This window comes from Salmo salar, chromosome 25, assembly GCF_965601325.2.
Source record: "Salmo salar chromosome 25, fSalSal1, whole genome shotgun sequence".
Lineage (NCBI taxonomy): Eukaryota > Metazoa > Chordata > Actinopteri > Salmoniformes > Salmonidae > Salmo > Salmo salar.
Genome location: NC_138315.1, coordinates 46,263,548 through 46,407,726, shown reverse-complemented (window position 1 = coordinate 46,407,726; position 144,179 = coordinate 46,263,548). Strand labels below are relative to the sequence as shown.

General features: G+C 45.2%; 1 protein-coding gene across 1 annotated transcript; it reads right to left on the bottom strand.

Annotated features, from left to right (window-relative positions):
* Positions 1-43,969: 43,969 nt before the first annotated feature.
* Positions 43,970-99,403, bottom strand: LOC106586841 (protocadherin-17). Its single transcript, XM_014174553.3, has 4 exons — positions 95,761-99,403; positions 94,557-94,615; positions 94,217-94,389; positions 43,970-45,261 (listed from the first exon to the last, which is right to left on the bottom strand). The coding sequence occupies exons 1-4, from the start codon at positions 98,239-98,241 to the stop codon at positions 44,651-44,653; spliced, it is 3,324 nt and encodes a 1,107-aa protein (XP_014030028.2). The 5' UTR covers positions 98,242-99,403; the 3' UTR covers positions 43,970-44,650.
* Positions 99,404-144,179: the final 44,776 nt, after the last annotated feature.

Sequence of the window (144,179 nt, the reverse complement as noted above, 5' to 3'; positions counted from 1 at the left end):
ATTATGAATTTGTTCCAAACAGATGTCTGGTGTAAGCTTTTTATAGCAATAAAACATCAGCTAAAATAATATGTAGTTCAAAGCAAAACTCTGATATGAATACCAAAGGCAATATTTTGTATTTTGTTTTGGAGTCTTTGGCTACCTCATGGTCTGTTGAATAAATCTTTCACATGTACAGGTAGCCTAGTGGTTAGAGCATTGGGACTAGTAACCAGCAGGTAGCCTAGTGGTTAGAGCATTGGGACTAGTAACTGAAAGGTTGCTAGATCAAATCCCCGAGCTGACAAGGTAAAAATCTTCTGTTCTGCTGCTGAACAAGGCAGTTAACCCACTGTTCCTAGGCTGTCATTGAAAATAAGAATTTGCCTGGTTAAATAAAAATACAGTTGGCAGTGTAAGCTGATTATTGACATCTCAGAGGGCATACATAAGAGGTTTATTTGATTGAGGACTGTACGTTGTGTGCAGTTTGTTACCCAACAAAGTCAGAAAGGATGACTCAGCCCACATAAAGAAACTCCAAAGTTTTTTGGCACTGGTTCCCCCACAGCAACTTTGTAAATCTCAACTCCAAGGTTTCATATCTCACTGTGGAACAGGAGGAGCTGCCAGAGGGGGGAGGGGGGCGGTATGAATTGTGCTGGTGTAATGTGACAAATGATACATATAGGCCTATCTCCTAGTGTCTAGCCCCATGGAACAAAACAGCACAATGCACTCATGTAACCATCAACTATCTCTTAGGGGACCTACTGGATGGCAGGACTTCAGCTCTCTACACGCAGGTAAGTACCTCTATGAGGACTATGTACAAAGACTATTTTAGTCTGTTAAATAAATGAACACTGCCATGTTAACCTGAGGATGGAGAGAGCCTGTTAAACACTGCCATGAAAACCTAGATGGAAAGAGCATGTTAAACACTGCCATGAAAACCTAGATGGAAAGAGCCTGTTAAACACTGCCATGTTAACCTGAGGATGGAGAGAGCATGTTAAACACTGCCATGTTAACCTGAGGATGGAGAGAGCATGTTAAACACTGCCATGTTAACCTAGATGGAAAGAGCATGTTAAACACTGCCATGTTAACCTAGATGGAGAGAGCATGTTAAACACTGCCATGTTAACCTGAGGATGGAGAGAGCCTGTTAAACACTGCCATGTTAACCTGAGGATGGAGAGAGCATGTTAAACACTGCCATGTTAACCTGAGGATGGAGAGAGCATGTTAAACACTGCCATGTTAACCTAGATGGAGAGAGCCTGTTAAACACTGCCATGTTAACCTGAGGATAGAGAGAGCCTGTTAAACACTCCCATGTTAACCTGAGGATGGAGAGAGCATGTTAAACACTGCCATGTTAACCTAGATGGAAAGAGCATGTTAAACACTGCCATGTTAACCTAGATGGAGAGAGCCTGTTAAACACTGCCATGTTAACCTGAGGATGGAGAGAGCATGTTAAACACTGCCATGTTAACCTAGATGGAAAGAGCCTGTTAAACACTGCCATGAAAACCTAGATGGAAAGAGCATGTTAAACACTGACATGAAAACCTAGATGGAAAGAGCCTGTTAAACACTGCCATGAAAACCTAGATGGAAAGAGCATGTTAAACACTGCCATGAAAACCTGAGGATGGAGAGAGCATGTTAAACACTGCCATGTTAACCTGAGGATGGAGAGAGCCTGTTAAACACTGCCATGTTAACCTGAGGATGGAGAGAGCATGTTAAACACTGCCATGTTAACCTAGATGGAAAGAGCCTGTTAAACACTGCCATGTTAACCTGAGGATGGAGAGAGCCTGTTAAACACTGCCATGTTAACCTGAGGATGGAGAGAGCATGTTAAACACTGCCATGTTAACCTGAGGATGGAGAGAGCATGTTAAACACTGCCATGAAAACCTAGATGGAAAGAGCCTGTTAAACACTGCCATGTTAACCTGAGGATGGAGAGAGCATGTTAAACACTGCCATGAAAACCTAGATGGAAAGAGCCTGTTAAACACTGCCATGTTAACCTAGATGGAAAGAGCATGTTAAACACTGACATGTTAACCTAGATGGAAAGAGCATGTTAAACACTGACATGTTAACCTAGATGGAAAGAGCATGTTAAACACTGCCAGGTTAACCTGAGGATGGAGAGAGCCTGTTAAACACTGCCATGTTAACCTAGATGGAAAGAGCATGTTAAACACTGCCATGTTAACCTAGATGGAAAGAGCATGTTAAACACTGACATGTTAACCTAGATGGAAAGAGCATGTTAAACACTGCCAGGTTAACCTGAGGATGGAGAGAGCATGTTAAACACTGCCATGTTAACCTGAGGATGGAGAGAGCCTGTTAAACACTGCCATGTTAACCTGAGGATGGAGAGAGCCTGTTAAATACTGCCATGAAAACCTAGATGGAAAGAGCATGTTAAACACTGCCATGTTAACCTAGATGGAAAGAGCATGTTAAACACTGCCATGTTAACCTAGATGGAGAGAGCCTGTTAAACACTGCCATGTTAACCTAGATGGAAAGAGCATGTTAAACACTGCCATGAAAACCTAGATGGAAAGAGCATGTTAAACACTGCCATGTTAACCTAGATGGAAAGAGCATGTTAAACACTGCCATGAAAACCTAGATGGAAAGAGCATGTTAAACACTGCCATGAAAACCTAGATGGAAAGAGCATGTTAAACACTGCCATGTTAACCTAGATGGAAAGAGCATGTTAAACACTGCCATGTTAACCTGAGGATGGAGAGAGCCTGTTAAACACTGCCATGTTAACCTAGATGGAAAGAGCATGTTAAACACTGCCATGAAAACCTAGATGGAAAGAGCATGTTAAACACTGCCATGTTAACCTGAGGATGGAGAGAGCCTGTTAAACACTGCCATGTTAACCTAGATGGAAAGAGCCTGTTAAACACTGCCATGAAAACCTAGATGGAAAGAGCATGTTAAACACTGCCATGTTAACCTAGATGGAAAGAGCCTGTTAAACACTGCCATGTTAACCTGAGGATGGAGAGAGCATGTTAAACACTGCCATGTTAACCTAGATGGAAAGAGCATGTTAAACACTTCCATGTTAACCTAGATGGAAAGAGCATGTTAAACACTGCCATGTTAACCTAGATGGAAAGAGCATGTTAAACACTGCCATGAAAACCTAGATGGAAAGAGCATGTTAAACACTGCCATGAAAACCTGAGGATGGAGAGAGCATGTTAAACACTGCCATGTTAACCTGAGGATGGAGAGAGCATGTTAAACACTGCCATGTTAACCTGAGGATGGAGAGAGCCTGTTAAACACTGACATGTTAACCTAGATGGAAAGAGCCTGTTAAACACTGCCATGTTAACCTAGATGGAGAGAGCATGTTAAACACTGCCATGTTAACCTAGATGGAGAGAGCCTGTTAAACACTGCCATGAAAACCTGAGGATGGAGAGAGCATGTTAAACACTGCCATGAAAACCTAGATGGAAAGAGCCTGTTAAACACTGCCAGGTTAACCTGAGGATGGAGAGAGCATGTTAAACACTGACATGTTAACCTAGATGGAAAGAGCCTGTTAAACACGGCCATGTTAATCTGAGGATGGAGAGAGCATGTTAAACACTGCCATGTTAACCTAGATGGAAAGAGCCTGTTAAACACTGCCAGGTTAACCTGAGGATGGAGAGAGCATGTTAAACACTGACATGTTAACCTAGATGGAAAGAGCCTGTTAAACACGGCCATGTTAATCTGAGGATGGAGAGAGCATGTTAAACACTGCCATGTTAACCTGAGGATGGAGAGAGCCTGTTAAACACTGCCATGTTAACCTGAGGATGGAGAGAGCATGTTAAACACTGCCAGGTTAACCTAGATGGAAAGAGCATGTTAAACACTGCCATGTTAACCTGAGGATGGAGAGAGCCTGTTAAACACTGCCATGTTAACCTGAGGATGGAGAGAGCATGTTAAACACTGCCATGTTAACCTGAGGATGGAGAGAGCATGTTAAACACTGCCATGTTAACCTAGATGGAGAGAGCCTGTTAAACACTGAGGTTAACCTGAGGATGGAGAGAGCATGTTAAACACTGAGGTTAACCTGAGGATGGAGAGAGCCTGTTAAACACTGCCATGTTAACCTAGATGGAAAGAGCATGTTAAACACTGCCATGTTAACCTAGATGGAAAGAGCCTGTTAAACACTGCCAGGTTAACCTGAGGATGGAGAGAGCATGTTAAACACTGCCATGTTAACCTAGATGGAAAGAGCATGTTAAACACTGACATGTTAACCTAGATGGAAAGAGCATGTTAAACACTGCCAGGTTAACCTGAGGATGGAGAGAGCATGTTAAACACTGCCATGTTAACCTAGATGGAAAGAGCATGTTAAACACTGCCATGTTAACCTAGATGGAAAGAGCCTGTTAAACACTGCCATGTTAACCTAGATGGAAAGAGCATGTTAAACACTGCCATGAAAACCTGAGGATGGAGAGAGCATGTTAAACACTGCCATGTTAACCTAGATGGAAAGAGCATGTTAAACACTGCCATGTTAACCTAGATGGAAAGAGCCTGTTAAACACTGCCAGGTTAACCTGAGGATGGAGAGAGCATGTTAAACACTGCCATGTTAACCTAGATGGAAAGAGCATGTTAAACACTGCCATGTTAACCTAGATGGAAAGAGCCTGTTAAACACTGCCATGTTAACCTGAGGATGGAGAGAGCATGTTAAACACTGCCATGTTAACCTGAGGATGGAGAGAGCCTGTTAAACACTGCCATGTTAACCTGAGGATGGAGAGAGCCTGTTAAACACTGCCATGTTAACCTGAGGATGGAGAGAGCCTGTTAAACACTGCCATGTTAACCTGAGGATGGAGAGAGCATGTTAAACACTGCCATGAAAACCTAGATGGAAAGAGCCTGTTAAACACTGCCATGTTAACCTGAGGATGGAGAGAGCATGTTAAACACTGCCATGAAAACCTAGATGGAAAGAGCCTGTTAAACACTGCCATGTTAACCTAGATGGAAAGAGCATGTTAAACACTGACATGTTAACCTAGATGGAAAGAGCATGTTAAACACTGACAGGTTAACCTAGATGGAAAGAGCATGTTAAACACTGCCAGGTTAACCTGAGGATGGAGAGAGCCTGTTAAACACTGCCATGTTAACCTAGATGGAAAGAGCATGTTAAACACTGCCATGTTAACCTAGATGGAAAGAGCATGTTAAACACTGCCATGTTAACCTAGATGGAGAGAGCATGTTAAACACTGCCAGGTTAACCTGAGGATGGAGAGAGCCTGTTAAACACTGCCATGTTAACCTGAGGATGGAGAGAGCCTGTTAAACACTGCCATGTTAACCTAGATGGAAAGAGCATGTTAAACACTGCCATGTTAACCTAGATGGAAAGAGCATGTTAAACACTGACATGTTAACCTAGATGGAAAGAGCATGTTAAACACTGCCAGGTTAACCTGAGGATGGAGAGAGCCTGTTAAACACTGCCATGTTAACCTGAGGATGGAGAGAGCCTGTTAAACACTGCCATGAAAACCTAGATGGAAAGAGCATGTTAAACACTGCCATGTTAACCTAGATGGAAAGAGCATGTTAAACACTGCCATGTTAACCTAGATGGAAAGAGCATGTTAAACACTGCCATGAAAACCTAGATGGAAAGAGCATGTTAAACACTGCCATGTTAACCTAGATGGAAAGAGCATGTTAAACACTGCCATGTTAACCTGAGGATGGAGAGAGCCTGTTAAACACTGCCATGTTAACCTAGATGGAAAGAGCATGTTAAACACTGCCATGAAAACCTAGATGGAAAGAGCATGTTAAACACTGCCATGTTAACCTGAGGATTGAGAGAGCCTGTTAAACACTGCCATGTTAACCTAGATGGAAAGAGCCTGTTAAACACTGCCATGAAAACCTAGATGGAAAGTGCATGTTAAACACTGCCATGTTAACCTAGATGGAAAGAGCCTGTTAAACACTGCCATGTTAACCTAGATGGAAAGAGCATGTTAAACACTGCCATGTTAACCTAGATGGAAAGAGCATGTTAAACACTGCCATGTTAACCTGAGGATGGAGAGAGCATGTTAAACACTGCCATGTTAACCTGAGGATGGAGAGAGCCTGTTAAACACTGCCATGTTAACCTAGATGGAAAGAGCCTGTTAAACACTGCCATGTTAACCTGAGGATGGAGAGAGCATGTTAAACACTGCCATGAAAACCTGAGGATGGAGAGAGCATGTTAAACACTGCCATGTTAACCTGAGGATGGAGAGAGCATGTTAAACACTGCCATGTTAACCTAGATGGAAAGAGCATGTTAAACACTTCCATGTTAACCTAGATGGAAAGAGCATGTTAAACACTGCCATGTTAACCTAGATGGAAAGAGCATGTTAAACACTGCCATGAAAACCTAGATGGAAAGAGCATGTTAAACACTGCCATGAAAACCTGAGGATGGAGAGAGCATGTTAAACACTGCCATGTTAACCTGAGGATGGAGAGAGCATGTTAAACACTGCCATGTTAACCTGAGGATGGAGAGAGCCTGTTAAACACTGACATGTTAACCTAGATGGAAAGAGCCTGTTAAACACTGCCATGTTAACCTAGATGGAGAGAGCATGTTAAACACTGCCATGTTAACCTAGATGGAGAGAGCCTGTTAAACACTGCCATGAAAACCTGAGGATGGAGAGAGCATGTTAAACACTGCCATGAAAACCTAGATGGAAAGAGCCTGTTAAACACTGCCAGGTTAACCTGAGGATGGAGAGAGCATGTTAAACACTGACATGTTAACCTAGATGGAAAGAGCCTGTTAAACACGGCCATGTTAATCTGAGGATGGAGAGAGCATGTTAAACACTGCCATGTTAACCTAGATGGAAAGAGCCTGTTAAACACTGCCAGGTTAACCTGAGGATGGAGAGAGCATGTTAAACACTGACATGTTAACCTAGATGGAAAGAGCCTGTTAAACACGGCCATGTTAATCTGAGGATGGAGAGAGCATGTTAAACACTGCCATGTTAACCTGAGGATGGAGAGAGCATGTTAAACACTGCCAGGTTAACCTAGATGGAAAGAGCATGTTAAACACTGCCATGTTAACCTGAGGATGGAGAGAGCCTGTTAAACACTGCCATGTTAACCTGAGGATGGAGAGAGCATGTTAAACACTGCCAGGTTAACCTAGATGGAAAGAGCATGTTAAACACTGCCATGTTAACCTGAGGATGGAGAGAGCCTGTTAAACACTGCCATGTTAACCTGAGGATGGAGAGAGCATGTTAAACACTGCCATGTTAACCTGAGGATGGAGAGAGCATGTTAAACACTGCCATGTTAACCTAGATGGAGAGAGCCTGTTAAACACTGAGGTTAACCTGAGGATGGAGAGAGCATGTTAAACACTGAGGTTAACCTGAGGATGGAGAGAGCCTGTTAAACACTGCCATGTTAACCTAGATGGAAAGAGCATGTTAAACACTGCCATGTTAACCTAGATGGAAAGAGCATGTTAAACACTGACATGTTAACCTAGATGGAAAGAGCATGTTAAACACTGCCAGGTTAACCTGAGGATGGAGAGAGCCTGTTAAACACTGCCATGAAAACCTAGATGGAAAGAGCATGTTAAACACTGCCATGTTAACCTGAGGATGGAGAGAGCCTGTTAAACACTGCCATGAAAACCTAGATGGAAAGAGCATGTTAAACACTGCCATGTTAACCTAGATGGAAAGAGCATGTTAAACACTGCCATGTTAACCTAGATGGAGAGAGCATGTTAAACACTGCCATGTTAACCTAGATGGAGAGAGCATGTTAAACACTGCCATGAAAACCTAGATGGAAAGAGCCTGTTAAACACTGCCATGTTAACCTAGATGGAAAGAGCATGTTAAACACTGCCATGAAAACCTGAGGATGGAGAGAGCCTGTTAAACACTGCCATGTTAACCTGAGGATAGAGAGAGCCTGTTAAACAGTGCCATGTTAACCTGAGGATGGAGAGAGCCTGTTAAACACTGCCATGTTAACCTAGATGGAGAGAGCATGTTAAACACTGCCATGTTAACCTGAGGATGGAGATAGCATGTTAAACACTGCCATGAAAACCTAGATGGAAAGAGCCTGTTAAACACTGCCATGTTAACCTAGATGGAAAGAGCATGTTAAACACTGCCATGTTAACCTAGATGGAGAGAGCATGTTAAACACTGACATGTTAATCTGAGGATGGAGAGAGCCTGTTAAACACTGCCATGTTAACCTAGATGGAGAGAGCCTGTTAAACACTGCCATGTTAACCTAGATGGAAAGAGCATGTTAAACACTGCCATGAAAACCTAGATGGAAAGAGCCTGTTAAACACTGCCATGTTAACCTAGATGGAAAGAGCATGTTAAACACTGCCATGAAAACCTGAGGATGGAGAGAGCCTGTTAAACACTGCCACGTTAACCTGAGGATGGAGAGAGCCTGTTAAACACTGCCAGGTTAACCTGAGGATGGAGAGAGCCTGTTAAACACTGCCAGGTTAACCTGAGGATGGAGAGAGCATGTTAAACACTGCCAGGTTAACCTGAGGATGGAGAGAGCATGTTAAACACTGCCAGGTTAACCTGAGGATGGAGAGAGCATGTTAAACACTGCCAGGTTAACCTGAGGATGGAGAGAGCATGTTAAACACTGCCAGGTTAACCTGAGGATGGAGAGAGCATGTTAAACACTGAGGTTAACCTGAGGATGGAGAGAGCATGTTAAACACTGCCAGGTTAACCTGAGGATGGAGAGAGCATGTTAAACACTGCCAGGTTAACCTGAGGATGGACAGAGCATGTTAAACACTGCCATGTTAACCTGAGGATGGAGAGAGCATGTTAAACACTGAGGTTAACCTGAGGATGGAGAGAGCATGTTAAACACTGCCAGGTTAACATGAGGATGGAGAGAGCATGTTAAACACTGAGGTTAACCTGAGGATGGAGAGAGCATGTTAAACACTGAGGTTAACCTGAGGATGGAGAGAGCATGTTAAACACTGGTTAGGGTTAGGGTTACATCAGCTGTGGTAGAACTAGTTATGATATACAACAGTGCCCTCTGCTGATGTGTTATTTATTGATATACAAATACAGACAGACAGACAGACAGACAGACAGACAGACAGACAGACAGACAGACAGACAGACAGACAGACAGACAGACAGACAGACAGACAGACAGACAGACAGACAGACAGACAGACAGACAGACAATCAGAATGGCAGATAGATAGACAGGCAGACAGACAGACAATCAGAATGGCAGTTAGGCAGGCAGGCAGGCAGACAGACAGACAGACAGACAGACAGACAGACAGACAGACAGACAGACAGACAGACAGACAGACAGACAGACAGACAGACAGACAGACAGACAGACAGACAGACAGACAGACAGACAGACAGACAGACAGACAGACAGACAGACAGACAGACAGACAGACAGACAGACAGACAGATAGATAGATAGATAGATAGATAGATAGATAGATAGATAGATAGATAGATAGATAGATAGATAGATAGATAGATAGATAGATAGATAGATAGATAGATAGATAGATAGATAGATAGATAGATAGGCAGGCAGGCAGGCAGGCAGGCAGGCAGGCAGGCAGGCAGGCAGGCAGGCAGGCAGGCAGACAGACAGACAGATGGATAAACAGACAGACAGGCAGACAGGCAGGCGGGCAGACAGACAGACGGATAAACAAACAGCCTGTCTGTCTGTCTATTTGTTTTTCCATCTGCCTGCCTGTCTGCCTGTAGCTAACCAACAACTGTAATGATGTATTTGACAGACAACAAGTGCTCATTGTTCAAAATTATATATCTGTTTTCAATAACATTGGAGACAAAATAGTTTACATGTTGTCAACAATCAAACGGAACCCGTCTGTTTCGCTTTATAGTTGCGAAAAAATCTGTTTGTTGCTAAAACACCAACCTGTCTATACCACATCAAACCACTCCCCGTCCCCCATCTTTTGAAAATCCTCCCAATGACACAACCAGATAAATCATTCTACATTATTCCGCCAAAAGCTTAAAGATATTTATGACAAATTGTGTACAAGAGGCAGATTTCATTGCTGTTGAAGCTGCATACAAACAGATTTCAATGTAGACGATCATCAAGGACACCAACCACCCGAGCCACTGCCTGTTCACCCCGCAAACCTTCAGAAGGCGAGGTGCATCAAAGCAGGGACCGAGAGACTAAAAAACAGCTTTTATCTCAAGGCCATCAGACTGTTAAATAGCCACCACTAGCACCTGAGAGGCTGCTGCCCTATATACATAGACATGGAATCACTGGCCACTTTAATAATGGAACACTAGTCACTTTAATAATGTTTACATATCTTGCATTACTCATCTCATATGTATAGACTGTATTCTATTCTATTCTACTGTATTTTAGTCTATGCCGCTCTGACATTGCTCATCCAAATATTTATATATTCTTAATTCCATTCCATTCCTTTAGATTTGTGTGTATTGTGTGTATTGTTGTGAAATTGTTAGATATTACTTGCTAGATATTACTGCACTGTTGGAGCAAGAAACACAAGCATTTCACTACACCCTGTAATAACATCTGCTAAACACGTGTCTGTGACCAATAAAATGCGATTTGATTTGATTTGATTTGACAAGGCCAGTCCTGATTACCCCGTGGTTGCATTTCTAACCTCAGGGTGGCAGTGTTAATCTAGAAAACAGGTTTATTCTCATGTTGGTACTTACTGTTTGGCACTTCACTGAAGAAAAATCATAATTTGTGTCTTGAGAAGTCTGATGAATACTCATTTGATATTTGTTGACAAAATCATGATCCAAAAAACCCTGTTCTTTTTTCCCCCTCATAAAATAATACATATACACACACATAAAAAAAAAAACGTTTTGTCTTGAATTTCTGTTCTGTTCACTTCTTACTCCGGGCTTGTTAGTGATGTGTGAGAGAGATACAGTCACGACGTTTGCTGAAGTAATTTGCTGTGTAGCGTCTGCATGTGCAGAGATAGCAGTAGACATTCCCTTTACCTTAATTGAGTATTACACTCACATTATCGCTGTTCACACTGACATGACTCTAATGCCCAATTAAGACATTTTGTCTCTGGTAGAGAGATCAAAAAACTACAAAAACAATAAATAAAAAATAAATACTTTCATACATAATTTAGTAGGAAACAGTTCAAAAGATCCCCAAAACCTTGAGACTGATGTAGAGTGATATTCATCTTTATGGTTTAGATTTGAGTGTAGCCTATGTTTGGAACATTGTGGTACATTTAAAGAAGCAGTGACATTGTGGTTAGTAAAATAGTACCCCTGAATGGAGTCTTGTACCCAATGGGATTTCAAGGAAGGCTAAATATGTCTGATCATAGAATGTATTGGAAGCAGATTCAGTGGCTATACTACAATAATCTGTCTAGCTGTTTCTCAGAGCAGAGAAATACACTTAATTGGCATAGCAACTATGACAATCTGTTGCTCCTGTAGGAAATCAGCACCACTCATTGTGGTGGCACTATGTACTACAGTGATGTAAATGACAACTGTTGATATGTGACTCCTGAAAGAGGAGTGAGTTGGCTAGAGGATGGTAAAAACTGAAGCGACCACAGTGCGATGTGAGACTAGTTTTATTTAGCAGTGGCCCTTTAATTTCCAGAAGAGCTCTGGATGGAAGCATTAGGGACAGCACACAACAGGCCTGTGATTACAGCCCCAGCATTCAAACGCAGGTCTTTGTGACGTTGCCACGGTAACAAACATCGTGTCTTTTATGACAGCATTTGCTCTCCATCTGAACCTGTGGACTCCACAATACCACCATTTAACACCAGCACTAATAGGAAGCTCTCAGGGAAGTTCAGATTACACCAATGGGTTACATTTAGAATTAATTGATTGTGTTTAAAATGTGTCTGTTTTTTTGTTGTTGCCTGTTCCGGTTCAATCGTATTTCCTTAAATCTTAGACAGATAACAATTTATCTTGTTGATTTTGGTTGTTTTCTTGGCTTACCCAGAAAAGTTTATCCAGTGTGTGTGTGTGTGTGTGTGTGTGTTTTTGGTGCAGTTTGGCGTTATGTTGTCGTCGCTCTCCGGTGAGACTCAGTCAGCTGACTGTCTCCTTCACCTCCTCTTGTCTACTCCCACATGGATGTTGTTATAAAACAGGAAAACAGGCTGAGCCCACGTAAACAGCTTAGATATTTATTTCACCTTTATCAGACCAATCCAAGATGTTAGGGAGTTACTTTCATTTTCACATCGCGCTTCTTTTTTTTTTGTACTGCGTTAGGCATTTACCCAGAGTAATATTTTATGGCAGATTACGCAGAGTAATATTTTATGGCAGAGAACTCTCAGACAGCTGTACATCAGCAGTACTGGTTATGCTCTCTACATAAAAACCTAGGAACAAGGCTCTTTTTTTGGTGGGTAATTTCACTCACCTCATTAACATGAGTTCTGGCTGCCATGGCACATTCAATATTTCAATGAAATATGTATTTATGCATGAACGTTATATTCATGTGGACCTACAGTTCTTAGTATGTAACAGCCAGGATGAAAGAGAAAAGGCGAGTCTGTATAGTACGGCATGTTTAATTGTAAATTCAGACGATAAGGGGATAATTACATCAGAGTGTGTGTGAAAGAGGAGAGAAAGGTTGCCAAAAATAGATGATGCGTTACATTGTAGTGGGGAGAGAATGGGAATGAAAACAGTTTAACAGGACATTATTCACTGGCAAATAAACTCGGCCTAATGTATTAGCAACACTCTGCCATGTAATGTTTTGATTTAGATGTTGTTGGGGGTTTTTTTTGGGGGGGGGGGGTGTGGTATTTATTTTAGTTCCATTTTTATTGAAACTTTATTTAACTAGGCAAGTCAGTTAAGAACAAATTCTTATTTACAATGACGGCCAAACCCGAAACACGCTGGGCAAATTGTGCGCCGCCCTACGGGACTCCCAATCACGGCTGGTTGTGATACAGCCTGGGGTAGATCAACTTTAACAGTGCAGATAGATTGTGGCTTCTATCGATGTAATGGTCTGCATCATTTCCAGTCCCCCATTTATTTTTTGGTAAATATACACTACTGGTCAAAAGTTTTAGAACACCTACTCATTCAAGGGGTTTTCTTTATTTTTACAATTTTCTACAATGTAGAATAGTAGTGAAGACATCAACACTGTGAAATAACACACATGGAATCATGGTGTAACCAAAAGAAAATGAAATATATTTTATATTTGAGATTCTTCAAATAGCCACCCTTTGCCTTGGTGACAGCTTTATACACTCTTGGCATTCTCTCAACCAGCTTCATGAGATAGTCACCTGGAATACATTTCAATTAACAGGAATGCCTTCTTAAAAGTGAATTTGTGGATTGTCTTTCCTTCTTAATGCATTTGAGCCAATCAGTTGTGTTGTGACAAGGTAGGGGGGTATACAGAAGATAGCACTATTTGGTAAAAGATCACGTCCATATTATGGCAAGAACAGCTCAAATAAGCAAAGAGAAATGACAGTTCATCATTACTTTAAGACACAAAGGTAAGTCAATATGGAAAATTGCTGTCGCAAAAAACCATGAAGCGCTATGACGAATCTGGCTCCCATGAGGACAGCCACAGGAATGGAAGACCAAGTTACCTCTACTGTAGAGGATAAGTTCATTAGATTTACCAGCCTCAGAAATTGCAGCCCAAATAAATGCTTCACAGAGTTCAAGAAAAAGACACATCTCAACATCAACTGTTCAGAGGAGACTGTGTGAATCAGGCCTTCATGGTGGAATTGCTGCAAAGAAACCACTACTAAAGGACACCAATAAGAATAAGAGACTTGCTTGGGCCAAGAAACATGAGCAATGGACATTAGACCGGTGGAAATGTGTCCTTTGGTCTGGAGTCCAAATTGGAGATCTTTGGTTCCAACCACTGTGTCTTTGTGAGACACAGTGGGGGTGAACGGATGGTTTCTGCATGTCTATTTCCCACCATGAAGCATGGAGGAGGAGGTGTTATGGTGTGGGGGTGCTTTGCTGTTGACACTGTCTGTGATTTATTTAGAATTCAAGGCACACTTCACCAGCATGGCTACCACAGAATTCTGCAGCAATACGCCATCCCATCTGGTTTGGGCTTAGTGGGACTATCATTTGTTTTTCAACAGGACAATGACCCAACACACCTCCAGGCTGTGCAAGGGCTATTTACCAAGAAGGAGAGTGATGGAGTGTTGCATCAGATGACCTGGCCTCCACAATCCCACAAACTCAACCAAATTGAGATGTTTTGGGATGAGTTGGACCGCAGAGTGAAGGAAAAGCAGCCAACAAGTGCTCAGCATATATGGGAACTCTTTCAAGACTGTTGTAAAAGTATTCCAGGTGAAGCTGGTTGAGAGAATGCCAAGAGTGTGTAAAGCTGTCAACAAGGCAATGGGTGGCTATTTGAATAATCACTTTTTTGGTTACTACATGATTCCATATGTGTTATTTCATATTTTTGATATCTTCACTATTATTCTACAATGTAGAAAATAGTAAAAATAAAGAAAAAACCCTTGAATGAGTAGGTGTTCTACAACTTTTGACCGGTAGTGTATATATTTATTTTCCCCTAACCCTACCACCCGTCCGCTAATTGCAGTAAACTAATAGACAACAACACTTAGTCTTCTACTTCCAGTTTATGCATACTATATACATTTTACAGACACAGCATATTTTACATTAGTTATGTTGTTTTTTGGTTATTTTTAGTCCCACCCTTCAGCTCCACTCAAACCCTCCCATCTTTCTCTGAACACCGTCCAGTTTTGTTTTCTATTTGCCATATATTTTTCAACTGTGCTGTGATGTTTCACATAAGTTCTGAACCTTTCTATTCTCATAGTTTCTACAGATTGTAAATTAAAGATAAACATTTTTTCTAAGAGTATTATTATATTATTAATCTATTGACTATGACTTTTTAAATCACCCAGCAGTGCTATCTGCAGAGTTAGCTCCAGGTAAATGTTGCAATTCTTCAGCCATTCCTGAACCTGTGACCAAAAACAAGCTACATATGAACAGTACCAGTAACAGTAAAATCTTAATTGTATTTCTTTAGGAGGTAGATCAGTTTTAATATTGCAGATAGACTGTGGTTTCCATGTGATTGTCAGCATCATTTCCAATCCCCCATATATATTTTTTGCAAATATATATCAAATATTATCATTTTTTCATATTTTTTTCCTTTATTATTTTCCCCCTAATTGGAGTAAACTAATGGACAACAACCCTTAGGCTTCTACTTCCAGCTTATACATATTATATACATTTTACGGAAACAGTATATTTTACAAAAGTTAACTTTTGTTTGTTTTTAGTCTCATCCTGTCACGACTGTCTAGGACCAGTGGAGAGGTGGAATCAGGAGCAGGAGACAGAGGGCCGGAGCAACGGTGTTTTAATAATATTATTGACACGCAATAGCCGTAGGGCACCAGGCGCGTGGCGAAGTCTGCCAGGGGAAAAACACCTTCCCAAAATAAGCGCACTGGAAACGAAAAAACGCACGGGGCGCAGCCCGGCAATAATAATCTACAATAACAATTTATAATCACAACTGTCCTGAGTGGACAATAAACAATCCCGCATGAGAACCCGAACTGAAAATACACACTAAATAACCCCCCACTAATGACAAACACAAAACAGGTGCGAGATAGACAGACAGACAAAACCAAAAGACACAGAAACAACGATCGATGGCAGCTAATAGGCCGGCGACGACGACCGCCGAGCGCCGCCCGACCGAGGAGGGGCGCCACCTTCGTTAGATACTGTGACAGTACCCCTCCCCTGAGGGGAAAAATCAGGAAAACAAACAGAGGTGTACATGTGGTCGACAGGGGGCTCTGGGTGTGGCTGGTGCGGACTCACCTGGGGGTTCGAAGTAGTGCTCTGCCTGCCCTCCGAACTCCCGGGGGGACCACTCCAGCACCGGTCCACAGTGTGTCCTCTGCGTCCACATCGGGTGCAGGAGAGACCCCCCCCTCCGGTCCTCCTCGACGCAGTCCCCCCTATCTCCATGGGCTGTGGAGCGGGGGGACTGGGAGGCGGAACGAACAGGCCCCGACTGGAACGTCCCCGGGAAGCCAGCAGGTTGTCCAGTCTAATGGACAAATCCACCAGTTGGTCTAAGGTGGAGGTGTTGTCCCTACAGGCCAGCTCCCGGCGGACGTCCTCGCGAAGGCTACACCTATAGTGATCTATCAAGGCCCGCTCGTTCCACCCCGATCCAGCGACGAGAGTCCGTAATTCTAGGGCGAAATCCTGAGCGCTCCTCGTCTCCTGTCTCAAGTGGAATAGCCGCTCACCCGCCGCCCTGCCCTCCGGGGGATGATCGAAAACCGCCCGGAAGCAGCGGGTGAACTCAGGGTAGTCGCCCCGAGCCGAGTCTGGGCCATCCCAGACCGCATTGGCCCATTCCAGGGCTCGACCCGTGAGACAGGAGACGAGGACGCTCACTCTCTCTTCGTCGGAAGGGGGGGGGCGGACGGTCGCCAGGTATAGTTCCAATTGGAGCAAGAACCCCTTGCACCCAGCGGCCGTCCCATCGAACTCCCGGGGAGGAGTAATCCGGATACCACCGGCGGCCGCTTCAGGGGGTGTGTGTAGGGGCGCAGGGTGAGGGACCGGAGCTGGTCCAGCTGGGGAAGCACCTCTCTCCCAGTTCTCCAACCGGGCCAACACCTGGTCCATGGCCGAGCCTAGGCGGTGGAGGAGGCTGGCGTGTTGAGAGACCTGCTCAGCCATGGACGGCGCTTCTGCTCCTGCTGACTCCATATTCGGTGCGGGATTCTGTCAAGACTGTCTAGGACCAGTGGAGAGGTGGAATCAGGAGCAGGAGACAGAGGGCCGGAGCAACGGTGTTTTAATAATATTATTGACACGCAATAGCCGTAGGGCACCAGGCGCGTGGCAAAGTCTGCCAGGGGAAAAACACCTTCCCAAAATAAGCGCACTGGAAACGAAAAAACGCACGGGGCGCAGCCCGGCAATAATAATCTACAATAACAATTTATAATCACAACTGTCCTGAGTGGACAATAAACAATCCCGCACGAGAACCCCAACTGAAAATACACACTAAATAACCCCCCACTAATGACAAACACAAAACAGGTGCGAGATAGACAGACAGACAAAACCAAAAGACACAGAAACAACGATCGGTGGCAGCTAATAGGCCGGCGACGACGACCGCCGAGCGCCGCCCGACCGAGGAGGGGCGCCACCTTCGTTAGATACTGTGACACATCCTTCAGCTACCCTCAACCCCTCCTGTCTATCTCTGAAGACCATCCAGCTTCTATTTGCCATATATTGTTCAACTGTGATGTTTCACAAAAGTTCTGAAATGTTCTATTCTCATAGTTTCTACAGATTGTATATTAAAGATAAACATTTTTTCTAAGAGTATTATTATATTATTAATCTATTGACTATGACTTTTTAAATCACCCAGCAGTGCTATCTGCAGAGTTAGCTCCAGGTAAATGTTGCAATTCTTCAGTCATTCCTGAACCTGTGACCAAAAACATGGGCAGTACCAAAACAAGTGATCTAATGATTATGTCTCTTCGCAGCAGAATCTGCAGAGCTGGGATGGTTGCATCCCCCATATATATAACATTCTATTGGTAGCAAGAATTTTGTATAATAATTTAAATTAAAAAGCTCTACGTTTTGAATCCAGCATCGTTTTGTATATCAGTTCATTAAACATGTGCCATGGAATCGTTACATTGAAAATCGCTTCCCAACTATTTTGCAATCTATATGGCACAGCTGTCAATTTGTTGGTCCTTAAATGAAACAGGTATACTTTTTTATATATCATCATTTTCCTTAACCAATTTTGGTCTTTAATGCAGGGCCGACAGACAAGTTCCTTACCTTCTCCCTCTTCCATTTTTGCAGATATGCTGCAATTAGTTGGTTGTAATTTTGGATAGAGTAGACATTTCCATATATGTTTGTTATCTGCATGTGTGACATAACTCCACCAGTCCTATTTATGATATCATTTACATGGATTATACCGTTTTGAAACATTCTTTCCTAAAATAATGCTTTTTTATGAATTAGAATATTTGAGTTTAACAATAATATAATATAATATTTCTATTTTTTTTCTGGTGGATTAAACTGAAATTGCAACCAACTTTCTATGACTTCTTTTAAAAATAGAATAATAATAAATGAATAATAAAATAAATATATTTTGGAGATTATTTCATTTTCAAATAACCGAAAGTGAGAGGTTGTAATCTGAATAATAGGAAAAAGGCCATTCTTGAACATGGGGTGAGCCATTCTTACTAATCTGTTAGAGAACCAGTTTGGATTTAATTATACCTTTTGTATGACTGAAACCTTTAGTGAGAGGTCTAATGCTTTCATATTTAATCATTTCTGCCCTTTGAATTCATATTCATTATATAAATAGGCCCGTTTAATTTTGTCTGGTTTACCGTTCCAAATGAAATTGAATCTTTTTTTGCTCATATAATTTAAAAAAAAAAGTCGCTAGGTGTAGGCAGAGCCATAAGCAAATACTGTATGTAAACTAGGATATGACTAAAGAGTTAATTAGGGGGATTTTTCCACAAATAGATAGTTATTTCCTTTTCCATGGTAGCATGATCTTATCTATTTTTGCTAACTTTCTATTAAAATCTATTGTAGTGAGATAATTTCTTTCTTTTGGGATATGAATAGCGAGTATGTCCACTTTACCCATCAGACCATTTTATTGGTAAACTACACGGTAATGTTAAAGTTGTATTTTTTAGTGATCCGATACGTAATGTAGTACACTGATCATAATTTGGTTTTAATCCAGAGAGGCTAGAACATGTTTCTAGATCCTCTATGAGGCTGTGGAGGGATTCAAATTGTGGATTTAAAAGAAAACATGAACCATCAGGGTAAAATGACACCTTTGTTTTTACTTCTCTTGACAGTTTAATAATGTCTGAGAAGTAGCCATTACTTACTCCTTGTAAGGGGTGCGTACTGGCGGCAGAGAAATCAGGCGCAGGAGAGCAAAAAACTGTGTTTACAACGGCGCAGTTTAATAATAAAAACCACCGGGAACAGAACAATAAATCAGTGGGTACCTGTAAGGGCTGTCTTCAGGAAAGGACCAAAATGCAGCAGAGTTAGTATTCATCCTTCAATTTAATTGGAAAGAACACTATACAAAACAAAAACAAGGAAACTGACAGCCAATAGTCCTGTCAGGTGCAACCACACTAAACAAGAAACAATTACCCACAAACCCCAGTGACAAACAACTCCTACATATGTGACTCCCAATCAGGAACAACGATTCCCAGCTGTTCCTGATCAGGAGTCACAAGACACACACCAGACTGCCACGTCCTGACCCCCAAACTACTACACCAGCTCCATCTGCTGGTCAGGACGTGACAGTACCCCCCCCTCAAGGTGCAGACCCCGGAATGCACCTAAAAAAGAAAAACAAGAAAAATCCCCAATACCCCAACAAAAACCCAACAAACAATAACCCCTAAACCATAAGGGAGGGAAGGGAGGGTGGCTGCCGTCAACGACGGCACTGTGCTACACCCTCCCTCCCCAACCCACCTATCCTGGAGGTGGCTCAGGTGCAGGCCGTTCAAGGCTGTCGGGGCAGTCTGGCAACTCGGGACAGTCGGGGCAGTCTGGCAACTCGGGACAGTCGGGGCAGTCTGGCAACTCGGGACAGTCGGGGCAGTCTGGCAACTCGGGACAGTCTGGCAACTCGGGACAGTCGGGGCAGTCTGGCAACTCGGGACAGTCGGGGCAGTCGGGCAACTCGGGACAGTCGGGGCAGTCGGGCAACTCGGGACAGTCGGGCAACTCGGGACAGTCGGGCAACTCGGGACAGTCGGGCAACTCGGGGCAGTCGGGCCACGCCGGCAGTTCAGGGCAGTCTGGCCACGCCGGCAGTTCAGGGCAGTCTGGCCACGCCGGCAGTTCAGGGCAGTCTGGCCACGCCGGCAGTTCAGGGCAGTCTGGCCACGCCGGCAGTTCAGGGCAGTCTGGCCACGCCGGCAGTTCAGGGCAGTCTGGCCACGCCGGCAGTTCAGGGCAGTCTGGCCACGCCGGCAGTTCAGGGCAGTCTCGCCACGCCGGCAGTTCAGGGCAGTCTGGCCACGCCGGCAGTTCAGGGCAGTCTGGCCACGCCGGCAGTTCAGGGCAGTCTGGCCACGCCGGCAGTTCAGGGCAGTCTGGCCACTCCGGCAGTTCAGGGCAGTCTGGCCACTCCGGCAGTTCAGGGCAGTCTGGCCACTCCGGCAGTTCAGCGCAGTCTGGCCACTCCGGCAGTTCAGCGCAGTCTGGCCACTCCGGCAGTTCAGCGCAGTCTGGCCACTCCGGCAGTTCAGCGCAGTCTGACCTCTCTGGCGACTGTTGACTGGCGGGCAGCTCTGGCGACTGTTGACTGGCGGGCAGCTCTGATGACGACTGTTGACTGGCGGGCAGCTCTGATGACGACTGTTGACTGGCGGGCAGCTCTGATGACGACTGTTGACTGGCGGGCAGCTCTGATGACGACTGTTGACTGGCGGGCAGCTCTGATGACGACTGTTGACTGGCGGGCAGCTCTGATGACGACTGTTGACTGGCGGGCAGCTCTGATGACGACTGTTGACTGGCGGGCAGCTCTGGTGACGACTGTTGACTGGCGGGCAGCTCTGATGACTGTTGACTGGCGGGCAGCTCTGATGACTGTTGACTGGCGAGGCTGGGTTGACACACTAGACTCCTGATGCGCGGGGCTGGTATAGGACGTGCCAGCCCGGAGACACGCACCTCCATGCTAGTGCATCTGGCGGGAAACACCGGACTGAAAGGGCGCACTGGCGGTCTTGAGTGCAGGGTTGGCATCACCCCTTCCGGCTCGATGCTCCCCTTGCCCTGGCACCTGCGGGGCGCTGGTACTGGGCGAACTGGGCTGTGCGTCCGTATAGGCGAGATGGTGCGCACCTCAGCGTAACATGGCGCCCTCCACCTCGTACGCACCTCCCTGTAGTCACGGGTAGCTGGCTTACGGCTCTTCCCTGGCCTGGCCAAGCTACCCGTGTGCCCCCCCCAAAAAAAATCTTGGGGTTGCCTCCCGGGTTTCCTAGCCAACCGTGTTCGAGCGTAACTTTCCCGATGGTTCCTCTGTCCAGCTGCCTCCACTCTCCTGAGTGCCTCCACCTGTTCCCATGGGAGGCGATCCCTTCCGGCCAGGATCTCTTCCCAGGTGTAGACTCCCTTGCCGTCCAGGACGTCCTCCCATGTCCATTCCTCCCTTTTTCTCTCCTGTCGCTGCTCCTTCCTCTTCCGCTGCTTGGTCCTTGTTTGGTGGGTAATTCTGTAAGGGCTGTCTTCAGGAAAGGACCAAAATGCAGCAGAGTTAGTATTCATCCTTCAATTTAATTGGAAAGAACACTATACAAAACAAAAACAAGGAAACTGACAGCCAATAGTCCTGTCAGGTGCAACCACACTAAACAAGAAACAATTACCCACAAACCCCAGTGACAAACAACTCCTACATATGTGACTCCCAATCAGGAACAACGATTCCCAGCTGTTCCTGATCAGGAGTCACAAGACACACACCAGACTGCCACGTCCTGACCCCCAAACTACTACACCAGCTCCATCTGCTGGTCAGGACGTGACAGTACCAAACCCGTCGCACACCAAACATAACATGCACAAGCACTTACAATAAACAATTCCGGACAAGGACATGGGGGGAAACAGAGGGTTAAATACACAACATGTAATGATGGAATTGAAACCAGGTGTGTGGGAAGACAAGACAAAACAAATGGAAAATGAAAAGTAGATCGATGATGGCTAGAAGGCTGGCGACGCCAACCGCCGAACGCCGCCCGAACAAGGAGAGGCACCGACTTCGGCGGACGTCGTGACAGTCCTTTACACATTGGGTTACTATACATAACCTTAACCCATTTTATAAGAGATTCTCCAAAATTAAAATATTCCAGGCATTTATATATAAACTCCAGTCGTACTTTATCGAAAGCGTTTTCAAAGTCAGCTATGAATACCAGGCCTGGTTTCCCAGGTTTTTCATAGTGATCAATTGTTTCCAGTACTTGTCTTACATTATCTCCAATGTCTCGTTCATGTAAAAAACCTGTCTGATTAAGATAAATAATATCCAACAATGCCTTTTTAATTCTATGCGCTATACATTTTGCAAGAATTTTTGCATCACAACACTGAAGTAGTTCAAGGGGCCTCCAATTTTGTTTAAATGAACTGGATCTTTATATTTACCACCTGGGTCCTGTTTCAGAAATAATGAAATCAAACCTTCATGTTGATTGTCTGATAATCTACCATTTAAATAGGAGTGGTTAAAACATGCTAATAATGGTCATCTGAGTACATTAAAAAAAGGTTTAATATACCTCTCCTGCCTTCTACTGTCAGTGCTAGTCTCTCCTGCCTTCTACCGTTTGTGCTAGTCTCTCCTGCCATCTACTGTCAGTGCTAGTCTCTCCTGCCTTCTACTGTCAGTGCTAGTCTCTCCTGCCTTCTACTGTTTGTGCTAGTCTCTCCTGCCTTCTACTGTTTGTGCTAGTCTCTCCTGCCTTCTACTGTTTGTGCTAGTCTCTCCTGCCTTCTACTGTCAGTGCTAGTCTCTCCTGCCTTCTACTGTCAGTGCTAGTCTCTCCTGCCTTCTACTGTCAGTGCTAGTCTCTCCTGCCTTCTACTGTCAGTACTAGTCTCTCCTGCCTTCTACTGTCAGTGCTAGTCTCTCCTGCCTTCTACTGTTTGTGCTAGTCTCTCCTGCCTTCTACTGTCAGTGCTAGTCTCTCCTGCCTTCTACTGTCAGTACTAGTCTCTCCTGCCTTCTACTGTCAGTACTAGTCTCTCCTGCCTTCTACTGTTTGTGCTAATCTCTCCTGCCTTCTACTGTCAGTGCTAGTCTCTCCTGCCTTCTACTGTCAGTGCTAATCTCTCCTGCCTTCTACTGTTTGTGCTAATCTCTCCTGCCTTCTACTGTCAGTACTAGTCTCTCCTGCCTTCTACTGTTTGTGCTAATCTCTCCTGCCTTCTACTGTCAGTACTAGTCTCTCCTGCCTTCTACTGTCAGTACTAGTCTCTCCTGCCTTCTACTGTCTGTGCTAGTCTCTCCTGCCTTCTACTGTCTGTGCTAGTCTCTCCTGCCTTCTACTGTCAGTGCTAGTCTCTCCTGCCTTCTACTGTCAGTGCTAGTCTCTCCTGCCTTCTACTGTCAGTGCTAGTCTCTCCTGCCTTCTACTGTCAGTGCTAGTCTCTCCTGCCTTCTACTGTCAGTGCTAGTCTCTCCTGCCTTCTACTGTCAGTGCTAGTCTCTCCTGCCTTCTACTGTCAGTGCTAGTCTCTCTGTCCTGCTTAATGATGATTAGCCTGTATAGTTACTTATAGCCCAGTATCAGGCGACAGATTTTTACCAAAGTGCTCAATTCTTTGTCCAGTTAACATGGAAACAGCTAGGGTACGCATGGCTGATAGCGCCTCTCTGAGTGATTCAATTGCAATCGATTTCTGACAAATGTCAGGAAAACCAAGAGTCTAGTGCCATTTAATCCATGTCAGATGAAAGCTGAAGGTAACAGGAGTCTGTTATCCTTCATGTGTCACCTCAGCTGCAGACTGACAAAGTGGCGCCATGTGTTTAATTGCCGTTAACACTTCTAGTGGGAAGCTACTGCCAGATTCTCAAAGTCACTGGACAGTCAATGGGAGGGAGGCAGGAGGGAGGGTGGCGTTCAATGGGAGTGAAGCGGGAGGGAGGGCAGCGTTAAATGGGAGCGCGGAGGGAGGGAGAACTGTGTTCAATGGGAGTGAGGCAGGAGAGAGAGCAGCGTTTTATTGGGATTGAGGGAGAGCAGCGTTTAATTAGGGTTGAGGGAGAGCAGCGTTTAATTGGGTTTGTGGGAGAGCAGCGTTTAATTGGGGTTGAGGGAGAGCAGCGTTTAATTGGGGTTTCGGGAGAGCAGCGTTTAATTGGGTTTGAGGGAGAGCAGCATTTAATTGGGTTTGTGGGAGAGCAGCGTTTAATTGGGGTTGAGGGAGAGCAGCGTTTAATTGGGGTTGAGGGAGAGCAGCCATGTTTATTTGCTGGATTCAAGGAAATTAAGAGGTTTAAAGAAGTTTGAATTGTTTTACACATACCAAGGATCATTTAGCTATTTGATTTTGAATTTTGAGGTATAAAAATATCAACAACATTTTTTTTTTATAAAACATTTAATTTGGCCTTACTACTATTAGCCAATACAAACACATGAAACAACAGATAGTCCCCCATAAAATCTAAAGGAAGTTTGTTCTGATGTGTCTGTCCTATATCTGAGAGTTAAAAGAAAGCTCAGGATTGTTTTATATTTTTTTGACATTTATTTGACCCCTTATTTTTGGCACTAAACAATCTCCATATATATTGTACTTCCATCAAATGTTTTAAACTGGTGCTGGGGACATTCAGACGAGTCTTGTGAGGCTTGTGGGCGTCTTATAACAAAACAACCAACATGTAAATGCTCGCGAGAGACTCGCATTCCTACAGATATTAGTGTGTAGGAGTAAAAGTAAAGCTTCAGAAGTAAAAGGGTAAAAGCTTTTTAAAAGCACTTAAAAGTAGCAGTAATATGAAGTACTTTTCTAGGTGAATGAGTCAAACCACGAGGGTGTATAGGGATGAGTACCACTCCATTAGAGTGATGAATGTCAAAAGGTCTTAATATTTAGACCAGTCATACAGATGTGTGATTCACTTGCCATCTGTGAACACACTGCATCTACTAATTTCCCTCTATGTTGCCACTGTCTGGTTTCACATGAATTAGATGATTGTTCTTCTCGATTACCCAGATTACTTTTCAGTGAAAGACAGTCAATAAATCAAACATAGGCCTTTTCTAATTTGGGCAAAAGTCTGTCTCCCTCTCTCCTCCGCCCTCTCTCCTCCGCCCTCTCTCCTCCGCCCTCTCTCCTCCGCCCTCTCTCCTCTGTGACCCAGAAACTGATAAGTCGCTGAGGAGATGTAAATTCATTAGTGGGGCGAAGCGGGAAGAGTGTCCTCCCATATCTGCCACACCCCCTTGGAATCAGCTATTGTTTTGAGGGAGGAGAAAAGCAGACATTTAAAAATAATATGCTACATACGGTTTCATCTATAAAATGCTAAACTCATTTTATTTCTTTTGTTCACTTTACGTGTTTATTTTGTGATCCACCCCAGTAAACGTAATTTACCTGATGACGGGCGAGTTCACTCTCCTCACCACTTCTCCTCGATTACCTTTGACCTTTTCAAGAGGAGGCGAGAGACGATAGAGGAGAGAGGACGCAGGAGTTGAGCAAATCCAATTGAGAAAAGGCCTTACCCTCTAGTCAGAAAATGGCTTCACGGTAAATATCTACTTAAGACCTTTTCATTTCAGAGCCGGAGATTTCCGGCAATGCAATAATGCACAGTGTCACGACTGACCGTCTCCACTCCAAAGTCTTTAATGATGTGTTGATTGAAATACATTCACAGAATAACATGGGACATAATGTCATATCAGGTTTTTCAGAGAATATTGTTCTGACAGTTCAAGGTCACATAAATACGGACATGTCTTTTCGCCCCACCATTAAAGTGTAGTTTAAAGGGTTGTTATGCACATCCCCTTTGTCAAAATGGGAGAGGAGACAAGTTTAGACTTTAAATAGAAACAGTTTGATAGAACACATAATTTAAATTTCCATTAAAGCATGAACCTTCCGTCAACGTTAGAACAATACAAAGGCGTACTGTCTGTCTTCATAATACGCCTCCTATTTTGTATCCTGTGAGAAAAGCACCTTTTATCTTACCAGGATATAGAACAATCCTAGCCCACGAAGCAGCACATCACAAGGTCCTTCTATTTAACCTGTGCCATTCTAGTCGGGCGGCCAAGCTTTGTGTTTCACTAAATAGTGTATTGATTCACTAAACTGCGTATTGATTCAAGGCTCCAGTCTTATTCTTCTAAAATACTCCAATGTATCTGTCATAGTCAAAGCAGACACGTACACCAGAGGTGTGAGGCACCTTGGACAGAGTTTGTTGGACTACAGTACCAGTCAAAAGTTTGGACACACCTACTCATTCAAGGGTTTGTCTTTATTTTTTTTGCTATTTTCTACATTGTAGAATAATAGTGAAGACATCAAAACTCTTAAATAACACATATGGAATCATGTAGTAACCAAACATTTTTGAAACAAATCAACATATATTTTATTTGTGAGATTGCTCAACCTTTTGCCTTGATGACAGCTTTACACACTCTTGGCATTCTCTCAACCAGCTTCATCTGGAAGGCTTTTCCTATGGTCTTGAAGGAGTTCTCACATATACTGAGCACTTGTTGGCTACTTTTCCTTCACTCTGCGGTCCAACTCATCCCAAATCATCTCAATTGGGTTGAGGTCTGGTGATTGTGGAGGCCAGGTCATCTGATGCATCACTCCATCACTTTCCTTCTTGGTCAAATAGCCTTTACATAGCCTGTAGGTGTGTTGGGTCATTGTCCTGTTGAAAAACAAATGATTGTCTCACTAAGCGCAAACCAGATGGGACGGCGTATCACTGGAGAATGCTGTGGTAGCCATGCTGGTCAAGTGTGCCTTGAATTCTAAATAAATCACAGACAGTGTCACCAGCAAAGCACCCCCACAGCATCACACCTCCTCCTCCCTGCTTCATGGTAGGAACCTCACATACGGAGATAATCCATTCACCTACTCTGCGTCTCACAAAGACACGGCGGTTGGAACCAAAAATATCAAGTTTCCACCAGTCTAATGTCCATTGCTCATGTTTCTTGGCCCAAGCAAGTCTCTTCTAATTGGTGTCCTTTAGTAGTGGTTTCTTTGCAGCAATTCGACCATGAAGGCCTGGTTCACGCAGTCTCCTCTGAACATGTTGAGATATGTCTGTTACTTGAACTCTGTTAAGCATTTATTTGGGCTGCAATTTCTGAGGCTGGTAACTCTAATGAATGTATCCTCTGCAGCAGAGGTAACTCTGGGTCTTCCTTTCTTGTGGTGGTCCTCATGAGAGCCAGTTTCATCATAGCGCTTGATGGTTTTTGCGACAGCACTTGAAGAAACTTTCAAAGTTCTTTAACATTTTCCACATTGACTGATCATTTCTTAAAGTAATGATGGACTGTCGTTTCTCTTTGCTTATTTGAGCTGTGCTTGGCATAATATGGACTTGGTCTTTTACCAAATAGGGCTATCTTCTGTATGCCACCCTACCTTGCCACAACACAACTGATTGGCTCAAATGCATTAAGAAGGAAAGAAATTCCACAAATTAACTTTTAAGAAGGCACAACCTTTAAGGGATCCCTTAACGCTCGAATCCCGTTAGCGGGATAGATTTGACAACATCCGGTGAAATTGCAGAGCGCCAAATTCAAACTACAGAAATATAAATATTTAACATTCATATAAATACAAGTGTAATACATCAAAATAAAGCTTAACTTCTTGTTAATCCAGCCGCTGTGTCAGATTTCAAAAAGGCTTTACGGCGAAAGCACATCATGCGATTATCTGTGGACAGCGTCCCACATACAAAACATGAAAAACATTTTTAAACCAGGCAGGTGCGACACGAAAGTCAGAAATAGCGATATAATAAATGCCTTACCTTTGAAGATCTTCATCTTTTTGCAATCCCAAATGTCTCAGTGCCACAATGAATGGTCGTTTTGTTCGATAAATTCCTTCTTTATATCCCCAAAATGTCAATTTATTTGGTGCGTTTGATTCAGAAATACACCAGTTCCAACTTGCCCAACATGACTACAAAGTATCTAATAAGTTACCTGTAAACTTGGTCCAAACATTTCAAACAACGTTTCTAATCCAACCTTAGGTACCCTAAAATGTAAATAATCGATAAAATTTAAGACGGAATAAACTATTTCCAATACCGGAGAAAAATAACGAGGAGGGCGCTCCTGTTCATGCGCACCAAAATACTTGAGTTTATCTGAGTGACACATGGAAAGAATAGGACTACTTCTTCATTTCTCAAAAGAAAAACATCGAACAATTTCTAAAGACTGTTGACATCTAGTGGAAGCCATAGGAACTGCAATCTGGGCCCTAATAAATCAGGTTTCCCATAGAAAAGCATTGGGAAAACACAATGACCTCAAAATAAATTTTCCCTGGATGGATTGTGCTCGGGGTTTTGCCTGCCAAATCAGTTCTGTTATACTCATAGACATTATTTTAACAGTTTTAGAAACATTAGAGTGTTTTCTATCCAATACTACCATGCATATGCATATCCTAGCTTCTGGACCTGAGTAACAGGCAGTTTACTTTGGGCATGCTTTTCATCCGGGCATGAAAATACTGCCCCCTAGCCCAAAGAGGTTTTAAGAAGTTAATTGAAATGCATTCCAGGTGACTACCTCATGAAGCTGGTTGAGAGAATGCCAAGAGTGTATAAAGCTGTCATCAAGGCAAAGGGTGGCTATTTGAAGAATCTCAAATATAAAATACTTTTCGTTTTGTTTTGGTTACTACATTTTTTCATAGTTTTGATGTCTTCACTATCATTCTACAATGTAGAAAATAGTAAAAATAAGGAAAAATTAGTAGGTGTGTCCACATTTTTCACTGGTACTCTACAACAGGGATGGGCAACTTTGATGGGGGGTGTGGCCCACAAAAAAATCTGAACTCATCATGAGGGGCTGCATTTGCTTGCTGGTCTGTGTTCCCACATCCATACCTAAATGACCGACTGTCAGGGATTGACATAACAAGAGGAAAACTGCTCATGCACAACCAAATGTCTAAATTGCACCTTGTGTATTCTACTAATCTAACTCACAACAGTAAGTAAAGACCCCGACTCAGTTCCCCCCCCAAAAAATAATAATACTTTGGGGGGGGGGGGGGATTCGAGCCCGAGGGCCTTCAAAAGGGAGTCCCACCCGGTGCCCATCCCTGGCACACATGCTGAGATAGAAAATAGGTTAAAGATCAGTCCTACTGTACTGTACTTTCAGAAGTTGACCCACTTTGTCTCTACAGTAGGAAGGCAGAGAAGATGTACTGAGGAGGACTGACTCTCTAGTCATGTACTGAAGAGGACTGTTTGGTTTACAGGTCTGCTTCTTATGTACAGTGCTGTGTATGTTTTTTTGTGTGTATTTTGCTACAAAATTAACTGCCCCTAAGGGATAATAAAGACTAGTATAATTTACTCTGCTCAACTACTCTACTCTACACAGGGTTGGGTAGGTTAAAGTTTCTAGTTACCTTCCCAAAAATGTAATCAGTAACTCTACTCCACTACTCTATTCTACTACTCTACTCTACTCTATTCTACTACTCTACTCTATTCTACTACTCTACTCTATTCTACTACTCTACTCTACTCTATTCTACTACTCTACTCTATTCTACTCCACTACTCTATTCTACTACTCTACTCTATTCTACTACTCTACTCTATTCTACTCCACTACTCTATTCTACTACTCTACTCTACTCTATTCTACTACTCTACTCTATTCTATTCTACTCCACTACTCTACTCCACTACTCTATTCTACTACTCTATTCTACTACTCTATTATACTACTCTACTCTATTCTACTACTCTACTCTATTCTACTACTCTATTATACTACTCTACTCTATTCTACTACTCTATTCTACTACTCTATTCTACTACTCTATTATACTACTCTACTCTATTCTACTACTCTACTCTACTCCACTACTCTATTCTACTACTCTACTCTACTCTATTCTACTACTCTACTCTATTCTACTACTCTACTCTATTCTACTACTGTACTCTATTCTACTCCACTACTCTATTCTACTACTCTACTCTACTCTATTCTACTACTCTACTCTATTCTACTCCACTACTCTACTCCACTACTCTATTCTACTACTCTATTCTACTACTCTATTATACTACTCTACTCTATTCTACTACTCTACTCTATTCTACTCCACTACTCTACTCCACTACTCTATTCTACTACTCTATTCTACTACTCTATTCTACTACTCTACTCTACTCTACTCTATTCTACTACTCTACTCTACTCTATTATACTACTCTACTCTATTCTACTACTCTACTCTACTACTCTATTCTACTACTCTACTCTACTCTATTCTACTACTCTACTCTATTCTACTACTGTACTCTATTCTACTCCACTACTCTATTCTACTACTCTACTCTACTCTATTCTACTACTCTACTCTATTCTACTCCACTACTCTACTCCACTACTCTATTCTACTACTCTATTCTACTACTCTATTATACTACTCTACTCTATTCTACTACTCTACTCTATTCTACTCCACTACTCTACTCCACTACTCTATTCTACTACTCTATTCTACTACTCTATTCTACTACTCTACTCTACTCTACTCTATTCTACTACTCTACTCTACTCTATTATACTACTCTACTCTATTCTACTACTCTACTATACTACTCTATTCTACTACTCTACTCTACTCTACTCTATTCTACTACTCTACTCTACTCTACTCTATTCTACTACTCTACTCTATTCTACTACTCTATTCTACTCTGCTCTACTCCACTACTCTATTCTACTACTCTACTCTACTCTACTCTACTCTACTCTACTCTACTCTACTCTACTCTACTATTCTTTATACTACTATATTACTCTACTACTCTACTACTCTACTACTATATTACTCTATTACTCTACTACTCTACTCTCACTCTATTACTCTACTCACTCTCACTCACTCTCACTCACTCTCACTCTCACCTCCTACTACTCTACTTCCACTGCTACTACTCTATTACTCTACTACTCTACCTACTCTACCTCACACTCACACTCACTCCTACTCTACTCTACCACTCTACTACTCTACTACTATACTACTCTATTACTCTACTACTCTACTACTCTACTACTATATTACACTACTACCCTTCTACTATACTACTCTATTATGCTACTACTCTACTACTATACTACTCTACTACCATACTATTATACTGCTCTACTACTATACTACTATATTACTCTACTACTCTACTACTATACTGCCATATTACTCTACTACTATACTACTCTACTACTATACTACTCTATTACTCTATTACTAAACTACTCTACTACTCTACTGCTCTACCACTATACCACTCTACTACTATACTACTATACTGCTATATTACTCTATCACTCTACTACTCTACTGCTCTACTACCCTACTACTCTACTACTCTACTACTACTACTACTATATTACTCTACCACTATTACTCTATTACTCTACTACTATACTACTCTATTACTCTACTACTCTATAACTGTACTACTATACCACTCTAGTGCTATACTACTCTACCACTATACTACTATATTACTCTGCTGCTATACTACTATACTACTATGCTGCTATACTGCTCTACTACTCTACTACTCTACAACTATACTACTATATTACTCTACTACTCTACCACTCTACTACTATACTACTATATTGCTCTACTACTATACTACTCTACTACTCTACTACTCTACTACTGTACTACTCTACTACTATACTGCTCTACTACTATACTACTCTACTACTATTCTACTATACTACTCTACTATTATATTCTTCTATTACTCTACTACTCTCCTACAATATTCCTCTATTACTCTACTTCTATATTACTCTACTACTCTACTACTCTACAACTATACTACTCTAGTACTATACTAGTTTACTACTCTACTACTCCCCTACTCTACTACTCTACTGCTTTACCACTCGAATACTCAACTACTATACTACTATACTACTATATTACTCTACTACTATATTCCTATCTTACTCTACTACTCTACTACTCTATTCCTCTACTACTCTATGACTCTACTACTCTACTACACTGTTACTCTACTGCTCTACTACTCTATTACTCTACTACTATATTACTATACTACTATACTACTCTACTACTATACTACTATATTACTCTACTACTCTACTACTGTATTACTCTACTACTATATTACTCTACTACTCTATTTCTCTACTACTCTACTACTCTATTACTCTACTACTCTATTACTCTACTACTCTACTACTCTATTACTCTACTACTCTATTACTCTACTACTCTACTACTCTATTACTCTACTACTCTATTACTCTACTACTCTATTACTCTACTACTCTACTAATCTATTACTCTACTACTCTATTACTCTACTACTCCACTACTCTATTACTCCCCTACTCTACTACTCTATTACTCTACTACTCTACTACTCTACTACGCTACTACTCTATTACTCTACTACTCTATTACTCTACTACTCTACTACTCTATTACTCTAGTACTCTATTACTCTACTACTCTACTACTCTATTACCCTACTACTCTATTACTCTACTACTCTACTACTCTATTACTCTACTACTCTATTACTCTACTACTCTATTACTCTATTACTCTACTACTCTATTACTCTACTACTCTATTACTCTACTACTCTACTACTCTATTACTCCACTACTCTATTACTCTACTACTCTATTACTCTACTACTCTACTACTCTACTACTCTATTACTCTACTACTCTACTACTCTATTACTCTACTACTCTATTACTCTACTACTCTACTACTCTATTACTCTACTACTCTATTCCTCTACTACTCTATTACTCCATGTGACATCCGCGAACAATTGAGGGACGGTTACTGATTTCAGTAAGCCAATTTAAATGAATCTGTGTAAAAATGTACAATAAATGATAACAAAAAGTAATTAAGGTGAGTAACATCAAAAGGTACCCATAGTCCTATAGAGAGAAGGCTATTCAGTAGTTTTATGAAAAGGCTAGTACGAGGGTGTAACGGTACCATGGAAAGCCTGACTGACAGCTGTCTGTAGGCATTTAGAAGAACTGTGTACATGGTCTGCAGCCACTGCAAATAACACAAGGTGTTTTTAAATACGGGGTCTTATTTATATGTATAGCAGTATACATATGGTGCATACCAATCATTGAAGATGTACATTGGGTAATGGGGGAGATTACCGAGTGTGTTTGTGAATAGTAATAAGTAAATGAGGATGTGAATGTTGTGTGATTGTGAGATATGACATATTAAGCTGTAACACAAATGATCGAAATTTGGATAATAAATGGATTGAAAATAGTACTATTAAGATTGAAATTTGGATTTTAAAATTGAAATTTACAGTTGAAGTCGGAAGTTTACATACACCTTAGCCAAATACATTTAAACTCAGTTTTTCACAATTCCTGACATTTAATCCTAGTAAAAAATCCTTGTCTTAGGTCAGTTAGGATCACCACTTTATTTTAAGAACGTGAAATGTCAGAATAATAGTGGAGATTTCAGCTTTTATTTCTTTCATCACATTCCCAGTGGGTCAGAAGTTTACATACACTCAATTAGTATTTGGTAGCATTGCCTTTAAATTGTTTAACTTGGGTCAAACATTTTGGGTAGCCTTCCACAAGTTTCGCACAATACGTTGGGTGAATTTTGGCCCATTACTTCTGACAGAGCTGGTGTAACTGAGTCAGGTTTGTAGGCCTCCTTGCTCGCACACGCTTTTTCAGTTCTGCGCACAAATTTTCTATAGGATTGAGGTCAGGGCTTGCGATGACCACTCCAATACCTTGACTTTGTTGTCCTTAAGCCATTTTTCCATAACTTTGGAAGTATGCTTGGGTCATTGTCCATTTGGAAGACCCATTTGCGACCAAGCTTTAACTTCCTGACTGATGTCTTGAGATGTTGCTTCAATATATCCACATAATTTTCCTACCTCATGATGCCATCTATTTTGTGAAGTGCACCAGTCCCTCCTGCAGCAAAGCACCCCCATAACATGATGCTGCCACCCCTGCGCTTCACGGTTGGGATGGTGTTCTTTGGCTTGCAAGCCTCCCCCTTTTTCCTCCAAACATAACAATGGTCATTATGGCCAAACAGTTCTATTTTTGTTACATCAGACCAGAGGACATTTCTCCAAAAAGTACCATCTTTGTCCCCGTGTGCAGTTGCAAACCGTTGTCTGGGTTTTTATGGCGGTTTGGAACAGTGGCTTCTTCCTTGCTGAGCGGCCTTTCAGGTTATGTCGATATAGGACTCGTTTTACTGTGGATATAGATACTTTTGTACCTTCACAAGGTCCTTTGCTGTTGTTCTGGGATTGATTTGCACTTTTCGCACCAAAGTACGTTCATCTCTAGGAGACAGAATGCGTCTCCTTCCTGAGCAGTATGAAGGCTGCGTGGTCCCATGGTGTTTATACTTGCATACTATTGTTTGTACAGATGAACGTAGTACCTTCAGGCATTTGGAAATTGCTCTTGGCTGATTTCTTGACTGATTTCTTTTGATTTTCCCATGATGTCAAGCAAAGAGGCACTGAGTTTGAAGGTAGCCCTTGAAATACATCCACAGGTACACCTTCAATTGACTCAAATTAGGTCAATTAGCCTATCAGACGCTTCTAAAGCCGTGACATCATTTTCTGGAATTTTCCAAACTGTTGAAAGGCACTGTCAACTTAGTGTATGTAAACTTCTGACCCACTGGAATAGTGATACAATGAATTATATATAAAATAATCTGTCTGTAAACAATTATTGGAAAATGTACTTGTGTCATGCACAAAGTAGATGTCCTTACCGACTTGCCAAAACTATAGTTTGTTAACAAGAAATTTGTGGAGTGGTTAAAAAACAAGTTTTAATGACTCCAACCTAAGTGTATGTAAACTTCCGACTTCAACTGTAGCTGAATTACTGAGTGAATGGGAGATGTCAGGGGACTAGCTCCGGTGTTCAAGAGGATTACTGAGTCGAATACCACATCCAGTTCTGTGAGCTGAGTTTTCAGATCTGTAACGTTATCTAGGAGGTTCTGTCCACCACCGCCCATCGATCTACAGGTAGTGAGCTCTGACAGGAGAAGCCATTGAAAAGTTTGAGAGGGTAACAGTTGAGATGGGTAAGGGCTGTAACAATGTATCAATAGTTTATCGATGCCCCTGGACACTGAAATTTCCTTAAGAACACGATATGTGTACCTCTCGGGCTGCTGAGCTGTGGTCGTTGCTGCGATGTGGACATGAATAACTATTTATAACGTTATATAGGGATTCTGTATGGAGATATGAAAGAACAGAGTATTATTCCCAAATATGCTATTAAATAGAACTAGTGTAAATATCTAAAGCCTTGTATGAATAGAACACTAGTCTAAAGGAAGAATTTTGTATAATGGGTTACTAGAGATAAAGTAACATAATATTGAGTATAATGGGTTCTTATGATGATCTGATAAGGTAACAATAGAAAACTATAATAATATCAAACTTGCACACTCACACGTAGACGTACGAAAGTCGTGTAAAAACTATTCTGAGGAATGTTCCGAGTGGTCCCTTTATGGATCATTTGAGAAAGATAAGGCTAAGGCATTGTACGGGACTTGACTTACCCCTAACCAATAAAACTATAAACGCTTATGAGATGTCTTCCACCCTGGTAATAGATTTTGAAATAAACCCCATACCCCTGCTAAATTGAACCAGTGATTTTTTCTATTCACCTACTCAACCGTTTAACTTGCTAGGTAGAGACATTTTATGGACAGAGCATAACATCTACAGGGGACTGATAGACAGTGACACTCTCCAGTCAGGAGCCTCCAGTGACGCTCCTCAGCCCGGAGCCTCCAGCGACGCTCCTCATCCCGGAGCATACCATCTACAGGGGACTGATAGACAGTGTCATCACGGTGATACATAATGACCCCCCCAAAGCATTACAAATTTATCTTAAAATAACAGACATTTAATAAATATTGAAGCAGAAAGTGAATATCCAACAGAGTAATAAAAAATATAGAGTATCTTTTTGAAGGTATACTAAAATGAAAACAATGCCTTCCAATATGGAGAAATGTATTATGTTTGTTTTGTTTTGTTTTAAACCTTACAATAGGGGGGAAAAGCAAAATGTTGTTTGAGAGTGATGCTCATAATGCAGTATTTTAGTAATTTGAAGATTGAGCAATGGGACTGATATTAAATTAGAGGCCGCTCACCCTTCAAGGCCTGGTGCACTGCTTTTGTGTTTAAGTCATCTGTTGTTTGTGATAGATAAGCTTCCTGTGGAACAATAGATAGCCGCCAGTACACACTGAACTCAAAAAGGCTGCAAGAGACACAGTGGAGAAATTTGGGACAGAGGTATGAATAATTGAATAAGACACGTTTTTGACAATTTATTACTCAATTCTATAGTTTGTGTAGCACCAGGGATTTAAGTAAGAAGGTAATGTCATCTAAAACAATAATCTGTTTCTGTTACATCGAACTGTGTCCAGAATTGAAGTAGATCCAAGTAAATGTTTTTAGTACAGAATATTGAGCTGATAAGCCAGTACCAACGTTTTGAAGGTCCTAGCAGATTTGTTAATTAACAGGTTTTATATTTCAACTAAGTTCATGTCCCAGGGACAGGTTGTACAGAATTGTATGTCAATGCAACAGGTCAAAATGACATTGATTACAAGAGAGGGACTCTGGGATTGTTTACTTTAGAAAGTGCCTAAATTCAGCTTTACGGGACACTGTATCATCTTAAAGGTACCCGGATCCAGCTGTTAAGGGAGCTCCCAAATTAAGTAAGACCTGGCCATTTAGTTTGTTTTTACCCTAAGATTTTTACTATATACACACAACAGCACCCACACACAACCCACCTTTTAATGAATATTTGTTAGTGGTTAATACTCTGTTTGCTTTATTGTGTGGGGTCATTTTATTTTGGTTTTAGGATGCTGTACAAAAATGACCTTTTCTGAAGTTTCTCTTGTCAGAGTTTTGGGTGCACACATGTACATTCTCTTGATTAGAAGAAATGGACTGAAAAACCAAATGTAAACCTGATACACAAAATGTCTGAAATGTTTGAAATATCTTTAAATAATGTCTGAGGTACAGGAAAATAAACACTCACTTAATAGGGCTGACTGACCTCTGACCACTGTTCTGACTTCCTGGTAAGGCCTGATCACACTCACTAGACAGACTGGAGACATTGGGTGAGATTTAAATGGGCTAAACACTAATAATTAGAACAGGTTAATAATTTATCATTAGTCCCATGTGTGATTCGCACCACGAGAAGGATAGAGAGAGAGCGCTGACCATGAATGAGGGACACCTGTCTCTAGTCTCATTTAGCATTACCTTATGGGATACAATTATTTCCTTATGGAGTTAACAAGTTATAATTCTAATTTGATTTGTTATTCTAATTTGTTTATTTTTGATTTAACAGGCAGTGTTGCTGTTTTTTGTATGCATGAATCACGATGTGAGTCATGTGTCCAAAGGGGGAATTACCAGTCCTCTGGGGCCCTTTGGTAAATATGCAAAATGGCGATCAGTATGGTCCTTCACTAATTCTACTGTGAGACCTGAGTCAGAGCCATCAACCTGTACACAGCATCCAGTCGAAGCTATCAACTGCCTTTTCTCTCATGCCTTTTCTCTCAGGAGTGTGACATGAGTCCACGTGGTGTGAGCATGGAGAGAGATCCCATCCGAACTTGCTGGTGTACAGGTAGGAAAATGGACAAGACATAATGGACTGTAAAGGACAGTGGTGGTTCAGGTGAGAGACATTATCTACGGCCATCCACTTTGAACATGTGCCATTGGGAGGACAAACTGAAACACTATCTGAAGAAGAACATGAAGAAACGCCAGAAGGATGAGTGCCGGGATAGAGGGGGGTTGTTAACCGTGCCCATAATTGATTTAGGCTTATCCAAAAGGGTTTATTTGGGGTATCAGGTTGATTGTGGAGGTCTGCACACTTCAACATTTATAGTGATTTAGACTAAGATTGAATTGAGATACCAATCTGTCAATACCACAAGTATTGAGAATAGTTAATAGTAGAAATATAAGATGAATATACTGTATGTCAACGTAAATGCACATTCTGCCAGTGTCGGTGTGTGCTAAGTTCAGGGTCTTAAATTGAAGTGATAGAACCAACTTGAAGCACTAAGGACTGTCATTCTAAATTTGGGTTGGATAATTTATGAATAGTTCTAATTATGATTTGGAAAGGCGAGGCTTCTAGAGACAGAGCTATGCCCCTAAATTGTGAGGAGAGCCACTAGATTGCAGCTTGTGCTAACCTTGCCCCAATCTCATTCTTATCAAGGTTGGTATGAAACTTTTATATCATGTGTTCTCACTCTTCCCTGTGAAAGTCAATATGCATGTGCCCTAGATCAAATTCAGGAGATCTCTAGAGACGTAGAGAAAATTGGCAATGCTAAAATAATTGTGTAAATTGGCTCTGCAAAACAGAGAGACTCTTGACTATCTTTTGGCAGGTCAAGGGTGCAATCATTGGCGATGAATATTGACAGATTGATATAGAAGTTAAACAATGCTTACCTTAAAATGTAATCATTATTATCACACAAGTCATAAAAGGATGGAATGTGAAGGAAATTGTACTTAATTTTACTTACTTGACTTTGGTGTCATAAACAATCCTTGGTTCCTGCCTGTGTCTGGTAAAGATATGACCTCCTTAGACTATTTGGCAGAGGAGACGGAGCCAGATACATGCCGGAACCAACCATATGAACTATGCCTATGTAACGTGTCTGTAAGCAGTATATAAGGGAACTAATGGGACTGCCCCGTTAGAGCTCACTTCAGACCGGTACTTTATACATCTAAGTTTGACTGTGACCTCTCCAACTTGCTGACAATAAACAATGATTAATTTATTATTGACTTTGAGTGTCCCTACTACTCTACAACTCTACTCTACTCTTCTCTACAGAGGACAGTAGTAAGAGAGACATTGATGTTTTAACCAATAAAGGAGACAATCAGAAGTTCCGCTGAAACTTCCTTGATTCTCTATCCTGTCTTGATCTGTAACTCTTCACTGTTGATTGACAGGTTGGAGCTGCATTACAACCCTTCACTGTTGATTAACAGGTTGGAGCTGCATTACAAAGCTTCACTGTTGATTGACAGGTTGGAGCTGCATTACAAAGCTTCACTGTTGATTGACAGGTTGGAGCTGCATTACATTACAACTCTTCACTGTTGATTGACAGGTTGGAGCTCTATTACAACTCTTCCCAGAGAGAAAATCCATCAGTAACACAATTCTAACAAGCACTTAAGAAAGGATGACTGTAGACTCCAGTGTTTTTTTCTCTCCATCTCTCTCTTGCGTTCGACAAGGTCTATAAAACGGGTGTGAATTCCCAGGGGTGAGGCTGAAAACTACATGCAGTCAACAGTGTCATGATCTTCTAAGAGAAAAAGACTGCACCACTGGTAGGTCTTTTCTCTTGACTTTCAGTGCATAAAACACAGTGTGGATAAATACTCTCTCTCTCTGCCCTAGTGAAATTCTGAGGGTTTGCAAAAGTCTTGGAAACACTGTAAAAAAAAAAGGGAAAAAAAGACACTAAGTCTTTACAATAATGTATTTTTTCTTGTCCTGTCATATCAGCTGAAAGTTTTCTTACTTCAACACTTTGATCATTCTTAAAATTCTTCCATTTACACACCTAATTTCCATATCTTCGTCAGCAAAAAAAGTAGACACGTCGAATGGAGGATTGGGAAATAAAGCTCTTTGGGCTGACTAATGGGGACTGGTGTTTTTAACTTGAAGGGAAGGTACTCTCTCAATATTGTTTATGACATGCTGTCAGGGTTTTTCCCCACCAACAGCTTTCAACCAGGTGGAAGCCGTTCCCACAGTATTTGGTGGAGGTAAAGACAAACTCTTATCGCCTATGTGTTATTGAATTAAAAGCGTATGTGCTCAGGGTAAGCATGTCAACTGAATGGTCGTATTTCATCGGAATAAATAATTGGTGTAAAATGGTGAAGAATGGGGGGTAGTACATTGATCGCTGTCATTGTCTGTAATTCCTATTAATTCTGACTGTAATCATTGTGAAAGACAAGTCATGTTCATCCGTCCCACAGTGTGTGCTATGCCTGTCCATAATCTGCATTCAGCGGTCCTCAACACCACTTATTTTGTTTTATGTCAAGTCCTTGTCACACCGTGTTAATTAAAGGAGTGTTTTCTTCAAAGAACATATTTTGCATAATTTGCCGCTGACTTGGGAGTTTAACCTTTAGCCATTTGTTGAGAGTAAGGGATATCTTGAAGGATCTCAGGGGTAAATGTAATGAAATTGCCTGAGTACTTTCAGATTGACATTCTGCTGTCAACTGTTTTTGCTTTCAAGTGGTTTAAAATTCTGGGGAATAAAGTAGAGGGCGAGTGATGTGATGTTAGTTCCTGGCATTTCAATGGGAATTTGTTGCGGTGACCCACGCAATTTCCCCCTCAAAGAATATTTCAATTTATGCAGATGAGCTCATCAGAGCTGCCTGCTGAGCAGCAACATCTCGGTCTGGAATTGTGTCAATATTAGCAAAGGAAACAAATGCAAATCAAAATCAAACTAAATATGTTTTCCCCCTGAGGGGGTAACATGACAGGATCCTGTTAACCAGGAAACCAGCACTGTGGCGTTCCCGTTGAGATGACACACAGAAGTCACACGTCTTCAGAGAAGAGACAGCGGAAAATAGAAACACCAATTCGTGGGGATCATTTGGCTATTGTGAAACACAGCCTATTTTAGAGGCTGCTGACGCGTACGGTGATCTAACTAGAAATCAATGTGTCATAATTTAAAACAAAACATTGAGTGAATAGCCAGTAGAGGAGCAGTCGAGTAGCCTACCGTATGAGAGCCAGATGAGCTGCAAGGGATTCTGACTTTGAACTTCAGCATGAAAATAGCTTGCTATTCACTCGCTATTTGTTTGAGATTGATTAAGGTGTGGAGGAGGTGTGTCTACAGATTGAATGAATTAAGGTGGAGGAAGTGTGTCTACAGATCGAATAAATTAAGGTGGAGGAGAAGTGTCTACAGATCAAATAAATTAAGGTGTGGCGGAAGTGTGTCAACAGATCGAATGAATTAAGGTGGAGGAGACCTGTGTCTACAAATCAAATAAATTAAGGTGGAGGAAGTGTGTCTACAGATTGAATAAATTAAGGTGGAGGAGGAGTGTCTACAGATCGAATACATTAAGGTGGAGGTGTGTCTCCAGATCAAATAAATTAAGGTGTGGAGGAGGTGTGTCTACAGATCGAATAAATTAAGGTGGAGGAGGTGTGTCTACAGATCGAAAAAATTAAGGTGGAGGAGGTGTGTCTCCAGATCGAATAAATTAAGGTGGAGGAGGTATGTCTACAGATCGAATAAATTAAGGTGGAGGAGGTGTGTCTACAGATTGAATAAATTAAGGTGGAGGAGGTGTGTCTCCAGAGCGAATAAATGAAGGTGTGGCGGAGGTGTGTCTACAGATAGAATAAATGAAGGTGTGGCGGAGGTGTGTCTACACATAGAATAAATTAAGGTGTGGCGGAGGTGTGTCTACAGATATGTCGTATTCTGACTTTGACTTAATTCCCTAATAATTCCCTACTAATTCCACCACCTTTACATGAGAAGAAACCATGAATAAGGTCCAGCGAACCTCATTTGCTTCCTCTGTAAAACGCTGTCACGGCCGTGTGGTCGTTGTTGAGAATCATTATTTACAGTTGATAATATATATATATATATATATATATATATATATATATATATATAAAAAAGACACACAGGCTAATGAAATCATTATGGAGCGGAACGCATACCAAGCCATAACAGTTTGAAGCCAATGCATGGCGCAATACTTGGCCGTGTCATCACGCAGTTCCATGGTTAGTGCAGGCAAATTGCAGCTGTTCTGAGGGCAAAAGTGGGGAGTGCAACTCAATATTAGGAAGGCGTTCCAAATGTTTTGGGCTGCCATATCATTGCTGTTGTCCATCAATTTTACCTGAAGTACTTACCTCTGCTGCAGATTTTAGTACACTATGGCGTTTTTCTTATACCTTTTGAGATTCTCTTGACAAACTGTTTCTATACTTCTCAGGGTGGTTCTTCTCAGGGTGGTTCTTCTCAGGGTGGTTCTCCTCAGGGTGATTCTCCTCAGGGTGGTTCTTCTCAGAGTTGTTCTTCTCAGGGTGGTTCTCCTCAGGGTGGTTCTTCTCAGGGTGGTTCTTCTCAGGGTGGTTCTCCTCAGGGTGATTCTCCTCAGGGTGGTTCTTCTCAGAGTTGTTCTTCTCAGGGTGGTTCTCCTCAGGGTGGTTCTTCTCAGGGTGGTTCTTCTCAGGGTGGTTCTCCTCAGGGTGATTCTCCTCAGGGTGGTTCTCCTCAGGGTGGTTCTCCTCAGGGTGGTTCTTCTCAGGGTGGTTCTTCTCAGGGTGGTTCTCCTCAGGGTGATTCTCCTCAGGGTGGTTCTCCTCAGGGTGATTCTCCTCAGGGTGATTCTCCTCAGGGTGATTCTCCTCAGGGTGGTTCTTCTCAGGGTGGTTCTTCTCAGGGTGGTTCTTCTCAGGGTGGTTTTCCTCAGGGTGGTTCTACTCAGGGTGGTTCTCCTCAGGGTGGTGCAGAGGTAGAGGAACATTGATTCAGCTGGCCTTAAATTCAGGCACGCCAGTGCTACTACATGAACAAATGTCCTTGTACCATACATACATTGGAGACTTGTTTAAAGTAACTGACCATTGTTTCAAGATTTCTATGGAATATGACCTATAATTACTTACAGTACAATATGAGTGAAATAGTATTCCTTAAAAAAAAAATAGGTAATTAGGTATGCTAAAAAGCATATTTTCTGTGTTGGAATGGTGTGGGCGTATCCCAACAACAGAATGTTGTGGGTGTATACTCATTAAGAATATTCACGCAAGTAGACCGCTGATTGAACAGCTCATCCTCCTCTAGACTGCTGGTTGGCCAGCTTATCCTCCTCAGGGAGATAACATCATGTTCTATGAGAAAATAGCAAGCATTTTTTAAACGGTCTGTTTGAAATACAACTTTAAGGTGGGGGGGTTTTAAGTGTTTTTTTCTCCAATTGATGCTTTTGCCACAAATACGAGTATAGGAGGAGTCAACAACATTATTTGGAGTTAACAGGATATGAACTTTTAAAAGTGAGATTTTCATTTGGCAGTTACTTTAATGCTTGAGCAGCATAGAAGCAGCATAGACTTGGCTGATTTGCTGTGTAATGAGGTACACTAGCTGAGGTCGACACACCTTGAATAAACTAAACCACTTCATAAGGTCTGATTTAATTTATGTGCTGTTAAAGATAATTAGTTGCTGTTAAAGATAATTAGTTGCTGTTAAAGATAATTAGTTGCTGTTAAAGATAATTAGTTGGTGTTAAAAAGAAAGGTGACTGTGGTAAGAGTCATGATCGCATAATGAGTATGATAATATCAAGTTAACTAGAGTGGGGTCTCGACCGCTATTGTAAATAGTCACGGCTCGTTTTGGTGTGTGTTTGTGGGGTTGTAGCCTTTTCTGACAGTTGATTAAGCAAGATAAATCATGTCGGCCCTTGAACCACACCTTAGAGAGATAATTATGATCCTCAGGCAGAATAAAGCTTGACAGCTTTAGAGGCACCATTTGTCAAAAAAGAATGACATGCTGTGTTCCGCTGTAGCACGTGTGTATACAAATTTAATACAATACACAAGTACAGTAGCTCATATTCACTTGAAAGCTCAGCTTTTTTTTGCACATAAACCGACGATAAAATTACAAATACATTTGTAAAAAACGGCTTGATTTATCAGCAACCTCAAATGGTTTTTATGAAAAGGGACATTCCCTGGTTTACCAGAGCAGAGTCGCATTTAAACGTTCATAAGACACTTCACGTTGTATTTCACTTAAATCATAAATCCAAGCGGGTGTTTTTCATACACTACAGTAAGTGAAGACAAAAGCATATCACTTAACAAAAGCAGACAGGACTCAATACCTTCACAGCAGCAATTCGTTCAACAACCTCACAAAATTGGAGCTTGAATTGTGTAAAACACGGACATCTAAATTGAACAGTATAGCATGAAAACACATAATAGCATGAAAGCAATGATTTTCTTCCCCTTCTGCTCACAGCAGTCAGAACCATGGACATACATGTTTTTCTTTACTTTTAACAACAAACCACAGAATTAAAAAAAAGACAGAGCTAATGTCTGATGGTTTTTGGTTATACAGTACAATGTCTGGAACCTTCCTGGGTGAACATAAATTACCCTTCCGTCATTCATCTGTGACCTCATCACACGGCACCCAGATGAGAGCAAGGCCCAGACCCTGACCTTTCAGTCCCCAGAGTCCCGCTGGTTTGGACTGACACACTCCATCCCCCCACACTCCTGGCTGATGATCCCAGATCTGATCTCAGAGCTGTGGATAAGGCTGTTTGACAGGGACTTGGGCCTGAGGTCGCAAGCCATGTATGACGGCTCCTCCAATTCCGTATGGGGCGGTGAACATTGGCCGTCTGGGGGTCCATAGGCACTGCTGTCTGAGCCCCCCTCCCCGTCCCTCCCCACCTCCTCCCTAGGCCCTTTGGTGTGGGAGTCCAGGGGTGTGTTCCCTTTGGTGGGGCTGTTGGACGCAGAGGAGCACTCCTGCAACTGGGGACTGCGGGCACGCTGAGACTTGAAGTAGGGTTTGATGTTGGCCACTAGGATGGTGCTGTCCCGCTGCTCCTTGCCGAACGTGCTGAGGGTTTTTCTGGCTGCGCTGCGGTTGAGGCTGCCATAAATCTCTGTCTCCGTCGTGGCCTCCATTCCCACTGGGATGAAAAGGTCGGTGCGATTATCGCCGCTGTCTGCTTGGCCTCCTACCCGTAACTTTGGCATCCAGCATCTGTCAGAATGGCCCAGTGCACGACATTCATCTGTGCAGTGAACAGATCTGCCTTGTCCTAAAGAAAGAGTTAAAAAGTTGCTATTAAATGACAATCACTTTACAAAGGGATGGGTGCATTTGAGGTATTATCAAATATTCAAATTAAATAATAAAATGTAATTCAGAGCCAGCTCAATCTCAGCACTAGAGACCCCATATGTCCTCCCAAACCTACTCAAATAAAAACTATAGAAGAATGATTAAATCATTTCTAGGGAATTAGTACAACCACTCCAATTTCCAGTCTGTCAGGACTACGATCAAGAGAAAATGTGAATTCAAAATGCATACTAAATCAAAAGAAACAGTTAGATTTGGCAAAACTGCAACATGGATCCCACACATTACAATCCCTGTGCTTTTGAAGGCATATCCAGCAAGGCAGACTAACTACAGATTACAGTCAATCTAGCTAGCACATAAAAGTCTGAGAACCATCCTAGCTAGCACATAGTGTTCTGAGAACCATCCTAGCTAGTACATAGTGTTCTGAGAACCATCCTAGCTAGCACATAGTGTTCTGAGAACCATCCTAGCTAGCACATAGTGTTCTGAGAACCATCCTAGCTAGCACATAGTGTTCTGAGAACCATCCTAGCTAGCACATAGTGTTCTGAGAACCATCCTAGCTAGCACATAGTGTTCTGACAAGCATCCCAGCTAGCGCATCATGTTCTGAGAACCATATGTTTCTTAGAGCTTGGTGAGACCGTGGTTGTCCTATGGTTATTTACCAAACAACATTCCCACAACTTTCTGGGAATGTTGCAGGATAGTTGCTTGGCTTTGGAATAATCTCAGCACATTTAAGGAACTTGACAAAAAAACTTTTATTCTTGTTATTTCATTTCTTTAACAGAACATTTCCTAAAACTTCAAACATGGTTAGATTTAATTTAAATTTTGGCAATGTTCTAGGAATGCTGTCCAACTGGTTTGACATTGGGAATGTTCTCAAATAGTTCAGAGAATGTTAAGAAACAACAATCTTCTATGGGAATTTCCGTACTTCAGCATAACGTTTCCTACAGGTTTCCTCATTGTTCCATCTAAAGCCATGTTCTCAAATAGTTCAGAGAACGTTAATAAACAACTTTCTTCTATGGGAATTTCAGTACTTCAGCATAACGTTTCCTACAGGTTTCCTCATTGTTCCATCTAAAGCCATGTTCTCAAATAGTTCAGAGAACGTTAATAAACAACTTTCTTCTATGGGAATTTCAGTACTTCAGCATAACGTTTCCTACAGGTTTCCTCATGGTTCTATTCATGGTTATTATGGTTATTTAAAAACATATACATTCCATTCTCAGCATCAATAAAACTCTCTCTAACCTCTATCTTGTTAAGTGTGTTCAGATTTGTTGGCCTCGCCCACTAATTGGCCTTAATGAGTGCTTGTTTCTTTGAAATGAGGTCTGTTTGAATAGACTAAAATGAACAGCTTTGTAAGCTTAAAAAACATGCCATCCTAGCTCCATCCTGGTGGCGCAGTGGACTAATTCCATGGACAGAGAACACAAGATTATAGGTTTAGATCTCAGAAATGTTTTTGGATGATTAATGCCTAAGGAAATGAATTTCCATCTGTCCTTGGAGCTCAAAAGAGTTAACCCAAAATAATCTAGCATTGTTATTAAAAGTCTTCATTCTGTGAATGTTTTATAAAACACTCCAAATGGCCTCCTGAGTGGTGCAGCGGTCTAAGGCACTGCATTGCAGTGCTGAGGCGCCACTACAGCCTTGGGTTTGATCCCAGGCTGTGTCACAGCTGGCTGTGACCGGGAGCCCCATGGGGCGGCGCACAATTGGCCCAGCATTGTCCGGGTTAGGGGAGGGTTTGGCTGGGGGGATTTCCTTGGCTCATTGTGCTCTAGTGACTCCTTGTGGCAGGCCGGAGGCCTGAGGCATCCTGTTTCCATGAAATCATCCTTGAGAAGTTTCTACAACTTGATTGGAGTCCACCTGTGGTCAATTCAATTGATTGAACATGATTTGGAAAGGCACACATCTGTCGATATAAGGTCCCACAGTTGACAGTGTCTGTCAGAGCAAAAACCAAGCCATGAGGTCGAATTGTCCCTAGAGCTCTAAGACAGGATTGTGTCGAGGCATAGATCTGGGAAGGGTACCAAAACATTTCCGCAGCAATGAAGGTCCCCAAGAACACAGTGGCCTCCATCATTCTTAAATGGAAGAAGTTTGGAACCACCAAGACTCTTCCTAGAGCTGGCTGCTCGGCCAAACTGAGCAAATGGGGAAGAAGGGTCTTAGTCAGGGAGGTGACCAAGAACCCGATGGTCACTCTGACAGAGCTCAAGAGTTCCTCTGTGGAGATGGGAGAACCTTCCAGAAAGACAACCATCTCTGCAGCACTCCACCAATCAGGCCTTTATGGTAGAGTGACCAGACGGAAGCCAGCGGCCGGGACTGGGAGACTAGTCAGGATCGAGGAAAAGATGAATGGAGCAAAGTACAGAGAGATCCTTGATGAAAACCTGCTCCAGAGCGCTCAGGACCTCAGACTGGGGCGAAGTTTCACCTTCCAACAGGACAACGACCCTAAGCACACATACAAGACAACGCAGGAATGGCTTCAGGACAAGTCTCTGAATGTCCTTGAGTGGCCCAGCCAGAGCCCGGACTTGAACCCAATCGAACATCTCTGGAGAGACCTGAAGAAAAAACCTGACAGAGCTTGAGAAAATCTGCAGAGAAGAATGGGAGAAACTCTCCAAATATAAGTGCCAAGCTTGTAGCGTCATACCCATAAAGACTCGAGGCTGTAAAGCTTCAACAAAGTACTGAGTAAAGGGTCTGAATACTTATGTAAATGTGATATTTAATCTTTTTTTTAATATAAATTAGCAAAACATTCTAAAAAACTGTTTTTGCTTTGTCATTATGGGGTATTGTGTGCAGATTGATGAAGGAAAACAACTATTTAATACATTTTTTAATAAGGCTGTAACGTAACAAAATGTGGAAAAAGTAAAGGGGTCTGTATACCTTCCGAGGACACTGTATAACAACCACAACATAGGCAGTACGACCAGGAAAGAGACAAATTGAAATGTATTTTTAAAGGTAGCTATCCACACTGTAAAGAAACTGGTCTTTGACAATGATGTAGAGAGAGAGGTCTGTATATTGAAAAGGTTCATGGAAGCGTTTGCACAGTTGATATTTTGGACTACAGTTTTTATGACTGTGGTGACTAAAAAGCCAGTGTTACATTGCCTTCTCACTATGTGTGTTGAATTCAAATGACTTCAGACAATTAAGAATTGATATATTGGTTGAGCACCTGTTGAGAGAGGTGCCAACAAGGCATTTTATGTTTATTTTGCAATGCATATGGAAAGTGGTTAAATATAGGAAACTATCATACCTTGACTCACAGTGATAGTTTATTTTCACAGCTTAAAGGCGAAGACTCTCACCTTGACTGAAACAATATCTCTTTGTTATCAAAGTTAGTGTGTTTGTGTCAAACGAGTTGCACACCCCTTGCCAAGATACATCTTTTAGTGGTGGAAGGTATGGGGATTTGCCATGTCTCACACAACACAGACCAACCATATGTTAGGACCTTCCCTTTGTACATAGAGATGTAGGATCTTAATTTGACCAGTTTCTCACAGCAGGAAAATATTCCTGCAGTAACACGAAATGTTCATTATTATGTGGATTATAATTAATGAACATTTTTTTTAGGGGTTGATACATTTTTCGTTAGTGCAAATTAAGTCTGAAATTGTTGAATTTCGAAACTTTTGTGGCGGATGAATCCGAATTAGTTGGGTAACATAGATGATTAAGATGTTTTATTTGCATAATATGCTTATGTGAGATACATGTCATTAGAATGTATCCGGAGAGGGGAGAGGTCAGGCTTGTCTTTCATATATCCCTGGTGCTATGCAGAATATCAGGAAGGAAGGAGGACAGAATGGAACATTGTCTACATATGTGTGTATGTCTTACTGAGGATGGGCCTCTATGAGATAGCACTGACATAGGAGATTTACGATGTCTTTGGGTAATAAAGCCTAAAAGAGCATTCCAGATAACATGAGCTAATGGTTCTGTTCTATACCGTACCAGGGAGAGACGGTTCCAGTTTGGAGTAGGAGGACCAGACACTGGTATATACAATGAAAACTGTTGACACAGCAGTTGCTGTCTGCTATGTTTTATAGATATCTTTCATACAAAACTTAACCTTGTGACCCATTCTATGTATCTGTGGTTTGTCATGTACGTTGAGAGGGGTGTATCTTGGCTATAAAAGATCTTTGTACTTTTGTGTAGACACTTTTCAATGGGTCATTAGAGATGGCGCATCATTGAAAGTCAAAGTGATTTTGCAAAAGCTCTTAATTATTAAATATGTAGTTTAAGTATAACTCTGACTGGTGTGTGAAGTTTGTAACTCTCCTCATTTGGTAATGCAGAAATTAGCCACCACACTTTCGAAGCATTTTTATAACTCAAATACACATTAGCATTTCCTGTGACGCAGGATTTATTTTAGCGACAACAGAGTGGTCAAATTAAGAGAGAACAGCTGTACTGTAGCTATTTCTAAAGACATTGTGGGGGATCTTACAAAACATAGCCAGAGTAGACATCTGGCTGTGTTTTGCCATGTACCTGCCAGAGTCAGTGTAATTAAAATCTCTTAAAGCACCATAGAGTTCCAAGACTAATCATCTTTAATGGGTCTACAATTGCAGGCGTGTGCCTTGTGGATGCTTGTTAAAAGCCAGGGACACAAAGAAGCCATTTAAAGGGATCACAAGGGTGGTGGTATTACGGCTAAGCTTGAAAAAAAAAAAAAACGTTTTCAAAGACAAAGAACCTGCCTGGTGGTGGTAAATAGAAAAAGCCTAGCAACAGAGACGCCCGATACGTACGCAGCTAGAAGCTCCTGGAGACAATACAGATTTCCAGGGGGACAGCTATTGGTGCATTCATCGCCTGTATCAAAGCTGAAAGGAGTCTATGATAAAGGTGAAAATTCAAAAACAATACTCAATCCACCCTGTTGTTAGGGTTTGTGGTGACTTTGTACTAAGTTTAAACAATTATTCCATATGATCCTCTCCAGGTAAAGAACACATCAACCTACAACTCACAATGTGGGCACTTTAGGCCTATAGAGCATATACATCATACCAGAAACCGATTGCCCTAGAGGATCAACTGTCTGCAAACTGCATGTCAATTCAATATAAAACTGACCAACCCTTACAGTAACCATTTAGTGTAACAATTAGTTTAGCTTTAAAACAACATTTTGTACAACCAAAGACTCTGAGTAGATCAGAAAAAAATCCATAACACAAGCTATTCATATTAAATGCATTGACCCTGTTCTTTGCATTTATCTTATGCAGGTCTATAAATTAATTGACATTACAGTCAAGAAAGGATCTGTCCTGTGTGTCAATTCCGTTCTGCACATATGAAACATCTCTTTCAATACCGTTCCATTTGATTGGTCTTTGGACAGGGTCTGGAGAATAACATTCAGAAATATGTGCTCCACAAAGGTGGGATTGAATTTACACATCCCACAGAGTCTGGCACTGCCGTTTCCCCTGACAACACACACACACACACACACACACACACACACACACACACACACACACACACACACACACACACACACACACACACACACACACACACACACACACACACACATCCCCCTGGCAACCATTTCTGTCTTCCTGGGCATACCACAAACACACAGCTCATAGCAATGGAGTGGAAAGTAGCCCACCTGATGACCTCAGTACTGTCCACCTGATGACAACAGTACTGTCCAGGGACCTGATGACAACAGTACTGTCCAGGGACCTGATGACCACAGTACTGTCCACCTGGTGACTACAGTACTGTCCACCTGATGACAACAGTACTGTCCAGGGACATGATGACAACAGTACTGTCCACCTGATGACCACAGTACTGTCCAGGGACCTGATGACCACAGTACTGTCCAGGGACCTGATGACCACAGTACTGTCCACCTGATGACAACAGTACTGTCCAGGGACCTGATGACTACAGTACTGTCCACCTGATGACAACAGTACTGTCCACCTGATGACCACAGTACTGTCCAGGGACCTGATGACAACAGTACTGTCCAGGGACCTGATGACCACAGTACTGTCCACCTGGTGACTACAGTACTGTCCAGGGACCTGATGACAACAGTACTGTCCACCTGATGACAACAGTACTGTCCAGGGACCTGATGACAACAGTACTGTCCACCTGATGACTACAGTACTGTCCAGGGACCTGATGACCACAGTACTGTCCACCTGGTGACAACAGTACTGTCCAGGGACATGATGACACCAGTACTGTCCACCTGATGACCACAGTACTGTCCACCTGATGACAACAGTACTGTCCAGGGACATGATGACACCAGTACTGTCCAGGGACATGATGACACCAGTACTGTCCAGGGACCTGATGACAACAGTACTGTCCACCTGATGACTACAGTACTGTCCAGGGACCTGATGACTACAGTACTGTCCACCTGATGACAACAGTACTGTCCACCTGATGACTACAGTACTGTCCACCTGATGACTACAGTACTGTCCACCTGATGACAACAGTACTGTCCACCTGATGACAACAGTACTGTCCACCTGATGACAACAGTACTGTCCAGGGACCTGATGACTACAGTATTGTCCACCTGATGACCACAGTACTGTCCAGGGACCTGATGACAACAGTACTGTCCACCTGATGACAACAGTACTGTCCAGGGACATGATGACTACAGTACTGTCCAGGGACCTGATGACAACAGTACTGTCCAGGGACCTGATGACCACAGTACTGTCCAGGGACCTGATGACAACAGTACTGTCCAGGGACCTGATGACAACAGTACTGTCCACCTGATGACTACAGTACTGTCCAGGGACCTGATGACAACAGTACTGTCCACGTGATGACAACAGTACTGTCCAGGGACCTGATGACCACAGTACTGTCCACCTGATGACAACAGTACTGTCCACCTGATGACAACAGTACTGTCCACCTGATGACTACAGTACTGTCCACCTGATGACAACAGTACTGTCCACCTGATGACAACAGTACTGTCCACCTGATGACCACAGTACTGTCCAGGGACCTGATGACAACAGTACTGTCCACCTGATGACAACAGTACTGTCCACCTGATGACAACAGTACTGTCCACCTGATGACAACAGTACTGTCCAGGGACCTGATGACAACAGTACTGTCCACCTGATGACAACAGTACTGTCCACCTGATGACAACAGTACTGTCCACCTGAAGACTACAGTACTGTCCACCTGATGACAACAGTACTGTCCACCTGATGACAACAGTACTGTCCAGGGACCTGATGACCACAGTACTGTCCACCTGATGACAACAGTACTGTCCACCTGATGACAACAGTACTGTCCACCTGATGACTACAGTACTGTCCACCTGATGACTACAGTACTGTCCAGGGACCTGATGACAACAGTACTGTCCAGGGACCTGATGACAACAGTACTGTCCACTTGATGACAACAGTACTGTCCACATGATGACTACAGTACTGTCCACCTGATGACCACAGTACTGTCCAGGGACCTGATGACTACAGAACTGTCCACTTGATGACAACAGTACTGTCCACCTGATGACTACAGTACTGTCCAGGGACCTGATGACTACAGTACTGTCCACTTGATGACAACAGTACTGTCCACTTGATGACTACAGTACTGTCCACCTGATGACCACAGTACTGTCCACCTGGTGACTACAGTACTGTCCAGGGATGTGATGACAACAGTACTGTCCACCTGATGACAACAGTACTGTCCAGGGACATGATGACAACAGTACTGTCCACCTGATGACCACAGTACTGTCCAGGGACCTGATGACCACAGTACTGTCCAGGGACCTGATGACCACAGTACTGTCCACCTGATGACTACAGTACTGTCCAGGGACCTGATGACTACAGTACTGTCCACCTGATGACAACAGTACTGTCCACCTGATGACCACAGTACTGTCCAGGGACCTGATGACAACAGTACTGTCCAGGGACCTGATGACCACAGTACTGTCCACCTGGTGACTACAGTACTGTACACATGATGACTACAGTACTGTCCACCTGATGACAACAGTACTGTCCAGGGACCTGATGACAACAGTACTGTCCACCTGATGACAACAGTACTGTCCAGGGACCTGATGACAACAGTACTGTCCACCTGATGACTACAGTACTGTCCAGGGACCTGATGACCACAGTACTGTCCACCTGGTGACAACAGTACTGTCCAGGGACATGATGACACCAGTACTGCCCACCTGATGACCACAGTACTGTCCACCTGATGACAACAGTACTGTCCAGGGACATGATGACACCAGTACTGTCCAGGGACATGATGACACCAGTACTGTCCAGGGACCTGATGACAACAGTACTGTCCACCTGATGACTACAGTACTGTCCAGGGACCTGATGACTACAGTACTGTCCACCTGATGACAACAGTACTGTCCACCTGATGACTACAGTACTGTCCACCTGATGACTACAGTACTGTCCACCTGATGACAACAGTACTGTCCAGGGACCTGATGACTACAGTACTGTCCACCTGATGACAACAGTACTGTCCACCTGATGACAACAGTACTGTCCACCTGATGACAACAGTACTGTCCAGGGACCTGATGACTACAGTATTGTCCACCTGATGACCACAGTACTGTCCAGGGACCTGATGACAACAGTACTGTCCACCTGATGACAACAGTACTGTCCAGGGACATGATGACTACAGTACTGTCCACCTGATGACTACAGTACTGTCCAGGGACCTGATGACAACAGTACTGTCCAGGGACCTGATGACCACAGTACTGTCCAGGGACCTGATGACAACAGTACTGTCCAGGGACCTGATGACAACAGTACTGTCCACCTGATGACTACAGTACTGTCCACCTGATGACAACAGTACTGTCCACCTGATGACCACAGTACTGTCCAGGGACCTGATGACAACAGTACTGTCCACCTGATGACTACAGTACTGTCCACCTGATGACAACAGTACTGTCCACCTGATGACAACAGTACTGTCCACCTGATGACCACAGTACTGTCCAGGGACCTGATGACAACAGTACTGTCCACCTGATGACAACAGTACTGTCCACCTGATGACAACAGTACTGTCCACCTGATGACAACAGTACTGTCCACCTGATGACAACAGTACTGTCCAGGGACCTGATGACAACAGTACTGTCCACCTGATGACCACAGTACTGTCCAGGGACCTGATGACAACAGTACTGTCCACCTGAAGACTACAGTACTGTCCACCTGATGACAACAGTACTGTCCACCTGATGACAACAGTACTGTCCAGGGACCTGATGACCACAGTACTGTCCACCTGATGACAACAGTACTGTCCACCTGATGACAACAGTACTGTCCACCTGATGACTACAGTACTGTCCACCTGATGACTACAGTACTGTCCAGGGACCTGATGACAACAGTACTGTCCAGGGACCTGATGACAACAGTACTGTCCACTTGATGACAACAGTACTGTCCACATGATGACTACAGTACTGTCCACCTGATGACCACAGTACTGTCCAGGGACCTGATGACTACAGTACTGTCCACTTGATGACAACAGTACTGTCCACCTGATGACTACAGTACTGTCCACCTGATGACTACAGTACTGTCCAGGGACCTGATGACTACAGTACTGTCCACTTGATGACAACAGTACTGTCCACTTGATGACTACAGTACTGTCCACCTGATGACCACAGTACTGTCCACCTGATGACTACAGTACTGTCCAGGGACCTGATGACTACAGTACTGTCCACCTGATGACTACAGTACTGTCCACCTGATGACTACAGTACTGTCCACCTGATGACTACAGTACTGTCCAGGGACCTGATGACAACAGTACTGTCCACCTGATGACCACAGTACTGTCCAGGGACCTGATGACCACAGTACTGTCCAGGGACCTGATGACAACAGTACTGTCCACCTGATGACAACAGTACTGTCCAGGGACATGATGACCACAGTACTGTCCACCTGATGACCACAGTACTGTCCAGGGACCTGATGACCACAGTACTGTCCACCTGATGACTACAGTACTGTCCACCTGATGACAACAGTACTGTCCACCTGATGACCACAGTACTGTCCAGGGACCTGATGACAACAGTACTGTCCAGGGACCTGATGACCACAGTACTGTCCACCTGATGACAACAGTACTGTCCACCTGATGACAACAGTACTGTCCACCTGATGACAACAGTACTGTCCAGGGACCTGATGACAACAGTACTGTCCACCTGATGACAACAGTACTGTCCAGGGATGTGATGACAACAGTACTGTCCAGGGATGTGATGACAACAGTACTGTCCAGGGACATGATGACCACAGTACTGTCCAGGGACCTGATGACCACAGTACTGTCCAGGGACCTGATGACAACAGTACTGTCCACCTGATGACTACAGTACTGTCCACCTGATGACCACAGTACTGTCCAGGGATGTGATGACAACAGTACTGTCCACCTGATGACAACAGTACTGTCCAGGGACATGATGACACCAGTAGTGTCCAGGGACCTGATGACAACAGTACTGTCCACCTGATGACCACAGTACTGTCCAGGGACCTGATGACCACAGTACTGTCCACCTGGTGACAACAGTACTGTCCAGGGATGTGATGACAACAGTACTGTCCAGGGATGTGATGACAACAGTACTGTCCAGGGATGTGATGACAACAGTACTGTCAAGGGACATGATGACCACAGTACTGTCCAGGGACCTGATGACCACAGTACTGTCCAGGGACCTGATGACAACAGTACTGTCCACCTGATGACAACAGTACTGTCCACCTGATGACCACAGTACTGTCCAGGGATGTGATGACAACAGTACTGTCCACCTGATGACTACAGTACTGTCCAGGGACCTGATGACAACAGTACTGTCCACCTGATGACCACAGTACTGTCCAGGGATGTGATGACAACAGTACTGTCCACCTGATGACAACAGTACTGTCCAGGGACATGATGACCACAGTACTGTCCACCTGATGACTACAGTACTGTCCAGGGACCTGATGACAACAGTACTGTCCACCTGATGACAACAGTACTGTCCAGGGACATGATGACCACAGTACTGTCCACCTGATGACTACAGTACTGTCCAGGGACCTGATGACAACAGTACTGTCCACCTGATGACCACAGTACTGTCCAGGGACCTGATGACAACAGTACTGTCCACCTGATGACTACAGTACTGTCCAGGGACCTGATGACTACAGTACTGTCCACCTGATGACTACAGTACTGTCCAGGGACCTGATGACAACAGTACTGTCCAGGGACCTGATGACCACAGTACTGTCCAGGGACCTGATGACAACAGTACTGTCCAGGGACCTGATGACAACAGTACTGTCCACCTGATGACTACAGTACTGTCCACCTGATGACTACAGTACTGTCCACCTGATGACCACAGTACTGTCCAGGGACCTGATGACAACAGTACTGTCCACCTGATGACAACAGTACTGTCCAGGGACCTGATGACTACAGTACTGTCCACCTGATGACAACAGTACTGTCCACCTGATGACAACAGTACTGTCCAGGGACCTGATGACTACAGTACTGTCCACCTGATGACAACAGTACTGTCCACCTGATGACAACAGTACTGTCCAGGGACCTGATGACTACAGTACTGTCCAGGGACCTGATGACAACAGTACTGTCCATGGACATGATGACCACAGTACTGTCCACCTGATGACTACAGTACTGTCCAGGGACCTGATGACAACAGTACTGTCCACCTGATGACAACAGTACTGTCCAGGGACCTGATGACTACAGTACTGTCCAGGGACCTGATGACTACAGTACTGTCCAGGGACATGATGACCACAGTACTGTCCAGGGACCTGATGACAACAGTACTGTCCAGGGACCTGATGACAACAGTACTGTCCACCTGATGACAACAGTACTGTCCACCTGATGACAACAGTACTGTCCACCTGATGACAACAGTACTGTCCAGGGACCTGATGACTACAGTACTGTCCAGGGACCTGATGACAACAGTACTGTCCAGGGACCTGATGACCACAGTACTGTCCAGGGACCTGATGACAACAGTACTGTCCAGGGACCTGATGACAACAGTACTGTCCACCTGATGACTACAGTACTGTCCACCTGATGACTACAGTACTGTCCACCTGATGACCACAGTACTGTCCAGGGACCTGATGACAACAGTACTGTCCAGGGACCTGATGACTACAGTACTGTCCAGGGACCTGATGACTACAGTACTGTCCAGGGACCTGATGACTACAGTACTGTCCAGGGACATGATGACCACAGTACTGTCCAGGGACCTGATGACTACAGTACTGTCCAGGGACCTGATGACTACAGTACTGTCCACCTGATGACAACAGTACTGTCCAGGGACCTGATGACTACAGTACTGTCCACCTGATGACTACAGTACTGTCCAGGGACCTGATGACTACAGTACTGTCCACCTGATGACAACAATACTGTCCAGGGACCTGATGACAACAGTACTGTCCACCTGATGACTACAGTACTGTCCACCTGATGACCACAGTACTGTCCAGGGACATGATGACAACAGTACTGTCCACCTGATGACAACAGTACTGTCCACCTGATGACCACAGTACTGTCCACCTGATGACTACAGTACGGTCCAGGGACATGATGACAACAGTACTGTCCACCTGATGACTACAGTACTGTCCAGGGACATGATGACAACAGTACTGTCCACCTGATGACAACAGTACTGTCCAGGGACCTGATGACAACAGTACTGTCCACCTGATGACTACAGTACTGTCCACCTGATGACCACAGTACTGTCCACCTGATGACAACAGTACTGTCCAGGGACCTGATGACAACAGTACTGTCCAGGGACCTGATGACTACAGTACTGTCCAGGGACCTGATGACAACAGTACTGTCCAGGGACCTGATGACTACAGTACTGTCCACCTGATGACTACAGTACTGTCCACCTGATGACAACAGTACTGTCCAGGGACCTGATGACCACAGTACTGTCCAGGGACCTGATGACTACAGTACTGTCCACCTGATGACAACAGTACTGTCCAGGGACCTGATGACTACAGTACTGTCCACTTGATGACTACAGTACTCTCCACCTGATGACAACAGTACTGTCCACCTGATGACTACAGTACTGTCCAGGGACCTGATGACAACAGTACTGTCCACCTGATGACAACAGTACTGTCCAGGGACCTGATGACAACAGTACTGTCCACCTGATGACAACAGTACTGTCCACCTGATGACAACAGTACTGTCCACCTGATGACAACAGTACTGTCCACCTGATGACAACAGTACTGTCCACCTGATGACAACAGTACTGTCCAGGGACCTGATGACCACAGTACTGTCCAGGGACATGATGACTACAGTACTGCCCACATGATGACCACAGTACTGTCCAGCTGATGACAACAGTACTGTCCACCTGATGACAACAGTACTGTCCACCTGATGACAACAGTACTGTCCAGGGACATGATGACTACAGTACTGTCCACCTGATGACCACAGTACTGTCCAGGGACATGATGACCACAGTACTGTCCACCTGATGACCACAGTACTGTCCAGGGACATGATGACAACAGTACTGTCCACGTGATGACAACAGTACTGTCCACGTGATGACAACAGTACTGTCCACCTGATGACAACAGTACTGTCCAGGGACATGATGACTACAGTACTGTCCACCTGATGACAACAGTACTGTCCACCTGATGACAACAGTACTGTCCAGGGACATGATGACAACAGTACTGTCCACGTGATGACAACAGTACTGTCCACCTGATGACAACAGTACTGTCCACCTGATGACAACAGTACTGTCCACCTGATGACTACAGTACTGTCCACCTGATGACTACAGTACTGTCCACCTGATGACAACAGTACTGTCCAGGGACATGATGACTAATTTACTGTCCACCTGATGACAACAGTACTGTCCACCTGATGACAACAGTACTGTCCAGAGACATGATGACAACAGTACTGTCCACCTGATGACAACAGTACTGTCCAGGGACCTGATGACAACAGTACTGTCCACCTGATGACAACAGTACTGTCCACCTGATGACAACAGTACTGTACACCTGATGACAACAGTACTGTCCACCTGATGACTACAGTACTGTCCACCTGATGACTACAGTACTGTCCACCTGATGACTACAGTACTGTCCACCTGATGACAACAGTACTGTCCAGGGACATGATGACAACAGTACTGTCCACGTGATGACAACAGTACTGTCCACCTGATGACTACAGTACTGTCCACCTGATGACAACAGTACTGTCCACCTGATGACAACAGTACTGTCCAGGGACATGATGACAACAGTACTGTCCACCTGATGACAACAGTTCTGTCCACCTGATGACAACAGTACTGTCCACCTTTGCGACAACAGTACTGTCCAGGGACATGATGACAACAGTACTGTCCACCTGATGACCACAGTACTGTCCAGGGACCTGATGACAACAGTACTGTCCAGGGACATGATGACCACAGTACTGTCCAGGGACCTGATGACAACAGTACTGTCCACCTGATGACCACAGTACTGTCCAGGGACCTGATGACTACAATACTGTCCACCTGATGACAACAGTACTGTCCACCTGATGACAACAGTACTGTCCACCTATTGACAACAGTACTGTCCAGGGATATGATGACAACAGTACTGTCCACCTGATGACAACAGTACTGTCCACCTGATGACAACAGTACTGTCCACCTGATGACAACAGTACTGTCCACCTGATGACTACAGTACTGTCCAGGGACCTGATGACCACAGTACTGTCCACCTGATGACCACAGTACTGTCCAGTGACCTGATGACAACAGTACTGTCCACCTGATGACTACAGTACTGTCCAGGGACCTGATGACAACAGTACTGTCCACCTGATGACAACAGTACTGTCCAGGGACCTGATGACGACAGTACTGTCCAGGGACCTGATGACAACAGTACTGTCCAGCTGATGACCACAGTACTGTCCACCTGATGACCACAGTACTGTCCAGGGACCTGATGACAACAGTACTGTCCACCTGATGACAACAGTACTGTCCACCTGATGACAACAGTACTGTCCAGGGATGTGATGACAACAGTACTGTCCAGGGATGTGATGACAACAGTACTGTCCAGGGACATGATGACCACAGTACTGTCCACCTGATGACAACAGTACTGTCCAGGGACCTGATGACAACAGTACTGTCCACCTGATGACAACAGTACTGTCCACCTGATGACAACAGTACTGTCCACCTGATGACAACAGTACTGTCCACCTGATGACAACAGTACTGTCCACCTGATGACAACAGTACTGTCCAGGGACCTGATGACCACAGTACTGTCCAGGGACATGATGACTACAGTACTGCCCACATGATGACCACAGTACTGTCCAGCTGATGACAACAGTACTGTCCACCTGAGGACAACAGTACTGTCCACCTGATGACAACAGTACTGTCCAGGGACATGATGACTACAGTACTGTCCACCTGATGACCACAGTACTGTCCAGGGACATGATGACCACAGTACTGTCCACCTGATGACCACAGTACTGTCCAGGGACATGATGACAACAGTACTGTCCACGTGATGACAACAGTACTGTCCACGTGATGACAACAGTACTGTCCACCTGATGACAACAGTACTGTCCAGGGACATGATGACTACAGTACTGTCCACCTGATGACAACAGTACTGTCCACCTGATGACAACAGTACTGTCCAGGGACATGATGACAACAGTACTGTCCACGTGATGACAACAGTACTGTCCACCTGATGACAACAGTACTGTCCACCTGATGACAACAGTACTGTCCACCTGATGACTACAGTACTGTCCACCTGATGACTACAGTACTGTCCACCTGATGACAACAGTACTGTCCAGGGACATGATGACTAATTTACTGTCCACCTGATGACAACAGTACTGTCCACCTGATGACAACAGTACTGTCCAGAGACATGATGACAACAGTACTGTCCACCTGATGACAACAGTACTGTCCAGGGACCTGATGACAACAGTACTGTCCACCTGATGACAACAGTACTGTCCACCTGATGACAACAGTACTGTACACCTGATGACAACAGTACTGTCCACCTGATGACTACAGTACTGTCCACCTGATGACTACAGTACTGTCCACCTGATGACTACAGTACTGTCCACCTGATGACAACAGTACTGTCCAGGGACATGATGACAACAGTACTGTCCACGTGATGACAACAGTACTGTCCACCTGATGACTACAGTACTGTCCACCTGATGACAACAGTACTGTCCACCTGATGACAACAGTACTGTCCAGGGACATGATGACAACAGTACTGTCCACCTGATGACAACAGTTCTGTCCACCTGATGACAACAGTACTGTCCACCTGATGACAACAGTACTGTCCAGGGACATGATGACAACAGTACTGTCCACCTGATGACCACAGTACTGTCCAGGGACCTGATGACAACAGTACTGTCCAGGGACATGATGACCACAGTACTGTCCAGGGACCTGATGACAACAGTACTGTCCACCTGATGACCACAGTACTGTCCAGGGACCTGATGACTACAATACTGTCCACCTGATGACAACAGTACTGTCCACCTGATGACAACAGTACTGTCCACCTATTGACAACAGTACTGTCCAGGGATATGATGACAACAGTACTGTCCACCTGATGACAACAGTACTGTCCACCTGATGACAACAGTACTGTCCACCTGATGACAACAGTACTGTCCACCTGATGACTACAGTACTGTCCAGGGACCTGATGACCACAGTACTGTCCACCTGATGACCACAGTACTGTCCAGGGACCTGATGACAACAGTACTGTCCACCTGATGACTACAGTACTGTCCAGGGACCTGATGACAACAGTACTGTCCACCTGATGACAACAGTACTGTCCAGGGACCTGATGACGACAGTACTGTCCAGGGACCTGATGACAACAGTACTGTCCAGCTGATGACCACAGTACTGTCCACCTGATGACCACAGTACTGTCCAGGGACCTGATGACAACAGTACTGTCCACCTGATGACAACAGTACTGTCCACCTGATGACAACAGTACTGTCCAGGGATGTGATGACAACAGTACTGTCCAGGGATGTGATGACAACAGTACTGTCCAGGGACATGATGACCACAGTACTGTCCACCTGATGACTACAGTACTGTCCAGGGACCTGATGACTACAGTACTGTCCAGGGACCTGATGACCACAGTACTGTCCACCTGATGACCACAGTACTGTCCAGGGACCTGATGACAACAGTACTGTCCACCTGATGACAACAGTACTGTCCACCTGATGACAACAGTACTGTCCAGGGATGTGATGACAACAGTACTGTCCAGGGATGTGATGACAACAGTACTGTCCAGGGACATGATGACCACAGTACTGTCCAGGGACCTGATGACAACAGTACTGTCCACCTGATGACTACAGTACTGTCCACCTGATGACAACAGTACTGTCCAGGGACCTGATGACAACAGTACTGTCCACCTGATGACTACAGTACTGTCCACCTGATGACCACAGTACTGTCCAGGGATGTGATGACAACAGTACTGTCCACCTGATGACAACAGTACTGTCCAGGGACATGATGACTACAGTACTGTCCAGGGACCTGATGACCACAGTAATGTCCACCTGATGACAACAGTACTGTCCAGGGACCTGATGACAACAGTACTGTCCACCTGATGACAACAGTACTGTCCAGGGACCTGATGACCACAGTACTGTCCAGGGACCTGATGACAACAGTACTGTCCAGGGACCTGATGACAACAGTACTGTCCACCTGATGACAACAGTACTGTCCAGGGACATGATGACCACAGTACTGTCCAGGGACCTGATGACAACAGTACTGTCCAGGGACCTGATGACAACAGTACTGTCCACCTGATGACTACAGTACTGTCCACCTGATGACTACAGTACTGTCCACCTGATGACCACAGTACTGTCCAGGGACCTGATGACAACAGTACTGTCCACCTGATGACAACAGTACTGTCCAGGGACCTGATGACTACAGTACTGTCCACCTGATGACAACAGTACTGTCCACCTGATGACAACAGTACTGTCCAGGGACCTGATGACTACAGTACTGTCCACCTGATGACAACAGTACTGTCCACCTGATGACAACAGTACTGTCCAGGGACCTGATGACTACAGTACTGTCCAGGGACCTGATGACAACAGTACTGTCCATGGACATGATGACCACAGTACTGTCCACCTGATGACTACAGTACTGTCCAGGGACCTGATGACAACAGTACTGTCCACCTGATGACAACAGTACTGTCCAGGGACCTGATGACTACAGTACTGTCCAGGGACCTGATGACTACAGTACTGTCCAGGGACATGATGACCACAGTACTGTCCAGGGACCTGATGACAACAGTACTGTCCAGGGACCTGATGACAACAGTACTGTCCACCTGATGACAACAGTACTGTCCACCTGATGACAACAGTACTGTCCACCTGATGACAACAGTACTGTCCAGGGACCTGATGACTACAGTACTGTCCAGGGACCTGATGACAACAGTACTGTCCAGGGACATGATGACCACAGTACTGTCCAGGGACCTGATGACAACAGTACTGTCCAGGGACCTGATGACAACAGTACTGTCCACCTGATGACTACAGTACTGTCCACCTGATGACTACAGTACTGTCCACCTGATGACCACAGTACTGTCCAGGGACCTGATGACAACAGTACTGTCCAGGGACCTGATGACTACAGTACTGTCCAGGGACCTGATGACTACAGTACTGTCCAGGGACCTGATGACTACAGTACTGTCCAGGGACATGATGACCACAGTACTGTCCAGGGACCTGATGACTACAGTACTGTCCAGGGACCTGATGACTACAGTACTGTCCACCTGATGACAACAGTACTGTCCAGGGACCTGATGACTACAGTACTGTCCACCTGATGACTACAGTACTGTCCAGGGACCTGATGACTACAGTACTGTCCACCTGATGACAACAATACTGTCCAGGGACCTGATGACAACAGTACTGTCCACCTGATGACTACAGTACTGTCCACCTGATGACCACAGTACTGTCCAGGGACATGATGACAACAGTACTGTCCACCTGATGACAACAGTACTGTCCACCTGATGACCACAGTACTGTCCACCTGATGACTACAGTACGGTCCAGGGACATGATGACAACAGTACTGTCCACCTGATGACTACAGTACTGTCCAGGGACATGATGACAACAGTACTGTCCACCTGATGACAACAGTACTGTCCAGGGACCTGATGACAACAGTACTGTCCACCTGATGACTACAGTACTGTCCACCTGATGACCACAGTACTGTCCACCTGATGACAACAGTACTGTCCAGGGACCTGATGACAACAGTACTGTCCAGGGACCTGATGACTACAGTACTGTCCAGGGACCTGATGACAACAGTACTGTCCAGGGACCTGATGACTACAGTACTGTCCACCTGATGACTACAGTACTGTCCACCTGATGACAACAGTACTGTCCAGGGACCTGATGACCACAGTACTGTCCAGGGACCTGATGACTACAGTACTGTCCACCTGATGACAACAGTACTGTCCAGGGACCTGATGACTACAGTACTGTCCACTTGATGACTACAGTACTCTCCACCTGATGACAACAGTACTGTCCACCTGATGACTACAGTACTGTCCAGGGACCTGATGACAACAGTACTGTCCACCTGATGACAACAGTACTGTCCAGGGACCTGATGACAACAGTACTGTCCACCTGATGACAACAGTACTGTCCACCTGATGACAACAGTACTGTCCACCTGATGACAACAGTACTGTCCACCTGATGACAACAGTACTGTCCACCTGATGACAACAGTACTGTCCAGGGACCTGATGACCACAGTACTGTCCAGGGACATGATGACTACAGTACTGCCCACATGATGACCACAGTACTGTCCAGCTGATGACAACAGTACTGTCCACCTGATGACAACAGTACTGTCCACCTGATGACAACAGTACTGTCCAGGGACATGATGACTACAGTACTGTCCACCTGATGACCACAGTACTGTCCAGGGACATGATGACCACAGTACTGTCCACCTGATGACCACAGTACTGTCCAGGGACATGATGACAACAGTACTGTCCACGTGATGACAACAGTACTGTCCACGTGATGACAACAGTACTGTCCACCTGATGACAACAGTACTGTCCAGGGACATGATGACTACAGTACTGTCCACCTGATGACAACAGTACTGTCCACCTGATGACAACAGTACTGTCCAGGGACATGATGACAACAGTACTGTCCACGTGATGACAACAGTACTGTCCACCTGATGACAACAGTACTGTCCACCTGATGACAACAGTACTGTCCACCTGATGACTACAGTACTGTCCACCTGATGACTACAGTACTGTCCACCTGATGACAACAGTACTGTCCAGGGACATGATGACTAATTTACTGTCCACCTGATGACAACAGTACTGTCCACCTGATGACAACAGTACTGTCCAGAGACATGATGACAACAGTACTGTCCACCTGATGACAACAGTACTGTCCAGGGACCTGATGACAACAGTACTGTCCACCTGATGACAACAGTACTGTCCACCTGATGACAACAGTACTGTACACCTGATGACAACAGTACTGTCCACCTGATGACTACAGTACTGTCCACCTGATGACTACAGTACTGTCCACCTGATGACTACAGTACTGTCCACCTGATGACAACAGTACTGTCCAGGGACATGATGACAACAGTACTGTCCACGTGATGACAACAGTACTGTCCACCTGATGACTACAGTACTGTCCACCTGATGACAACAGTACTGTCCACCTGATGACAACAGTACTGTCCAGGGACATGATGACAACAGTACTGTCCACCTGATGACAACAGTTCTGTCCACCTGATGACAACAGTACTGTCCACCTTTGCGACAACAGTACTGTCCAGGGACATGATGACAACAGTACTGTCCACCTGATGACCACAGTACTGTCCAGGGACCTGATGACAACAGTACTGTCCAGGGACCTGATGACCACAGTACTGTCCAGGGACCTGATGACAACAGTACTGTCCACCTGATGACCACAGTACTGTCCAGGGACCTGATGACTACAGTACTGTCCACCTGATGACAACAGTACTGTCCACCTGATGACAACAGTACTGTCCACCTATTGACAACAGTACTGTCCAGGGATATGATGACAACAGTACTGTCCACCTGATGACAACAGTACTGTCCACCTGATGACAACAGTACTGTCCACCTGATGACAACAGTACTGTCCACCTGATGACTACAGTACTGTCCAGGGACCTGATGACCACAGTACTGTCCACCTGATGACCACAGTACTGTCCAGGGACCTGATGACAACAGTACTGTCCACCTGATGACTACAGTACTGTCCAGGGACCTGATGACAACAGTACTGTCCACCTGATGACAACAGTACTGTCCAGGGACCTGATGACGACAGTACTGTCCAGGGACCTGATGACAACAGTACTGTCCAGCTGATGACCACAGTACTGTCCACCTGATGACCACAGTACTGTCCAGGGACCTGATGACAACAGTACTGTCCACCTGATGACAACAGTACTGTCCACCTGATGACAACAGTACTGTCCAGGGATGTGATGACAACAGTACTGTCCAGGGATGTGATGACAACAGTACTGTCCAGGGACATGATGACCACAGTACTGTCCACCTGATGACAACAGTACTGTCCAGGGACCTGATGACAACAGTACTGTCCACCTGATGACAACAGTACTGTCCACCTGATGACAACAGTACTGTCCACCTGATGACAACAGTACTGTCCACCTGATGACAACAGTACTGTCCACCTGATGACAACAGTACTGTCCAGGGACCTGATGACCACAGTACTGTCCAGGGACATGATGACTACAGTACTGCCCACATGATGACCACAGTACTGTCCAGCTGATGACAACAGTACTGTCCACCTGATGACAACAGTACTGTCCACCTGATGACAACAGTACTGTCCAGGGACATGATGACTACAGTACTGTCCACCTGATGACCACAGTACTGTCCAGGGACATGATGACCACAGTACTGTCCACCTGATGACCACAGTACTGTCCAGGGACATGATGACAACAGTACTGTCCACGTGATGACAACAGTACTGTCCACGTGATGACAACAGTACTGTCCACCTGATGACAACAGTACTGTCCAGGGACATGATGACTACAGTACTGTCCACCTGATGACAACAGTACTGTCCACCTGATGACAACAGTACTGTCCAGGGACATGATGACAACAGTACTGTCCACGTGATGACAACAGTACTGTCCACCTGATGACAACAGTACTGTCCACCTGATGACAACAGTACTGTCCACCTGATGACTACAGTACTGTCCACCTGATGACTACAGTACTGTCCACCTGATGACAACAGTACTGTCCAGGGACATGATGACTAATTTACTGTCCACCTGATGACAACAGTACTGTCCACCTGATGACAACAGTACTGTCCAGAGACATGATGACAACAGTACTGTCCACCTGATGACAACAGTACTGTCCAGGGACCTGATGACAACAGTACTGTCCACCTGATGACAACAGTACTGTCCACCTGATGACAACAGTACTGTACACCTGATGACAACAGTACTGTCCACCTGATGACTACAGTACTGTCCACCTGATGACTACAGTACTGTCCACCTGATGACTACAGTACTGTCCACCTGATGACAACAGTACTGTCCAGGGACATGATGACAACAGTACTGTCCACGTGATGACAACAGTACTGTCCACCTGATGACTACAGTACTGTCCACCTGATGACAACAGTACTGTCCACCTGATGACAACAGTACTGTCCAGGGACATGATGACAACAGTACTGTCCACCTGATGACAACAGTTCTGTCCACCTGATGACAACAGTACTGTCCACCTGATGACAACAGTACTGTCCAGGGACATGATGACAACAGTACTGTCCACCTGATGACCACAGTACTGTCCAGGGACCTGATGACAACAGTACTGTCCAGGGACCTGATGACCACAGTACTGTCCAGGGACCTGATGACAACAGTACTGTCCACCTGATGACCACAGTACTGTCCAGGGACCTGATGACTACAATACTGTCCACCTGATGACAACAGTACTGTCCACCTGATGACAACAGTACTGTCCACCTATTGACAACAGTACTGTCCAGGGATATGATGACAACAGTACTGTCCACCTGATGACAACAGTACTGTCCACCTGATGACAACAGTACTGTCCACCTGATGACAACAGTACTGTCCACCTGATGACTACAGTACTGTCCAGGGACCTGATGACCACAGTACTGTCCACCTGATGACCACAGTACTGTCCAGGGACCTGATGACAACAGTACTGTCCACCTGATGACTACAGTACTGTCCAGGGACCTGATGACAACAGTACTGTCCACCTGATGACAACAGTACTGTCCAGGGACCTGATGACGACAGTACTGTCCAGGGACCTGATGACTACAGTACTGTCCACCTGATGACAACAGTACTGTCCACCTGATGACCACAGTACTGTCCAGGGACCTGATGACAACAGTACTGTCCACCTGATGACAACAGTACTGTCCACCTGATGACAACAGTACTGTCCAGGGACGTGATGACAACAGTACTGTCCAGGGACGTGATGACAACAGTACTGTCCAGGGACCTGATGACCACAGTACTGTCCACCTGATGACTACAGTACTGTCCAGGGACCTGATGACCACAGTACTGTCCAGGGACCTGATGACCACAGTACTGTCCACCTGATGACCACAGTACTGTCCAGGGACCTGATGACAACAGTACTGTCCACCTGATGACAACAGTACTGTCCACCTGATGACAACAGTACTGTCCAGGGATGTGATGACAACAGTACTGTCCAGGGATGTGATGACAACAGTACTGTCCACTGATGACACAGTACTGTCCAGGGACCTGATGACAACAGTACTGTCCACCTGATGACTACAGTACTGTCCACCTGATGACAACAGTACTGTCCAGGGACCTGATGACAACAGTACTGTCCACCTGATGACTACAGTACTGTCCACCTGATGACCACAGTACTGTCCAGGGATGTGATGACAACAGTACTGTCCACCTGATGACAACAGTACTGTCCAGGGACATGATGACCACAGTACTGTCCAGGGACCTGATGACCACAGTACTGTCCACCTGATGACAACAGTACTGTCCAGGGACCTGATGACAACAGTACTGTCCACCTGATGACAACAGTACTGTCCAGGGACCTGATGACAACAGTACTGTCCACCTGATGACTACAGTACTGTCCACCTGATGACAACAGTACTGTCCACCTGATGACAACAGTACTGTCCAGGGACCTGATGACAACAGTACTGTCCACCTGATGACAACAGTACTGTCCAGGGACATGATGACAACAGTACTGTCCACCTGATGACAACAGTACTGTCCACCTGATGACAACAGTACTGTCCACCTGATGACAACAGTACTGTCCAGGGACCTGATGACCACAGTACTGTCCACCTGATGACAACAGTACTGTCCACCTGATGACAACAGTACTGTCCACCTGATGACTACAGTACTGTCCACCTGATGACAACAGTACTGTCCACCTGATGACAACAGTACTGTCCAGGGACCTGATGACAACAGTACTGTCCACCTGATGACAACAGTACTGTCCACCTGATGACAACAGTACTGTCCACCTGATGACAACAGTACTGTCCACCTGATGACAACAGTACTGTCCACCTGATGACAACAGTACTGTCCACCTGATGACAACAGTACTGTCCACCTGATGACAACAGTACTGTCCACCTGATGACTACAGTACTGTCCACCTGATGACAACAGTACTGTCCACCTGATGACAACAGTACTGTCCAGGGACCTGATGACTACAGTACTGTCCACCTGATGACCACAGTACTGTCCACCTGATGACTACAGTACTGTCCAGGGACCTGATGACCACAGTACTGTCCAGGGACCTGATGACCACAGTACTGTCCAGGGACCTGATGACTACAGTACTGTCCACCTGATGACAACAGTACTGTCCACCTGATGACAACAGTACTGTCCAGGGACCTGATGACAACAGTACTGTCCACCTGATGACAACAGTACTGTCCAGGGATGTGATGACAACAGTACTGTCCAGGGATGTGATGACAACAGTACTGTCCAGGGATGTGATGACAACAGTACTGTCAAGGGACATGATGACCACAGTACTGTCCAGGGACCTGATGACCACAGTACTGTCCAGGCCTGATGACCACAGTACTGTCCAGGGACCTGATGACAACAGTACTGTCCACCTGATGACAACAGTACTGTCCACCTGATGACCACAGTACTGTCCAGGGATGTGATGACAACAGTACTGTCCACCTGATGACTACAGTACTGTCCAGGGACCTGATGACAACAGTACTGTCCACCTGATGACCACAGTACTGTCCAGGGATGTGATGACAACAGTACTGTCCACCTGATGACAACAGTACTGTCCAGGGACATGATGACCACAGTACTGTCCACCTGATGACTACAGTACTGTCCAGGGACCTGATGACAACAGTACTGTCCACCTGATGACAACAGTACTGTCCAGGGACCTGATGACTACAGTACTGTCCACCTGATGACTACAGTACTGTCCACCTGATGACAACAGTACTGTCCAGGGACATGATGACCACAGTACTGTCCACCTGATGACCACAGTACTGTCCACCTGATGACAACAGTACTGTCCAGGGACCTGATGACCACAGTACTGTCCAGGGACCTGATGACAACAGTACTGTCCACCTGATGACCACAGTACTGTCCAGGGATGTGATGACAACAGTACTGTCCACCTGATGACTACAGTACTGTCCAGGGACCTGATGACTACAGTACTGTCCACCTGATGACTACAGTACTGTCCAGGGACCTGATGACAACAGTACTGTCCAGGGACATGATGACCACAGTACTGTCCAGGGACCTGATGACAACAGTACTGTCCAGGGACCTGATGACAACAGTACTGTCCACCTGATGACTACAGTACTGTCCACCTGATGACTACAGTACTGTCCACCTGATGACCACAGTACTGTCCAGGGACCTGATGACAACAGTACTGTCCACCTGATGACAACAGTACTGTCCAGGGACCTGATGACTACAGTACTGTCCACCTGATGACAACAGTACTGTCCACCTGATGACAACAGTACTGTCCAGGGACCTGATGACAACAGTACTGTCCAGGGACCTGATGACAACAGTACTGTCCACCTGATGACTACAGTACTGTCCAGGGACCTGATGACAACAGTACTGTCCAGGGACCTGATGACCACAGTACTGTCCAGGGACCTGATGACAACAGTACTGTCCAGGGACCTGATGACTACAGTACTGTCCACCTGATGACAACAGTACTGTCCACCTGATGACTACAGTACTGTCCAGGGACCTGATGACCACAGTACTGTCCACCTGATGACACAGTACTGTCCACCTGATGACAACAGTACTGTCCAGGGACCTGATGACAACAGTACTGTCCACCTGATGACAACAGTACTGTCCACCTGATGACAACAGTACTGTCCAGGGACCTGATGACTACAGTACTGTCCACCTGATGACAACAGTACTGTCCAGGGACCTGATGACAACAGTACTGTCCACCTGATGACAACAGTACTGTCCAGGGACCTGATGACAACAGTACTGTCCACCTGATGACAACAGTACTGTCCACCTGATGACAACAGTACTGTCCACCTGATGACAACAGTACTGTCCACCTGATGACAACAGTACTGTCCACCTGATGACAACAGTACTGTCCACCTGATGACAACAGTACTGTCCACCTGATGACAACAGTACTGTCCACCTGATGACTACAGTACTGTCCACCTGATGACAACAGTACTGTCCACCTGATGACAACAGTACTGTCCAGGGACCTGATGACTACAGTACTGTCCACCTGATGACAACAGTACTGTCCACCTGATGACAACAGTACTGTCCAGGGACCTGATGACAACAGTACTGTCCAGGGACCTGATGACCACAGTACTGTCCAGGGACCTGATGACTACAGTACTGTCCACCTGATGACAACAGTACTGTCCACCTGATGACAACAGTACTGTCCAGGGACCTGATGACAACAGTACTGTCCACCTGATGACAACAGTACTGTCCAGGGATGTGATGACAACAGTACTGTCCAGGGATGTGATGACAACAGTACTGTCCAGGGATGTGATGACAACAGTACTGTCCAGGGACATGATGACCACAGTACTGTCCAGGGACCTGATGACCACAGTACTGTCCAGGGACCTGATGACAACAGTACTGTCCACCTGATGACAACAGTACTGTCCACCTGATGACCACAGTACTGTCCAGGGATGTGATGACAACAGTACTGTCCACCTGATGACTACAGTACTGTCCAGGGACCTGATGACAACAGTACTGTCCACCTGATGACCACAGTACTGTCCAGGGATGTGATGACAACAGTACTGTCCACCTGATGACAACAGTACTGTCCAGGGACCTGATGACCACAGTACTGTCCACCTGATGACTACAGTACTGTCCACCTGATGACAACAGTACTGTCCAGGGACCTGATGACAACAGTACTGTCCACCTGATGACCACAGTACTGTCCGACCTGATGACAACAGTACTGTCCAGGGACATGATGACAACAGTACTGTCCAGGGACCTGATGACAACAGTACTGTCCACCTGATGACCACAGTACTGTCCAGGGATGTGATGACAACAGTACTGTCCACCTGATGACTACAGTACTGTCCAGGGACCTGATGACTACAGTACTGTCCACCTGATGACTACAGTACTGTCCAGGGACCTGATGACAACAGTACTGTCCAGGGACATGATGACCACAGTACTGTCCAGGGACCTGATGACAACAGTACTGTCCAGGGACCTGATGACAACAGTACTGTCCACCTGATGACTACAGTACTGTCCACCTGATGACTACAGTACTGTCCACCTGATGACCACAGTACTGTCCAGGGACCTGATGACAACAGTACTGTCCACCTGATGACAACAGTACTGTCCAGGGACCTGATGACTACAGTACTGTCCACCTGATGACAACAGTACTGTCCACCTGATGACAACAGTACTGTCCAGGGACCTGATGACTACAGTACTGTCCACCTGATGACAACAGTACTGTCCACCTGATGACTACAGTACTGTCCAGGGACCTGATGACAACAGTACTGTCCAGGGACATGATGACCACAGTACTGTCCAGGGACCTGATGACAACAGTACTGTCCAGGGACCTGATGACTACAGTACTGTCCACCTGATGACAACAGTACTGTCCACCTGATGACTACAGTACTGTCCAGGGACCTGATGACAACAGTACTGTCCAGGGACTGATGACCACAGTACTGTCCAGGACCTGATGACAACAGTACTGTCCAGGGACCTGATGACAACAGTACTGTCCACCTGATGACTACAGTACTGTCCAGGGACCTGATGACTACAGTACTGTCCAGGGACCTGATGACAACAGTACTGTCCACCTGATGACAACAGTACTGTCCAGGGACCTGATGACTACAGTACTGTCCAGGGACCTGATGACAACAGTACTGTCCATGGACATGATGACCACAGTACTGTCCACCTGATGACTACAGTACTGTCCAGGGACCTGATGACAACAGTACTGTCCAGGGACCTGATGACAACAGTACTGCCTGATGACAACAGTACTGTCCACCTGATGACAACAGTACTGTCCAGGGACCTGATGACAACAGTACTGTCCACCTGATGACTACAGTACTGTCCAGGGACATGATGACAACAGTACTGTCCACCTGATGACAACAGTACTGTCCACCTGATGACAACAGTACTGTCCAGGGACCTGATGACAACAGTACTGTCCACCTGATGACAACAGTACTGTCCACCTGATGACAACAGTACTGTCCAGGGACCTGATGACTACAGTACTGTCCACCTGATGACTACAGTACTGTCCACCTGATGACTACAGTACTGTCCACCTGATGACAACAGTACTGTCCACCTGATGACTACAGTACTGTCCAGGGACTTGATGACCACAGTACTGTCCACCTGATGACAACAGTACTGTCCAGGGACCTGATGACTACAGTACTGTCCAGGGACCTGATGACAACAGTACTGTCCAGGGACCTGATGACTACAGTACTGTCCACCTGATGACTACAGTACTGTCCACCTGATGACAACAGTACTGTCCAGGGACCTGATGACCACAGTACTGTCCAGGGACCTGATGACTACAGTACTGTCCACCTGATGACAACAGTACTGTCCAGGGACCTGATGACTACAGTACTGTCCACCTGATGACTACAGTACTCTCCACCTGATGACAACAGTACTGTCCACCTGATGACTACAGTACTGTCCAGGGACCTGATGACAACAGTACTGTCCACCTGATGACAACAGTACTGTCCACCTGATGACAACAGTACTGTCCAGGGACAGTGTGTCCACCTGATGACAACAGTACTGTCCACCTGATGACAACAGTACTGTCCACCTGATGACAACAGTACTGTCCAGGGACATGATGACAACAGTACTGTCCAGGGACCTGATGACAACAGTACTGTCCAGGACCTGATGACTACAGTACTGTCCACCTGATGACAACAGTACTGTCCACCTGATGACAACAGTACTGTCCACCTGATGACAACAGTACTGTCCAGGGACCTGATGACAACAGTACTGTCCACCTGATGACAACAGTACTGTCCACCTGATGACCACAGTACTGTCCAGGGATGTGATGACCACAGTACTGTCCACCTGATGACTACAGTACGGTCCAGGGACATGATGACAACAGTACTGTCCACCTGATGACTACAGTACTGTCCAGGGACATGATGACAACAGTACTGTCCACCTGATGACAACAGTACTGTCCAGGGACCTGATGACAACAGTACTGTCCACCTGATGACAACAGTACTGTCCAGGGACCTGATGACTACAGTACTGTCCAGGGACCTGATGACTACAGTACTGTCCAGGGACCTGATGACTACAGTACTGTCCACCTGATGACAACAGTACTGTCCACCTGATGACAACAGTACTGTCCAGGGACCTGATGACTACAGTACTGTCCAGGGACCTGATGACAACAGTACTGTCCACCTGATGACTACAGTACTGTCCACCTGATGACCACAGTACTGTCCAGGGACCTGATGACTACAGTACTGTCCACCTGATGACAACAGTACTGTCCAGGGACCTGATGACTACAGTACTGTCCACCTGATGACAACAGTACTGTCCACCTGATGACAACAGTACTGTCCAGGGACCTGATGACTACAGTACTGTCCACCTGATGACAACAGTACTGTCCACCTGATGACTACAGTACTGTCCACGAGACACGTACTGTCCACCTGATGACAACAGTACTGTCCAGGGACCTGATGACAACAGTACTGTCCACCTGATGACAACAGTACTGTCCACCTGATGACAACAGTACTGTCCATCCAGGGACCTGATGACAACAGTACTGTCCAGGGACCTGATGACAACAGTACTGTCCACCTGATGACTACAGTACTGTCCACCTGATGACTACAGTACTGTCCACCTGATGACAACAGTACTGTCCAGGGACCTGATGACTACAGTACTGTCCACCTGATGACAACAGTACTGTCCACCTGATGACAACAGTACTGTCCAGGGACCTGATGACTACAGTACTGTCCAGGGACCTGATGACAACAGTACTGTCCATGGACCTGATGACCACAGTACTGTCCACCTGATGACTACAGTACTGTCCAGGGACCTGATGACAACAGTACTGTCCAGGGACCTGATGACTACAGTACTGTCCACCTGATGACTACAGTACTGTCCACCGATGACAACAGTACTGTCCAGGCACATGATGACAACAGTACTGTCCAGGGACCTGATGACAACAGTACTGTCCACCTGATGACTACAGTACTGTCCACCTGATGACCACAGTACTGTCCAGGGACATGATGACAACAGTACTGTCCACCTGATGACAACAGTACTGTCCCAGGGCACCTGATGACTACAGTACGGTCCAGGGACATGATGACAACAGTACTGTCCACCTGATGACTACAGTACTGTCCAGGGACATGATGACAACAGTACTGTCCACCTGATGACAACAGTACTGTCCACCTGATGACAACAGTACTGTCCAGGGACCTGATGACAACAGTACTGTCCACCTGATGACAACAGTACTGTCCACCTGATGACAACAGTACTGTCCAGGGACCTGATGACTACAGTACTGTCCACCTGATGACTACAGTACTGTCCACCTGATGACTACAGTACTGTCCACCTGATGACAACAGTACTGTCCACCTGATGACTACAGTACTGTCCAGGGACTTGATGACCACAGTACTGTCCACCTGATGACAACAGTACTGTCCAGGGACCTGATGACTACAGTACTGTCCAGGGACCTGATGAAACAGTACTGTCCAGGGACCTGATGACTACAGTACTGTCCACCTGATGACTACAGTACTGTCCACCTGATGACAACAGTACTGTCCAGGGACCTATGACCACAGTACTGTCCAGGGACCTGATGACTACAGTACTGTCCACCTGATGACAACAGTACTGTCCAGGGACCTGATGACTACAGTACTGTCCACCTGATGACTACAGTACTGTCCACCTGATGACAACAGTACTGTCCACCTGATGACTACAGTACTGTCCAGGGACCTGATGACAACAGTACTGTCCACCTGATGACAACAGTACTGTCCACCTGATGACAACAGTACTGTCCAGGTGATGCACTGATGACAACAGTACTGTCCACCTGATGACAACAGTACTGTCCACCTGATGACAACAGTACTGTCCAGGGACATGATGACAACAGTACTGTCCAGGGACCTGATGACAACAGTACTGTCCAAGGACCTGATGACCACAGTACTGTCCACCTGATGACAACAGTACTGTCCACCTGATGACAACAGTACTGTCCACCTGATGACTACAGTACTGTCCAGGGACCTGATGACAACAGTACTGTCCACCTGATGACAACAGTACTGTCCACCTGATGACCACAGTACTGTCCAGGGACGTGATGACCACAGTACTGTCCACCTGATGACTACAGTACGGTCCAGGGACATGATGACAACAGTACTGTCCACCTGATGACTACAGTACTGTCCAGGGACATGATGACAACAGTACTGTCCACCTGATGACAACAGTACTGTCCAGGGACCTGATGACAACAGTACTGTCCACCTGATGACAACAGTACTGTCCAGGGACCTGATGACAACAGTACTGTCCAGGGACCTGATGACTACAGTACTGTCCAGGGACCTGATGACTACAGTACTGTCCACCTGATGACAACAGTACTGTCCACCTGATGACAACAGTACTGTCCAGGGACCTGATGACTACAGTACTGTCCAGGGACCTGATGACAACAGTACTGTCCACCTGATGACTACAGTACTGTCCAGGGACCTGATGACAACAGTACTGTCCAGGGACATGATGACCACAGTACTGTCCAGGGACCTGATGACAACAGTACTGTCCAGGGACCTGATGACTACAGTACTGTCCACCTGATGACAACAGTACTGTCCACCTGATGACTACAGTACTGTCCAGGGACCTGATGACAACAGTACTGTCCAGGGACATGATGACCACAGTACTGTCCAGGGACCTGATGACAACAGTACTGTCCAGGGACCTGATGACAACAGTACTGTCCACCTGATGACTACAGTACTGTCCACCTGATGACTACAGTACTGTCCACCTGATGACAACAGTACTGTCCAGGGACCTGATGACTACAGTACTGTCCACCTGATGACAACAGTACTGTCCACCTGATGACAACAGTACTGTCCAGGGACCTGATGACTACAGTACTGTCCAGGGACCTGATGACAACAGTACTGTCCATGGACATGATGACCACAGTACTGTCCACCTGATGACTACAGTACTGTCCAGGGACCTGATGACAACAGTACTGTCCAGGGACCTGATGACTACAGTACTGTCCACCTGATGACTACAGTACTGTCCACCAGATGACAACAGTACTGTCCAGGCACATGATGACAACAATACTGTCCAGGGACCTGATGACAACAGTACTGTCCACCTGATGACTACAGTACTGTCCACCTGATGACCACAGTACTGTCCAGGGACATGATGACAACAGTACTGTCCACCTGATGACAACAGTACTGTCCACCTGATGACCACAGTACTGTCCACCTGATGACTACAGTACTGTCCAGGGACATGATGACAACAGTACTGTCCACCTGATGACTACAGTACTGTCCAGGGACATGATGACAACAGTACTGTCCACCTGATGACAACAGTACTGTCCACCTGATGACAACAGTACTGTCCAGGGACCTGATGACAACAGTACTGTCCACCTGATGACAACAGTACTGTCCACCTGATGACAACAGTACTGTCCAGGGACCTGATGACTACAGTACTGTCCACCTGATGACTACAGTACTGTCCACCTGATGACTACAGTACTGTCCACCTGATGACAACAGTACTGTCCACCTGATGACTACAGTACTGTCCAGGGACTTGATGACCACAGTACTGTCCACCTGATGACAACAGTACTGTCCAGGGACCTGATGACTACAGTACTGTCCAGGGACCTGATGACAACAGTACTGTCCAGGGACCTGATGACTACAGTACTGTCCACCTGATGACTACAGTACTGTCCACCTGATGACTACAGTACTGTCCAGGGACCTGATGACCACAGTACTGTCCAGGGACCTGATGACTACAGTACTGTCCACCTGATGACCACAGTACTGTCCAGGGACCTGATGACAACAGTACTGTCCACCTGGTGACAACAGTACTGTCCAGGGACATGATGACACCAGTACTGTCCAGGGACCTGATGACAACAGTACTGTCCAGGGACCTGATGACTACAGTACTGTCCACCTGATGACTACAGTACTGTCCACCTGATGACCACAGTACTGTCCACCTGATGACAACAGTACTGTCCAGGGACCTGATGACTACAGTACTGTCCACCTGATGACCACAGTACTGTCCAGGGACCTGATGACTACAGTACTGTCCACCTGATGACTACAGTACTGTCCACCTGATGACCACAGTACTGTCCACCTGATGACAACAGTACTGTCCAGGGACCTGATGACTACAGTACTGTCCACCTGATGACTACAGTACTGTCCAGGGACCTGATGACTACAGTACTGTCCACCTGATGACTACAGTACTCTCCACCTGATGACAACAGTACTGTCCACCTGATGACAACAGTACTGTCCAGGGACCTGATGACAACAGTACTGTCCAGGGACCTGATGACTACAGTACTGTCCACCTGATGACTACAGTACTGTCCACCTGATGACAACAGTACTGTCCACCTGATGACTACAGTACTGTCCAGGGACCTGATGACAACAGTACTGTCCACCTGATGACAACAGTACTGTCCAGGGACCTGATGACAACAGTACTGTCCACCTGATGACAACAGTACTGTCCAGGGACCTGATGACTACAGTACTGTCCACCTGATGACAACAGTACTGTCCACCTGATGACAACAGTACTGTCCACCTGATGACAACAGTACTGTCCACCTGATGACAACAGTACTGTCCAGGGACATGATGACAACAGTACTGTCCACCTGATGACAACAGTACTGTCCAGGGACCTGATGACAACAGTACTGTCCACCTGATGACAACAGTACTGTCCAGGGACCTGATGACAACAGTACTGTCCAGGGACCTGATGACTACAGTACTGTCCACCTGATGACTACAGTACTGTCCACCTGATGACAACAGTACTGTCCACCTGATGACTACAGTACTGTCCAGGGACCTGATGACAACAGTACTGTCCACCTGATGACAACAGTACTGTCCAGGGACCTGATGACAACAGTACTGTCCACCTGATGACAACAGTACTGTCCAGGGACCTGATGACTACAGTACTGTCCACCTGATGACAACAGTACTGTCCACCTGATGACAACAGTACTGTCCACCTGATGACAACAGTACTGTCCACCTGATGACAACAGTACTGTCCAGGGACATGATGACAACAGTACTGTCCACCTGATGACAACAGTACTGTCCACCTGATGACAACAGTACTGTCCAGGGACATGATGACAACAGTACTGTCCAGGGACCTGATGACAACAGTACTGTCCAAGGACCTGATGACCACAGTACTGTCCACCTGATGACAACAGTACTGTACACCTGATGACAACAGTACTGTCCACCTGATGACAACAGTACTGTCCAGGGACATGATGACTACAGTACTGTCCAGGGACATGATGACAACAGTACTGTCCAGGGACCTGATGACTACAGTACTGTCCAGGGACCTGATGACCACAGTACTGTCCAGGGACCTGATGACAACATTACTGTCCACCTGATGACAACAGTACTGTCCACCTGATGACCACAGTACTGTCCTGGGATGTGATGACAACAGTACTGTCCACCTGATGACTACAGTACTGTCCACCTGATGACCACAGTACTGTCCAGGGATGTGATGACAACAGTACTGTCCACCTGATGACTACAGTACTGTCCACCTGATGACCACAGTACTGTCAAGGGATGTGATGACAACAGTACTGTCCACCTGATGACTACAGTACTGTCCAGGGACCTGATGACAACAGTACTGTCCACCTGATGACCACAGTACTGTCCAGGGATGTGATGACAACAGTACTGTCCACCTGATGACAACAGTACTGTCCAGGGACATGATGACCACAGTACTGTCCACCTGATGACTACAGTACTGTCCAGGGACCTGATGACAACAGTACTGTCCACCTGATGACAACAGTACTGTCCAGGGACCTGATGACAACAGTACTGTCCACCTGATGACAACAGTACTGTCCAGGGACATGATGACCACAGTACTGTCCAGGGACCTGATGACAACAGTACTGTCCAGGGACCTGATGACAACAGTACTGTCCACCTGATGACAACAGTACTGTCCAGGGACATGATGACAACAGTACTGTCCAGGGACCTGATGACAACAGTACTGTACACCTGATGACAACAGTACTGTCCAGGGACATGATGACCACAGTACTGTCCAGGGACCTGATGACAACAGTACTGTCCAGGGACCTGATGACAACAGTACTGTCCACCTGATGACTACAGTACTGTCCAGGGACCTGATGACTACAGTACTGTCCAGGGACCTGATGACAACAGTACTGTCCACCTGATGACAACAGTACTGTCCAGGGACCTGATGACTACAGTACTGTCCATCTGATGACAACAGTACTGTCCAGGGACCTGATGACTACAGTACTGTCCACCTGATGACAACAGTACTGTCCACCTGATGACAACAGTACTGTCCAGCTGATGACAACAGTACTGTCCAGGCACATGATGACAACAGTACTGTCCAGGGACCTGATGACTACAGTACTGTCCAGGGACCTGATGACAACAGTACTGTCCAGGGACCTGATGACAACAGTACTGTCCAGGGACCTGATGACTACAGTACTGTCCACCTGATGACTACAGTACTGTCCAGGCACATGATGACAACAGTACTGTCCAGGGACCTGATGACAACAGTACTGTCCAGGGACCTGATGACAACAGTACTGTCCACCTGATGACAACAGTACTGTCCAGGCACATGATGACAACAGTACTGTCCAGGGACCTGATGACAACAGTACTGTCCACCTGATGACTACAGTACTGTCCACCTGATGACAACAGTACTGTCCAGGGACATGATGACAACAGTACTGTCCAGGGACCTGATGACAACAGTACTGTCCACCAGATGACAACAGTACTGTCCACCTGATGACCACAGTACTGTCCACCTGATGACCACAGTACTGTCCAGGGACATGATGACAACAGTACTGTCCACCTGATGACTACAGTACTGTCCAGGGACATGATGACAACAGTACTGTCCACCTGATGACAACAGTACTGTCCAGGGACCTGATGACTACAGTACTGTCCACCTGATGACTACAGTACTGTCCACCTGATGACTACAGTACTGTCCACCTGATGACAACAGTACTGTCCAGGGACCTGATGACAACAGTACTGTCCAGGGACCTGATGACTAACGTACTGTCCAGGGACCTGATGACTACAGTACTGTCCACCTGATGACTACAGTACTGTCCAGGGACCTGATGACCACAGTACTGTCCAGGGACCTGATGACTACAGTACTGTCCACCTGATGACTACAGTACTGTCCACCTGATGACAACAGTACTGTCCACCTGATGACTACAGTACTGTCCAGGGACCTGAGACAACAGTACTGTCCACCTGATGACAACAGTACTGTCCAGGGACCTGATGACAACAGTACTGTCCACCTGATGACAACAGTACTGTCCACCTGATGACTACAGTACTGTCCACCTGATGACTACAGTACTGTCCACCTGATGACAACAGTACTGTCCACCTGATGACAACAGTACTGTCCACCTGATGACTACAGTACTGTCCACCTGATGACTACAGTACTGTCCACCTGATGACTACAGTACTGTCCACCTGATGACAACAGTACTGTCCACCTGATGACAACAGTACTGTCCACCTGATGACTACAGTACTGTCCAGGGACCTGATGACAACAGTACTGTCCACCTGATGACAACAGTACTGTCCAGGGACCTGATGACAACAGTACTGTCCACCTGATGACAACAGTACTGTCCAGGGACCTGATGACAACAGTACTGTCCAGGGACCTGATGACAACAGTACTGTCCACCTGATGACAACAGTACTGTCCACCTGATGACAACAGTACTGTCCACCTGATGACCACAGTACTGTCCACCTGATGACAACAGTACTGTCCAGGGACCTGATGACAACAGTACTGTCCAGGGACCTGATGACAACAGTACTGTCCACCTGATGACAACAGTACTGTCCACCTGATGACAACAGTACTGTCCAGGGACCTGATGACAACAGTACTGTCCAGGGACCTGATGACTACAGTACTGTCCACCTGATGACTACAGTACTGTCCACCTGATGACAACAGTACTGTCCACCTGATGACAACAGTACTGTCCAGGGACCTGATGACAACAGTACTGTCCAGGGACCTGATGACTACAGTACTGTCCACCTGATGACAACAGTACTGTCCACCTGATGACAACAGTACTGTCCAGGGACCTGATGACTACAGTACTGTCCAGGGACCTGATGACTACAGTACTGTCCACCTGATGACTACAGTACTGTCCAGGGATGTGATGACAACAGTACTGTCCACCTGATGACAACAGTACTGTCCAGGGACATGATGACTACAGTACTGTCCACCTGATGACAACAGTACTGTCCAGGGACCTGATGACTACAGTACTGTCCAGGGACCTGATGACAACAGTACTGTCCAGGGACATGATGACTACAGTACTGTCCAGGGACCTGATGACTACAGTACTGTCCAGGGACCTGATGACTACAGTACTGTCCACCTGATGACAACAGTACTGTCCACCTGATGACAACAGTACTGTCCACCTGATGACAACAGTACTGTCCAGGGACCTGATGACTACAGTACTGTCCAGGGACCTGATGACAACAGTACTGTCCACCTGATGACTACAGTACTGTCCACCTGATGACAACAGTACTGTCCACCTGATGACTACAGTACTGTCCAGGGACCTGATGACTACAGTACTGTCCACCTGATGACTACAGTACTGTCCACCTGATGACCACAGTACTGTCCAGGGACCTGATGACTACAGTACTGTCCACCTGATGACAACAGTTCTGTCCAGGGACCTGATGACAACAGTACTGTCCACCTGATGACAACAGTACTGTCCACCTGATGACCACAGTACTGTCCAGGGACCTGATGACCACAGTACTGTCCACCTGATGACTACAGTACTGTCCAGGGACATGATGACTACAGTACTGTCCACCTGATGACAACAGTACTGTCCAGGGACCTGATGACAACAGTACTGTCCACCTGATGACTACAGTACTGTCCAGGGACCTGATGACTACAGTACTGTCCACCTGATGACTACAGTACTGTCCACCTGATGACTACAGTACTGTCCAGGGACCTGATGACAACAGTACTGTCCAGGGACCTGATGACTACAGTACTGTCCACCTGATGACTACAGTACTGTCCACCTGATGACTACAGTACTGTCCAGGGACCTGATGACAACAGTACTGTCCAGGGACCTGATGACAACAGTACTGTCCACCTGATGACAACAGTACTGTCCACCTGATGACAACAGTACTGTCCAGGGACCTGATGACAACAGTACTGTCCAGGGACCTGATGACTACAGTACTGTCCACCTGATGACTACAGTACTGTCCACCTGATGACAACAGTACTGTCCACCTGATGACAACAGTACTGTCCAGGGACCTGATGACTACAGTACTGTCCAGGGACCTGATGACTACAGTACTGTCCACCTAATGACTACAGTACTGTCCAGGGATGTGATGACAACAGTACTGTCCACCTGATGACAACAGTACTGTCCAGGGACATGATGACTACAGTACTGTCCACCTGATGACAACAGTACTGTCCAGGGACCTGATGACTACAGTACTGTCCAGGGACCTGATGACAACAGTACTGTCCAGGGACATGATGACTACAGTACTGTCCAGGGACCTGATGACTACAGTACTGTCCAGGGACCTGATGACTACAGTACTGTCCACCTGATGACAACAGTACTGTCCACCTGATGACAACAGTACTGTCCACCTGATGACAACAGTACTGTCCAGGGACCTGATGACTACAGTACTGTCCAGGGACCTGATGACAACAGTACTGTCCACCTGATGACTACAGTACTGTCCACCTGATGACAACAGTACTGTCCACCTGATGACTACAGTACTGTCCAGGGACCTGATGACTACAGTACTGTCCACCTGATGACTACAGTACTGTCCACCTGATGACCACAGTACTGTCCAGGGACCTGATGACTACAGTACTGTCCACCTGATGACAACAGTTCTGTCCAGGGACCTGATGACAACAGTACTGTCCACCTGATGACAACAGTACTGTCCACCTGATGACCACAGTACTGTCCAGGGACCTGATGACCACAGTACTGTCCACCTGATGACTACAGTACTGTCCAGGGACATGATGACTACAGTACTGTCCACCTGATGACAACAGTACTGTCCAGGGACCTGATGACAACAGTACTGTCCACCTGATGACTACAGTACTGTCCAGGGACCTGATGACTACAGTACTGTCCACCTGATGACTACAGTACTGTCCACCTGATGACTACAGTACTGTCCAGGGACCTGATGACAACAGTACTGTCCAGGGACCTGATGACTACAGTACTGTCCACCTGATGACTACAGTACTGTCCACCTGATGACTACAGTACTGTCCAGGGACCTGATGACAACAGTACTGTCCAGGGACCTGATGACAACAGTACTGTCCACCTGATGACAACAGTACTGTCCAGGGACCTGATGACTACAGTACTGTACACCTGATGACAACAGTACTGTCCACCTGATGACAACAGTACTGTCCACCTGATGACTACAGTACTGTCCACCTGATGACAACAGTACTGTCCAAATGATGACCACAGTACTGTCCACCTGATGACAACAGTACTGTCCAGGGACCTGATGACTACAGTACTGTCCACCTGATGACAACAGTACTGTCCAGGGACCTGATGACTACAGTACTGTCCACCTGATGACTACAGTACTGACCACCTGATGACAACAGTACTGTCCAGGGACCTGATGACCACAGTACTGTCCAGGGACCTGATGACTACAGTACTGTCCAGGGACCTGATGACCACAATACTGTCCACCTGATGACAACAGTACTGTCCACCTGATGACCACAGTACTGTCCAGGGACCTGATGACCACAGTACTGTCCACCTGATGACAACAGTACTGTCCACCTGATGACCACAGTACTGTCCAGGGACCTGATGACCACAGTACTGTCCAGGGACCTGATGACAACGGTATTGTCCAGGGACCTGATGACCACAGTACTGTCCAGCTGATGACAACAGTACTGTCCACCTGATGACTACAGTACTGTCCAGGGACCTGATGACAACAGTACTGTCCAGGGAGCTGATGACAACAGCCATTCCATTCCAAGACACTTCTGTCTCTGACTATGGGAAATGAGAGCCAGCCCCATTTCAAGTAAAGTCTTCCACTATGTTTCTGACTGCAGACAAACTGTGACTATTACCCCTTTCACAGACAGACTTTTGTATGTTGCCTGTAAAACAATTCTGGCAATAGTCTTTAGAGCCTAATTAATACAGTCCCATTTTTGCCACGTTCTTGCCGGGATCAGCCTATTATATCACCCGTGCACATGGCGGCTGGTTCAAGAGTGGGAGTAGATATGGGCCGATGTGGATGGACATCTATTTTAATAAATCCATTGAATTTACACCATCACAAAGAAACCCATTATTCATTTGTTTTAAGCAGGTCCTCAGAAGTAATGTACAGTATATTTGGAGATAAACTATATACAGTTGAAGTCGGACGTTTACATACACCTTAGCCATATACATTTAAACTCTGTTTTTCACAATTCCTGACATTTAATCCTAGTAAAAATTCCCTGTCTTAGGTCAGTTAGGATCACCACTTTATTTTAAGAATTTGAAATGTCAGAATAATAGTAGAGAGAATGATTTATTTCAGATTTTATTTCTTTCATCACATTCCCAGTGGGTCAGAAGTTTACATACACTCAATTAGTGTTTAGTAGCATTGCCTTTAAATTGTTTAACTTAGGTCAAACGTTTCGGGTAGCCTTCCACAAGCTTCCCACAATAAGTTGGGTGAATTTTGGCCCATTCCTCCTGACAGAGCTGATGTAACTGAGTCAGGTTTGTAGGCCTCCTTGCTCGCACACACTTTTTCAGTTCTGCCCACACATTTTCTATAGGTTTGAGGTCAGGGCTTTGTGTTTGCCACTCCAAAACCTTGACTTTGTTGTCCTTAAGCCATTTTTTCACAACTTTGGAAGTATGCTTGGGGTCATTGTCCATTTGGAAGACCCATTTGCGACCAAGCTTTAACTTCCTGACTGATGTCTTGAGATGTTGCTTCAATATATCCACTTCATTTTCTTACCTCATGATGCCATCTATTTTGTGAAGTGCACCAGTCCCTCCTGAAGCAAATCACCCCCACAACATGATGCTGCCACCACAGTCTGGCTTTTTTATGGCAGTTTTGGAGCAGTGGCTTCTTCCTTGCTGAGCAGCCTTTCCGGTTATGTCGATATAGGACTCGTTTTACTATGGATATAGATACTTTTGTACCTGTTTCCTCCAACATCTTCACAAGGTCCTTTGCTGTTGTTCTGGGATTGATTTGCACTTTTCGCACCAAAGTACGTTCATCTCTAGGAGACAGAACGCGTCTCCTTCCTGAGCGGTTGACGGCTGCGTGGTCCCATGGTGTTTATACTTGCGTACTATTGTTTGTTCAGATGAACGTGGTACCTTCAGGCGTTTGGAAATTGCTCCCAATGATGAACCAACTTGTGGAGGTCTACAATTTTTTTTCTGAGGTCTTGGCTGATTTCTTTTGATTTTCCCATGATGTCAAGCAGAGAGGCACTGAGTTTGAAGGTAGGCCTTGAAATTCATCGACAGGTACACCTCCAATTGACTCAAATGATGTCAATTAGCCTAACAGAATCTTCTAAAGCCATGATAAAATGTTCTTGAATTTTACAAGCTGTTTAAGACACAGTCAAATGAGTGTATGTAAACTTATGACCCACTGAAATTGTGATACATTGAATTATAAGTGAAATAATCTGTCTGTAAACAATTGTTGGAAAAATTACTTGTGTCATGCACAAAGTCGACGTCCTAACCGACTTGCCAAAACTATAGTTTGTTAACAAGAAATTGTGGAATGGTTGAAAAACAAGTTTTAATGACTCCAACCTAAGTGTATGTACATTTCCGACTTCAACTGTATACTAAAGTATGTGGACACCACTTTAAATTTGTGGATTTGGCGATTTCAGCCACACCTGTTGCTGACGTGTATAAAATCAGGCACACAGCCATGCAATCGCCATAGACAAACATTGGCATTAGAATGGCCTTACTGAAGAGCTCAGTGACTTTCAACGTGGCACTGTCATAGGATGCCACCTTTCTGACAGTTTGTCAGTTTGTCAAATTTCTGCCCTGCTAGAGCTGTCCCGGTCAACTGTAAGTGCTGTGGAAACGTCAAGGAGCAACATCGGCTCAGCCGCAAAGTGGTAGGCCACACAAACTCACAGAACAGGACCCCCAAGTGCTGAAGCGCGTAGCGTATAAAAATCGTCTGTCCCCGGTTGCAACACTCACTACCGTGTTCCAAACTGCCTCTGGAAGCAATGTCAGCACAAGAACCGTTCGTCGGTAGCTTCATGAAATGTGTTTCCATGGCCGAGCTGCCGCACACAAACCTGAGATCACCATGTTCAATGCCAAGCGTCGGCTGGAGTGCTGAAAAGCTTGCCACCATTGGACTCTAGAGCAGTGGAAACACATTCTCTGGAGTGATGAATCACGCTTCACCATCTGGCAATCCAACGGATGAATCTGGGTTTGGCAGATGCCAGGAGAACGCTATCTGCCCCAATGCATAGTGCCAACTGTAAAGTTTGGTGGAGGAGGAATAATAGTCTGGGGCTGTTTTTCATGGTTTAGACTAGGCCCCTTAGTTCCAGAAAAGGTACATCTTAACAATGCAGCATACAATGACATTCTAGACGATTCTGTGCTTCCAACCTTGTGGCAACAGTTTAGGGAAGGCCCTTTCCTGTTTCAGCATGACAATGCCCCCGTGCACAAAGCGAGGTCCATACAAAAATGGTTTGTCGAGATCGGTGTGGAAGAACTTGACTGGCCTGCACAGAGCCCTGACCTCAACCCCATCAAACATCTTTGGAATGAATTGTAACCCCAACTGCAAGCCAGGCCTAATCGCCCAACATCAGTGCCCGACATCACTAATGCTCGTGGCTGAAAAGAAGCAAGTCTCCGCAGCAATGTTCCAACATCTGGTGGACAGCCTTCCCAGAAGAGTGGAGGCTGTTATAGCAAAGGGGGGACCAACTCCATATTAACGCCCATGATTTTGGAATGAGATGTTCAACAAGCAGGGGGATAAATAAGGGGATAAATACAGTGCATTCAGAAAGTATTCAGACATTTTGTTACGTTACAGCCTTATTCTAAAATATATCTTTTTTCCTTCTCATCAATCTACACACAATACCCCACAATGACGAATCAAAAACAGGTTTTTAGAAATGTTGGCATATGTATATAAAAAAAAACGAACAGAAATACCCTACTTACATAAGTATTCAGACCTTTTGCTATGAGACTGGAAATGTAGCTTAGGCGCGTCATGTTTCCATTGATCATCCTTGAGATGTTTCTACAACTTGATTGGAGTCCACCTGTGATGAATTCAATTGATTGGACATAATTTGAAAAGGTACACGCCTGTCTATATAAGGTCCCACAGTTGACAGTGCATATCATAGCAAAAACCAAGGCATGAGGTCAATGGAATTGTCCCTAGAGCTCTGAGACAGGATTGTGTCGAGGCAAAGATCTGGGGAAGGTCCCCAAGAACACAGTGGCCTCCATCATTCTTAAATGGAAGAAGTTTGGAACGACCAAGGCTCTTCCTAGAGCTCGCCGGCCAAACTGAGCAATCGGGGGAGAAGGGCCTTGGTCATGGAGGTGACCAAGAACCTGATGTTTACTCTGACAGAGCTCCAGAGTTCCTCTGTGGAGATGGGAGAACCTTCCAGAAGGACAACCATCTCTGCAGCACTCCACCAATCAGGCCTTTATGGTAGAGTGGCCAGACGGAAGCCACTCCTCAGTAAAAAGCACATGACATCCCACTTTGAGTTTGCCAAAAGGCAAAGGGTCTGAATACTTATGTAGATGATATTTCAGTTTTTTATGTTAAATTTGCAATTTGAAACCATTTTAAAAAACCTGTTTTTTGCTTTGTTTATTGTGTGTAGATTGATGAGGGGAAAAAAACAATTGAATCCATTTTAGAATAAGGCTGTAACGTAACAAAATGTGGAAAAAATCAAGTGTTCGGAATATTTAACGAATGCACTGTACATGTAAAAAAATATATATATATATATAGTTTACTGATCATTCTTATAACTCTCAGATAAAGGACAAACACACTTCAGAACAAACTTCGTTTTGAGACTGTTGTTCCATGTAGGGAATCTTTTATTTGATGTGTTTCTATTGGCTTATAGCAGTAATGCCAAATTCAATGTTTCATCCAATAATATTTTCATATATATTTTTTTAATACCTTAAGGGGTCTTAAAATTCTAAATCAAATAGATAAATGATCCTTGGTATGACCATCTTAAAACAATTCCATATGTTAGAACCCCCCCCCACCCCACCCCTGGCTAACACAGAGCTTGGACTCTAGAGGGTGATTAAGACAAGTCCCAGGCTTTTGGTCTGGACTAGGCCTTGGCTACTAAGCGCCTGCAAGTGAAGCGAAAAAGAATCCACTTGTTAAAGCAGTTAAAACAATAACAAAGTGTACTCCCCATCACTGTTTGGGGAGGGGGGATGGGGCTAGAGAAATGTAACCACTCTCAAATTCAAAGACAGAGCTATGGATACAATAACTGACCATCCATGATATCAGAAGTATAGTTTTAACCATGTTTTGAAGCTATACAGTGTGATTACATTTTCTTTGTTTACAAACATTGCGGAGTAAAAACAAGCTTATATTTTGGGATCTGATGGGGAAAGAATGTTGAACTACTGGGCTTCCTGAGTGGCGCAGCAGTATAAGGCACTGCATCTCAGTGATGGGACAAGACTGTAACTACCAATTGGATATTACGAAATTGGGGAGAAAAAGGGGTGAAATAAAATAGAGAAATGAATTTACTTCTGGTGTACCAAAATGCAATGTTGGTGTGATCAAGTCGTAAGCCGTAGGCAGAACTTTATCGCAATAATGACTAGGTTGGTTATACATTTCATATAAAACAAAAAGTAGGCAAAAAGTTGATGGGATGCTAAAGTTGATGGGATGTTAAAGTTGGCGGGATGCTACTTGACAGGATGTCAACTTTTGACGGGATCCCGTCAACTTTAGCATCCCGCCAACTTTAGCATTGTGCCAAGTTTAGCATCCTGTCAACTTTAGCATCCCGCCAACTTTAGCATTGTGCCAACTTTAGCATCTCGCCAACTTTAGCATCCCGCCAACTTTAGCATTCCGCCAACTTTAGCATCCCGCCGTCAACTTTTGACGGGATCCCGTCAAATTTAGCATCCCGCCAACTTTAGCATTGTGCCAAGTTTAGCATCCTGTCAACTTTAGCATCCCGCCAACTTTAGCATTGTGCCAACTTTAGCATCTCGCCAACTTTAGCATCCCGCCAACTTTAGCATTCCGCCAACTTTAGCATCCCGCCGTCAACTTTTGACGGGATCCCGTCAAATGTATCATCCCGCCAACTTTAGCATTGTGCCAAGTTTAGCATCCTGTCAACTTTAGCATCCCGCCAACTTTAGCATCCCGCCAACTTTAGCATTCCGCCAACTTTAGCATCCCGCCAACTTTAACATCCCATCAACTTTAGCATGCCGCCAACTTTAACATCCCATCAACTTTTTGCCTACTTTTTGTTATAAATGAAATGTATAACCAACCTAGTCATTATTGCGATAAAGTTATGCCTATGGCTTACGACCAACATTGCATGTTGGTACACCAGAAGTAAATTCATTTCTCTATTTTATTTCACCCCTTTTTCTCCCCAATTTCGTAATATCCAATTGGTAGTTACAGTCTTGTCCCATCACAGAGATGCCGTGCCTTATACTGCTGCGCCACTCAGGAAGCTAAAGTTGGCGGAATGCTAAAGTTGGCGGGATGCTAAAGTTGGCGGGATGCTAAAGTTGGCGAGATGCTAAACTTGGCACAATGCTAAAGTTGGCGGGATGCTAAAGTTGACAGGATGCTAAACTTGGCACAATGCTAAAGTTGGCGGGATGCTAAAGTTGACGGGATGCTAAACTTGGCGAGATGCTAAAGTTGACGGAATGCTAAAGTTGACGAGATGCTAAAGTTGACAAAAAAACGTCTTGGTTTGGAAGATGTATATGGGAGATGTGCCTCATCGTATCACACAGAAAAAGAGCTACATAAACCAATCATAATCCGACAAGTGGTGAAAAGCACTTGACTGGTGGAAAGTGTTTCAAACTCATCAACGCTTGTATGTATTGAGAACATCAACAAGACTTTTGACATAACTGGCACGAAATACTCCTATTTATCATTCCCTATCGTACATACATCTTTACCATTCTAACAGTCTATTAAAGGCACCTGAGAAAGAAAGCATTCTGTCAGCAGTCACCAAAAGCTACATGTCTGTTTGTACTGAAAGTGTCTGTCATGCTCTTTTGTCCCTGTCTTGTGATTCAAGCAAGGCTTGCAGAAAGTTCATAATCAAATAATGAAATGTTCAAATGAGACAGCCATAGAGGTACACTTTACAATGCTTATGAGCTCGTTTGATTGCTAAAGCTGGCAGAGGATGTTTGAACATCATTTCCTTCAGTCAATGGACCCTTTTATCCGCTTAACTATCATCTATTTTCCACTATGGCGCCTTCATGTAATCTTGGCAGTGTAGTTCAACATTTCTGCACCAGCACTGAGCTACAATATGAAGCTGTCTCACAGAGCTAAGATTTCATTACTGCTGCAAAGAATTCATACTGTTACAATCTCTTTTAAGTATTACGATTTCAGTAATCTCTTTGAGGTGTACACAGTGTAATCATCATTTACTTTAGCTTTACACTGAGAGCGGTTCTGTAGGATTAGGGATAGACAGACTGTCAACACACGTGTTTGTAGTGCATGTTGGCTTGGTGCAGGGGTCTGATACAAGGGTCTGTTAAGTGTCTTCACGATGTCAGAGAGAGAGAGCTTCCACTCACCCTGGTCAAGAGGCTGGCCATTAACTGCTGTGGCTTTCATCTTGAGGGCCTCCCTGGCAGACGTGTTGCAGGCACAGCCTTTATTAGTATCCAGGTCACTATCAGCCTGGTCACTATCACCATGGCCACTGTCTCGGAGGCTCGCTCGCTCTGCATCCTTAAAAGTTGAGCTGCTGCAGGATGGGGAGAGAAACATGAAATAAAAAATAACTCACTGGTGGAAGTGTCTATCTTTCTTGTGATCGCCTCTGCGCCCTATTTGACATGCTTGGCCTGATGCCTTGATATTGACTACGATGCAAACTGAGGTGGTTAGGTAGTTATCATTTAGCGACCTTACCTTTGAGCAAATGGTTGCCTGTTGGCCATGTTATTCGGCTCCGAAGGAAAATTATCCGTCTGAGAATAAAATCAGAGAGAATTATTAGTTTATTGTGCTCCAGACATTTTTTTTCTCCTTTTATGTATGCAACATGAGATATTTAAAGGACATGCCCATAGCTATGGCTTGGCCTGAATTCTGATCTGTACATTTGAATCATTTAGGAATATATGAAACATGGTAATAAAATATATTCCAAAGTGGTACCCTGAAAATAACAAATCTCCTTCATGTCCATACTATATGTGCCTGCTTGGCGAGGGTGAGCAGTAATGCAGCAGCCACTGTCATCTGCATCCACGTTTCTACTTATCATGAGAATTATTGTGTTTGTGTTGATCACACCCACATGCCCTAGCAACATGCCCTAGCAACAGACCTTGTCATCAGTGTTATCATCTCGGAGACTGTCCTAGATATTTACATCATTAACAACTGAAAAACACTGCTGTGCTAAATACAATTACATGCATTCCCTGTCAATTGAATATGCTGGCTTGCATAAGCAACCCTGTGATTTTGTACAAGGTAGAGCTGGACCCTGGTAAAGGCCTTATCGTGCAAACATTGGATTTGGATTTATGGAACTGGCCCATGTTTGTGGATGGCAAGAAATGGGATTGTAAGGTTATGCTGTATGCATCTAGCTGTCTGGCACATAATATTTCACTAATGTGATCAGACAAGCTGCCGTCCAATCCCACATTTCGGGCAGGGTTTTGTTTTCACAGACGGCTCTGGCAGTGGCAGCACAGCAGCGCAGTCCAAGACTCACATGGTTTGCATATCTAACAGAAATGGGTTTCTGATTATTCAGACCACCTGTAAGGTGCTGCTAGAAGCAACTCATAATGGGCCAAATGGTTAGGATCTCTGTGGAGGAGGAAGTTGATTGCAAACAGTCTATTCAAGCACGATAACAACCGGTGCCAACATATATTTGAATACATTTCTTCAATATGGCGTATTATCCTGTATCGGCTGCATTTTTTAAGTACTTCAATTGGAAATATTGTAAGGCGCTAGACAGGGAATAAAAATGATCAGAAGGATGTGTGATTGCATGGTGCCTGAGAGTATTGATTTGAAGAATTACCTCTCTTGTGGCAGATTAGAATTCATGAATGGAGAATAAAAGGCTGACAATGATTCTGTTTCTTACCTGTATCACTGACATTCTATTCATAGGAGTCTCTGTGGTAAGCCCTGCAAAGCTTGAGTGACAGCCAGCCCGAGGTACCGTCAGGCTGTTGAAAGTGGTTTTCAGGTACATGACCTCTGACCTGGGCAGCGTGAGAGGCAGTGGGCTGGTCGCCTGGTAGTCGAAACAGATAGGCGAGGTGATGAGAGACGGGCTGCTCACCACGTTCATCCTGCTCACAGAGTCCCTCTCCTCCACCTCGCTCTGCACCAGCATGATGTCGCTCTTGTTGATCCTCTTCTTCTTGCCGTTTCCAACCGGGGGATTGGAGTTGGAGTACTCGGCCATACGGCAGTTATAATTCTCAGCCTCCTTATCTTGATGCTTGGACTTAACGGCGATGGTAGTCATGACAGCCAGGAGCATGAGGGAGATGATGCAGAGGGTGATGATGAGGGGCAGGGACATGTCCCAGTGCTGCTGCTCCCCGCTGGCGCTGGACTCCCCTGCTGTCATGGCTCCTGTGTTGGCCTTAATAATCAGCTTAGCCACGGCAGACAGCGGGGGCTTGCCGTGATCGGTTACCTTCACTACCAGCTCCACAGCTGGGGCCACGTCCTCCCACACAGCATGGGCAGTCCTCACCTCGCCGGCCACAGGGTCCATCTCAAACAGGTGCTCCTCGTTACCCTCCCAGATCTCGTAGGTCAGACGACCGCTCTCCCCGTGGTCCTGATCGACTGCTCTCACTGTGGTCACTATGTACCCCAGGCCTACATTTCTAGGTACCATGATTTCCGCAGTATCATTTAGCAGGAGGGGTAATACAATAACTGGTAGATTGTCATTGACGTCAAGCACACTGACCCTGACGGTGGCACTGCCCTCCATATGAGGAGACCCTGCGTCTTTAGCTTGAACTTTGAACTCAAAGAACTTAGTTTGTTCGTAGTTGAAAGACCTTGATGCGTATATGGCTCCGTTGGTAGGATTGACAGACACGTAGGTGTAAACTGACACGTCTCCGATGTGCGACGGTAAAATGGAGTAAGACACAGTTCCATTCTGACCTATATCTGGATCATGAGCCAGAACTGAGCCTAAGTACTCCCCTGGGATATTGTTCTCAGGCACCTGGAGCACGTACACTGTCTTGGTGAAACGTGGTGCGTTATCATTCTCATCTAAGATTTTCACTGTAAATGATTTGGTGTAATTCAACGAAGGTATTCCGTTGTCTCTGGCCACTATGGTCACATTATATTCGTCTTTCAGTTCCCTGTCTAGAGGTCTGTCTGTGAGCAGAGTGTAAAAATTATCATTGTTTTCCTGCAGCCTGAATGGTACATTGCCAAGCACCCTGCACTGGAGCTGGCCATTCCTCCCAGAATCCTTATCAGTGACTCTCACCAGGGCGATGACAGATTCTGGAGGCGCTGCCTCACTGATAGCTCCCTGGCGGACGGAGACAAAACTTATAACGGGCCAGTTATCATTCTTGTCAAGCACTTTGACTGAAATCTTACAATGGCCAGGGATGGGGTTAGGCCCCAGGTCCATGGCCTGCACGTCAAATTCAATGGTTGGATTATCCTCATAGTCAATTTCTCCCTGAATCTTAATGACACCTGTTTTGGGATCAATAGAAAACAACTCCTGGACTCTATCGGATGCATATCCACTGAAAGAATAGACTATCTGTCCATTGCTGCCCTCATCTTGGTCAGTTGCATTCACATCTATCAGCATTCTTCCAGGCGGTGAGTTTTCAGGAAGCTCCAGCATGTAGCCGGGTTTGTCAAATACCGGGCTATTATCATTTGAATCAGTAACTCTCACATTGATTTGCATGGACCCTGATCTTGGATACTCGCCTCCATCAATGGCTGTCAAAAGGAGGGTGTGATGAGACTGATCTTCCCTATCTAGAGGGCGCTGAACCACCAATTCAGGATAGATGGTTCCATCACCCCTCAATTTCAAGTCCAAAGAAAATGTATTGTAATCATCTCTGGTGACCTGATAAGTCTTTATTCCGTTTTGTCCAGAATCTGAGTCGTGTGCAATTGTTAAAGGGAACCGTGTCCCAGCAGCTGCATTCTCTGAAATATCAATATTGATGTGATCTGAGGGGAAACTGGGGGAGTTGTCGTTTATATCCACTACATCAATCTTGATCATGCATATTTCCTTGTCGTTGGCAAACACTTCCATGGAGAGCTGACACTTGGGGTTGCGTTTGCACAATGTCTCCCTGTCAATCCGCTGTTTGGTAAAAAGCAGCCCACTCTCCGAATCCACATCAATGAGATGTGGAGCAGAATTCTCCAGAACTCGAAAGTTCGATTTTTTTCCTTTCTCCACGGGTCCAAATCCGGCATCCTTAGCAATGTTTCCGATAACAGTTCCAGGTCCCTGCTCCTCCGGAACAGAATAATTGAGATTTTTCAGTGTCCGGGCTTTAGCCCAGAAGAGAAGGAAAAATAGAACAGGAAGACGCATATCCCTTTACTGTGTAGGATGCGCGTGCTTAAAAAATGTCCCTTTTAACTTCCAACCTGTTGATTTGTCCAGGTGCCACACTACGACTAAAATCACAAGAGACAGGTAGTTTTGTATCCAAGACGACAGAGGATATTTAATCGATTTATGAGCCAGCCTTTTCCCTCTTTTAAGCGGTTATTCTAACCTCCTTCACATGCCATAAACAGCTATGATGAACTCTTTCTGTAAACAAAGATGAACGCCCAAAGACATATCACGCATTCGCCTAAAGCAATACACAATTGAACATGTGGCAGACGTGATTCACTTGTGCGATGAATATAATATATTTAGTGATTTTAAAGCGTTCATGATTTCCCTTGTTGCTACAAGGTTACAACCGTTTGTTCAACACTCTATGCTGAAGGTTAGGCAGTACAAATGCGCAAAGCCCATGCGGCATCTACACCTAGTTTACAGAAAAATACGGAGATATTCATTCATTTAACTACACATTTTCCAGCGTAGCCGGCTACCATCTACAGTACACAGTATACTTTTTTTTTCTCATGTGAGAGCTAGGCTACACACTGTTGCATATAGGTTATGAACATGTAGGCTACATGAACTAACCCATAAAGTATCCTATAGCAGATGCACCAATAAATATGCTCCTTCGGGACCACGTTTTACATCCTTTCATTCACGAACATCTGGAGAGCGATAAGGACTTTTGCCCGATAATTGTCCTATAATCAGTCCAGTAATCCGGTAATCCAGTCCAGTTGGACCTTGTGCTCTTGCATCCTGCATTGATTCGGGGTAAGAGCATCAACACTGCCTCTTTAGAGGTTACACAAATCCAAGAAATCAGGTGCACAACGTTGTAGATTTTCCGATATGCTCAAAAATATATATATATTTTTTTCTGTGTTCAATTCTCCAGTCACGTCAACAGTTGAAAACAGCTCGTCTTGGCATTGAGATCTGGTTACCTCTAGAATCCTCAATACGCCCTACACCGACTCCAGTTTATATCTTGGTGCATTTAACATGTTTCTGATCGTCTTTCAGCCAATGAGTGAAACAGTGACAGATCCTGCCTTGGGGGTTTTCTCCAATAGGTCTGGCAAGTTCGCATTGAAGGAGGGCTGTTCCGCTGGTACGTGACTCACTTACTGATGTGAGCGCACTGAGCAGAGAGCTGGAGATGAAAACGTGCTTGTGGATGTTGTTCCGAATACATCTGGATGTGCAGTACAGATAGTGTGTGGATCATAGAAAAATGTCGGAATAGGAATAAATATAAAAAGACTGATAAAACCTGTGAGGGTTTGGGTAGAGTGGTGACCCAGTGCTTGACTTGGACTGACATTTTGGGTGAAAATTGTTATATTTAGATGCAGGAGCTCCACAATACTTTTAAACTAATATTCTATAAGAGGAACCAACCTGGTCTCAGAGCATTATTATTCTGTACATAAATCCGAGATACTCTATTTAGTATGATATGTTACGTTTGGCATGGTATGTATTAATTTGTGGATGTCCATCATCCATTTCGTATGATATGTTACAAATAACAATTCATATGATATGTTAGGAATTTGCTAAATGTTTGATATGTTGCGAATTCCAATTTGTTGTTGCTAATGTTACCTAGGGTAGGGGCTAGGGGAAGGTTTAGCTAAAAAGGTTAAGGTTGGGGTTAAGAGAAGGGTTAGATAAAAAGGTTAAGGTTGGGGTTAGGGAAAGGGTTAGATAAAAAGGTTAAGGTTGGGGTTAGGGGAAGGGTTAGATAAAAAGGTTAAGGTTGGGGTTAGGGGAAGGGTTAGATAAAAAGGTTAAGGTTGGGGTTAGGGGAAGGGTTAGATAAAAAGGTTAAGGTTGGGGTTAGGGGAAGGGTTAGATAAAAAGGTTAAGGTTGGGGTTAGGGGAAGGGGAAGGGTTAGATAAAAAGGTTAAGGTTGGGGTTAGGGGAAGGGTTAGATAAAAAGGTTAAGGTTGGGGTTAGGGGAAGGGTTAGATAAAAAGGTTAAGGTTGGGGTTAGGGGAAGGGTTAGATAAAACGGTTAAGGTAGGGTTTAGGGGAAGGTTTAGATAAAAAGGTTAAGGTTGGGGTTAGGGGAAGGGTTAGATAAAAAGGTTAAGGTTGGGGTTAGGGGAAGGGTTAGATAAAAAGGTTAAGGTTGAGAGCTCCTGCCCAAGTCAAGCACTGGTCATACCAGAAAGAGCTCATTAAAGGTGGTCAGTCCTGTTCAAATCAAATCAAATTTATTTATATAGCCCTTCTTACATCAGCTGATATCTCAAAGTGTTGAACAGAAACCCAGCCTAAAACCCCAAACAGCAAGCAATGCAGGTGTAGAAGCACGGTGGCTAGGAAAAACTCCCTAGAAAGGCCAAAACCTAGGAAGAAACCTAGAGAGGAACCAGGCTATGAGGGGTGGCCAGTCCTCTTCTGGCTGATCTGGGTGGAGATTATAACAGAACATGGCCAAGATGTTCAAATGTTCATAAATGACCAGCATGATCAAATAATAATAATCACAGTGGTTGTCGAGGGTGCAACAGGTCAGCACCTCAGGAGTAAATGTCAGTTGGCTTTTCATAGCTGATCATTGAGAGTATCTCTACCGCTCCTGCTGTCTCTAGAGAGTTGAAAAAAGCAGGTCTGGGACAGGTAGCACGTCCGGTGAACAGGTCAGGGTTCCATAGCCGCAGGCAGAACAGTTGAAACTGGAGCAGCAGCACGACCAGGTCGACTGGGGACAGCAAGGAGTCATCATGCCAGGTTGTCCTGAGGCATGGTCCTAGGGCTCAGGTCCCCCGAGAGAGAGAAAGAAAGAAAGCAAGAAAGAGAGAGAGAAAGAGAGAATTAGAGAGAGCATACTTCAATTCACACAAGACACTGGAGAAATACTCCAAATATAACAGACTGACCCTAGCCCCCCGACACATAAACTACTGCAGCATAAATACTGGAGGCTGAGACAGGAGGGGTCAAGAGACACTGTGGCCCCATCCGATGATACCCCCGGACAGGGCTAAACAGGCAGGATATAACCCCACCCACTTTGCCAATGCACAGCCCCCACACCACTAGAGGGATAGCTTCAACCACCAACTTACCATCCTGAGACATAGCCCACAAAGATCTCCGCCACGGCACAACCCGAGGGGGGGCGCCAACCCAGACAGGAAAATCGCGTCAGTGACTCAACCCACTCAAGTGACGCACCCCTCCTAGGGACGGCATGGAAGAGCACCAGTAAGCCAGTGACTTGGCCCCTGTAATAGGGTTAGAGGCAGAGAATCCCAGTGGAGAGAGGGGAACCGGCTAGGCAGAGACAGCAAGGGTGGTTCGTTGCTCCAGTGCCTTTCCGTTCACCTTCACACTCCTGGGCCAGACTACACTCAATCATAGGACCTACTGAAGAGATGAGTCTTCAATAAAGACTTAAAGGTTGAGACCAAATCTGCGTCTCTCAAATGGGTAGGCAGACCATTCCATAAAAAATGGAGCTCTATAGGAGAAAGCCCTGCCTCCAGCTGTTTGCTTAGAAATTCTAGGGACAATTAGGATTCCTGCGTCTTGTGACCGTAGCGTACGTGTAGGTATGCACGGCAGGACCAAATCGGAAAGATAGGTAAGAGCAAGCCCATGTAATGCTTTGTAGGTTCGCAGTAAAACCTTGAAATCAGCCCTTGCCTTAACAGGAAGCCAGTGTAAGGAGGCTAGCACTGGAGTAATATGATCACATTTTTGGGGTTCTAGTCAGGATTCTAGCAGCCGTATTTAGCACTAACTGAAGTTTATTTAGTGCTTTATCCGGGTAGCCGGAAAGTAGAGCATTGCAGTAGTCTAACCTAGAAGTAACAAAAGCATGGATCCATTTTTCTGCATCAATTTTGGACAGAAAATATCTGATCTTTGCAATGTTACGCAGATGGGAAAAAGCTGTCCTTGAAACAATCTTGATATGTTCGTCAAAAGAGAGATCAGGGTCCAGAGTAACGTCGAGGTCCTTCACAGTTTTATTTGAGACGACTGTACAACCATCAAGATTAATTGTCAGATTCAACAGAAGATCTCTTTGTTTCTTGGGACCTAGAACAAGCATCTCTGTTTTGTCCTAGTTTAAAAGTAGAACGTTTGCAGCCATCCACTTCCATATGTCTGAAACACAAATTTCCAGCGAGGGCAATTTTGGAGCTTCACCATGTTTCATTGAAATGTACAGTTGTGTGTCATCCGCATAGCAGTGAAATTTAACATTATGTTTTCGAATGACATCCCCAAGAGGTAAAATATATAGTGAAAACAATAGTGGTCCTAAAACGGAACCTTGAGGAACACTGAAACAGTTGATTTGTCAGAGGACAAACCATTCACAGAGACAAACTGATATCTGTCCGACAGATAAGATCTAAGCCAGGCCAGAACTTGTCGTGAAGACCAATTTGGGTTTCCAGTCTCTCCAAAAGAATGTGGTGATCGATGGTATCAAAAGCAGCACTAAGGTCTAGGATCATGAGGACAGATGCAGAGCCTCGGTCTGACACCATTAAAAGGTAATTTACCACCTTCACAAGTGCAGTCTCAGTGCTATGATGGGGTCTAAAACCATACTGAAGCATTTCATATACATTGTTTGTCTTCAGGAAGGCAGTGAGTTGCTGTGCAACAGCTTTTTCAATTTTTTTTGAGAGGAATGGGAGATTCGATATAGGCCAATAGTTTTTTATATTTCTGGGTCAAGGTTTGGCTTTTTCAAGAGAGGCTTTATTACTGCCACTTTTAGTGAGTTTGGTACACATCCAGTGGATAGAGAGCTGTTTATTATGTTTAACATAGGAGGGCCAAGCACAGGAAAAAGCTCTTTCAGTAGTTTAGTTGGAATAGGGTCCAGTATGCAGCTTGAAGGTTTAGAGGCCATGATTATTTTCATCATTGTGTCAAGCGATATAGTACTAAAACACTTGAGTGTCTCCCCTGATCCTAGGTCCTGGCAGAGTTGTGCAGATTCAGGACAACTGAGCTTTGGAGGAATACGCAGGTTGAGCCAGAAAGGCGGGTCATGCCAGAGGCTGGTACCAGGCTACTTGGGGTGGCAGGTAGCCTAGTGGTTAGAGCGTTGGGCCAGTAACTGAAAGGTAGCTGGATGAAATCCCAGAGCTGACAACGTAAAAAATCTGTCGTTCTCCCCTTGAACAAGGCACTGTTCCCCGGTATACCGTCATTGTAAATAAGAATTTGTTCTTAACTGACTTGCCTAGTTAAATAAAAGTTAAACAAATTCAGAACAACAGCCCTGTTTTTTTTCTGACTGTGGAAATGCTTGCGGACATGATCACCCAAAATAACTTTGTACAGCATGTATCCAATACTCCCATTCCACCCAATTATAATTTTCATATTACTGTAATGACACATTTTGATTTGGTCTTGTCTCCTTTCACTGCAGGGTCTGATAATGACTGTGGTTCGTGATTCAAGAATACAGGCTGTAAGTGAGTCGCTATAGATAGAAGTCTCACAAGAGGATAAAACTAAAGAAAAAGCACTATCACAGTGGTGACATAACAAGTCGTCAGTTCCTATAAGGGATTATTGGTCTACGTGGGGTTATGCTCTCTATTCAGAGAATGTTTCCTATTTCATATCGTTCCACCTTTTCTATGCACTAGCCGTAGTTATTATCACCGACAGATCCTGGGAAGATCGACTGACATTTAATCCATTCTTCTTTCCAATCAGGTGACATTTGCATTTGAATTCTCACCTGACCAGAGCAGTGCAATACCGGTCTCCTAGGTAATACACAGGTACGCACCGACATATTCTTTCTTAGAGGGAATAATGTCAGTGTAAGGGCAAGATCAGTGTGGTTGCAGGTTCAGCATTAAATTGCTTGTTGCTCCTCGCTCTAAATCAACCTTGAGTTGTCCCCAGGTTAGTTTATATTGTCTGGAACATGCTACCATCTTTCTCTGGGGAGCATCAACTTTGCCAGCCCAGGGTGCAGCCTGCATAAATTGGACATTTCTGCAGGTGAGAGATAAGAGCAACAAAGGCAAGCTGTAATTATCATTCCGTCTGTTAAACTCCCCCTGGAAAGGACAGCTATTGACAATACTGTTTGCATTGACACACTCATCCATTTTTCTTACTATTATCATAGCTCCCTTTGAATGAATGTGAAATTCAGATCCATAATGCATACCTCTATCCTCCACGTGTGCCTCTCCATTTCCCAATAGTTTTTTGTTGTTGTGGAGATTGAAGAGCCTGTGACATGACGAGAATCTTGCCCCCCCCCGCCCCCCCCCCCCCGAGCATATTGCTTTTCTTTCAGCGATCAACTTTCATCTGCATCTGTTTGTGGCATGAACACATGGGTGAATTGATTGTTTTACTGTGAATTGATCCGCAGTCAAATGTGCATCACAATGCCACTGCACATTTTGAGCTGCTGTAATACTGGAGAAGCCGGAATGACAAGTAGTAAACAGTAGTTGCACAGGTTCGAGCATGAATACAATATTTAGCCTATCTCCATTATGAAATTCACTTTCCACCTTGTAACGGCGTGATTATAGGGTGAGAGGAAACTGTTTATCACCTCATATCTGAGTCACAGCCTGCCTGTACAGTATTTCACCTCATATCTGAGTCACAGCCTGCCTGTTTATCACCTCATATCTGAGTCACAGCCTGCCTGTTTATCACCTCATATCTGAGTCACAGCCTGCCTGTTTATCACCTCATATCTGAGTCACAGCCTGCCTGTTTATCACCTCATATCTGAGTCACAGCCTGCCTGTTTATAACCTCATATCTGAGTCACAGCCTGCCTGTACAGTATATCACCTCATATCTGAGTCACAGCCTGCCTGTTTATCACCTTATATCTGAGTCACAGCCTGCCTGTTTATCACCTCATATCTGAGTCACAGCCTGCCTGTACAGTATATCACCTCATATCTGAGTAACAGCCTGCCTGTTTATCACCTCATATCTGAGTCACAGCCTGCCTGTTTATCACCTCATATCTGAGTCACAGCCTGCCTGTATATCACCTCATATCTGAGTCACAGCCTGCCTGTACAGTATATCACCTCATATCTGAGTCACAGCCTGCCTGTATATCACCTCATATCTGAGTCACAGCCTGCCTGTTTATCACCTCATATCTGAGTCACAGCCTGCCTGTTTATAACCTCATATCTGAGTCACAGCCTGCCTGTACAGTATATCACCTCATATCTGAGTCACAGCCTGCCTGTTTATCACCTTATATCTGAGTCACAGCCTGGATGTTTATCACCTCATATCTGAGTCACAGCCTGCCTGTACAGTATATCACCTCATATCTGAGTAACAGCCTGCCTGTTTATCACCTCATATCTGAGTCACAGCCTGCCTGTTTATCACCTCATATCTGAGTCACAGCCTGCCTGTATATCACCTCATATCTGAGTCACAGCCTGCCTGTACAGTATATCACCTCATATCTGAGTCACAGCCTGCCTGTAAATCACCTCATATCTGAGTAACAGCCTGCCTGTTTATCACCTCATATCTGAGTCACAGCCTGCCTGTACAGTATATAACCTCATATCTGAGTCACAGCCTGCCGGTACAGTATATCACCTCATATCTGAGTCACAGCCTGCCTGTTTATCACCTCATATCTGAGTCACAGCCTGCCTGTACAGTATATAACCTCATATCTGAGTCACAGCCTGCCTGTACAGTATATCACCTCATATCTGAGTCACAGCCTGCCTGTTTATCACCTCATATCTGAGTCACAGCCTGCCTGTTTATCACCACATATCTGAGTCACAGCCTGCCTGTATATCACCTCATATCTGAGTCACAGCCTGCCTGTACAGTATATCACCTCATATCTGAGTCACTGCCTGCCTGTACGGTATATTAGTCTCATATCTGAGTCACAGCCTGCCTGTTTATCACCTCATATCTGAGTCACAGCCTGCATGTTTATCACCTCATATCTGAGTCACAGCCTGCCTGTACAGTATATAACCTCATATCTGAGTCACAGCCTGCCTGTTTATCACCTCATATCTGAGTCACAGCCTGCCTGTTTATCACCTCATATCTGAGTCACAGCCTGCCTGTTTATCACCTCATATCTGAGTCACAGCCTGCCTGTATATCACCTCATATCTGAGTCACAGCCTGCCTGTTTATCACCTCATATCTGAGTCACAGCCTGCCTGTTTATAACCTCATATCTGAGTCACAGCCTGCCTGTACAGTATATCACCTCATATCTGAGTCACAGCCTGCCTGTACAGTATTTCACCTCATATCTGAGTCACAGCCTGCCTGTTTATCACCTTATATCTGAGTCACAGCCTGCCTGTTTATCACCTCATATCTGAGTCACAGCCTGCCTGTACAGTATATCACCTCATATCTGAGTAACAGCCTGCCTGTTTATCACCTCATATCTGAGTCACAGCCTGCCTGTTTATCACCTCATATCTGAGTCACAGCCTGCCTGTATATCACCTCATATCTGAGTCACAGCCTGCCTGTACAGTATATCACCTCATATCTGAGTCACAGCCTGCCTGTAAATCACCTCATATCTGAGTAACAGCCTGCCTGTTTATCACCTCATATCTGAGTCACAGCCTGCCTGTACAGTATATAACCTCATATCTGAGTCACAGCCTGCCGGTACAGTATATCACCTCATATCTGAGTCACAGCCTGCCTGTTTATCACCTCATATCTGAGTCACAGCCTGCCTGTACAGTATATAACCTCATATCTGAGTCACAGCCTGCCTGTACAGTATATCACCTCATATCTGAGTCACAGCCTGCCTGTTTATCACCTCATATCTGAGTCACAGCCTGCCTGTTTATCACCACATATCTGAGTCACAGCCTGCCTGTATATCACCTCATATCTGAGTCACAGCCTGCCTGTACAGTATATCACCTCATATCTGAGTCACTGCCTGCCTGTACGGTATATTAGTCTCATATCTGAGTCACAGCCTGCCTGTTTATCACCTCATATCTGAGTCACAGCCTGCATGTTTATCACCTCATATCTGAGTCACAGCCTGCCTGTACAGTATATAACCTCATATCTGAGTCACAGCCTGCCTGTTTATCACCTCATATCTGAGTCACAGCCTGCCTGTACAGTATTTCACCTCATATCTGAGTCACAGCCTGCCTGTTTATCACCTCATATCTGAGTCACAGCCTGCCTGTATATCACCTCATATCTGAGTCACAGCCTGCCTGTTTATCACCTCATATCTGAGTCACAGCCTGCCTGTTTATCACCTCATATCTGAGTCACAGCCTGCCTGTACGGTATATCACCTCATATCTGAGTCACAGCCTGCCTGTACGGTATATCACCTCATATCTGAGTCACAGCCTGCCTGTTTATCACCTCATATCTGAGTCACAGCCTGCCTAGACAGTATTTCACCTCATATCTGAGTCACAGCCTGCCTGTATATCACCTCATATCTGAGTCACAGCCTGCCTGTTTATCACCACATATCTGAGTCACAGCCTGCTTAGACAGTATTTCAACTCATATCTGAGTCACAGCCTGCCTGTATATCACCTCATATCTGAGTCACAGCCTGCCTGTACAGTATTTCACCTCATATCTGAGTCACAGCCTGCCTGTATATCACCTCATATCTGAGTCACTGCCTGCCTGTACGGTATAATAGTCTCATATCTGAGTCACAGCCTGCCTGTTTATCACCTCATATCTGAGTCACAGCCTGCCTGTTTATCACCTCATATCTGAGTCACAGCCTGCCTGTACAGTATATCCCCTCATATCTGAGTCACAGCCTGCCTGTACAGTATATCACCTCATATCTGAGTCACAGCCTGCCTGTTTATCACCTCATATCTGAGTCACAGCCTGCCTGTTTATCACCACATATCTGAGTCACAGCCTGCCTGTACAGTATATCACCTCATATCTGAGTCACAGCCTGCCTGTTTATCACCTCATATCTGAGTCACAGCCTGCCTGTACGGTATATCACCTCATATCTGAGTCACAGCCTGCCTGTTTATCACCTCATATCTGAGTCACAGCCTGCCTAGACAGTATTTCACCTCATATCTGAGTCACAGCCTGCCTGTATATCACCTCATATCTGAGTCACAGCCTGCCTGTTTATCACCTCATATCTGAGTCACAGCCTGCTTAGACAGTATTTCAACTCATATCTGAGTCACAGCCTGCCTGTATATCACCTCATATCTGAGTCACAGCCTGCCTGTACAGTATTTCACCTCATATCTGAATCACAGCCTGCCTGTACAGTATATCACCTCATATCTGAGTCACAGCCTGCCTAGACAGTATTTCACCTCATATCTAAGTCACAGCCTGCCTGTATATCACCTCATATCTGAGTCACAGCCTGCCTGTACAGTATTTCACCTCATATCTGAGTCACAGCCTGCCTGTATATCACCTCATATCTGAGTCACAGCCTGCCTGTTTATCACCTCATATCTGAGTCACAGCCTGCCTGTACAGTATATCACCTCATATCTGAGTCACAGCCTGCCTGTACAGTATATCACCTCATATCTGAGTCCCAGCCTGCCTGTTTATCACCTCATATCTGAGTCACAGCCTGCCTGTACAGTATATCACCTCATATCTGAGTCACTGCCTGCCTGTACAGTATATCACCTCATATCTGAGTCACAGCCTGCCTGTTTATCACCTCATATCTGAGTCACAGCCTGCCTGTACAGTATTTCACCTCATATCTGAGTCACAGCCTGCCTGTTTATCACCTCATATCTGAGTCACAGCCTGCCTGTACGGTATATCACCTCATATCTGAGTCACAGCCTGCCTGTTTATCACCTCATATCTGAGTCACAGCCTGCCTAGACAGTATTTCACCTCATATCTGAGTCACAGCCTGCCTGTATATCACCTCATATCTGAGTCACAGCCTGCCTGTTTATCACCTCATATCTGAGTCACAGCCTGCTTAGACAGTATTTCAACTCATATCTGAGTCACAGCCTGCCTGTATATCACCTCATATCTGAGTCACAGCCTGCCTGTACAGTATTTCACCTCATATCTGAATCACAGACTGCCTGTACAGTATATCACCTCATATCTGAGTCACAGCATGCCTGTATATCACCTCATATCTGAGTCACAGCCTGCCTGTACAGTATTTCACCTCATATCTGAGTCACAGCCTGCCTGTTTATCACCTCATATCTGAGTCACAGCCTGCCTGTATATCACCTCATATCTGAGTCACAGCCTGCCTGTTTATCACCTCATATCTGAGTCACAGCCTGCCTGTACAGTATATCACCTCATATCTGAGTCACAGCCTGCCTGTACAGTATATCACCTCATATCTGAGTCACAGCCTGCCTGTATATCACCTCATATCTGAGTCACAGCCTGCCTGTTTATCACCTCATATCTGAGTCACAGCCTGCCTGTTTATCACCTCATATCTGAGTCACAGCCTGCCTGTACGGTATATCACCTCATATCTGAGTCACAGCCTGCCTGTACGGTATATCACCTCATATCTGAGTCACAGCCTGCCTGTTTATCACCTCATATCTGAGTCACAGCCTGCCTAGACAGTATTTCACCTCATATCTGAGTCACAGCCTGCCTGTATATCACCTCATATCTGAGTCACAGCCTGCCTGTTTATCACCACATATCTGAGTCACAGCCTGCTTAGACAGTATTTCAACTCATATCTGAGTCACAGCCTGCCTGTATATCACCTCATATCTGAGTCACAGCCTGCCTGTACAGTATTTCACCTCATATCTGAGTCACAGCCTGCCTGTATATCACCTCATATCTGAGTCACTGCCTGCCTGTACGGTATAATAGTCTCATATCTGAGTCACAGCCTGCCTGTTTATCACCTCATATCTGAGTCACAGCCTGCCTGTTTATCACCTCATATCTGAGTCACAGCCTGCCTGTACAGTATATCCCCTCATATCTGAGTCACAGCCTGCCTGTACAGTATATCACCTCATATCTGAGTCACAGCCTGCCTGTTTATCACCTCATATCTGAGTCACAGCCTGCCTGTTTATCACCACATATCTGAGTCACAGCCTGCCTGTACAGTATATCACCTCATATCTGAGTCACAGCCTGCCTGTTTATCACCTCATATCTGAGTCACAGCCTGCCTGTACGGTATATCACCTCATATCTGAGTCACAGCCTGCCTGTTTATCACCTCATATCTGAGTCACAGCCTGCCTAGACAGTATTTCACCTCATATCTGAGTCACAGCCTGCCTGTATATCACCTCATATCTGAGTCACAGCCTGCCTGTTTATCACCTCATATCTGAGTCACAGCCTGCTTAGACAGTATTTCAACTCATATCTGAGTCACAGCCTGCCTGTATATCACCTCATATCTGAGTCACAGCCTGCCTGTACAGTATTTCACCTCATATCTGAATCACAGCCTGCCTGTACAGTATATCACCTCATATCTGAGTCACAGCCTGCCTAGACAGTATTTCACCTCATATCTAAGTCACAGCCTGCCTGTATATCACCTCATATCTGAGTCACAGCCTGCCTGTACAGTATTTCACCTCATATCTGAGTCACAGCCTGCCTGTATATCACCTCATATCTGAGTCACAGCCTGCCTGTTTATCACCTCATATCTGAGTCACAGCCTGCCTGTACAGTATATCACCTCATATCTGAGTCACAGCCTGCCTGTACAGTATATCACCTCATATCTGAGTCCCAGCCTGCCTGTTTATCACCTCATATCTGAGTCACAGCCTGCCTGTACAGTATATCACCTCATATCTGAGTCACTGCCTGCCTGTACAGTATATCACCTCATATCTGAGTCACAGCCTGCCTGTTTATCACCTCATATCTGAGTCACAGCCTGCCTGTACAGTATTTCACCTCATATCTGAGTCACAGCCTGCCTGTTTATCACCTCATATCTGAGTCACAGCCTGCCTGTACGGTATATCACCTCATATCTGAGTCACAGCCTGCCTGTTTATCACCTCATATCTGAGTCACAGCCTGCCTAGACAGTATTTCACCTCATATCTGAGTCACAGCCTGCCTGTATATCACCTCATATCTGAGTCACAGCCTGCCTGTTTATCACCTCATATCTGAGTCACAGCCTGCTTAGACAGTATTTCAACTCATATCTGAGTCACAGCCTGCCTGTATATCACCTCATATCTGAGTCACAGCCTGCCTGTACAGTATTTCACCTCATATCTGAATCACAGACTGCCTGTACAGTATATCACCTCATATCTGAGTCACAGCATGCCTGTATATCACCTCATATCTGAGTCACAGCCTGCCTGTACAGTATTTCACCTCATATCTGAGTCACAGCCTGCCTGTTTATCACCTCATATCTGAGTCACAGCCTGCCTGTATATCACCTCATATCTGAGTCACAGCCTGCCTGTTTATCACCTCATATCTGAGTCACAGCCTGCCTGTACAGTATATCACCTCATATCTGAGTCACAGCCTGCCTGTACAGTATATCACCTCATATCTGAGTCACTGCCTGCCTGTACAGTATATCACCTCATATCTGAGTCACAGCCTGCCTGTTTATCACCTCATATCTGAGTCACAGCCTGCCTGTACAGTATTTCACCTCATATCTGAGTCACAGCCTGCCTGTTTATCACCTCATATCTGAGTCACAGCCTGCCTGTACGGTATATCACCTCATATCTGAGTCACAGCCTGCCTGTTTATCACCTCATATCTGAGTCACAGCCTGCCTAGACAGTATTTCACCTCATATCTGAGTCACAGCCTGCCTGTATATCACCTCATATCTGAGTCACAGCCTGCCTGTTTATCACCTCATATCTGAGTCACAGCCTGCTTAGACAGTATTTCAACTCATATCTGAGTCACAGCCTGCCTGTATATCACCTCATATCTGAGTCACAGCCTGCCTGTACAGTATTTCACCTCATATCTGAATCACAGACTGCCTGTACAGTATATCACCTCATATCTGAGTCACAGCCTGCCTGTATATCACCTCATATCTGAGTCACAGCCTGCCTGTACAGTATTTCACCTCATATCTGAGTCACAGCCTGCCTGTATATCACCTCATATCTGAGTCACAGCCTGCCTGTTTATCACCTCATATCTGAGTCACAGCCTGCCTGTTTATCACCTCATATCTGAGTCACAGCCTGCCTGTACAGTATATCACCTCATATCTGAGTCACAGCCTGCCTGTACAGTATATCACCTCATATCTGAGTCCCAGCCTGCCTGTTTATCACCTCATATCTGAGTCACAGCCTGCCTGTACAGTATATCACCTCATATCTGAGTCACTGCCTGCCTGTACAGTATATCACCTCATATCTGAGTCACAGCCTGCCTGTTTATCACCTCATATCTGAGTCACAGCCTGCCTGTACAGTATTTCACCTCATATCTGAGTCACAGCCTGCCTGTTTATCACCTCATATCTGAGTCACAGCCTGACTGTTTTTCAGCTCATCGCCTTCAAGAAATACCTCCAAAACACCAAGTTAATAAATGTCTAGTAGGTGATACAAATGTGGTGTCAAGACCTCACAGAAAGCATTTGACTCCTGAACCACAATAATGTGCAGTGTAGGAACACAGAATGTTGGTCCATGTGTGATATCCAGTCCTGTGGGCTGTGTGCCCTCCTGAGGTGGGTGGACATACGTGCCTCCATGCCCTACAGATGTCTCTCACCAGTCTCCCTGCTCAGGTTTAGCTAAACCATTCTGATAGCTGCCTTTGGTCAGGTAAGCCTATGGGGAACAGCTCTCTGTTTACCATGGACAATGTACCTTCAAAAGACCTAATGTAATTATATGACAAGTAGTAAACAGTAGTTGCACAGGTTCGAGCATGAATACAATATTTAGCCTATCTCCTTTATGAAATTCACTTTCCACCTTGTAACGGCATGATTAGAGGGTGAGAGGAAACTGTTTATCACCTCATATCTGAGTCACAGCCTGCCTGTTTATCACCTCATATCTGAGTCACAGCCTGCCTGTACAGTATATCACCTCATATCTGAGTCACAGCCTGCCTGTTTATCACCTCATATCTGAGTCACAGCCTGCCTGTTTATCACCTCATATCTGAGTCACAGCCTGCCTGTATATCACCTCATATCTGAGTCACAGCCTGCCTGTACAGTATTTCACCTCATATCTGAGTCACAGCCTGCCTGTTTATCACCTCATATCTGAGTCACAGCCTGCCTGTATATCACATCATATCTGAGTCACAGCCTGCCTGTTTATCACCTCATATCTGAGTCACAGCCTGCCTGTATATCACCTCATATCTGAGTCACAGCCTGCCTGTACAGTATTTCACCTCATATCTGAATCACAGCCTGCCTGTACAGTATATCACCTCATATCTGAGTCACAGCCTGCCTAGACAGTATTTCACCTCATATCTGAGTCACAGCCTGCCTGTATATCACCTCATATCTGAGTCACAGCCTGCCTGTACAGTATTTCACCTCATATCTGAGTCACAGCCTGCCTGTATATCACCTCATATCTGAGTCACAGCCTGCCTGTTTATCACCTCATATCTGAGTGACAGCCTGCCTGTACAGTATATCACCTCATATCTGAGTCACAGCCTGCCTGTACAGTATATCACCTCATATCTGAGTCACAGCCTGCCTGTACATCACCTCATATCTGAGTCACAGCCTGCCTGTACGGTATATTAGTCTCATATCTGAGTCACAGCCTGCCTGTTTATCACCTCATATCTGAGTCACAGCCTGCCTGTTTATCACCTCATATCTGAGTCACAGCCTGCCTGTACAGTATATCATCTCATATCTGAGTCACAGCCTGCCTGTATATCACCTCATATCTGAGTCACAGCCTGCCTGTTTATCACCTCATATCTGAGTAACAGCCTGCCTGTTTATCACCTCATATCTGAGTCACAGCCTGCCTGTTTATCACCTCATATCTGAGTCACAGCCTGCCTGTACGGTATATCACCTCATATCTGAGTCACAGCCTGCCTGTTTATCACCTCATATCTGAGTCACAGCCTGCCTGTTTATCACCTCATATCTGAGTCACAGCCTGCCTAGACAGTATTTCACCTCATATCTGAGTCACAGCCTGCCTGTATATCACCTCATATCTGAGTCACAGCCTGCCTGTTTATCACCTCATATCTGAGTCACAGCCTGCTTAGACAGTATTTCAACTCATATCTGAGTCACAGCCTGCCTGTATATCACCTCATATCTGAGTCACAGCCTGCCTGTACAGTATTTCACCTCATATCTGAGTCACAGCCTGCCTGTTTATCACCTCATATCTGAGTCACAGCCTGCCTGTACAGTATATCACCTCATATCTGAGTCACAGCCTGCCTGTACAGTATATCACCTCATATCTGAGTCCCAGCCTGCCTGTTTATCACCTCATATCTGAGTCACAGCCTGCCTGTTTATAACCGCATATCTGAGTCACAGCCTGCCTGTATATCACCTCATATCTGAGTCACAGCCTGCCTGTACAGTATATCACCTCATATCTGAGTCACTGCCTGCCTGTACAGTATATCACCTCATATCTGAGTCACAGCCTGCCTGTTTATCACCTCATATCTGAGTCACAGCCTGCCTGTACAGTATTTCACCTCATATCTGAGTCACAGCCTGCCTGTTTATCACCTCATATCTGAGTCACAGCCTGCCTGTTTATCACCTCATATCTGAGTCACAGCCTGCCTGTTTATCACCTCATATCTGAGTCACAGCCTGCCTGTACAATATTTCACCTCATATCTGAGTCACAGCCTGCCTGTTTATCACCTCATATCTGAGTCACAGCCTGCCTGTATATCACCTCATATCTGAGTCACAGCCTGCCTGTATATCATCTCATATCTGAGTCACAGCCTGCCTGTATATCACCTCATATCTGAGTCACAGCCTGCCTGTTTATCACCTCATATCTGAGTCACAGCCTGCCTGTTTATCACCACATATCTGAGTCACAGCCTGCCTGTATATCACCTCATATCTGAGTCACAGCCTGCCTGTTTATCACCTCATATCTGAGTCACAGCCTGCCTGTTTATCACCACATATCTGAGTCACAGCCTGCCTGTTTTTCACCTCATATCTGAGTCACAGCCTGCTTAGACAGTATTTCAACTCATATCTGAGTCACAGCCTGCCTGTATATCACCTCATATCTGAGTCACAGCCTGCCTGTACAGTATTTCACCTCATATCTGAGTCACTGCCTGCCTGTACAGTATATCACCTCATATCTGAGTCACAGCCTGCCTGTTTATCACCTCATATCTGAGTCACAGCCTGCCTGTACAGTATTTCACCTCATATCTGAGTCACAGCCTGCCTGTTTATCACCTCATATCTGAGTCACAGCCTGCCTGTTTATCACCTCATATCTGAGTCACAGCCTGCCTGTTTATCACCTCATATCTGAGTCACAGCCTGCCTGTACAATATTTCACCTCATATCTGAGTCACAGCCTGCCTGTTTATCACCTCATATCTGAGTCACAGCCTGCCTGTATATCACCTCATATCTGAGTCACAGCCTGCCTGTATATCATCTCATATCTGAGTCACAGCCTGCCTGTATATCACCTCATATCTGAGTCACAGCCTGCCTGTTTATCACCTCATATCTGAGTCACAGCCTGCCTGTTTATCACCTCATATCTGAGTCACAGCCTGCCTGTACAGTATTTCACCTCATATGTGAGTCACAGCCTGACTGTTTTTCAGCTCATCGCCTTCAAGAAATACCTCCAAAACAACCAAGTTAATAAATGTCTAGTAGGTGATACAAATGTGGTGTCAAGACCTCACAGAAAGCATTTGACTCCTGAACCACAATAATGTGCAGTGTAGGAACACAGAATGTTGGTCCATGTGTGATATCCAGTCCTGTGGGCTGTGTGCCCTCCTGAGGTGGGTGGACATACGTGCCTCCATGCCCTACAGATGTCTCTCACCAGTCTCCCTGCTCAGGTTTAGCTAAACCATTCTGATAGCTGCCTTTGGTCAGGTAAGCCTATGGGGAACAGCTCTCTGTTTACCATGGACAATGTACCTTCAAAAGACCTAATGTAATTATATGACAAGTAGTAAACAGTAGTTGCACAGGTTCGAGCATGAATACAATATTTAGCCTATCTCCTTTATGAAATTCACTTTCCACCTTGTAACGGCATGATTAGAGGGTGAGAGGAAACTGTTTATCACCTCATATCTGAGTCACAGCCTGCCTGTTTATCACCTCATATCTGAGTCACAGCCTGCCTGTACAGTATATCACCTCATATCTGAGTCACAGCCTGCCTGTACAGTATTTCACCTCATATCTGACTCACAGCCTGCCTGTATATCACCTCATATCTGAGTCACAGCCTGCCTGTATATGACCTCATATCTGAGTCACAGCCTGCCTGTTTATCACCTCATATCTGAGTCACAGCCTGCCTGTACAATATTTCATCTCATATCTGATTCACAGCCTGCCTGTATATCACCTCATATCTGAGTCACAGCCTGCCTGTTTATCACCTCATATCTGAGTCACAGCCTGCCTGTTTATCACCTCATATCTGAGTCACAGCCTGCCTGTACAATATTTCACCTCATATCTGAGTCACAGCCTGCCTGTTTATCACCTCATATCTGAGTCACAGCCTGCCTGTATATCACATCATATCTGAGTCACAGCCTGCCTGTTTATCACCTCATATCTGAGTCACAGCCTGCCTGTATATCACCTCATATCTGAGTCACAGCCTGCCTGTACAGTATTTCACCTCATATCTGAATCACAGCCTGCCTGTACAGTATATCACCTCATATCTGAGTCACAGCCTGCCTAGACAGTATTTCACCTCATATCTGAGTCACAGCCTGCCTGTATATCACCTCATATCTGAGTCACAGCCTGCCTGTACAGTATTTCACCTCATATCTGAGTCACAGCCTGCCTGTATATCACCTCATATCTGAGTCACAGCCTGCCTGTTTATCACCTCATATCTGAGTGACAGCCTGCCTGTTTATCACCTCATATCTGAGTCACAGCCTGCCTGTACAGTATATCACCTCATATCTGAGTCACAGCCTGCCTGTACATCACCTCATATCTGAGTCACAGCCTGCCTGTACGGTATATTAGTCTCATATCTGAGTCACAGCCTGCCTGTTTATCACCTCATATCTGAGTCACAGCCTGCCTGTTTATCACCTCATATCTGAGTCACAGCCTGCCTGTACAGTATATCATCTCATATCTGAGTCACAGCCTGCCTGTATATCACCTCATATCTGAGTCACAGCCTGCCTGTTTATCACCTCATATCTGAGTAACAGCCTGCCTGTTTATCACCTCATATCTGAGTCACAGCCTGCCTGTTTATCACCTCATATCTGAGTCACAGCCTGCCTGTACGGTATATCACCTCATATCTGAGTCACAGCCTGCCTGTTTATCACCTCATATCTGAGTCACAGCCTGCCTGTTTATCACCTCATATCTGAGTCACAGCCTGCCTAGACAGTATTTCACCTCATATCTGAGTCACAGCCTGCCTGTATATCACCTCATATCTGAGTCACAGCCTGCCTGTTTTTCACCTCATATCTGAGTCACAGCCTGCTTAGACAGTATTTCAACTCATATCTGAGTCACAGCCTGCCTGTATATCACCTCATATCTGAGTCACAGCCTGCCTGTACAGTATTTCACCTCATATCTGAGTCACAGCCTGCCTGTTTATCACCTCATATCTGAGTCACAGCCTGCCTGTACAGTATATCACCTCATATCTGAGTCACAGCCTGCCTGTACAGTATATCACCTCATATCTGAGTCCCAGCCTGCCTGTTTATCACCTCATATCTGAGTCACAGCCTGCCTGTTTATAACCGCATATCTGAGTCACAGCCTGCCTGTATATCACCTCATATCTGAGTCACAGCCTGCCTGTACAGTATATCACCTCATATCTGAGTCACTGCCTGCCTGTACAGTATATCACCTCATATCTGAGTCACAGCCTGCCTGTTTATCACCTCATATCTGAGTCACAGCCTGCCTGTACAGTATTTCACCTCATATCTGAGTCACAGCCTGCCTGTTTATCACCTCATATCTGAGTCACAGCCTGCCTGTTTATCACCTCATATCTGAGTCACAGCCTGCCTGTTTATCACCTCATATCTGAGTCACAGCCTGCCTGTACAATATTTCACCTCATATCTGAGTCACAGCCTGCCTGTTTATCACCTCATATCTGAGTCACAGCCTGCCTGTATATCACCTCATATCTGAGTCACAGCCTGCCTGTATATCATCTCATATCTGAGTCACAGCCTGCCTGTATATCACCTCATATCTGAGTCACAGCCTGCCTGTTTATCACCTCATATCTGAGTCACAGCCTGCCTGTTTATCACCACATATCTGAGTCACAGCCTGCCTGTATATCACCTCATATCTGAGTCACAGCCTGCCTGTTTATCACCTCATATCTGAGTCACAGCCTGCCTGTTTATCACCACATATCTGAGTCACAGCCTGCCTGTTTTTCACCTCATATCTGAGTCACAGCCTGCTTAGACAGTATTTCAACTCATATCTGAGTCACAGCCTGCCTGTATATCACCTCATATCTGAGTCACAGCCTGCCTGTACAGTATTTCACCTCATATCTGAGTCACTGCCTGCCTGTACAGTATATCACCTCATATCTGAGTCACAGCCTGCCTGTTTATCACCTCATATCTGAGTCACAGCCTGCCTGTACAGTATTTCACCTCATATCTGAGTCACAGCCTGCCTGTTTATCACCTCATATCTGAGTCACAGCCTGCCTGTTTATCACCTCATATCTGAGTCACAGCCTGCCTGTTTATCACCTCATATCTGAGTCACAGCCTGCCTGTACAATATTTCACCTCATATCTGAGTCACAGCCTGCCTGTTTATCACCTCATATCTGAGTCACAGCCTGCCTGTATATCACCTCATATCTGAGTCACAGCCTGCCTGTATATCATCTCATATCTGAGTCACAGCCTGCCTGTATATCACCTCATATCTGAGTCACAGCCTGCCTGTTTATCACCTCATATCTGAGTCACAGCCTGCCTGTTTATCACCTCATATCTGAGTCACAGCCTGCCTGTACAGTATTTCACCTCATATGTGAGTCACAGCCTGACTGTTTTTCAGCTCATCGCCTTCAAGAAATACCTCCAAAAAAACCAAGTTAATAAATGTCTAGTAGGTGATACAAATGTGGTGTCAAGACCTCACAGAAAGCATTTGACTCCTGAACCACAATAATGTGCAGTGTAGGAACACAGAATGTTGGTCCATGTGTGATATCCAGTCCTGTGGGCTGTGTGCCCTCCTGAGGTGGGTGGACATACGTGCCTCCATGCCCTACAGATGTCTCTCACCAGTCTCCCTGCTCAGGTTTAGCTAAACCATTCTGATAGCTGCCTTTGGTCAGGTAAGCCTATGGGGAACAGCTCTCTGTTTACCATGGACAATGTACCTTCAAAAGACCTAATGTAATTATATGACAAGTAGTAAACAGTAGTTGCACAGGTTCGAGCATGAATACAATATTTAGCCTATCTCCTTTATGAAATTCACTTTCCACCTTGTAACGGCATGATTAGAGGGTGAGAGGAAACTGTTTATCACCTCATATCTGAGTCACAGCCTGCCTGTTTATCACCTCATATCTGAGTCACAGCCTGCCTGTACGGTATATCACCTCATATCTGAGTCACAGCCTGCCTGTTTATCACCTCATATCTGAGTCACAGCCTGCCTAGACAGTATTTCACCTCATATCTGAGTCACAGCCTGCCTGTTTATCACCTCATATCTGAGTCACAGCCTGCCTGTTTATCACCCCATATCTGAGTCACAGCCTGCCTGTTTATCACCTCATATCTGAGTCACAGCCTGCCTGTTTATCACCTCATATCTGAGTCACAGCCTGCCTGTACGGTATATCACCTCATATCTGAGTCACAGCCTGCCTGTTTATCACCTCATATCTGAGTCACAGCCTGCCTGTTTATCACCTCATATCTGAGTCACAGCCTGCCTGTTTATCACCTCATATCTGAGTCACAGCCTGCCTAGACAGTATTTCACCTCATATTTGAGTCACAGCCTGCCAGTATATCACCTCATATCTGAGTCACAGCCTGCCTGTTTATCACCTCATATCTGAGTCACAGCCTGCCTGTTTATCACCTCATATCTGAGTCACAGCCTGCCTGTACGGTATATCACCTCATATCTGAGTCACAGCCTGCCTGTTTATCACCTCATATCTGAGTCACAGCCTGCCTGTTTATCACCTCATATCTGAGTCACAGCCTGCCTAGACAGTATTTCACCTCATATCTGAGTCACAGCCTGCCTGTATATCACCTCATATCTGAGTCACAGCCTGCCTGTTTTTCACCTCATATCTGAGTCACAGCCTGCTTAGACAGTATTTCAACTCATATCTGAGTCACAGCCTGCCTGTATATCACCTCATATCTGAGTCACAGCCTGCCTGTACAGTATTTCACCTCATATCTGAGTCACTGCCTGCCTGTACAGTATATCACCTCATATCTGAGTCACAGCCTGCCTGTTTATCACCTCATATCTGAGTCACAGCCTGCCTGTACAGTATTTCACCTCATATCTGAGTCACAGCCTGCCTGTTTATCACCTCATATCTGAGTCACAGCCTGCCTGTTTATCACCTCATATCTGAGTCACAGCCTGCCTGTTTATCACCTCATATCTGAGTCACAGCCTGCCTGTACAATATTTCACCTCATATCTGAGTCACAGCCTGCCTGTTTATCACCTCATATCTGAGTCACAGCCTGCCTGTATATCACCTCATATCTGAGTCACAGCCTGCCTGTATATCATCTCATATCTGAGTCACAGCCTGCCTGTATATCACCTCATATCTGAGTCACAGCCTGCCTGTTTATCACCTCATATCTGAGTCACAGCCTGCCTGTTTATCACCTCATATCTGAGTCACAGCCTGCCTGTACAGTATTTCACCTCATATGTGAGTCACAGCCTGACTGTTTTTCAGCTCATCGCCTTCAAGAAATACCTCCAAAAAAACCAAGTTAATAAATGTCTAGTAGGTGATACAAATGTGGTGTCAAGACCTCACAGAAAGCATTTGACTCCTGAACCACAATAATGTGCAGTGTAGGAACACAGAATGTTGGTCCATGTGTGATATCCAGTCCTGTGGGCTGTGTGCCCTCCTGAGGTGGGTGGACATACGTGCCTCCATGCCCTACAGATGTCTCTCACCAGTCTCCCTGCTCAGGTTTAGCTAAACCATTCTGATAGCTGCCTTTGGTCAGGTAAGCCTATGGGGAACAGCTCTCTGTTTACCATGGACAATGTACCTTCAAAAGACCTAATGTAATTATATGGTCTGAACAATGCAAATTAACTGCTTATCAAACAATTATTTTCAAGGAACCCCAGTGGAGAATCCTGCACATTTTCAGACTGGGTATTCTAAGTGGTTGTGTTGGTTAGCCCGTTCAGTACCCTCCGCTGGTTCTGTATGCTAATACAGTAGTGAACTTGTTGTAGAACCGTCAACATTATAATGTCTCTTGAGCCATTGTGTAAATGTAATAATTCAAAGTATGAGAGCATATACCCTACTGTACACCCCATGAGCCAGACAACAGCTTGGTACAGATTATCTTATCCCTGTGTAGTGACGCTGTAATCACATTAGAGTAACAATATTGTTCCTTAGGGTTAGGGAAAAATAATAAAGGAAAATATATTAAAAATATATATATATATATTATATATTTACAAAAAAATATGGGGGATTGAAAATGATGCAGACCATTATATTGATGGAAGCTACAATCTATCTGCACTGTTAAAGCTGATCTACCCCCCCTCCAAAAAAACAAAAAAAAAACCCACAAACTCCACTTTGTGTCTTTCAGTAGAAAATAACAATACTACAATCGAAAACAGTAGGTCTACAAGTATTATGCTGTATAACAGGTTGTTCTGTTTGTGTTGAACTGGGAATAGAGCACTTGGCTTGTAAATGGAGTGGTGTAGTGTAGTGATGTCATACAGTCCACAAGACCCGTGTGTTATCAACAACAATATAATGTGTGTGCTACTTGACTTCTGGGCCTGTGCCTGCCTGTGTACCACTGAGACAGAATCTAGCACACTGATCCTCAGCCTCAGGAGGGTTGTGTCAGATGGCTTGTCTAACTCCTATCTCAAGGGCCCCACATACAGCATGGGGAAGTGATATACAGTAGGTGGATGGATGGCTGGGTACTCTTTGGACCAGCACTGAAGGATCAGGTTAGGAAAGGAATCACCCTAGAGAAATAGTTGGAGCTACTGGAGAGAGCCTGAGCAGAGAATTAAAGTTTTAATTTCAAAGGGATTATAATGAGGGTCACTGCTTTTTGATGTCTCCGTTCTGATCATGAAAATAACTTGGGGACGATGAAATCAATTACTACACCCTAGGATGGAATATGATTGGAGACACATTTAGTTATGCAATATTTAATTAGACCCTAGGTTCAGATGTAATTTTTCTGCTTTGACAAAATGAAGTGCAGCTATCTGAAACAGTGCCATGGTGATATCAGCAATCTGAAGGCAATAATACTTGCTACGTGATGGATGGGTGGTTTGGCGCTGTCTGCTCCTTGTGTTTTGTGTGATGAGTGAGCACAAGGTCAAAGTGAGTTGTATCCTCTGATATCACCTGCCAGTCCAATCAGGGGAGTAATGTGCATTCAAGGTTACATCACGTTGCCTTGTCCCTCCATAATATCAATTTCCCGGAAGCTCAGAATGTACAACTTCTCCTGTGACAGTAAAGGGGCATATTTGGATGACGTTGCAGTCCCCTGCCATCCTCTGTTATGGATAAGGACAATTAAAGTCTGATAAGGAGTGTAGCATGGCAGGAAGTACCCCCACTCCAGCCCTTATAAAAGGCTGTTAATGATTGTACTTCAACTCAGAATAAAATCATTTTATAGGGTCGACTGCCTCTCCTTGTCAATTGAAGGGTGCCTCAAAGGAGAACAGTGGATATCCCCTCTAACAAGTCAATGGCAACTCAGTGCCTGCCTAATTGGAGACTAGGCAGAAAAATCTACAGAAAAGATAATGCCTACTGGGTTGTAGCAGCACATCAACAGAAAGGACAAGGCCTACTGGGTTGTAGCAGCAAATCAACAGAAAGGACAAGTCCTATTGGGTTGTAGCAGCACATCAACAGAAAGGAAAAGGCCTATTGGGTTGTAGCAGCACATCAACAGAAAGGACAAGGCCTACTGGGTTGTAGCAGCAAATCAACCGAAAGGACAAGGCCTATTGGGTTGTAGCAGCAAATCAACAGAAAGGACAAGGCCTATTGGGTTGTAGCAGCACATCAACAGAAAGGACAAGGCCTATTGGGTTGTAGCAGCAAATCAACAGAAAGGACAAGGCCTATTGGGTTGTAGCAGCACATCAACAGAAAGGACAAGGCCTATTGGGTTGTAGCAGCAAATCAACAGAAAGGACAAGGCCTATTGGGTTGTAGCAGCACATCAACAGAAAGGACAAGGCCTACTGGGTTGTAGCAGCACATCAACAGAAAGGACAAGGCCTACTGGGTTGTAGCAGCAAATCAACAGAAAGGACAAGGCCTACTGGGTTGTAGCAGCAAATCAACAGAAAGGACAAGGCCTACTGGGTTGTAGCAGCAAATCAACAGAAAGGACAAGGCCTATTGGGTTGTAGCAGCAAATCAACAGAAAGGACAAGGCCTATTGGGTTGTAGCAGCACATCAACAGAAAGGACAAGGCCTATTGGGTTGTAGCAGCACATCAACAGAAAGGACAAGGCCTACTGGGTTGTAGCAGCACATCAACAGAAAGGACAAGGCCTACTGGGTTGTAGCAGCAAATCAACAGAAAGGACAAGGCCTACTGGGTTGTTAGGGGCAGACATGTCTTATCTTCACATGCATACGTTTTACGTACTGCTGTGCGGTTTGTTGCTAACGTTACTTTGCTACCTGCCGACTTTACGGTTTTTACTTTCTAATTTTTAATAACTGTTTAATATTTTTTATTTTTCTCTCTTTCAACTTTTTCATTCAACTTTTTCACTCCGGAGGTTTTATCTGGACATGGTTTGTCAGGACTTCCACCAGCCAAAGCTAAGTAGTAACATTAACATTATGCCATTTAATTGCAGTCGTTGTACTCATAATATACAGGAGAATGATCGCCTTACGGCGAGGATAGCTGTGCTGCAAGCCCAGCTTCAGACGCAATCGTTAGGCAAGGGTAATTTAAGTGTAGGAAAGGATGAAACAGCGTCTGTGCCACCAATAAGTACAGATAGTAGTATAAATCCCCTCGCACAGTCCCCGCAGCCGGTTTCGCTCATTCAGCCAACAGAAACTTTCAACCGGTTCTCCCCATTAAGCAACAAGTTGGAGTCAGAGGCCGAGACTTCTCTGGTCTCTCCTCCACCCGTCACGGGTCCTGAGCATCCGAAGCCTCCCACCATTAGCTCTGACAAATTGAAAACGCTAGTCATTGGCGACTCCATTACCCGCAGTATTTAAAAATAATCATCCAGCGATCATACACTATTTACCAGGGGGCAAGGCTACCGACGTGAAGGCTAATCTGAAGATGGTGCTGGCTAATACCCTGACTACACTGTTGCAAAATAAGTGTTGAAATCTATGTTATTCAATTATTGCACCCACACTGCTCGCGCGTCAATGAGCGTCTGCGTTGCCAAGGGCTAAAATAGAAGTCATTCCTATTTCTGACGCAGATCGTGCTGCAAGTCCTGCCCCTCCCATCTCCTCATTGGTTTATAGAAGCAGGTACCCACGTGCCATCTCCTCATTGGTTATACCCACGTGTGTGATTGAAAGACGAACTGTGTTGCTGGTCGTCATGGTAATACTATGAAAGTTTAGATGCCAATCACCATATAAGTTCAAAGATGACAAAGCCTGGAAGGAGGAGAGATGACTGGAAACGATTCGTTTGACCGTTTTATGTGTGGATTAATTGTCAGAGTAGAGGACCTTGTGCATTTCAGGTAAAATAACAACTCAATGTTTATATCCTAGGACAAATTAGCTAGCAACAGCAAGCTAGCTAAATAGGACAAATTAGCTAGCAAGTGCAAGCTAACTAGCTAAATTGCAATAAATGTTTAATGCTTTTCGACTTGTCCGCAAATTAATGTCATTGGTCCAGAGTTTGTTTTGATATTTTAACCTGCGTGTCGTGATTGCGTTTGGTGTAGGGGGACAAAATAAATGTATGCACGATGGCGCACCCGCGCAGCCGGTTTGGATTCCGTGTTAGGCTACAACTGGCGAGTGTAGAGAGTATAGGGATATTGTTATCCACGTCAGCACCAACGATATTAGGATGAGATTGTCAGAGGTCACCAAGCGCAACATAGATTCAGTGTATAAATCAGCTATAAAGATGTGTCGGCATCGAGTAATTGTCTCTGGCCCCCTCCCAGTTAGGGGGAGTGATGAGCTCTACAGCAGAGTCTCACAACTAAATCGCTGGTTGAAAACTGTTTTCTGCCCCTCCCAAAAGATAGAATTTGTAGACAATTGGCCCTCTTTCTGGGACTCACCCACAAACAGGACCAAGCCTGGCCTGCTGAGGAGTGACGGACTCCATCCTACCTGGAGGGGTGCTCTCATTTTATCTACGGACACAGACAGGGCTCTATCTCCCCTAGCTCCACAATGAGATAGGGTGCAGGCCAGGCAGCAGGCTGTTAGCCAGCCTGCCAGCTTAGTAGAGTCTGCCACTAGCACAGTCAGTGTAGTCAGCTCAGCTATCCCCATTGAGACCGTGTCTGTGCCTCGATCTAGGTTGGGAAAAACTAAACATGGCGGTGTTCACCTTAGCAATCTCACTGGAATAAAGACCTCCTCCATTCCTGCCATTATTGAAAGAGATTGTGATATCACACATCTCAAAATAGGGCTAATTAATGTTAGATCCCTCACTTCCAAGGCAGTTATAGTCAATGAACTAATCACTGATCATAATCTTGATGTGATTGGCCTGACTGAAACATGGCTTAAGCCTGATGAATTTACTGTGTTAAATGAGGCCTCACCTCCTGGTTACACTAGTGACCATATCCCCACGCATCCCTCAAAGGAAGAGGTGTTGCTAACATTTACGGTAGCAAATTAAAATTGACAAAAAAATAAATTTTGCGTTTTCGTCTTTTGAGCTTCTAGTCATGAAACCTATGCAGCCTACTCAATCACTTTTTACGGTTTACAGGCCTCCTGGGCCGTATACACTGTTCCTCACAGAGTTCCCTGAATTCCTATCGGACCTTGTACTCATGGCAGATTATATTCACATTTTTGGTGATTTTAATATTCACATGGAAAAGTCCACAAACCCACTCCAAAAGGCTTTCGGAGCCATCATCGACTCAGTGGGTTTTGTCCAACATATCTCCGGACCTACTCACTGCCACAGTCATAGTCTGGACCTAGTTTTATCCCGTGGAATAAATATTGTGGATCTTAATGTTTTTCCTCATAATCCTGGACTATCGGACCACCATTTTATTATGTTTGGAATCGCAACAAATAATCTGCTCAGACCCCAACCAAGGATCATCAAAAGCCCTGCTATAAATTCTCGTACAACACAAAGATTCCTAGATGCCGTTCCAGACTCCCTCCACCTACCCCAGGACGTCAGAGTACAAAAATCGGTTAACCACCTAACTGATGAGCTAAATTTAACCTTGCGTAATACCCTAGATGCAGCCGCACCCCTAAAAACAAAAAACATTTGTCATAAAAAACTAGCTCCCTGGTAAACAGAAAATACCCGTTACTCTGGACCCTGATCTCTCTTTTGACGAACATATCCAGACTATTTCAATGACAGCTTTTTTCCATCTTCGTAACATTGCAAAAATCTGAAACTTTCTGTCCAAACATTATGCAGAAAAATGTATCCATGCTTTTGTCACTTCTAGATTAGACTACTGCAATGCTCTACTTTCCAGTTACCCGGATAAAGCACTAAATATTAGATATTTCTTGTTAGATATTGCTGCACTGTCGGAATTAGAAGCACAAGCATTTTGCAGCACTCACAATAACATCTGCTAACCATGTGTATGTGACCAATACAATTTGATTTGATGAATAAACTTCAGTTAGTGCTAAACACAGCTGCTAGAATCTTGACTAGAACCCAAAAATGTGATCATATTTCTCCAGTGCTAGCCTCTCTACACAGGTTTCCTGTTAAGGCTAGGGCTGATTTCAAGGTTTTACTGCTAACCTACAAAGCATTACATGGGCTTGCTCCTACCTATCTCTCCGATTTGGTCCTGCCGTACATACCTACACGTCACAAGACACAGGCCTCCTTATTGTCCCTAGATTTCTAAGCAAACAGCTGGAGGCAGGGCTTTCTCCTATAGAGCTCCATTTTTATTAAATGCCGATCCATGTGAGAGATGCAGACTTGGTCTCGACCTTTAAGTCTTTATTGAAGACCCATCTCTTCAGTAGGTCCTATGATTGAGTGTAGTTCGGCCCAGGGGTGTGAAGGTGAACGGAAAGGCACTGGCTTACTGGTGCTCTTCCATGCCATCCCTAGGAGGGGTGCGTCACTTAAGTGTGTTGAGTCACTGACGTGATCTTCCTGTCTGGATTGACGCCCCCCTCAGGTTCGTGCCGTGGGGGAGATCTTCATGGGCTATACTCAGCCTTGTCTCAGGGTAGTAAGTTGGTGGTTTGAAGATATCCCTCTAGAGGTGTGGGGGCTGTGCATTGGCAAAGTGGGTGGTGTTATATCCCCTCCTGTCTCAGCCTCCAGTATTTATGTTGCAATAGTTTATGTGTCGGGGGGCTAGGGTCAGTCTGTTATATCTAGAGTATTTTTCCTGTCTTATCCGGTGTCCTGTGTGAATTTATGTATGCTGCCTCTAATTCTCTCTCTCTCCCTCCCCTCCCGGAGGACCTGAGCCCTAGGACCATGCCTCAGGACTACCTGGCCTGATGACTCTTTTCTGTCCCCAGTCCACCTGGTCATGCTGCTGCTCCAGTTTCTACTGTTCTTCCTGCGGCTATGGAACTCTGACCTGTTCACCGGACGTGCTACCTTGTCCCGGACCTGCTGTTTTCAACTCTCTCTCTCTCTACCGCACCTGATGTCTCTAACTCTGAATGCTCGGCTATGAAAAGCCAACTGACTTTTACTCCTGAGGTGCTGACCTGTTGCACCCTCTACAACCACTGATTATTATTATGTGACCCTGCTGGTCATCTATGAACGTTTGAACATCTTGGCCATGTTCTGTTATAATCTCCACCCAGCACAGCCAGAAGAGGACTGGCCCCCCCTCAGAGTCTGGTTCCTCTATATGTTTCTTCCTAGGTTCCTGCCTTTCTAGGGAGTTTTTCCTAGCCACCGTGCTTCTACATCTGCATTGCTTGCTGTTTGGGGTTTTAGGCTGGGTTTCTGTATAGCACTTTTTGACATCAGCTGATGTAAAAAGGGCTTTATAAATACATTTGTTTGAATTTGATTGATCTGTTGGCAAGGAAATTTCATTTTCAAAAGTGGTGTCACAATGTCTTTTGTATCCAAATTTTACCACAAGAATATCAAAGTATTCATTTCTAATGGTTGAAAGAGTAATGTATTCATTTCTAATGGTTGAAAGAGTAATGTATTCATTTCTAATGGTTGAAAGAGCAATGTATTCATTTCTAATGGTTGAAAGAGCAATGTATTAATTTCTAATGGTTGAAAGAGCAATATATTCATTTCTAATGATTGAAAGAACAACATATTCATTGCTAATGATTAAAAGAGAAAGGTATTAATTTCTAATGTTAAATGAGTATTGTGTGCTAGTATAAAGTGACAGGGAAACTAACCCACTGGGGATACAATATGATAAAGAGTTACTGGTCTGGACATCTTGTAACCAGATCACAGCCAGATTAAGACGTCTTTGTCATGACATCTTTTTCACGTCATGATATCAGTTGATATCAGTTTTTTTGTTGAAATCTGATTTAACTACTTACCAGTTATCTAAATGCTACTCAATTAATAGACTCCAATCTATATAAACATGTGCATAGTGTTTGTGGGCCAATATGTATATAATATAATATACGCACCAATTGCATATAAGACACTAGAACCATTACAATTATAACAATTGGAGAAATGATATTTTTCTGCAGGGCACGATTCAACTAGCACACTTGGCAAACAACAGCTGGCAGAGCGTACCAAAGTGGGTTAGGGTCTCGTGGCATACTGTACCCAGTTAACACTCTGGGCTCGGGCCTATTCCGTTTGAGACTCTGGGAACTCGGCATGGACTCAGACTCGGGGGACTTCATGCGGGCAGAGCTTTTCCCGAGTCTGGCAGAATCATATTACTCTGGGCTCCGGCTAATGGTACTCGGGCCGAGTCCACTTCAGCTTATCCGGCCGATTAACTTTTTCTGGAGTATGGCCATTTGAGGTTTTTATTCAGCAGGTGATGAAATACACATGTAAAACACTAAGAATTGTGATATTTCACCTCCAAGTCATCGGAACTGCTAGGTCATTAATAGCTCAAATTTGTGACAGTTTCTGCGGTCCTATAGCTATTAGAGATGGTCCCTAATTTAGGGGATCTCCAATGCTATCAATGCTATCAATGCTTTTACTACAGGCTATTGCAGTGTTTTCCGTAGTTGCAGTCCACCCAATTGAAAAGTGCATTCACTTCCATAACATTTGTTCTAGACTACCAGCATGTAAGATGAACATACACAATAATACAGGATACCCTTACAACAATGCACTGCTGTTAAAATGCAGTAAGTGCAATTAAATAATGGTTGTTAAATTAATGATATCTGGTAGCTTGCTGTGTGTGTGTGTGTTGGCTTCTAATGGTCGTCTTTTGATAATGTTAATTGAACAGTTTATTGTACTGCACATTGTCTTCTGTTCCTACTAAATGCTGTTCTGATGTTCTATTATAACCAACTCCATTTGTTTTCAGGATTTTAACAAATAATACGTAGGTCTATATATTTTATTTCAATATCCTACTACAATCCATCAGGATTTACAAAACCTTATTTTTCTCCCAATATAAACTGCTCCAAAAAATAAAGGGAACACTAAAATAACACATCCTAGATCTCAATGAAAGAAATAATCTTATTAAATACTTTTTTCTTTACATAGTTGAATGTGCTGACAACAAAATCACACAAAAATAATCAATGGAAATCCAATTTATCAACCCATGGAGGTCTGGATTTGGAGTCCCACTGAAAATTAAAGTGGAAAACCACACTACAGGCTGATCCAACTTTGATGTAAGGTCCTTAAAACAAGTCAAAATGAGGCTCAGTAGTGTGTGTGGACTCCACGTGCCTGTATGACCTCCCTACAACGCCTGGGCATGCTCCTGATGAGGTGGCGGATGGTCTCCTGAGGGATCTCCTCCCAGACCTGGACTAAAGCATCCGCCAACTCCTGGACAGTCACTGGTGCAACGTGGCGTTGGTGGATGGAGCGAGACATGATGTCCCAGATGTGCTCAATTGGATTCAGGTCTGGGGAACGGGCGGGCCAGTCCATAGCATCAATGCCTTCCTCTTGCAGGAACTGCTGACACACTCCAGCCACATGAGGTCTAGCATTGTCTTGCATTAGGAGGAACCCAGGGCCAACCGCACCAGCATATGGTCTCACAAGGGGTCTGAGGATCTCATCTCGGTACCTAATGGCAGTCAGGCTACCGCTGGCGAGCACATGGAGTGCTGGGCGGCCCCCCAAAGAAATGCCACCCCACACCATGACTGACCCACCGCCAAACCGGTCATGCTGGAGGATGTTGCAGGCAGCAGAACGTTCTCCACGGCGTCTCCAGACTCTGTCTTGTCTGTCAAGTGCTCAGTGAGAACCTGCTTTCATCTGTGAAGAGCACAGGGCGCCAGTGGCGAAATTTGCCAATCTTGGTGTTCTCTGGCAAATGCCAAACGTCCTGCACGGTGTTGGGGTGTAAGCACAACCCCCACCTGTGGATGTTGGGCCCTCATACCACCCTCATGGAGTCTGTTTCTGACTGTTTGAGCAGACACATGCACATTTGTGGCCTGCTGGAGGTCATTTTGCAGGGCTCTGGCAGTGCTCCTCCGGCTCCTCCTGGCACAAAGGTGAAGGTAGAGGTCCTACTGCTGGGTTGTTGCCCTCCTACGGCCTCCTCCACATCTCCTGATGTACTGGCCTGTCTCCTGGTAGCGCCTCCATGCTCTGGACACTACGCTGACAGACACAGCAAACCTTCTTGCCACAGCTCGCATTGATGTGCCATCCTGGATGAGCTGCACTACCTGAGCCACTTGTGTGGGTTGTAGACTCCGTCTCATGCTACCACTAGAGTGAAAGCACCGCCAGCATTCAAAAGTGACCAAAACATCAGCCAGGAAGCATAGGAACTGAGAAGTGGTCTGTGGTCCCCACCTGCAGAACCACTCCTTTATTGGGGATGTCTTGCTAATTGCCTATAATTTCCACCTGTTGTCTATTCCATTTGCACAACAGCATGTGAAATTTATTGTCAATCAGTGTTGCTTCCTAAGTGGACAATTTGATTTCACAGAAGTGTGATTGACTTGGAGTTACATTGTGTTGTTTAAGTGTTCCCTTTATTTTTTTGAGCAGTATATTTCCATCAATAATTAGTAAACAATTATTGCACCTGAATTTGACCCTGAGAATATGACTTTTTGTTTTTTAAAGTAATTAACGTAATGTGTGGAATAATTTTATTTACATTTCAGTAGCTAAATAGGAAGGCATATCAGTTCCAGCTAAAAGTTGGATTGGAATCTGTGCCTCGTGCAGTGTCAACATTCCATAAGGTATGTCGGGACAAAGTGCCCAGCAGGCTACACAGCGCATTGCTCGAGTGTCAACATTCCATAAGGTATGTCGGGACAAAGTGCCCAGCAGGCTACACAGCGCATTGCTCGAGTGTCAACATTCCATAAGGTATGTCGGGACAAAGTGCCCAGCAGGCTACACAGCGCATTGCTCGAGTGTCAACATTCCATAAGGTATGTTGGGACAAAGTGCCCAGCAGGCTACACAGCGCATTGCTCGAGTGTCAACATTCCATAAGGTATGTTGGGACAAAGTGCCCAGCAGGCTACACAGCGCATTGCTCGAGTGTCAACATTCCATAAGGTATGTCGGGACAAAGTGCCCAGCAGGCTACACAGCGCATTGCTCGAGTGTCAACATTCCATAAGGTATGTTGGGACAAAGTGCCCAGTAAGCTACACAGCAACACAGATGGAAAACAGCTGACATAAAAAACTGCTATGTGGTAGTCCCTGTTCTCCTAAACTGCTATGTGGTAGTCCCTGTTCTCCTAAACTGCTATGTGGTAGTCCCTGTTCTCCTAAACCGCTATGTGGTAGTCCCTGTTCTCCTAAACTGCTATGTGGTAGTCCCTGTTCTCCTAAACCGCTATGTGGTAGTCCCTGTTCTCCTAAACTGCTATGTGGTAGTCCCTGTTCTCCTAAACTGCTATGTGGTAGTCCCTGTTCTCCTAAACTGCTATGTGGTAGTCCCTGTTCTCCTAAACTGCTAAGTGGTAGTCGCTGTTCTCCTAAACTGCTATGTGGTAGTCCCTGTTCTCCTAAACTGCTATGTGGTAGTCCCTGTTCTCCTAAACTGCTATGTGGTAGTCCCTGTTCTCCTAAACTGCTATGTGGTAGTCCCTGTTCTCCTAAACTGCTAAGTGGTAGTCGCTGTTCTCCTAAACTGCTATGTGGTAGTCCCTGTTCTCCTAAACTGCTATGTGGTAGTCCCTGTTCTCCTAAACTGCTATGTGGTAGTCCCTGTTCTCCTAAACTGCTAAGTGGTAGTCCCTGTTCTCCTAAACTGCTATGTGGTAGTCCCTGTTCTCCTAAACTGCTGTGTGGTAGTCACTGTTCTCCTAAACTGCTATGTGGTAGTCCCTGTTCTCCTAAACTGCTATGTGGTAGTCCCTGTTCTCCTAAACTGCTGTGTGGTAGTCACTGTTCTCCTAAACTGCTATGTGGTAGTCCCTGTTCTCCTAAACTGCTATGTGGTAGTCCCTGCTGTGTGGTAGTCACTGTTCTCCTAAACTGCTATGTGGTAGTCCCTGTTCTCCTCAATTCTTGTCAAGTTTGTTGGCGAGAAGAACGTCAGGGAAAGTTTTGCTAGCTAACTAGCTAGCTGGCTAATTTCAGCTAGCTAACGTTAGCTTTCTGGCTAATCCTCCATGGACATGGCAAGATTTAATTCTTACCTGTTATAGCTAGCTAGCTAACTTGTTGACATTTTGATATCTGTTTAGATAATGACAGTGTATTTGTGTATGTGTGTGTTCTTTCTCTGTGTGTGTGTGTGTGTGTGTGTGTGTGTGTGTGTGTGTGTGTGTGTGTGTGTGTGTGTGTGTGTGTGTGTGTGTGTGTGTGTGTGTGTGTGTGTGTGTGTGTGTGTGTGTGTGTGTGTGTGTGTGTGTGTGTGTGTGTGTGTGTGTGTGTGTGTGAGAGAGAGAGAGGATGAACACAATAACTTTATAAAACATGTCAATGTTGTCATGCTAGCTGTGTGTGTGTGTGTGTGTGTGTGTGCACCCGTGCGTTTGCATTTTCTGTGTGTGAGAGAGAGATGATGGTGATCACAAAAACTTATAGAAAAGATTGTCATCATGTCAACATTGCAGATAGAAACTTTAATTGTTGACTATGGAAACAGATGGAAATTGAAAACATTGTTCATTTCATTTCTAACATTTTCCTCAGCAATACTTAGGTAATACGCTGTAGTCAGGTGGTCATTACCAGGTCTTAACTATGACCAGTAGGCTGCATAATATAGTGGTCACAATTGTGACCAGCTGGTCATATGGTGGTCAGAAAAACACGTAAAAAAAACGTCCGTTTTCAGCCAGTTTTGCGACCAGAATAAGACGCCATAAAAATACTTCATACTGACGTCTTTTCAAGCAGATTTTGCCCACTGAAATGACTTGTTCACACTGCAGGCCTTAATGTTCAAAACAGTTTTGTTTTCAACTCCGTTTTGAAATACTGACTGTCCAAACAGCATGCAACAAATGATCAAATCGGAATTGTGTGTATTCAGACTGCAGTCATTAGCTGACATGGCTATGCTAGTTGTGCAGTGTTGTAGGCTGATTGGTGATGGTGCTCAGGGTTCCTATCACTCACAAGTTGTTGTGTATCAAGCTAAGGTGACAACAATGCCTGCCATGGAAGTCTCCCAGTGGCTTTGAATGTAAGAAAGGATAGTATAAGAATACTGTTAAAGCCTCAAAGGATAAGATGATCCAATGTTCAAAACAAGTCCTTTTTGGCTAACCACAACAGTCAACTAACTAGCTAGGTCAGTATGCATGTGTGCGCATGTTTTGTGTGTGTGGGCGTATGTAGTGTGGTGTGTGTGTGTGTGTGTGTGTGTGTGTGTGTGTGTGTGTGTGTGTGTGTGTGTGTGTGTGTGTGTGTGTGTGTGTGTGTGTGTGTGTGTGTGTGTGTGTGTGTGTGTGTGTGTGTGTGTGTGTGTGGGGGGTGTCAGTGTAACTATGTGTGTGTGGGTAGAGTCCAGTGTGTGTGCAGTGCAAGAGAATTAGCTGAAAAAAGGGTCATTGCAGGTGGACCGGGTAGCTATTTGAAGACCTATTTGGCAGTCTTGTTTAGCAATCTTATGGCTTGGGGGTAGAAGCTGTTCAAATCAAATGTTATTGGCCACATACACATATGTAGCAGATGTTATTGCGGTTGTAGCGAAATGCTTGTAAAGATTTTTGTATGAATTTCTAAAAGTTGAGTAGCAGTGGTCCAAATTTTTCCTAGTACTACAGTCAATGTGTTGGTAGAACTTCGGTAGTGTTTTCCTCAAAGTTGCTTCGTTAAAATCCCCAGCTACAATAAATGTGGCCTCAAGATATGTGGTTTCCAGTTTGCATAAAGTCCAGTGTAGTTCTTTGAGGGCGGTCGTGGTATCAGTTGGATGGGGAATATAAATGGCTGTGACTATAACCGAAGATAATTCTCTTGGTCGGTATTTGATTGTGAGGTATTCTAGGTCGGGTGAACAAAAGGACTATGTTATCACAATCACACCATGAGTAGTTAATCATGAAACATACACCACGCATTTCTTCTTCCCGGAGAGTTCTTTATTCCTGTCTGCGCGATGAACTGAGAACCCAGCTGGCTGTATGGATGGGGACAGTATATCCTGAGAGAGAGCCATGTTCCCGTGAAACAGAATATGTTACAATCCCTGATGTTTCTCTAGAAGGAGATCCTCGAGCTCGTATTATCCAGAGACTGAACATTAGCGAGTAATATACTCGGAAGCGGTGGATGGTGTGCATGCCTCCTGAGTCGAACCAGAAGTCCACTCCGAATTCCTCTACTCTGCCGGAGTGGCTTTGGAGCAGACTCTGGAATAAGTTCAATTGCCCTGGAGGGTACTAACAAAGAATCCAATTCGGGAAAGTCGTGTTCCTGGTCCTAATGCCGGTGAGTTACCGCCACTCTGATATCCAAAAGTTATTTCCGGCTGTATGTAATAACACAAACATTTTTGTAGCAACACGAAAGAGGAGGGAAGTCACCCACCAAGAAAATAAACTGTCAGTCCTGCACAGATACAACAACACCAAGTGTTGTCTCTGAGGTGTTCCAATTACTTTAAGGCAAACTGGCCACTAATAACTTCTGGGAACCTGAGAACATAGCACAGCGGCTAATTACACAACCAAGTCAGTTACACTGATTGTTGAAACATAGGTCTCTCATTTATTCATCCACATGGAATGGAAGACAATTGGCAACTAGACCACTGTTTAATTTGACTGCTGTCAACAGGGTGACCAGTATTGACAATATGAGACAATCCGCTCTCACCAGTGTGTAGAAAACAACCGTTGAGCAAATGGTATGGTGAACAACTGGTACAGATTCATCCCTATCAACAGCCTCATCATCCCAGGACTAGGGATTTCTCTAGCAGAGTGTTGACACAGTCTGCAGAAATGGGACTGCAGACAATGACATGTGCTGAGTAAGACATGGGTTTAAATGAATTCTCTCTGCACATCCCATGCCATGTGTGGGACTACAGTAAAAGCTGGATGTAATGAAGTCTGTCTATAAGAGAGGTAAGACGTAACAGATTACAGTAAAAGCTGGATGTAATGAAGTCTGTCTATAAGAGAGGTAAAACGTAACAGATTACAGTAAAAGCTGAATGTAATGAAGTCTGTCTATAAGAGAGGTAAGACGTAACAGATTACAGTAAAAGCTGGATGTAATGAAGTCTGTCTATAAGAGAGGTAAAACGTAACAGATTACAGTAAAAGCTGAATGTAATGAAGTCTGTCTATAAGAGAGGTAAGACGTAACAGATTACAGTAAAAGCTGGATGTAATGAAGTCTGTCTATAAGAGAGGTAAAACGTAACAGATTACAGTAAAAGCTGAATGTAATGAAGTCTGTCTATAAGAGAGGTAAGACGTAACAGATGACAGTAAAAGCTGGATGTAAAGAAGTCTGTATATAAGAGAGGTAAGACGTAACAGATTACAGTAAAAGCTGGATGTAACGAAGTCTGAGAGGTACAATGTAACAGATTACAGTAAAAGCTGGATGTAATGTAGTCTGTCTATAAAATAAGTAAGCTGTAAGTTTGTCTATAAAAGAGGTAAGACGTAACAGATTGCAGTAAAATGGATATAATGCTTTTTTGTATTTATCCTTAATTTATACAGGTTTTTCTCATTGAGATACAATCTTTTTTTCAAGAGAGACCTGGTCCAACAGCAGCAGGTGGAACAAAGTTAAAGATAAAACAACTTACATAAACTAACACAACATTAAACAAAACTATAGACACACATACAGTACAACAATTACATATTACGTAAGGAAACACAAATGTCAGAACAAAAAGCAGCTGTCCTAAAGACAATTACACTCTTCTGTAATGCTTACATCGACCAAGTGTTTAAACTCCACCAACTTGACTAGATCATCACATTTTAAAATGTTCAGGAGAGAATTCCAGGACCACGGAGCTGAGTAACTAAAACTATTTCTACCATGACCTGTTCCAATTCTTGGTACTGTTAAAAGCAAATGAAAATGGGACCGTAATTTATATTTATTTACTGATCTGATTAAAAGAAACTGAGATAAAAAGGCATTTCTACCCAATATGGCCTTATAAATCAGTGTATACCAGTGTTTAAGCTTATGCAAGGTCATTGAAGACCAGCCAACGGCGCAGTAGAAATCACAATGATATGTTAGACGTTTTTGATCGGTAATGAACCTGAGGGTTGCATGATATACTGAATCAAATGCTCTCAGGGTAGTGGTTGAGGCCTGCATATAAACTCAGCAAAAAAAGAAACGTCCCATTTTCAGAATCCTGTCTTTCAAAGATAAGTTATTTGTATATTCACAAATTCACAGATCTTCATTGTGAAGGGTTTAAACACCGTTTCCCATGCTTGTTCAATGAACCATAAACAGTTAATGAATATGTACCTGTGGAACGGCCGTTAAGACATTAACAGCTAACAGACAGTAGGCAATTAAGGTCACAGTTATGAAAACTTACGACACAAAAAGGCCTTTCTACTGACTCTGAAAAACACCAATACAAAGATGCCCAGGGTCCTTGCTCATCTGCGTGAATGTGCCTTAGGCATGCTGCAAGGAGGCATGAGGACAGCAGATGTGGCCAGAGCAGTAAATTGCAATGTCCGTACTGTGAGATGCCTATGACAGCGCTACAGGGAGACAGGAGAGACAGCTGATCATCCTCCAGTGGCAGACCACGTGTAGCAACACCTGCACAGGATTGGTACATCCAAACATCACACCTGCGGGACAGGTACAGGATGGCAACAACAACTGCCTGAGTTACACCAGGAACACACAATGCCTCTATCAGTGCTCAGACTGTCCACAATAGGCTGAGAGAGACTGGACTGAGGGCTTGTAGGCCTGTTGTAAGGCAGGTCCTCACCAGACATCACCGACAATGTCGCCTATGGGCACAAACCCACCATCACTGGACCAGACAGGACTGGTAAAAAGTGTCGCAGTTTTGTCTCACCAGGGGTGATGGTCGGATTCACGTTTATCGTTGAAGGAATGAGCGTCTGCTTTCAGTTTTCCGGTCATAACCACACCCAGATTTCAGACGTTTAAAAGCCATCCAATCATCCGCCGAAACAGACCCTCTTGCTTTAACCCACATAGCATTTAGTTCCCTTATGATTTGAGTAAATTCATCAGTAAATCAAGAGTTCTCTCTGCCCTTAATCCAGCATTTTTTGAAAGGGTCATGCCTATTGCATACATCATGTAATGCGTTGTGGAAGTAAGAAAAGGCTAATTCAACATCAGGGATTAATTAAATTATATTCCATTCAATGGTAAATACATCATGTAAAAAACCTTGAATATCAAATGGCTTCCAGTTTATTTTCGTAATGACACGTGGAGATCACTTAGGAATTGACAATCTCTCACACAGGCAACAGCACAGTGATCACTTATGTCATTTGCGAAAATACCAGAAGCATTAAAACAATGAGGAGTATTGGTTAAGATCAAATCAATCAAAGAGGATTTCAGAGGATATTTTATATTCAACCTCGTTACACTGTTGACAATCTGTAACGGTTGTCTTCATGAATGGACCAAGGCGCAGCAGGTATGTGAATACTCATGGTTATTTATTACCAAAAAAAGAGTAAAGCATCCACTTGAAAAAAACAATGACGGTGACAACAGTAGCAGTTTTACAGGCTAATACACGCAGTGTAAAAACAACTACCCACAAACCCAAGTGACAAACATACTCCTACATATATGACTCCCAATCAGGAACAACGATCCCCAGCTGTTCCTGATTAGGAGTCACAAGACCAACACAGAACACAAGACTGCCACGTCCTGACCCCAAAACTACAACAACAGGTCCATCTGCTGGTCAGGACGTGACAGTACCCCCCCCTCAAGGTGCAGACCCCGGAATGCACCTAACAACGAAAAAACACCAACAAACAAAATCCCCAACAAAACCCATAAACAATAACCCCTAAACAATAAGGGAGGGAAGGGAGGGTGGCTGCCGTCACCGACGGCACTGTGCTACACCCTCCCTCCCCAACCCACCTATCCTGGAGGTGGCTCCGGTGCAGGACGTGGACCCTGCTCCACCCTCGGCGTCGCCCACTTTGGTGGAGCCGATAGCTGCACCAGGCAGACGGACCCCTCGAGCCGGGCCGGAGGACAGGAGGGCCCCTCGGGCTGAGCCGGGGAACAGGAGGGCCCCTCGGGCTGGGCCGGGGGACAGGAGGGCCCCTCGGGCTGGGCCGGGGAGCAGGAGGGCCCCTCGGGCTGGGCCGGGGAGCAGGAGGGCCCCTCGGGCTGGGCCGGGGGACAGGAGGGCCCCTCGGGCTGGGCCGGGGGACAGGAGGGCCCCTCGGGCTGGGCCGGGGAGCAGGAGGACCCCTCGGGCTGGGCCGGGGAGCAGGAGGACCCCTCGGGCTGGGCCGGGGAGCAGGAGGGCCCCTCGGGCTGGGCCGGAGAGCAGGAGGGCCCCTCGGGCTGGGCCGGAGAGCAGGAGGGCCCCTCGGGCTGGGCCGGAAGGCATGCGGGCCACTCGGGCTGGGCCGGAAGGTATGCGGGCCACTCGGGCTGGGCCGGAAGGCATGCGGGCCACTCGGGCTGGGCCGGAAGGCATGCGGGCCCCTCGGGCTGGGCCGGAAGGCATGCGGGCCACTCGGGCTGGGCCGGAAGGCATGCGGGCCACTCGGGCTGGGCCGGAAGGCATGCGGGCCACTCGGGCTGGGCCGGAAGGCATGCGGGCCACTCGGGCTGGGCCGGAAGGCATGCGGGCCACTCGGGCTGGGCCGGAAGGCATGCGGGCCACTCGGGCTGGGCCGGAGGGCAGGAGGACCACTCGGGCTGGACCGGAGGGCAGGAGGACCACTCGGGCTGATCCTGACAGGCCGGGTACCCTGGCAGATCAGGGCAGGCAGGCACCTCTGGCAGAACCGGGCAGTCCGGCCACTCTGGCAGAACAGGGCAGTCCGGCCACTCTGGCAGAACAGGGCAGTCCGGCCACTCTGGCAGAACAGGGCAGTCCGGCCACTCTGGCAGAACAGGGCAGTCCGGCCACTCCGGCAGAACAGGGCAGTCCGGCCACTCCGGCAGAACAGGGCAGTCCGGCCACTCCGGCAGTTCAGGGCAGTCCGACCACTCCGGCAGTTCAGCGCAGTCCGACCACTCCGGCAGTTCAGCGCAGTCCGACCACTCCGGCAGTTCAGCGCAGTCCGACCACTCCGGCAGTTCAGCGCAGTCCGACGACTGTTGACTGGCGGGCAGCTCCGACGACTGTTGACTGGCGGGCAGCTCCGACGACTGTTGACTGGCGGGCAGCTCCGACGACTGTTGACTGGCGGGCAGCTCCGACGACTGTTGACTGGCGGGCAGCTCCGACGACTGTTGACTGGCGGGCAGCTCCGTTGACGACTGTTGACTGGCGGGCAGCTCCGTTGACGACTGTTGACTCCTGATGCGTGGGGCAGGTATTGGACGTACCAGCCTGGAGACACGCACCTCCATGCTAGTGTGTCTAGCGGGAAACACCGGACCGAAAGGGCGCACTGGCGGTCTTGAGTGCAGGGTTGGCATCACCCCTTCCGGCTCGATGCTCCCCTTGCCCTGGCACCTGCGGGGCGCTGGTACTGGGCGCACTGGGCTGTGCGTCCGTATAGGCGAGATGGTGCGCACCTCAGCGTAACATGACGCCCTCCACCTCGTACGCACCTCCCTGTAGTCACGGGTAGCTGGCTTACGGCTCTTCCCTGGCCTGGCCAAACTACCCGTGTGCCCCCCCCCAAAAAAATCTTGGGGCTGCCTCTCGGGTTCCCTCAGCTCCCTTAACTTGTCCGCCCAGAATTTTCTCTCGTCCTGCCAGGTCCATTCTTCCATTTCCTTCTCCTGTGGCTTCCTCCTCTTCTGCTGCTTGGTCCTTTGGTGGTGGGTAGTTCTGTAACGGTTGTCTTCATGAATGGACCAAGGCGCAGCAGGTATGTGAATACTCATGGTTATTTATTACCAAAAAAAGAGTAAAGCATCCACTTGAAAAAAACAATGACGGTGACAACAGTAGCAGTTTTACAGGCTAATACACGCAGTGTAAAAACAACTACCCACAAACCCAAGTGACAAACATACTCCTACATATATGACTCCCAATCAGGAACAACGATCCCCAGCTGTTCCTGATTAGGAGTCACAAGACCAACACAGAACACAAGACTGCCACGTCCTGACCCCAAAACTACAACAACAGCTCCATCTGCTGGTCAGGACGTGACACAATCTGAGTGAGATTATAGGTATTGAATAGAATTTTGAGTTGATCGGAGCTAGACTTGAACCAATCCTGATTCAGATCACCCATCAAGACAAACTCAGAGTTGACATGCAGTGATAACAATTCAAAAATACAATCCAGAGAGCCAGCAGTAGTAGATGGAGGTCTATAACAACAAGATACAACAATATTTAAAGATGAGCCGAGATTTAGGTTAAAAGACAGATATGCTCAAAATGCTTAGGTTTAGTAACAGAAGTCAGAACGACTGCCGAGAACTTGTCTTTTCATCGTACACAGCACGAAAAACATTGTAACCACTTATGCTAATATTTTTTGTCTGTAATATATTTTTTGAGCCAGGTTTCAGAAAGCATAAATACGTCAGGGTCGGCAGTTTTTATCAGGTATATTCACAAAATCTGTAACGGTTGTCGTCTGGAAAGGACCAAAACGCAGCGGGTTTTATACTCATCTTCTTTTATTAGGCGAAAGAAGGAAAACTAAACAAACACGTATACAAAAATAACAACAATGATGAACGACGAAAAGACAGTCTTGTCAGGCATAGACAGCTAAACAAGAAACAATCTCCCACAAACACTAAACCAAACACATACCCATATATAGGACTCCCAATCAGAGGCAACGAGAAAACACCTGCCTCCAATTGAGAGTCCAACTCCAATAAACCAGACATAGAAATACAAAAGACCAGAGACCACATAGAACATTACCCAAAAACCCGGAAATAATAAATCAAATGCCCTACTAAAAAAAACACCACCCCGAACCACATAAAACAAATACCCTCTGCCACGTCCTGACCAAACTACAATAACAAATAACCCTTATACTGGTCAGGACGTGATAGTACCCCCCCCCCCCCTAAAGGTGCAGACCCCGGATGCATCTCATAACATAAAAAAAAAAAAACAACAACAAAAAAATCCCCCTAAACTAAAGGGAGGGAAGGGAGGGTGGCTGCCGTCACCGACGGCACTTGTGCTACACCCCCCCTCCCCAACACACCTATACAGGAGGTGGTTCTGGCTCCGGCCTACTGTCCTCCAGAATTCAGACAGACTTGATTAGTTTCGGGCCGTAGGCAGACTCCCCTTGTTCCGGATCGTAGGCAGACCTCTTCCTTTCCACACTGTAGGCAGACTCATTAAATACATAGTTAATCATTTTTAGTTCCGGATCGTCAACTGACTTACTTAGTTCCGGGTTGCTGATAGACTCCTTTGGTTCTGGGTCATAGGCAGACTCACCCGGTTCCGGGTCACAGGCCGACCCCTTCGGTTCCGGGTCGCAGGCAGACTCCCTCGGTTCCGGGTCGCAGGCAGTCTCCCTCGGTTCCGGATCACAGGCAGTCTCCCTCGGTTCCGGATCACAGGCAGTCTCCCTCGGTTCCGGACTAGACACTGTTGCCGGATACTCTGGACCGCACACTGTTGCCGGATACTCTGGACCGCACACTGTTGCCGGATACTCTGGACCGCACACTGTTGCCGGATACTCTGGACCGCACACTGTTGCCGGATACTCTGGACCGCACACTGTTGCCGGATACTCTGGACCGCACACTGTTGCCGGATACTCTGGACCGCACACTGTTGCCGGATACTCTGGACCGCACACTGTTGCCGGATACTCTGGACCGCATACTGTTGCCGGATACTCTGGACTGCACACTATTGCCGAACTCTCGAGGCTGGGCTGACGCACTGGAAGCCTGATGCGTGGTGCTGGTACTGGAGGTATCAGCCTGGGGACACGCACTTCAGGGCTAGTGCGGGGAGCGGGAACAGGATGAGTCGGACTGGGCTGACGCACTGGAAGCCTGATGTGTGGTGCTGGTACTGGAGGTATCAGCCTGGGAACACGCACCTCAGGGCTAGTGCGGGGAGCGGGAACAGGCCGAGTCGGACTGGGCTGACGCACTGGACCGTAGAGGCGTACTGGCGGTCTTGAGCGCAGAACTGGCATCGCTTTTACTGGCTACATGCCCACTACCCCCTGGCAAATGCGGGGCGCTGGTATAGCGCGTACCGGCCTAAAAATACTTGGCCTCGCCACAGTACCCATTACCCCGAAGCACGAGACCTTACACCGAAGCACGAGACCTGTTTGGCCTGGGGCTCAAACCTCGCCCAGCCAAACTACCCATATGCCCCCCCCAAAAAAATTATTGGGGCTGCCTCTCGGGCTTAAACGCCAGTCGTGTTCCTCGG

Bases quoted from the DNA above. Each gene is read 5' to 3' on its own strand.
- LOC106586841 (XM_014174553.3), bottom strand. From the start codon at position 98,241: ATGCGTCTTCCTGTTCTATTTTTCCTTCTCTTCTGGGCTAAAGCCCGG. The intron at 94,390-94,556 runs GTAAGGTCGCTA...CCCATCCTGCAG, and splicing joins AGGCAACCATTTGCTCAAAG to CAGCTCAACTTTTAAGGATG. The intron at 45,262-94,216 runs GTGAGTGGAAGC...CTCTTTCTTTAG, and splicing joins TGGCCAGCCTCTTGACCAGG to GACAAGGCAGATCTGTTCAC.